This window comes from Dendrobates tinctorius, unplaced genomic scaffold (assembly GCF_039654945.1).
Source record: "Dendrobates tinctorius isolate UK_male_01 unplaced genomic scaffold, ASM3965494v1 ptg000022l, whole genome shotgun sequence".
Classification (NCBI taxonomy): Eukaryota; Metazoa; Chordata; class Amphibia; order Anura; family Dendrobatidae; genus Dendrobates; species Dendrobates tinctorius.
This window is the reverse complement of record NW_027361690.1, coordinates 20421030-20565208: the sequence shown is the minus strand read 5'-3', so window position 1 is coordinate 20565208 and position 144179 is coordinate 20421030. Positions and strand designations below refer to the sequence as shown.

Genomic DNA, 144179 nt, shown 5'->3' with positions numbered 1-144179 from the left:
AGCCCCAGAGCTCTCCGTCCCCCTACCCAGAGGGTGGATCGATTGAGCAATACCCCCCTGTAAAACCTCCTCCAGCTCTGCTACATCGCCTGGAGGATGAGACTGAAAGACCCTGGACAGCGACGACCTGACTGAGCACAGGAGTGGAGGTATGGGGTCGGGTCCTTGTCCCCGGGAGAAGCGCTGACTTAGCGTCAGTGGCAGTACACTGGCACCCGGTCGCGGCCCCCCCTGCCCGGCGCATACCACGGGGAGGACAGAAATTTAGCCCCCGGCTTTTTCGGCCTGCTAGGCCGCAATTTAAATAGCGCCGCCCCCCTCCCCGGCGCCTACCGCGGGTAGGCCAAAAATTTAGTCCCTGGCTTTTCCGGCCTACTTGGCCGCAATTTGAATAGCGCCGCCCGCGCTATCGTCACCGTCCCCTCCTCTTGGTGCCTCTCATTCCAAACGAGACGCACAATTCTAATCTCGGGGGCCATGTCTGTTAGGCTAGTTTCACACTTGCTTTTTTTTCCAGCGCGTTTTTCCCGCAAAAAAACGCATTGAAAAAACGCATACATAAGCATACAACTGCTGCGTTTTTTTCAAGCATTTTTATGAGCATGCATGAAAAAAACGCAGCGTTTGTATGCGTTTTTAGCGCGTTTTTACCGCGTTTGCGTTTTTTTCCAACATTTTTAGGTGGCCCCTCACACTACCCAAACCATGACTTTACTAACCCTGACCCTAACCCTAACCCTGACCCTAACCCTTAACCAAATCATACTTAACCCTAACCCAAACCCTAAACCCTAACTAACCCTAACCCTAACCCTGACCCTAACCCTGACCCTAACCCTAACCCTGACCCTAACCCTTAACAAAACCATACTTAACCCTAACCCTGACCCTAACCCTAATCCTGACCCTAACCCTGACCCTAACCCTGACCCTAACCCTTAACCAAACCATACTTAACCCTAATCCTGACCCTAACCCTGACCCTAATCCTTAACAAAACCATACTTAACCCTAACCCTGACCCTAACCCTGACCCTAACCCTTAACCAAACCATACTTAACCCTAATCCTGACCCTAATCCTTAACAAAACCATACTTAACCCTAACCCTGACCCTAACCCTAACCCTGACCCTAACCCTTAACAAAACCATACTTAACCCTAATCCTGACCCTAACCCTGACCCTAACCCTTAACCAAACCATACTAAACCCTAACCCTGACCCAAAACCCAACCCTAACCCTGACCCTAACCCTAAACCCCTTAACTAACCCTAACTCTAACTCAAACCCCTAAATTCCATGGTTAAAAAAAAAAAACGCATATGCAAAAAAACGCTTACATGAGCATGCCAGTGCGCACATATGCGCATCCATAGGCTATAATGGCCATTTTTAGCGCAAAACGTGCGCATATGTGCGCATGCGCTTTTTTGCAGGGCCAAAAAATGCAACATGATGCGTCTGGAAAATCCAATCGCACACCCCAAAAAAACGCAGCGCATGAAAATCGCATACATGCGCTTACAAGCGCGCAGGTATGCGCACCCATGTTAAATATAGGGGAAAAAACGCATGCGCAGGTTAGCGTTTTTTTCCAGCGCTAAAAAACGCAAATGTGAAACCAGCCTTACCTCTGCTGCAGTTAACCCTTTCAGGAGCAGCCGAATTCCGGGTGACTCCACAGGGCCACCGTTTTCCTCCCGGGGGACATAACACAGGACCGTGGGTAAGCTGCATCTGCCCTCAGATTAAAGCTTAACCCCTTCCCGGCACATTCCCTGCAACTGCAGTCAGACTTTGACGTTAACCCTTTCTGGAGCGCTATGCCTCACAGGAGGCTAAACGGGCCGCTAAGAAGCACACTGCGCTTTTCTACCGTGTGTACTACCTGCAAGTCGGCCTTACCACAGCAAGCATCACTCTCCAGTGCTCAAGCTAATCCGTTATGCACGGACCGCGACCCGGCCTGCGCCTGAACTGCGCTCCAACGCCCCTCGCAGCCGCTGCTGACGGGCCTCCTGCGTCTGGTACCCCCGAGTGGGCTGCGCCCCTGTCACGGTCGGTGGAGCCTCTGACCAAGGCTATGTTCACCCTCTGGGAGGACTGTCTCTGCTAAAGCGGGCTCATGGCGCATCCCCTAGTCACGTTCGCGCCTCAGCATCAGTGACTCCTGTCTCTCGCTCGCCCTCTCCTGAGGTTCACAGCGAGCATAACTCTGATTTTGTATCTGTCACGTCAGCCCCTCAGAATCCCCCAACTGATCAGGAGTCGCTTGATTCTCTTATAGAATCAGTCAACCAGATTCTGAGGTTGAATGAGGAAAATATTCCCGCTCCAGCACTCCTCAATTAAGGAATAAGCGTGTGCGCTGGTTATTTACCAGCCATCCAGTATCCTAGGTATCAGCCATAAGTGGTTCACTGGGCAAAAGTTTACTCTGGCTAAATACCCTTTTGATCCAGACCTAATGAAGGATAGATTACAGATCCCTCCGGTGGACCCTCCTGTACCGCGTCTTGCTTCCACAACGCTCCTATCTGTTTCTGAGGGTTCCTCGGTCAGAAACCCCTCCGATCATCAAATTGACTACCTTGCCCGTTCAATTTTTTTTGAAGCTTCAGGAGCGGCGTTTGTTCCATCCTTCGCCGCAGTTTAGGTCACTAAGGCATGGTCGCTTGGGCAGAAGTCCTGATTACTGCCTTCCAGGGCACCAGTCTTCCTCCGGAGACAACCTCTGTTGCCAGCCAGAATATTCACGCAGCGAACTTTGTAGTAGACGCTTCTTTTCAGGCCGCCAATTGCGCGGCTCATACTGCCGCTAATGTGATCTCCATTAGAAGAGCCCCAGGGCTCCGCGGCTGGTGGGTGGATGCCACATCTAAAAGTTTGTTGACTTCTCCCCCCTATTCAAGCGGGTCATCTTTTTGGAGAGACAAAAATAAGGAATCCGGCACTCCCAAATGCAGACAAAAGAAACTTCGTTTTATTCACAGCTTATAATTCTACACGGTATATAATCTTTTTGTAACGTTTCGGTCCTTACAATGGACCTTCTTCAGACTAAATGCTATGTAACAGAAATAGAAAAACAAAACAACATTAACATACATGGAAAAGACTAACACATGTCATAAAAAACAGCTGGTTTCCATAGTACATCATAGACCAATTTAGTCACACCTGGACTAGAGCTGCACAGAATGACAAGCTACTCTTGAATGAACTTTATACACAATTGTTTATAGTATAAAGGAATTATCATCATAATCCTAGAGGGAAATGAATGCGTGGATACCCTTTCAGTATGTACAAGACGAGATCTTTTTGGAGAGAGACTGGACCAGCTCATTTCTGATACTACCGGGGGAGAAGACAAGTAAATTCCTTCCTCAACAAAGAGCTGTTCGGCCGTTTTCGCTCCAACAGCCGACATGTTTCAATTTTCTCGCAACAATTCCAGTTGGTCCTCCTCTACCTTCTCTTTCGGATCAGGTCTGTCCCCGCGTGGAGACAGAGGCTCCCAGATCTCATACAGATCTAACTGTTCTTGGAAACCCAGGCCTAGAGCTTCTGGATCTAGGGGAGCCAGATCTCAAAGATCTACTTAATGACGACAAATGGGTCAGGAAGCTGGTATTCTTCGGATATAATATGCAGTTTCTTCCCCCCTCCAACTTGAGTTTTCCTTTCCTCTTCCTCCAAGAGAAAGACAAGAGCCTTCCTTCGGGCTGTTCAGGCTCTTCTAAGGGACAGAGTCATCATTCCGGTCCCCCTTCACGAAGGGTTCAGGAGATTTTATTCAGTCCTTCTTTTGTGGTTCTAAAAGAGGACGGGTCCATGCAACCCATCTCTGGATCTCAATTGTTAATCACCTTGTCACGGTACGGCGATTCCAAATGGAAACTCTCCGATCAGTTGTCGCTTCCATGGAAAAGGGACAGTTCCTAGCATCCATCGATGTCAAGAACGCTTGCCTTCACATTCCGATCTGCCCGTCCCTCCAGTAGTTCCTGCGTTTTGCAACTCACGAGGAACACTTCCAGTTCGTGGCCTTGCCCTTCAGACTCGCCACCGCTCCCAGGGTCTTTACCAAGGTCATAGTGGCTTTGATGCCCATTCTTCACCCTCGGGGAGTGGTACTGTTACCGTATCTGGACGACCTGCTCATCAAGGGTCCGTCCCTTCCAGTCTGCAAGGAATCTGTGGATAACAGTAAATACTCTTTCCCGCCTAGGGCGGAAGATAGACTGCGCAAAGTCTCTCTCTCCAGGAGGAGAGACTCAAGCCTTACAACAAGCAGAGCGGCCTCTTTCTCGACCAGTTTCTCTCTCCATTCGTTTCAGCATGAGAGTTCTCAGAAGGATGGTGGCAGCGATGGAAGCAGTTCCATTTGCACAGTTCCACCTCCATCCCTTACAACATGCATTGCTGTTAGCTTGGGACGAGAACCCGTTCTCCCTGGACCGTCAGATTCCTCCGTCCCTGCGGGACAGGCAAGCCCTCAGGGAGTAGACACCGAGGTCCTCCCTGAATCAAGGGAGGTCTTACCCACAGTAAGATGTTTGGTAGTAACCTCCGACGCAAGTCTCCTCAGTTGGGGTGCTGTCCCTCGTCACCTCACGACACAAGATCATTGGTCAACCCGAGAGTCCCGTCTCCTCATTAACTTTGGGAGATAAGAACAAACAGATTAGCTCTAAGGAGTTTCCACCATCTCTTCGCAGGTCTCCCCATCAGGTCTCAATCCGACAACGCCATGGCTGTAGCGTATATCAACCGTCAGGGAGGTTTTCGGGGCAGGATGGCCATGCACGAAGTGAGTTTCATCTTCCATGGGGCCGAGACCAACCATTCGCCCATCTCAGCAAGCCACATCCCGGGCTTGGAAAATTAGAAGATAGATTTTCTCGATCATCAAGGTATTGCCTCGGGGAGGTGGTCTCTTCATCCGAAACTCTTTCAGCAGATTTGGCATCGTTGGAGGACTCCGGATGTGGATCTCAAGGCCTCAAGACTAAACAACAAGGTTCCACGGTTCATTTTCCGATCGCGCGATCCTTGCGCAATCGGAGCGGACGCTTTAGTTCTGCCATAGTTCTGGTTCCGGCTCCTGTACATCTTCTCCCTCTCTTCCCTAGTTTCCGAGGGTCATCAAGAGGATCAGAGCGGAGGTAGTGCCAGTGATTCTAGTCACGCCAGACTGGCCGCACCGAGCATGGTTTGCAGAACTAATACAACTAGTCGCCAATGTCTCCTGGAGACTTTCATATCATATGGATCTACTCTCGCAGGGCCCGATTTACCACCAGAACTCTTTGGTCCTGTCTTTGACGGCGTGTCCATTGAATCCAGGTTTTTAGCTCAGGCTGGTTTCCCTCACGATGTGATTTCCACCATGATTAGTACCAGGAAGCCTGTGTCCCTGCGCATCTATCACCGCACCTAGACAACCTTCCTTTTTTTGTGGTGCAAGATTCATGGTCGATCACCTCTGGTATTTTCCATTCTGGCCATATTGGAATTCCTTCAATCCGGATTATTATTAGGCCTTGCGCTTAGCTCGCTCAACGGCAAAATTTCGGCCTTGCCAGTGCTTTTCCAACACAAATTGCCACCAAGCTTCAGCTCAAGACGTTCATTCAGGGAGTTTCCCATGTGGCGTCTCCTTATTTAAGACCATTTGACTCATAGGGCCTTTCAGGAGGTTCCTTTTCGAACTGCTGCAGGACATGTCACTGACCGTCCTCTCTTGGAAGGTGGTCTCTCTAGTGGCAACTACGTCAATCAGACGCGTTTTGGAATTGGCAGCCCTTTCCTGCCGTTCTCCGTTTCTGAATTTTCATCAGGAAAAGGTAGTTCTCAGGATGTTCCCGTCCTTCCTGGACAAGGTCCTCTCCTCTTGCCATCTCAACGGGGAAATTGTTTTGCCTTCCCTTTGTTCTGGCGCCAGTCCATCGCAGATGGCTCCTTTCCACAAGTCAGATGCCTTGTTCATACTTCCAGACGGGCATAGGAAGGGTCTAGCCAGGTTGATTCGCTTGGCGATTCAGGTATCCTACCGTGTCAGGAACGCGCCTATCCCAACGGGGATTAAGGCGCGCTCTACCCGGTTAGTGAGCGCCTCTTCGATCTTTCGGCACCAGGCCTCGGCAGAACAGGTCTGCAAGGCTGCGACTTCGTCCAATCTGCATACTTTTACAAAAAGTTACCAAATTCATTCTCAGGCCTCTCTGCAAGGCTGCGACTTGGTCCAGCTTGCGTACTTTTACAAACATTGCCTAATTCATTCTCAGGCTTCTGCGGTTGCAGCTCTCGGCAGACGCTGCCTGCAATCGGCAGTACCACGGTGTTCACTCAGTGGTGCATGGGGTATTAGCATATGTATGCTCCCCACCCAGGGACTGCTTTAGGACGTCCCATGGTCTCTGTGTCCCCCAATGAGGCGTAGGAGAAATAGGGATTTTGTGTACTCACCGTAAAATCCTTTTCTCCGAGCCAATCATTGGGGGACACAGCACCCACCCTTTTTAGCCTATTGGCTCACTGTAGCATTCTTAGGCGTTGATATTGTTATGGTTGTTATTAACTGTTTATGCTCCTGCTTTTTTCACCGAACTGGAGAATCTCAGCCAGCGAGAGGGTGTATACTGCAGGGGAGGAGCTAACTTTTTTTCTGGTTTACTTAGTGTCCTCCTAGTGGCCAGCAGCATAACACCCCATGGTCTCTGTGTCCCCCAATGATTGGCTCGGAGAAAAGGATTTTACGGTGTGTACACAAAATTCCCTTTTTTCTCTTGACTGGCGTGTTTAGGCCATTCACATTCCAAGAGCACCAATATAATGAATGCATTGTGGACAGAGAAGTACTACCATTATCTATCATTTAACCTATACCAGAACGTGGTGTAACCTTCCTGAATAATATCAGATTCATATGAACCCCACACCCATCCCAGCGAGTGGGTGTAGAGGCCACATTGACATACAGCCTTTCTTAAAGGGATTTTCAATGTCTAAGATAATGTATGTATGGAGATTCTATCTTGAAATTTGGTGAGAGATCCACTTTAACGTCTTTTACTCACTCCTTTTCCAAATAAATTTATGTAAAATCTTATGCCTACCTTCTAAAAACAAGTTGTGGATGCTCAAACAGGAGAACCAGGAAAGCTTTACTATGCGGACCATTATGTATCCTGCCCCCTGGATAATATCCCACCTACAGTGAGATGGAGAAATAAGACCAGGATGTACCTTACTATGGTTGCTATGGACAAGTTCCTGACATTTGTAGCTGCATATATAATTTATTCTGGTGGTCAGTGGTATCTGGAGGTTATGTCCATGGTGGGTGGTAGATGTATGATGGGAATATAGAAGAAATGTTAGAAATGTCTTATATAAATATGCACAGATCATTTGTAAAATAAAAAATAGAACAAAATTACATTCCTCAACACTGAAATTGCTGCACCAAAAAGGAAAAGTCGTGGAATTCTGGAAATCACAGGATGGATGGAAGCAAAATTTCAAAACATCTTGATTTATTCAGTATCAAGTATGAGCGCCATGCGCAGAAATCCCTGCTGCTATTTTTCACGAAAATTTTATTTTAGACCCAATTTTTTTCATTTTTGCCTGGGTAACAGGAAAAAATGAACACCAAAATTTGATGTGTCAAACCAATATGATAACCAATATGTGCAGGAAAACTACTGTTTGGCCACACAGCAGGGCTCCGAAGCGAAGGAGCGCCATTTGACTTTTTGAAAGTAAAATTTGCTGGAGAGCCCATCATGTGTCTAAACAGTGGAAATCGCTCACAAGTGACACCATTTTGTAAACTAGACCCCTCGGGGAACTTATCTAGATGTGTGGTGAGCACCTTGAACCCACAGGTGCTTCACAGAAGTTTGTAACATTGAGCCGTGAAAATAAAAAAATCACATCATTCACAAAAAAATGTTTTTCAGCCCTAAATTTTGCATTTTCACAAGGGGAAATTGTACCATATAATTTGTTGTTCAATTTCTCCTTAGTAAGCTGATACCAATACAGTTGTGTGAAAAAGTGTTTGCCCCTTCCGGATTTCCTATTCTTTTGCATGTTTGTCACACATAAATGTTTCAGATCAGCAAACAAAGTTAAATATTAGAGACAAATAGGACAATTAAACACAACATGCAGTTTTAAATGAAGGTATTTATTATTATGGAAAAAAGAAATCCAAACCTTCAGGGCACTGTGTGAAAAATTGATTCCCCCCCCACCCTTTACAACATAAATTAACTGTGGTTTATCACATCTTTGGGAATCTTATTTCAAATTTCCGAACCAAATCAAGACCTGATTACTGCCAAACCTGTTCTCAATCAAGAAACCACTTGAGTCCTTCCTGACAAAGTGAAGTAGACCAAAAGATCCTCCAAAGAGAGACATCTTGTCGCAATCCAAAAAAATTCTGGAAAAAATGAGAAACAAAGTAATTTAGATCTATCAGTCTGGAAATGGTTAAAATGCCATTTCTTATGTTTTGGGACTCCAGCGAACCACCTCAGTGAGAGCTATTATCCATAAATGGCTAAAACATAGAACAGGGGTGAACCTTCATAGGAGTGTCCAACTGCCCAAAATTACCCCAAGAGAGCAGCAACAACTCATCCAAGAGGTCACAAAAGACCCCACAGCATTGAAAGAACTGCAGGCCTCAGTTAAGGTCAGTGTTCACTGAAGGGGTTAACTAGTGTGACAGTTAGATGGTTCGATGCCACACATGTACTTTTTTTGTTTCTTTTTTGCATAAAAATAGAAATTTATTGTGCAATAAATATAGTGTGTGTGTGTATATATATATATATATATATATATATATATATATATATATATACTGTATGTTTGTGTATGTATGTGTATATATATCTATATAATTTTTATTTATTTTTTATAAAAATATTTTTTATATTTTGTTTTTTTTTGTCCCACTATGGGACTTTAACTTTCAGCAGCCTGATCGCTGTTATAATCCATTGCAATGAACTAAATGTGTCATGCCCTCAGCTGCGGACCCAGTCTCTCATGGACAGAGAGACCGGTGCTCCTCATGCGGCGCTATGTACCTCACCCTGTCCGTGGCTTCCTTTTTGCTGCGTTCCATGCTAGAAACCTGCATCCCCTTGGCAGGTCTCCTGGAAATGCTATTAGGAGGCGTGCCCTGCTTCCGGTACATACTTAATGCAGCAGGGCACCTGTATTCTATTAGGGCTGTCTGTGCTGTGATGGTCTGTGCATACTTAAGGTCTTACTTCCTTTGGGAGGTGCCTGGGCAACTTTGTGGTTTTTTTATCAGTTGCTATTCTCAGGTCCCAGATCAGCGCTTGCTTATTCTGTCTTGCCTGAATTAATATATATTCAGTGTTCTTCCTAGTGTTGTTGTCTCAAATACCTACCATCTACCTTCGGACACTATCCTTGGGTCCTGCTGGTCCTCATTCTCCAATTCCCTGGACCTCTCACTCCCCCTCTCCCAGTACCACTGTCCTGTTTGGGTCTGACCCTCTGGTCTCTGGAGCTTCCTTGGCTGCGCCGGGTGAATCCCTGTATATGGGTTAGCTCGTCGGTAGCTCCTTTGGGGGTATTCTGTGTTTCAGCCCAGGGGTTCTCCCTTGTGGGTTCACCTGCTTTATAACCTGAATCAAGCTTTGCTGATTCATCTGACATCCTTGTGTGGCTGGTTCCTAGGGTTCAGCTTCCACAGATTCCTCTGAGGTCTAGTGGGTTCACTAACCTTGCTCCACCTGCCTTGGCGTGAAAGATTTTGCCCAGGCCATGGACCCTGCTGATACCCGATTATCTGCCTAAAGGAAACTAGTGGTCCTTCGACAAAGTCAGGATCAACTGGTGACTTTCATGCAGACCTTGGATGCCCGTCTCAGTTCTTCAGGCTGTTGAACCCACGAATGCTACACAACTTGAAGATTTAAATCAGTAACTTGACCGGCAACGTGAGATGCAAACCCGGATGTTGAATTATATGATCTCCGTGGATGAACACCTAACCAACATGCAAATGACGGCAGCTTCTCCTCCGGTACTGGTACCAGTGCTCGATCCGGTGATTGTCGGTGCATCTGGCCCTTCTCCTCATCTCGGTAAGCCCACTCGGTACTCTGGTGATCCCAAGTTGTGCAGGGGGTTTCTGAACCAGTGTCAGCTGCATTTCCGGTTGTTGACCCATCAGTATCCGATGGACGTAGCCAAGGTGTCGTTCCTCCTTGCCTTGGCATGGTTCAATCCCTTACTGGAGCGGATCGATCCCATGGTGTCCTATCCAAAATTTCCTGGACACCTTCTGCAAGATCTTTGACGAGCCAGGTTGAGTGGCATCACCGATGGAAGCTCTCGTCAACCGACAACAAGGTTCTCTCTCGGTCAGACAGTAAGCCATCCAGTGCCGTACTCTGGCTTCTGAGTTACAGTGGTCCGACAAACCCTTAATTGCAGTCTTCCGATGTGGGTTATTCAGGAGACTTAAGGATAAACTGGCGGCTCGGGATCTGCCCGATACTTTAGTTGACTTCATCTCTCTTGCCATCCGAATCGACCTCCACCTTCAGGAACGGACCAAGGAGAGAGCCCAGGAGAGGCGATTTCCCCGTTTAGCTCCATCTTTCCAAAGACCTCTCATCCCATCAGTTCCCAGCTCCAACTCCGGTTCCCGAACCTATGGAGTCGACCGCATGAAGTTGAGTGTACGAGAACGGGAGAAGAGGTTTGCCAAGAAGCTGTGCCTATACTGTGAGAGTCCTACCCATTTTCGACGCCGATGTCCCAAGAGGCCAGAAACTCCTCTGCCTAGGTCTGGAAAGAGGCCTTCCTAGGTGAGAGTGAATCCTTTCTACCCCTTACTGTGTCTATACAGTTATCGGCTGATGGCAGGTGCTTTTCTGAGACAGCATACTTGGATTCCGGTTCAGCAGGTCACTTTGTGCAGCAAGCTGTGGTTCACTAGTTTGGGATTCCTGTTGTTCCGTTGCAGCATCCTCGTCTCATCACCTCCGTGGATGGAAGACCCTTGCAAGATTCCACCCTAGGCATCACAGAAGAGACGGAACTTCAGATCGGGGCTCTTCATAAAGAGAAGATTGCCTTCTATGTGCTACCCAACCCTTTCCCCTCCGTTTCTGCTTGGTCTTCCTTGGCTTTGTACACACGAACCAGTCCTGGATTGGCGGACAGGAGACGTCCTTCGTTGGGGGTCTGTCATGTCATCATCACTGTCTCACACCTGTGCAACCAGGTCACTCTCCGTGATCTCCTTCAGCCCTACCCGGGTTACCATCGGCCTACTGATCCTTTGCGGATGTGTTCGATAAACGCGAAGCAGAGACTGTGCCACCTCACAGGTTGTATGACTGTCCCATTGATCTCATTCCAGGTCCTACTCCTCCCAGAGGCTAAATTTACCCTCTGTCGCCTGTAGAGACCCAAGCAATGTCTGACTATATTAAAGAGAACCTGGCTCGGGGGTTCATCTAGAAATCTTCCTCCCCAGCTGGTGCGGGATTTTTCTTTGTGAAAAGAAGGGGTGGGGATTTAACATCCATGCATCGACTATCGAGGTCTCAATGCTATCACAGTGAAGAATAAATTTCCTCTGTCTCTTATTCCAGAGCTCTTCGATCGCCTATGTGGGGCCAGGATCTTCACCAAACTGGACCTTTGAGGAGCCTACAATCTCGTTAAGATTAATTCTGGGGATGAGTGGAAGACCCCCTTCAACACTCGTGACGGTCACTATGAATACCGGGCAATGATTTTTGGGCTAAGTAATGCGCCAGCTGTATTTCTGGAATTCGTAAATGACCTCTTCCTTGACCTTCTGTACATCTGTGTGGTCGTATATCTGGATGATATCTTGGTGTTTTCTCCGGATCTCCCTACTCATAGGACAAATTTCAGTCAGGTCCTCCTACGGTTAAGAGAGAATCGTCTGTATGCCAAGTTTGAGAATTGCCTCTTTGAGCGGTGCTCTCTGCCCTTCCAGGGTTACATCATCTCTGACACGGGTCTCGAAATAGATCCTGAGAAGGTGTCTGCTGTTCGCAAGTGGCCGCGTCACGTTGGAGTAAAGGCTATTTGGCGATTCCTAGGGTTCTCCAATTATTACCGGCAGTTTATCCCGCACTTCTCGGAGCTGACCAAACCTCTCACCACCCTGACTCGAAAGGGATCCGATCCTAAGGAGTGGCCTCCAGAGGCAGAGTCTTCCTTTTTGGCTCTCAAACAAGCTTTCTCTACTCCCGCTATCCATAGGCCAATGGTCAATAAGCAGTTCTTTGTGGAGGTGAACGCTTCCTCTTCTGGAGCCGTACTCACGCAGAAGCTTCCCTACGGGAGGATGGTGACCTGTGGGATCTTTTCCAAGGCATTCTCGCCCTGCGAACACAACTACTCCATTGGTGACAGGAACCTGATGGCTATCAAATTGGCCTTGGAGGAATGGCGTTACCTTCTGAAGGGTGCAGTGCATTCGGCTATTATCTACACCGACCATAAGAACTTCTCCTACCTTCAGTCGGCTCAGAAGCTAAATCCTCGTCAAGCTCGATGATTGTTATTCTCCGCCCGGTTCGACTTCCATCTCCACTTCCGTCCAGCTGAAAAGAACATCAAGGCTGACGTTTTATCCAGGTCTTTTATCTCCGGCGACCTAGATAAGGAACCCCGCCACATCATTGATCTGTCTAAAACAATCACCATAGCACCTGTCTGACTGTTGCAACAGCCTCCGGGTAAGACATTTGTCCCTGTCTCAGACATGAGACGTGCAATTCTACGGGGACATTTGTATAAGGTTGCTGGTCATGTGGGGCTTAAGAAGACCTTGCAGCTGATTTCATGGCACTACTGGTGGCCCAAGATGCGTCCAGATGTCAACGATTTTGTCTCCACTTGTCTCTCGTGTGCCCGCAATAAGACTCCCAAAAAGCTTCCTATTGGTTGTCGTCTGCCTCTCCCCATGCCTCTGCTCCCTGGAGGCACATTGCGATGGATTTCATCACCAACTTGCTGGTGCCTTCCAGTTGTACTGTGATATGGGTCATCGTGCATCAATTTTCCAAGATGGGTCACTTCGTCCCTTTATCCTGTCTTCCCTCTGCACCCAAGCTGACGGAGTTGTTTGTTCAACATGTTCTCCGTCTTCATGGCTTACCACTTCATATTGTGTCCGACATGGGAGTGCAGTTCGTGTCTTGATTCTGGTGATCCCTCTGCAAGCACCAGGAGGTCTCTCTGGATTTCTCTTTGGCATATCATCTGCAGTCTAATGACCAGGTGGAATGGGTAAACCAGGTAATCACTAACTACCTGTGTCACTTTATCAACACTCACCACAGTGACTGGATTGCCTGCTGCCATGAGCGGAGTTCTCTTACAACAACCATGTCGGTGAGTCTTCTTCTAATTCTCCGTTCTTTACTGTTTATGGGTGCCACCATAGGATTTCTATCCCCTTGAACACCACTTCCAGTAATCCAGCAGCCGAGGATCTGACTAGATACTTCTCCAAGATCTGGTCTGAGACCAAGGCTTCTTTGGAATGGGCATCCATGCGGATGAAAGATCACGCAGACAAGAGACATCTGGATTCCCCTCCATTCCAACCTGGGGATAAGGTATGGCTCTCTTCTAGGCACATTCGCCTAAAGGTTCCCTCCTACAAGTTTGCTCCTCGGTTCATTGGTCCATTTGAGGTGCTTTGTAGAAACAATGAGGTATGCTACCAGCTTAAGTTGCCTTCCTCTTTGCAGATCCACAATTCTTTTCATGTCTCCCTCCTTAAGCCTGTCGTCCTCGGATGCTACTTCCGGGATCCTGGAGATTTTTGCTCCCCTGTCTGCTGGTGATGTCTTTGAGGTCAACGCCATACTTGATGTAAAACGGAGAGGGAACAAAATGCTCTTTCTGGTTGACTGGATGGGATTTGGTACTTAGTAGAGATCCTGGGAGCCTGAGGAGAACATTAATGCTCCAGTCCTCCTTAGAAAGTTCCTGGCAGGAGTGAAGAAGGGGGGCGTAAGGGAGAGGGTACTGTGATGCCCTCAGCCGTGGGCCCGGTCTCTCATGGACAGAGAGACTGGCTCTCCTCACGGGGAGCTATGTACCTCACTCACCCTGTCCGTGGCTCCAGACTATTGGCAGCTCCATTCTCTGCTAGGAACCTGCATCCCCTTGGCAGGTCTCTTGGAAATGCTCTTGTCGTGCAGCTGCAATGCAGGTTTGTATGTGCTCCACCTGTTGGCAACAGAGGGGAGGAGGGATTGCACACTCCCAGGGCAAGCCTGCACTTTTGCAGCCAAGGCTACCACCAGGTGTCAGCAAAAACTTCAAAAGCGGGGTCAGCAACAAGCAGTCTTACGTAGTACCAGAGGTCTCAGCAAACACGTGGTCAGAAACAAGCCAATAAGTCAAAACCAGACAGGAGCACAGTACTGAGGGGAAAAATGGAAGAGTAATCAGAGACAAGCCAGGGGATCAGAAATCAGAGCAAGCTAAACAGTACCAAAATGGAGGACAGAAACTCAGGTCATGGAATAAGCCGGGTCATACACACAACAGTGGGCATGCATACCGAGAAACACGATTACCAACAGAGTAACCTAGGTCAGCAGCTCTAGCCAAGGGACCGGAACTATCACCGACACTGGACCTAGGACATATGGCAACTAAATAGCCGCCCTCACACCAGAGATACAATTATCCCATCTCACCAGGATAGAATAAAGACCTGGATCATGACAGTTGTTAGGAGTTGCGCCCTGCTTCCTGCACATACTTAAAGGAGCAAGGCACCTGTTCTCTATTAGGGCTGTCTGTGCTGTGATGGTCTGTGCATACTTAAGGTCCTCACTTCCTTTGGGTGGTGCCTGGGCAACTTAGTGTTTTGTTCTTAGTTGCTGTTCTCAGGTTCCAGATCAGTGCTTGCTTATTCTGTCTTGCCTTGTTTTACCTGAACTAATATTCATTTTTTTCCCTAGTGCCGTTGTCCTGAATACCTACCATCTACCTTCGGACACTGACGGTATTTTTGGGTCCTGCTGGTTCTCATTCTCCGGTTCCTGGACCTCTCGCTCCCCCTTTCCCCAGTACTACTGTCCCGTTTGGGTCTGACCCTCTGGTCTCTGGAGCTGTTGCACATGAGCTTCCTTGTCTGCCCCTGGGTGTATCCTTGTATAGGGGTTAGCTCGCCGGTAGCTCCCTCAGAGGTATTCTGTGTTTCAGCCCAGGGGGTTCTCCTGCTTTATAATCTGAATAAAGCTTTGCTAATTCATCTGACATCCTTGTCCGGCTGGTTCCTATGGTTCAGCTTCCACAGAGTCCTCTGCGGTCTAGTTGGTTCACTATCCATGCTCCGCCTGCGTTGGCGTGACAAAATGTCAGTGATGCACTGACACAAGCCCCTGAGACCGTGCTCTATGCACGGTCTGATGGGCTTGCCGTAGCCTGGATGTCGTCATAATGTCACCATGGCAATGATCGGGCCCCCACGATGATGACACGGGGGCACTGATTGGAGTGCAGAGGGAGCTCTGATCACAGCATTAAGAGAGTTAAAGTGCCGGGAGCGATGTGGGCACCGCTCCTGCACTGAGTGATGGATGTCAGAATCAGTTGACACCCAGTGGCAATCGCGTGTGCACAGCTCCTGTGTGTGCAAAGTCGCCTGCACGTAGTCAGTACGAACCATCAAAGACTGAGTACGTCCAAGATCGTGAAGGGGTTAATGATGTCACCACTGGTCAAAGGCAGCCGCGTTCTCACATCAGCTCAGTGTTCCGGCTGGCATAGTTAAAGGTCGCATCAATCACCAAGCCATCCAGATCGTCATGGGACATGGGCATGAATGGATTATCGGTGGTAAGGTGAGGATTCCTTTGATATTTTATTTTTTGGTTATTAAATGGGTAAACAAGGGTCTGGGAGTGTTTATCTCAATTAAAGGACTTTACTCTGTGTACATTAGATTTGACTATGGGGTGTAGTGCAGCGCTATCCACACTGTGAAATGATGAGGCAGTGAACCAGCAAAGTTCAAAGCAAAGTCTCTTTAATGTTCAGTGTACTCACAGAAAGTAAGTATGATCCTCCGGATCGCAGCCGGAAAACAAGACAGTCCACTTCCGGATCGCAGCTGGGAACAAGACAGTCCACCTCCAGATCGCAGCCAGGAAAGACAGTCCACCTCCGGATTGCAGCCGGGAACAAAACAGTCCACCTCCAGATCGCAGCCTGGAAAAAAGACAGTCCACCTACAGATTGCAGCCGGGAAACAAGACAGTCCCCCTCCGGATCGCAGCCATGGGCGACTACACCGCCGTGTACGCTGAGGGATGCCAGTCCTTTTGGCTCCGCTTGACCCTATGTTGCCTCATACAGGTGGAGCTCTGCAGAGCCTTCTGCTATGCATGCTTGCTAGACCAAACTGATACACCCAACCATCTGCTGCAGGGGCTTTTGCAAGCAACCTGTGGCCGTAAACCACATTGAAAACCTGGCCAAGAAGGAAACGGACTGCCTCTCTACCATCCTGCAGTCTCTTTTAAAAATAAAAGCCCAGAGCAGGTTTTCTTATATCTGCTTTGGACAAATAGCTTTCCCAAGACCAACACTTACTTTTATTTTGCTTTGCAATCACAGCTATTCCTGTGACTGCAATGCACTCCCATTGCCTTGAGACACCTCTGTGTGCATCCTGGGGGACACATAGCGACCCTCACATATGATATCCGTCACTGCCTCACATACTCCCCGTTCAAACTTATGGGGTTGAACACTTGCCACCATACAGGGGACCATGACAGGGCATCCGCATGTCCCTGTGACTTCTTCGCCCAATGCTCCGCTGAGAAACCAAAGTTTTGTTGGGACTGGAACCATCGGGTGACTCGCGCATTTCTCTCTTTTGCATTTCTCCTCCACACTTTGTTACGTGACCAACCACCTCCTCGTTCTCCATTGCAGAACACACACCCACTTTCCTGACTGACAATAGAATTAAGCCAGTTTTGGCTGGCCTTGACCTTGTTTATTTGGGGTTTGACAACCCCACAGCCTATTTCGTAACCTAAGTACTGAGCTTCTGACCCTCAGTACGGCTTCCTCCATACCCTTACCTGGGGCTCGGTGACTGTCTCGCTGGCTCACCGATGTCCACCTAGGCAGCTCCGAGAACACATCCATACTCCGTTGCACCAGAACTCAAGCCTCCCATTGCTGCTGATTAGCAAGAGCTTTATTTTAACTTGACCCCCGGATCTGTCCTTGGCCGGTGCCAGAGGGTTCCCCATGGGTACGACCAGAGTTGCCTCCGTGACCACACATTCCCGGTTCCGCCAGGCTTTTTTTAATACGTGCGTCTCTGCGTGGGACCCTGGAGCTGAGCTCTCCTCGACCTCTCCTGCCAATACCTCTAGTGGAAACCTATCAGGGTTACACTCTGTCCCTAGGTTGGCGACCCCTACGGCAGGTATCCCTGACTCAGGATCTTCAGGTTCTGCGCCCGGAACATTTACCTTGGGAGGGTTAACCCTGGTCTCCCACAGGGACCAGCATAGTGGCAAGCCTCTTTCCAACACAGTCCCATATGGAAGGGTCATCACCACTCCCAACACATGTTGTCTCCACATGGTGTGAAAAAAAATAACCTCATCGGTCGGGTACTCCTGGAATTCCCCATGTATACCCATCACCTCCACTTTCCGTCCTTTAGGGTTATCCCTGGCAACAAGGGAAGTATGGACCAGAGTCGCTAAGCTCCCCGAGTCCGAGACCCTCCGTTTGGTACCCATTGACGAGTACATGGCACAGCTGGGGTTTGCTGTCGGCAGTGCCTGTAAATGCGGTACAGCTGGTGAACAAGACAGTCCACCTCCGGATCATAGCCGGGAAACAAGACAGTCCACCTGCGGATCGCAGCTGTGGACGACTACACCGCCGTGTACACTGAGGGGTGCCAGGCCTTTTGGCTTCGCTTGGCCCTGTGTTGCCTCAGACACAGGTGGAGCTCTGCAGAGCCTTCTGCTCTGCACGCTTGCAAGACCAAACTGACACACCCAACCATCTGCTGCAGGGACTCTTACAGGCAACCTGTGGCCGTAGGCCACATGGAAAACCTGGCCGGGAAGGAAAAGGACTGCCCCACAACCATACTGTAGTCCATTTTAAAAATAAAAGCCCAGAGCAGGTTTTCTTAAATCTGTCTTGGACAAATAGTTTGCCCAAGACCAACACTTACTTTTATTTTGTATTGCAATCACAGTCATACCTGTGACTGCAATGCACTCCCATGGCCTCAATATACATCTGTGCGCATCCTGGGGGACACATAGCGACCCTCACATAGGACACCAGTCACTGCCTCCACAGGAGTTAGTAATGGGTGTGTCTGATAGACACCTCTCCATTATTAACCCATAGGCTTGATGTCAGCTGACATTCCAAAGCTGGCATCAAACCCACAACTATTACCCCACTAGCCCTGCACCAGAGAAAGTGGGTAGAGTAGAGGCTAAGCTCCAGAATTGGCACATCTAATGGATGCACTATTTCTGGGGTAGCTGAAAGCTAATGTTCTTAGTCTAGGAGGGGACCAATACCCATGGCCCCCTCCCAGCCTATTAATATCAGACCGCAGCTGTCTATTTAGCCATTGCTGGTTAGTAATTATAGGGGGGACCAACATCATTTTTTTGGGGGGTCCCCCTAGTAACCAGTAAAGGCTAAGCAAACAGCTGTGAACTGTTATTAATACGCTGGGAACCTTTATGGCTATTAGCCCCTTCCCAAAATAGTAACATCTGCCCTAGCAGTCAGCTTTCTCTCAGCTGGTTAGGAAAATGAAGGGGGAGCCCACTTTTTTCTATTATTTATTTGTTTAATACACAATATACACATGCAGTGGGTGCTGACTCCAAATCCCATCAGCGTTGCCTGGACGTACTAATCGCATGGAGACCAGGCGACAATGATGAGAGCTGCATTCAGCACTTGGCACGTAGGAACAGCGTTAACTGCACTGTTTTTCCCAGACACTGGTATGAGTCACACTGATGTGGCGCAAGAATGGAACACGAATGCCACACGTATGTTACACACGGGCACCGATAGCACCAGTACTGGTTTTTCTAGTACCAGAAATATCAGAATGTGTGAAGGTGGCCTAAAACTGACTCAGACTCCCAGAAGAAAATCTGCAGGAGAAATTCAAAGATCAGTGTCATGCCAGTAACTCACACACTTTCACAGCGTCGTTCTACTCACTGCACTCACTGCTCTGCTCCTCTGAGTCTCAGGCCTTCAAGCTCTAGCAGCAATTCTGCATCTTCCTCTTTCTGAGAATCCCAACCTGACTACAGGGAGGCGAGGCCAGTCTCTTCAGGAATTTAACTCATGTGTCATTCACAGTTTAACTTCCCTGGCCTATCCGCTGCCAGCAGGGGTTATTTTAGGCAGCTGCGCCCTCCACAAGTGCCTGAACTTAGGTTCCTAGTGTAGTTTTCCTCCTAGTATCCTGTCTAGCACATATTTAAATTAATCCTCCTGTTACCAACATGGTTTCTACATATGTTCTGTCTGACCTCTTCACTCCTGACCTCGACTTTGTATTCTGAACCTGAGCTGCCTTCCCCGACCTCGAACTGTCTGAGTACACCTCTGCTTGTGCCCTCTGTACCACATATCCCTGCCTTGACTCATTGGTCAGCTGATGCAGGTACAAGTATGAGCGCCCTCACACGCCAGGGCAGTGGGGTACTCGGTACCGGGCCGGTTGATCTTCTCAATGGAAGTTGTCACGGCAGCAGTGACCCGGTCCGTGGCCCTGGGGCTCCATTGCAAAAGGGGTTGTTTCAGTGTGCTTATGGTGGTGAAAGTTTATAAGTAATTCGTGTCGCCACCTGTGGTGTTCGGCAATGAAGATGTTAAACCGACGCTGCAAACAGCTCCTCTGGGACAGATGGTGTGGTGCAGCAATGATGTTATAGCCCTCCACAGGCAGGGCTGTAGTCCCAGGGCAGAGTAGGTGAAGTGACACTTAGATGGTGTAGTGTCGGGCGCAGGAGGGATGTAGCAGTGCCGGGCAGGTTGACGCAGGATTAAGTGGAGGACACCAGGGCATGTAGTTCCAAAGCTTTACTCACAGTCTGTTGAGGTACAGGTGCCCACATCCGTTCCGTGTCCCCCGGGGCAGGAGCTCAGCCAACTTCCAGGCAAGATGAAGTACTCCTTTCCAACACTCCGCCAACATATGTGCCTTTTCTGAACGTCTCCCTCTTAGCGCCTTTTAGTGAAGTACTCCCAGTACTGAGTTACACTGGAGTTCCTCCTGTCAGATGTTCCTAAGAATTCTACTTGTACGGCAGACAGCTGTAGCCTGCTTCGGGGACTCCTTCTACCTAGTCCCGGCTCACACACATTCCTCTCTTGCCCCCAAGTCTGGTGTGGGAATAAAGTTGTCACTACTTCTATTCCTCCGGTGTCTGCTGCAGGACCATTAGTATCCATACAACCTTGGGGACTGGACCCCGGCCTTGCGTTTAGAACTTGGAAAGGGTTCTCCTCTAACCCTGATCCTTGGTTCTCTTCTTCTCACTTTCCGTACTAATTCTTCCCTTCTTATGGAGAGTCAGGCTTTCTATTAACGTTCCTTTCTTGTGCCAGCGGACCCGGATCACTGAGGTCGGCTGCAGCACTTCCTTCATCCATCCCACTCAGGGGATATCCTTTCACAGACTGACCTCGTCAGACTCCTGTGACTCACTGTCTAAATCCTATCCTTTTCCCGCTCTTTTAGTGCAAACTAAACTCCACCCGCCTCCCAGCACGCTTCGTGTTCCAAGCAGGGAGCCACCAAAGGGTGCTTTGCTACATTACTATGTTGTGTGGGATGCAGGTGTTGGAGTGGGGTCAGGTGTCTCCACCTTACCTGGATAGTGGGGCACCACACCTCAGGAGGAGGTGCAGTACCTCTGTGGCGACTGAACCCTCAGGGGCGCCACACAAGCACTGCCTTGAAGTGGCACCTGGTGGCTACTCTACTATCCTCACCCTCATAGGAGCTAGTGAAGACCAGATAGTCAATTAATCAAGCCCCTCCAGGATAAGGCCGCCCTGAGGGTCCACACCCACAACCATCTGTCAGCCTTAGATTACTGACACAAAATCCTGTTTAAATACATGCTGGACTTTTCCAGTGGAAAAATCCACCATATGAGTGTAACCTAAAGGTAAATGTATACATACCAGAAGTTGTGCAGTATGGAGCTTTTCCATTGGAAGATGGGTGAGTCAAGTATGTGGACTTTTACCAGGAAGGCTAATACACAGGACAAGAAAACAACTAGTGGTTCAGCACTGTTTTGTCTCATGACCTGCCACATTTCAGAAGCACTGTTTTTACTATCATTGTGTATCATCTGGAAATTAAATGGGTATTCCAATGATATGTTATGACTAACAATTAGCGAACCCACTTTTCTAGGAGAGATCCCTATTTATCTGACTTCTCTGGCATAGCTTTGAGATGTGCAAGTTATTGCTGGAAATACCTTTTTTTTATTTTTGTGCTGCAACCCATAGTCTTATTAAAAGGATGTTCCTATTTTTAGAAAAGTGGACCGCAAATAATTCCTGTAATGTAAAAAAAATAGAGCCAGACAGTACTCACTTTCCCACCATCCAGGGCTGATTGCTGCCACTGTTCTTGTCTTTATGTTTTGGCTGCAGAAATGATATCACGTCATTGTTGTATCTATCAATCATCGTCTTTATATTTTGTTAGAATGTTAGAAGGGTTAAAATGCAGCAGTCAATTTTCATTTTGTTTTCAAGGAAATTTACAAATCCTATCTTTTACAGATCTATTAATTCGATAGCTAAAGTGCCTTTGAGGGGCCTATTTATTGGAAAATCCAGAGAAGTGGTACCATTTTAAAAAATTTGCACACCTCAAATTATTAAAAATTGCTGTCAGAAAATTTGGTAACACTTTAGGTGCTACACAGGAATTAAGGCAAAGTGGAATGAAAAATTACTTTTTTCTACCCTAAAATATTTATTTATTCCAAAGTTTTCATTTTCACAAGAGGTCATAAAAGAAAATGGACCTCATAATTTAGGACACAATTTCTCCTAAATGTGCCAGTATCTCATATGTGATCATAAAAACCTGTTTAGTCACATGGCAGGGCTCAGAAGGGAAGAACTGCTATTTAATATCAGGAGTGCAAATTTGGCTGGAACAGATTTGCAAGTGAAATGCCAAAACAGCAGAAAACCCACAAGTGATGCCATTTTGGAAATTACTGTATTTTGCGGACTATAAGAAGCACCAGACCGTAAGACGCACACCAAGTTTTGAGGAGCAAAATGGGAAAAAATATTTGGGGTCAAGTGGGGGTCCATCTTATAGTACAAATTTAGCTTTCCGGAGCGGTGGCAGTGGAGTCACAATGTAATATTAGGTGCCGCAGCACAGTATCGTGCAAACTTCACCAGGGAGTGCTGGTGAGGGAAAAAGGTTGCACTCACAGAGTAGCGCCACAGGGCAGCAGCACAGGCGCCACTAGGTGGAGAAAGAGGGGTCAGACAAGCTGGGTCAGTAACGGTCAGGAAAGGCGGTGTCAAAGGAAACAACAATACACGTGGTCAGATACAAGCCAAAGAAGTCGGAGCCAAACGGGAGCAGAGATACCAGAGACCAAGGTCACAGCATGGGGAGCAACACTGAGGCAAGCGGGGTAGCAGAAATGGGAAGGCACGGGAACTGAGTACACGGGCAAAGAACAAATCAGGGTGTGACGGGGTCAGCTGCTTGCCTGGTTGCAGAAACTATAACTGACGCCACGTGCTGGCAGCAGCGGACTGAAATAGCCAAACAGATACCAAAACAAGGCAGAGAAAGTTAACCCCCGTATGACCAGACCAGGGAGAAGATAAGAAACAAACTCCGGCCTGGATCAGGACCGTACCCCTTCCAATGGACCAAATACTAAAATAAACGGCGGAGCATACTGTGCTGTTCTGTCTAAGTTATGCTTATATGGTTTGTATAATTGTCTTGCATTTGCTCTGCTGCCACCTGTTGGTCTCTTTTCTGTACGGCAGCCTGCAGCTAATTCTTGTACATGCCTTTCACTTCCGGGTCAAGGTTCAGGGCTTCTCTTCCTCTTTTCAGCCATTGTTAGTTTCACTTTCACCTGGGAGAGACATGCTTCTACCGAGCTGTGAAAGGCAACCGTTTTTCGACCATCTTGCTTTATCACTTTGCTGTACTACTTCATTAACCACTTTGCTGTATCACTTTGATAACACTCTGAATTTCTGGAGAACTTATTGTATTACCAATCATATGCTGTATGTCCAGATTTCCAATTAAACAAGTCTGGACTTCACAATCCCTGGTGTGCATTATCTCTCCGGACGCTGAGCAACATGGTCCTGTCTGCCTTGCATTGAGGAAACGGAAGGTAGGAATCTCTCCCAGCCCCAATCAACTATACCTCTCTTCGCCTCATGAGGGGACAGAACAGTCGAAAAACTGCCTTGAAGCCTGGCAAAAATATCACCCTTATATCCCAACCCATCTGCCTGCTCACATACTGCAGCCCTGTTCTGCTAAGAAACTGTCTGCATCGTCACCCCAGACCGCATTGTGCATAGAGACTCTCTGTATATTATACCACATTGCTGCAGATTGTCGGACTGCAAAACCCCACAATTCTCCAAAAACAGCTTGGGAATCTCGTCAGGACGTCTTAACTAAGCTGCACTGCGATTTCCAGCCCCCCCAATTCAAAAGTTCAGTTTCTTAAAGAGACAGCACACCTTAAATCAAAATGGCCGAAAAAGACTGCATTGTTCCAAGGGGCATATCTAGGGGGGCAGCCGGGGCAGTTGTCCCGGGTGCAGCTGGCAGGGGGCGCAGTCAGACCACCTGATGCGGCGGTCCGCAGTGTCCTCCCTGGCGGTTGCGTTCTGCCGCCCCCCCGGCCTGAGATTCGGCGGTTCTCTGTGTCAGCTGTTAAGCTGACAGCTTGCGCAGAGAAGGTGCGCGTGCCGGCTCCCAGGGAACAATTGTACTGGCGTCTATACAGATGCCAGTACAACTGAAGCTCTGACCGCCGGGCCAGAGCGACATCAGCAGCGTGATCAGGTCATGTGATCACGCTGCTGACGTCACTCCCCGGCGCCCAGAGCAAACGCTGGTGGTAAGTGCTCCACTGTGGAGCTGAAGACACTGAAGATGGGGGGTGTTAATGTTGGGAAGGGGGTTAATGAGTGGGGATGGGGGTTAATGTGGGGAAGGGGGTTAATGAGTGGAGGGGGTTAATGTGTGGGGGGGTTAATGGGTGGGGATGGGGGTTAATGAGTGGGGGGTTAATGAGTGGGGATGGGGTTAATTTGCGGGGGGTTAATGTGTGTGAGGGGGTTAATGTGTGTGGGGAGTTAGAGTGGGGATGGGGGTTAATGTGTGTGGGGGGGTTAATGAGTGGGGATGGGGGTTAATGAGTGGGGATGGGGGTTAATGTGTGGGGGGTTAATGTGTGGGGGGTTAATGAGTGGGGATGGGGGTTAATGTATGGGGGGTTAATGTGTGTGGGGGGATAATGAGTGGGGATGGGGGTTAATGTGGGGGGTTAATGAGTGGGGATGGGGGTTACTTAATGTGTGGGGGGATTTGGAGTGGGGATGGGGTTAATGTGTGGGGGGATTTGGAGTGGGGGTACATAATGTGTGGGGGATTTGGGAGTAGGGTGGGGGTTATTTAATGTGGAGGGATTTGGAGTGGGGTTGGGGGGTTATTTAATGTGTGGGGGGATTTGGAGTGGGGATGGGGGGTTATTTTATGGGTGGGGGGATTTGGAGTGGGGTTGGGGGTTATTTTATGTGTGTGGGGAGATTTGGAGTGGGGTTGGGGGGTTATTTAATGTGTGGGGGATTAGGAGTGGGGATGGGGGGTTATTTAATGTGTGTGAGGGATTTGGAGTGGGGATGGGGGGTTATTTAATGTGTGGGGGGATTTGGAGTGGGGTTGGGGGTTATTTAAAGTGTGGAGGGATTTGGAGTGGGGATGGGGGGATATTTAATGTGTGGGGGGTGTGGGGGGATTTGGAGTGGGGATGGGGGGTTATTTAATGTGTATGAGGGATTTGGAGTGGGGATGGGGGGTTATTTAATGTGTGGGGGGATTTGGAGTGGGGATGGGGGATATTTAATGTGTGGGGGGATTTGGAGTGAGGATGGGGGTTATTTTATGTGTGTGGGGATTTGGAGTGGGGTTGGGGGTTATTTTATGTGTGTGGGGGGATTTGGAGTGGGGTTGGGGGGTTATTTAATGTGTGGGGGGATTTGGAGTGGCGATGGGGGGTTATTTAATGTGTGTGAGGGATTTGGAGTGGGGATGGGGGTTATTTAATGTGTGGGGGGATTTGGAGTGAGGTTGGGGGGTTATTTAAAGTGTGGAGGGATTTGGAGTGGGGATGGGGGGATATTTAATGTGTGGGGGGATTTGGAGTGGGGATGGGGGGTTATTTAATGTGTGTGAGGGATTTGGAGTGGGGATGGGGGTTATTTAATGTGTGGGGGGATTTGGAGTGGGGATGGGGGGATATTTAATGTGTGGGGGGATTTGGAGTGGGGATGGGTAGTTATTTAATGTGTGGGGGGATTTGGAGTGGGAATGGGGGGTTATTTAATGTGTGTGAGGGATTTGGAGTGGGGATGGGGGGTTATTTAATGTGTGGGGGGATTTGGAGTGGGGATGGGGGGATATTTAATGTGTGGGGGTATTTGGAGTGGGGATGGGGGTTATTTAATGTGTGGGGGTATTTGGAGTGGGGATGGGGGTTATTTAATGTGTGTGAGGGATTTGGAGTGGGGATGGGGGTTATTTAATGTGTGGGGGGATTTGGAGTGGGGGTGGGGGGTTATTTAATGTGTGTGAGGGATTTGGAGTGGGGATGGGGGATTTAATGTGTGGGGAGATTTGAGGACACAAAATGAAGAGTATGTATGAGGAAACAGTATGGGGGATGGGTGCAGACAGTATGGGGAGTCGGGGGTATGTGTGAGCATACAGTATAGAGTGAGTGGGTAAATATATGAGACAGTATGGTGAACAGGTGGGATGTTAGAGGAGACAGTATCAAGAGGGAGGGGAATAGTGTGAGGCGACAGTATATTGCAGACCTTTTTATTTAGGAGCATTATAATGACACTTCTATCTTTAAGGGGATCGTGTGGAGATTTGCGGCAGAAGACCAGAGAAGATGGACGTCTACAGAGACAGCTGTGGATGAGAAAACTCATCATGGGGTCTGAACAAGAAGAAAAGAAGACCGACTGCAGAGACGACGTCATCTATAAGGTACCTGGATGTAAATATTATTTGTAATACTGATTAATTCTCATATTTTTATTTGTTAGGAACATTAAAGGGGTTGTCCAGGCTTGTGTTGAGTCTGCAGTCATTCTATGTGACTGCAGACTTCTGAATTCTCACATTGCTCACAGAACGCTGTCAGGATTCTCTTGTGCCGGTAATTTACATACATGCGGTCACATGCTGACTAGACGTGTGGCCTCACTCAATGAAAATGAACAGAGCGAGGCCGGGCACGTCTAGTTGGAATGTGGCCAGAAGTATAACAAATCACATACTTGTGCTGACATGACTGTATATCGGCAAGGGAGAATCCTAAAAGTGTGCAGTGCATTAGTTGTGAGAATTCAGAAGCCTGCAATGTCAGGATTCAGCTCTGCAGGTTCCAGTAGTCATCACATAGACACTTCACTCAAATGCGATTTTCATAGTTATGGTCCTGTGACGAGCTTCTCTTCCTGCTTTCAGTTTTTTACTGAACATTGAGAGGATTAGGGAGAGCAGCTCGTGGGTACATGACTAACTGTGCAAGTCGCATATGTACTTGGGGGGGGGGGGCGCCGAACCAAGTTCTTGCCCCGGGTGCCAGAAAGCCTAGATACGCCTTTGATTGTTCCCCAGAGTCCAAACAGAGCAAATACAACCCTGATACTGCCCACTATGAGGAGCGGGAAACAGAGCCAACTTCACAAACAGACCAAGACTCACTGTTATGAATGAGTCACCGAAGGAGGAAAAAACAAAAATACAAGCTAAGTCCAGATAACCGGAGAGGTTGGCAGCTATCGGATTGCAGACCCCTGATCCTATCCACAACAACTAACAGTAGCCGTGGGGGGTTCCTACGATGCCCTAGACCCCTCGATCACAGCCGGAGAACTAAATAGGCCTAAAGAAAGAAAGGGGAAATCTAAACTGCCCCAGAGCAGACCCCAATGCAATAGGCAGCCCCAACATATTATGACGGTGAAGCAAGATGAAAACACTAACACAGATAGAAAGATAGGTTGAGCAAACGATGGGGCCCAAGCTAACTAAAAAGGACAGGATAGAAAAGCTGCTGTCTGCAAGCCGTAAAAAACCCTACCAAAAAATGTCCCAACCGTCTGATAGGAAAAACAGGCCCTGAAGTCGCTAGGACTTCAAAAAGACTATATCATCACTCAGGTAAATTCTGAAGACAGAGCAAAGAGACAAACTGATCAGAGACAAAAATGGAACTCAGCACACCCCAGACCGGGGATGGCTGAACTCCAAAAAACAAGGTAAACAAAACAAAACTAATAAGTTCAATAGCAGAGCAAAAACTTATCTTTGGGAAGCAGGAATCAGACTGGTCTCCAAGAATCCAGCAGAGAAATCACCAGCGATTCAGAAGGGTGTCGACTGCCTTATATCCAGTCAGAATTTCCTGTTACCCAGTCATCATCTACCAGATCAGGTGTTTGGTAATCAGCCTCACTACCTTCCTTCACCAGAAGAGGGAGTTCATCAGACATCGACGGTGAAGGGGAAAATGAACTCACAACACTCATGACCAGTATACTCCCTTAAGCCAACGTTAAAGGTCCTCGAGAACTACCGTTCCACGAAGGATGAGTTCAATGACAACCTGGACGACCTATGGGAACGAGTCACCTCCCTCATGTCAAGCATCCAAAGCCACAAAAATGATGCAGCGAGTCTACAGGACACTATATAACGGCTAGACACAGCCCAAGGAAGATACAAGAGACTGTCCGTAAGGTATGTTGCCTTCCTAAAAGACTCTAATATTGGCGAAGCCTCATCAGAGTTGAGGAAAGCAGATTCCACAAACAGAGAAAGGGACGTCGCTGTGCAAGACACCATAAAGCGAGGCTCCGTATCGCTTATCTGCAAGAAGCTAGATCTCACAGGTCAGGTTCATCCAAGCACACTACTCGGTGTAGGGATTCAACTCGCTCAGGAGCCACGGGAATCAATCAGGAGGCAGGTTCCTTTTAAAAGTTCTCAGGGTTTATTGCTCCATAACCCATAAACCAGCACATAAGGAATAGCCTTTAGATCAGGCAAAAGAAAGCATAAGTGTCCATGATTTCAGGCTCAGTCCTGGAGCCTCAGCAAAACACAGGCTTATCCCTCCTCGCATACAGCCAATATACACAGGCCTCACGGAGACAGCAGCCTCAGCACGTGGTCTTCAGGAAGGTAGCACACCTTCCTCCACATAGGCCTGCCGGGACCTTCCACATAGCTCAATCAGATCCATGTGCTCTCTCTTGTGACCAGACCTCAGGTACCTTATATGGTCCATAACCACACCCACAGGTGATCACAGGGCTATGACCTCACTAAAGGTCCTATTACACACACAGGCACACACAGGCTTCCCTGACACATTGCAACGGAAATGTCAGCAGTACCTCTGTTGATCAATACACATATTCAAGCTTCCATCACAAGGCCACCTATGGTCTTGGGATACATAACGGTCATTCAGCATCCTATACCCATTACCACAATGGATATGAATGTAGGCCCGTCCTGGGACACCCACAAAGGGCCCCCTAGCGGACATAGTGGTCACTACACCACATACCTCCCCCCTTTGTTCAAACTTGTGGGGTTGAACACATGACATCACCCAGGGATCTCGAGACCAGGCACCCATGTCACCTTGCCCTACAAGTCGAGAGAACCATCTCCATCTGTTTCGGTAGTCATACTGCATCATATTTACGTTAGGTCTCCCCCGCCCCCAGCAGCCAGTATCTCGGCCTTGGGCTTTGGCCTTCCCGTCAACGTCCGTCAGCGTGACCAGACACTCTTTAGTCTCCACCTGTCTGCAGTGCGCTCCGTCACCCGACCTTTCTCTCACTGGCCGGCTCTCCCGGTTCGTACGGTCATGAGTCCCACGTCCAGTTGGGCTAACTGGCTGGTCTGAGTCTGACCCTCTGTCGCTACGTCCACCACCGGGTCTCATGCCTATGCTACTAAGATTAGAACTGCCACTTGCGGACTCTCGACGTTCTTGCCTTCGACTACCTGTCCTTTCATTTTTTGGAGGATCCCTTCGGGTCCTTACACCTTGGGTTGGAGGTGGATGCCACCTGACGTTCTGTATCTGCTTATTCAACTGCAGTCGGTCCTGTCTTAGCTGCTCTATCTCCTTCAGGTACGCTACCCGATATTCCAGGAGCATGCGAAGCTTCCCAATGCTTTCCATCGAGCCAACCACAATGACTGGAACCATGTCATCTTCAACAGCAACTTGGATTTCCCCAGCAGGTGGGATCCTCACTCTCTTCACACTGGATCGATTTACCATCTCCTGCATTACCTTTCCAAGTGTGCCAATGACTTTCCCCACCAGATTTCTGGGTACCGGAATTATGTCTTCCACAAAGCCCAGCCGACTTTGAGCCTCCCTTGCAAGCTCCAGACGTCGAGCGTCTTTCCTATTACGCAACACGAGCATCTGTTTCGTGCAGAGACATTGTAGGTGCATCTCCTTCATGACAGCCACCCTTCTGTGTCTTCCGTTTCTGCCAGTATCACCAACTGGTCTGTCTCTGGTCCCCAGCTCACACTAAAGGCCTTTACTGCCTTTTTAAAGGTCTCATGCACACTCTCGCTGGCACATGCTTCTCGCACGTCTTCGGGTACCTCCATCACGCACTTGAAGGTCGTGAACTTGCTCTCATCCTGGACAGATGACTCTGGGTTCCCTACGGACACTTCCCTTAATACAGTTGTCCCGACTGGGGGAATATCTTGTTCAGCTTTCCGCTCCAAATCTTCAGGACACTTTACTTCTTTGAGACCCCTTGCCAAGATGGGCTTTGGCAGTTCTGCCTTGCTATCAGTTGGGCACGGCTGCTGTAAGTCTTTGCCCAACAACTTCTCCCGCAGAAGACCTCCTACCGTTTCTTTGAGCACTCTCACATCTTCTCTGAGTGTCTCATTCCCACCTTGCCACGTTGTCAGGTGACCTCTGAGCTCCAAGACCTCTCTCTCCAGCTCATCCACTCTGCGCTCGGCCGTTTGTCTCAGGGCCTTGACTGCCGAGAGCTCGGACTCTAGGTGGCGCAGCCGCTCCACCTGTGCGAAGTTGGCGACTTCCACACTCGCCACCTTCAGACACTCCCTCGCCAGCTGTTCACACATCTCTTCGCGCCCTTGCTCCAAGTCTCGTAGGTGCGCTTCTACCTGGTGACAACTTGCTCTTTCCACATGTATACTTCCTTAGTCAGGTTGTCAACTTGACCCTCTAGCTGTCGGGTGATAGCGGTCAAATTAGAGTCACTACTCCTCCTGTCATCCAAGAACAGCAAGCCCCCATTCACACAGGTGTCGGACCCTTTTTCTGGAGGTCCCCCATCTCCAACGGTCACTTCTACCTCTGACCTGTCCACTTTAGGAGGCGTCACCGTCCCAACGTCTCCTAGCCCACCAGTAGAAAGTTCTCTATCCCCCTGCTGTAGAGGAACTCCCCTCTCCCTCAAACCAGAGAACAGTCTAGAGTCCTGGCCTATAACCACTGCACACGACAGATTCGGGACTATCGCGACATCCTGTCCCGCAATGTCCCAGCCTGTCTCGCAATGTTCCAGCCTGTCTCAAAGACTACCCTGGCCACTGGACAATCCATAGTGCCCCCGTGGTTGCGTGATCCCAACCTTTCTGCCGGGTATCTCAGAAGCAAGCCTCAGTAGAGTCACCGGGCTCTCAGGGTCGACCAGACCAACCACGTCTTTGTTATATACCTGGAGGCCACACCCCCCTAGCATTGTGCAGGCTGGGTAGTTCACCAGGCAGATTGGACAGACATAGGACATTTGCCCCCGGCAACATTTCGTCTGTACCACCCCTTTCACGCCGGGATGTTCCTCCCCTTTTGGGCCACTATCCCCTTTTTGGACGCCACCTCCCACTGGGACTCCACCCCTTTTTGGGTTACCACCCCAATTTGGGTCACCGCCCCCTTTTGGGACTCCATCCCCTTTTGGGCTACTACCCCGATTTGGGTCACCGCCCCCTTTTGGGACTCCACCCCCTTTTGGGCTACCACTCCGATTTGGGCCACCGCCCCCTTTCGGGATTTCCCCATGTCTGTTCTGCAGAACTTCTTATGCCACAGTTCACACAGTACAGTTTGTCTTTTTGGGCTGGTACTGGCCCTTTAAGCACGACACCACACCGGTTCCTCCTGGTGCTGCCACAGCTCCTGCTGTCACAAATCACTGGCACCACTGGCTGTCGCGAACAAGCAGCTGCTGGTGTCACTGCAGCTCCTGCTGCGCCGTCTTCGTGGACCCGCCGATCCACCAGAAGCTGCTTGTCCCCTTCGTAACCCCGCCGAGTTACAGGAAGCCGCTTGTCACCTTCTTGCCTCCCACTGAGCCACCGCAGGCTGAGTTGAGAAAAGCAGAAAAAAAAAACCACTATATAAAAAAACTCACGTGTCCTGTCTGTGTGCTATTCAGGACGTTCCGTCTCCGCCTGAGACCATCCAACACACAGGGCGCACCGGGTGCTATTCAGTGAGTGGCCCTCCTCCCAGGGTTTTCCAACACACCGGCCTCACAAGGTCCACGGGCTCCGTCTCCGCCTGAGCCTGCCCAACATTCACGCCTCACCAGGTCCAAGGTCATACCACGTGCTCCAGGGAGACGATTCTCCTAGAACCTCCCAACACTGACCCTCCAGGACCTTGCTCACTGAACCCTCCAGGTACACCGTCTTACTCACTGACCCAGGTCAGTACCACACGAACACCAGTCCGTTGCCTGTGTCGGCCACACAGGTCCTCGGGTACCTCTTATCCGCAGAGGCACCCTAGCACAATTCACAGTCTCTTTCTCACTGACCCCGGTCAGTATTACTCACGATTTTCCACGGCCGTCTGCTCTCCTGGCTCAGAGCCGCCAGTACGGCAACATGTGCTTCTTGGAACCTCTGCCCGCAGTCTGTCACCAATTGTAGGGATTCAACTCGCTCAGGAGCCACGGGAATCAATCAGGAAGCACGTTCCTTTTAAAAGTTCTCAGGGTTTATTGCTCCATAAACCAGCACATAACATAAGGAATAGCCTTTAAATCAGGCGAAAGAAAGCATAAGTGTCCATGATTTCAGGCTCAGTCCTGGAGCCTCAGCAAAACACAGGAGGCTTATCCCTCTTCGCATACAGCCAATATACACAGGCCTCACGGGGACAGCAGCCTCAGCACGTGGTCTTCAGGAAGGTATCACACCTTCCTCCACATAGGCCTGCCGGGACCTTCCACATAGCTCAATCAGATTCATGCGCTCTCTCTTGTGACCAGACCTCAGGTACCTTATATGGTCCATAACCACACCCACGGGTGATCACATGGCTATGACCTCACTAAAGGTCCTATTACACACACAGCCACACACAGGCTTCCCTGACACATTGTAACGGAAACGTCAGCAGTACCTCTGCTGATCAATACACATATTCAAGCTTCCATCACAAGGCCACCTATGGTCTTGGGATACATAACGGTCATTCAGCATCCTATACCCATTACCACAATGGATATGCCTGTAGGCCCGTCCTGGGACACCCACACAGCACCCCCTAGCGGACATAGTGGTCACTACACCACATCAGTTATACAAATCATCCTGCTCAAGAACTTCAACCCTCAGCGACAGAACCCTAGAGGCCCGTTTAAACGCAGAGCGATCCAAACTATGATTCTATGATTCTAAACTAAGACACTCCTACACAGAAAAGAAAGCAGAAGCAGAGGCAAAAGCCAAGAAAGCGGAAGCAGAGGCAGAGGCCAAAAAAGTGAAAGCAGAGGCAGAAACCAAGAAAGCAGAGGTAGAAACCAATAAAGCAGAAGCAGAGGCAGAAACCAGGAAAGCAGAGGCAGAAGCCAAGAAAGCAGAAGCAGAGGCCCAAGCAAAGCTCCTGCAAACAGAAGCAGAGGCTCGGGCAAAGATTCTTCAAACAGAAATGGAGGAAAAAAAATCGCATTAGCTGAAGTAAAAATACTTGAGCAAGCAATGAAGCAAAACCTCGACCCGATTTACCTACCACTGGAAGAAGAGGACCCAGCTATCCGTACCAGTGATTACATGCAGAAACATATCTGCAGCACACACCTTCTCCAGCAACGTTCAACCCAACAATGTAGAAACGTCCAAGTCAGCCCAACTTACGGTGCCAGTGTTACCCACAGCATCTACTGAGACGCAAGACCAAAGCCATAATGTGTCCCCTCAGGAGCAGCAATCATCACAAGACGACCACAAGACGCATTCCAGTCCATCTCCACAGTTCAAGCCGCAGTCATCGAAATCTCCAGAGGTTAAACCACAGCTCAACCCTGCAGCAATATCATTCTACCCGGGAACAATTCACCCTTCCATGTCACACAGCTTATACGCCTGAGGGGCACCACAAGCTAACACGGTAACAAGGAGTGAAGGATCAGACATGTCCGAGTTTGCCAGGTTTATGGTGAGCAAAGAGCTAATCAGCACCAGACGCCATTGCTGAACTCAACCTATCCGCGGAACAGGAGCTCAACCTCATGGTTAAATGATTGGGTCCTGACTCCACAACCCGTATCAAGAGTTTTCGGACCGTCTACCTGGGGCAAGCTGAAGCAGGTCTCGCAGCTGCCTGGCTGAGACTCGAAAGAACCTATGGCAGCGCTGAAGCCATAGAAAAGTCCCTATTCAAGAGACTGCAGAACATTCCAAGGATCAACCTTAAGGAAGCCCACAAGCTTATGGACTTAAGCGATTTGCTTATGGAGCTGGAACTTGCAAAAAGAGACCCTCGTCTGTCTGGATTATGCTACCTGGACACTGCCCATGGGGTGAACCAAATCATCTCAAAGCTGCCACATAGTCTGCAAGAGAAGTGGGCAGTGTGCGTCACCAGGTACAAGAGGTCACATGATGCCACCTTTCCTCCGTTCACTCAGTTCTGCAAGTTCATTGACGAACAGGCCCAAATGAGGAACGACCCTAGCCTAGACTTCCTGGAGTATAACAATACAGCCCCAGCAACACCATCATCAAGGTATGAAAGCGTCACACATAGACGCAAGGACTTGAGAAATAGTGTAAGCGTCAGAAAGACTAACCTGCCACCACCTGCGGTACCCGCTGATAAACAGTACACTGTTACGTAGAGAGATAAGTCTTTCAATCGTGAGTGTCCCATTCACAAAAACCACACTCATTGAACAAATGTAGAGGCTTCAGGTCCAAAACCATACAGGAGCGCAAGAAAGTCCTCCGTGAACTTGGGGTGTGTTTCAAGTGCTGCGTCTCATTAGAACACATGGCCAAGGACTGCAAATCTGCCATTAAAAGTGAAGAGTGTCATAGTGACAAACACCCATCAGCTTTGCATCCAACCTCAGCCACCAGCGATCCATCAGTCGCAGTTACTTCTAGTCCGGCTACAAGCCATGGCGGGGAGCCACAGAATAACCCAAGTCTACCACGGCTGTCTCCTGCTCATGTTCAGGGGTATGGCATGTTTGATTTTTTATTAATTTCCATTTTTTTAATGTTTATTGGTGTCATTAGATTTTCACGTGTTCTATGGTGCTCTATATTGCGTGCTCTTTTTAGCATACAATCAGGATACCTACTATTACTTAATTTTTTGGTTACTCTTTCAAATTTAACTTCCATATTTACCATGTTGCTACAATTCCTTTTGTGCCTAATATATTCTAAGTGGTGGCAGAATTGCTTTCCTGTTACTGATAGATTTCAGCTGGTGTCATGACTTTCCATAGCTTTTTGCACCTCTTCATGCGTTTAATACTTTTTACTTGTGTCATTTCTTATTATTACACTTAACTGAATTTATGGACATCTATGATTGGATTTCTCTGCTTGTGTGGCTTGGATGGGTTGTTGCAGACATCTGGAGAGAATTTAATTTCAATAGCACCATTAGAAATATATTGACTTATAAAACTGGTGACGTGTTCAATACCTATTTCTACCACTGTATACAGAGTGGTGCATGAAGCTGCGCCGGCACTACCCCTATGACTGAACGCCGCCAGGGGGAATGAAGTTAATTTCCTTCCAGCATCAAGGTACTAAGTGTAGGTGCAGAATGATATTAATTTGCAGATTAACCCCATATCTGCTGGTTAATAACTTTTTTCATGTGATAGATTCCTTTTAATTCTGTGGGTGCAATGCGAAAAAATGTGGAAAATTTCACGGGGTATGAATACTTTATCTTGGCACTGTACTTTAAGAATATCCCCACTGTGTCCTAATTACTGTTGAGCATTCCGATACCGCAAGTATCGGGTATCGGCCGATACTTGCTGTATCGGAATTCCGATACCGACTTCCGATATTTTTTCAATATCGGAAGTCGGCATCGGAATCGGAAGTTCAAAGTTGATTGACAGCCTGACGTCATCATGATGCGCGGTGTGTGCGCATCATGATGCGCCGTCATTTCGGGCCTTCCGGGGGTCTCTGCCGGCCTGCCGGGGGGCTGTGCCGGCCTGCCGGGGGGCTGTGTGGACTGCCCGGGGTCTGTACCGGCCTGCCGGGGGGCTGTGCCGGCCTGCCGGTGGTCTGTGCACCCTGTGGGGGTCTGTACCGGCCTGCCGGGGGGCTGTGCTGGCCTGCCGGTGGTCTGTGCACCCTGTGGGGGTCTGTGCCGGCCTGCCGGGGGGCTGTGCCGGCCTGCCGGGGGGCTGTGCTGATGTCCGGGGGTCTGTGCAAGCATCGTCCGATGGGACTACAAGTCCCATCTGGCGATGCCTGCTACCATGACAGTGATTGACACATTAGCCAATGATGGGACAGTAGTAGTCCCATCATCCGGCTAATGTGTTAAATGTTAAAAAAAAAAAAAAAAAATACTACATGCATGCTACATACATACTACATGCTACATACATACTACATACATACTACATACATTCTACATACATACCACATACTGTATATACTACATACATACTACATACATAACACATACTGTATATACTACATACATACTACATACATACTACATGCATGCTACATACATACTACATGCTACATACATACTACATATATACTACATACATACTACATACATACTACATGCATGCTACATACATACTACATGCTACATACATACTACATATATACTACATGCATGCTACATACATACTACATGCTACATACATACTACATATATACTACATACATACTACATACATACTACATGCATGCTACATACATACTACATGCTACATACATACTACATATATACTACATGCATGCTACATACATACTACATGCTACATACATACTACATATATACTACATACATACTACATATATGCTACATACATACTACATATATACTACATGCATGCTACATACATACTGCATGCTACATACATACTACATGCTACATACATACCACATATATACTACATACATACTACATGCATGCTACATGCTACATACATACCACATACATACTACATACATACTACATACATACTACATGCTACATACATACTACATATATACTACATGCATGCTACATACATACTGCATGCTACATGCATGCTACATACATACTACATACATACTACATGCTACATACATACCACATATATACTACATACATACTACATACAATACATTCATACAATACATACATAGACATACAGTACATATAACATAGAGTAACATACTTACCAATACTTGTCACATTGTTCCCCGAAGCCATTGTCTTTTACGGAATAAATATTAACATAACAAACCACAAAAATACTCACCCACGATCCGAAGCAGTCCACGAGTGTGTCCCACGACGATCTTGGGTAGAGAACTGCAGCATCAGCTGTTGCTGCCGTTCTCTACGGGCTGCAGGAATCCAATGACGGAAGGTAGGTATCCTTCCGCACTGTATTCCTCCGCCACTTAAAAAAAAAAAAAGTCCCTAGTCTCACTTTATGCCATTGCTGCGTGGGAATTTCCCACACAGCAATGGCATAAAGTGAGACTAGGGACTTTTTTTTTTTTTAAGTGGCGGAGGAATACAGTGCGGAAGGATACCTACCTTCCGTCATTGGATTCCTGCAGCCCGTAGAGAACGGCAGCAACAGCTGATGCTGCAGTTCTCTACCCAAGATCGTCGTGGGACACACTCGTGGACTGCTTCGGATCGTGGGTGAGTATTTTTGTGGTTTGTTATGTTAATATTTATTCCGTAAAAGACAATGGCTTCGGGGAACAATGTGACAAGTATTGGTAAGTATGTTACTCTATGTTATATGTACTGTATGTCTATGTATGTATTGTATGAATGTATTGTATGTAGTATGTATGTAGTATGTATGTAGCATGCATGTAGCATGCAGTATGTATGTAGCATGCAAGTAGTATATATGTAGTATGTATGTAGCATGTAGTATGTATGTAGTATGTATGTGGTATGTATGTAGCATGTAGCATGCATGTAGTATGTATGTAGTATATATGTGGTATGTATGTAGCATGTAGTATGTATGTAGCATGTAGTATGTATGTAGCATGTAGTATATATGTAGTATGTATGTAGCATATATGTAGTATGTATGTAGCATATATGTAGTATGTATGTAGCATGTAGTATATATGTAGTATGCATGTTGCATGCATGTAGTATATATGTAGTATGCATGTTGCATGCATGTAGTATATATGTAGTATGTATGTTGCATGTAGTATATATGTAGTATGTATGTTGCATGTAGTATATATGTAGTATGCATGTTGCATGCATGTAGTATATATGTAGTATGTATGTTGCATGTAGTATATATGTAGTATGTATGTTGCATGTAGTATATATGTAGTATGAATGTAGCATGTATGTAGTATGTAGTATGAATGTAGCATGTATGTAGTATGCATGTTGTATGTATGTAGCATGTAATTTTTTTTTTTTTTTTTTAACATTTAACACATTAGCCGGATGATGGGACTACTACTGTCCCATCATTGGCTAATGTGTCAATCACTGTCATGGTAGCAGGCATCGCCCGATGGGACTTGTAGTCCCATCGGACGATGCCTGCACAGACCCCCGAAGCCTGCACAGCCCCCCCGGCAGGCCGGCACAGCCCCCCGGAGCCTGCACAGCCCCCCGGCAGGCCGGCACAGCCCCCTGGCAGGCCGGCACAGCCCCCCGGAGCCTGCACAGCCCCCCTGGCAGGTCGGCACAGCCCCCCGAAAGGCCCGTACAGACCCCAGAGAGGCTGTACAAGGGAAAAACAGGATTTTTCTTATTCCGATACCGGAAGTCCCATAGACTTGAATGGGACTTCCGGTATCGGAATCGGCTTTACCGATACTTTTTTTTAAGATCGGCCGATCCATTCCGATCGGATACTTTGAAGTATCGGACGGTATCGCTCAACTCTAGTCCTAATACATAAATAATATCCCCCAATGTGGGCCAATATATTAGTGGCCCCCATAAGGTTAATAGCGCACCCACAATGGTCTTCACATAACAATTAAATAAACAATCATGCCACTAATATGTGCCCACTACCACAACGAGCTGCTCTGTCTTCTGATTCTCCTCCTGGCACAGGTGGTGAAATGCTGTGATGTCATTGCACTGCATGTGACGAGACACCAATGTCCTCTTTAGCTGCGGTGGTTTGATAGTCCGGTGGCTTGCAGTGTCCAGTGCAGTGATCAGGCAGCTCTCTGAAATAGCTTACACTGGATATGCATCTGTCTGCTGAAAATAGTGCTGGCCCTCCTCCTCTATGGTGGTGGTTGCATCCTGTGCAATCGCGATCAAGGGCAGCGCAGCTTCCGAGCAACTGAATTAGCATCTCTCATTCCTGATTGCTACATTGCAGACTTTCATATCCACTGTGTCCCATGAGCCAACCCCTGCAGGCATCAGGAGAAGTTTATACACCCACCCCTACCAAATACACATTATTATTATAAGCAGATTTTAAAGTGAGAGCCAGACTAGTCTTAGTTTACCTTGTTTTCCTGTTGGCTGGTAGCTCCCACACCCCTGCTACACAGAGAAACATGCCAAGGCTGTATTGGTACTATTGGCTTTCTGGGTTGGACATGGTGTCAACCATTGGTTTTCTCTGCTAGTGCTGCAGAGTAGAGGAAGGAACATTGCATGGTTATTTCGATGGTGCAGTGAGCAGCGTTTTGGGTTTCTTGATCATGGGGTGAATTACCTGTATGATAGACTACTTGCCAGAGATGGGCTGCATCTTACAAAAGCAGGAAACTGGAGCAAATTCAGAGAAGAGCTACCAGGATGGTGAGTGGACTGCAAAGTACAGTTGTGGCCAAAAGTATTGACACCCCTGCAATTCTGTCCGATAATACTCAGTTTCTTCCTGAAAATGATTGCAAACACAAATTCTTTGGTATTATTATCTTCATTTAATTTGTCTTAAATGAAAAAACACAAAAAGAATTGTCCTAAAGCCAAATTGGATATAATTCCACACCAAACATAAAAAAGAGGGTGGACAAAAGTACTGGCACTGTTCAAAAAATCATGTGATGCTTCTCTAATTTGTGTAATTAACAGCACCTGTAACTTACCTGTAGCACCTAACAGGTGTTGGCAATAACTAAATCACACTTGCAGCCAGTTGACATGGATTAAAGTTGACTCAACCTCTGTCCTGTGTCCTTGTGTGTACCACATTGAGCATGGAGAAAAGAAAGAAGTCCAAAGAACTGTCTGAGGACTTGAGAAACCAAATTGTGAGGAAGCATGAGCAATCTCAAGGCTACAAGTCCATCTCCAAAGACCAGAAAGTTCCTGTGTCTACCGTGCGCAGTGTCATCAAGAAGTTTAAAGCCCATGGCACTGTGGCTAACCTCCCTAGATGTGGACGGAAAAGAAAAACTGACAAGAGATTTCAACACAAGATTGTGCGGATGTTGGATAAAGAACCTCAACTAACCCCTGCTCTTCTCCATTTACACCTTTGGCCTTGGACAGCTCATAGAATCTCATGGCTTTCAGTATCATCTCTATGCTGATGACACACAGATCTACATCTCTGGACCAGATATCACCTCCCTACTAACCAGAATCCCTCAATGTCTGTCCACTATTTCAACCTTCTTCTCCGCTAGATTTCTGAAACTTAACATGGACAAAACAGAATTCATCATCTTTCCCCCATCTCACGTGACCCCCCCCAACGAACCTATCCATTATAGTAAATGGCTGCCCACTCTCCCCAGTCCCACAAGCTCGCTGCCTCGGGGTAATCCTTGACGCTGATCTCTCCTTCAAACCACATATCCAAGCCCTTTCCACTTCCTGCCGACTTCAACTCAAAAATATTTCACGAATCCGTTCATTCCTCAACCAAAAATCTGCAAAAACCCTAGTCCATGCCCTCATCATCTCTCGCCTTGACTACTGCAACCTCCTGCTCTGTGGCCTCCCCTCGAACACTATCGCACCCCTCCAATCTATTCTAAACTCTGCTGCCCGACTAATCCACCTGTCCCCCCGCTATTCCCCAGCTTCTCCCCACTGTCAATCCCTTCACTGGCTCCCCATTGCCCAGAGACTCCAGTACAAAACCCTAACCATGACATACAAAGCCATCCACAACCCGTCTCCTCCACACATCTGTGACCTCGTCTCCCGATACTTTCCTGCACGCAACCTCCGATCCTCACAAGATCTCCTTCTCTACTCCCCTCTTAACTCCTCTTCCCAGAATCGCAAACAAGATTTATCTCGCGCATCACCCCTACTCTGGAACTCTCTACCACAACATATCAGACTCTCACCTACCATCGAAACCTTCAAAAAGAGCCTGAAGACCCACCTCTTCCGACAAGCCTATAACCTGCAGTAACCACCAATCGACCAAACCGCTGCATGACCAGCTCTACCCTCACCTACTGTATTCTCACCCATCCCTTGTAGATTGTGAGCCTTCGCGGGCAGGGTCCTCTCTCCTCCTGTACCAGTTATGACTTGTATTGTTTAACATTATTGTACTTGTTTTTATTATGTATACCCCTCCTTACATGTAAAGCGCCATGGAATAAATGGCGCTATAACAATAAATAATATAATTCAAACAAGTTCAAGCTGCCCTGCAGTCCGAGGGTACAACAGTGTCAACCCGTACTATCCGTCAGCGTCTGAATGAAAAGGGACTATATGGTAGGAGACCCAGGAAAACCCCACTTCTTACCCCGAGACATAAAAAAGCCAGGCTGGAGTTTGCCAAAACTTACCTGAAAAAGCCTAAAACGTTTTGGAAGAATGTTCTCTGGTCAGATGAGACAAAAGTAGAGCTTTTTGGGCAAAGGCATTAACACAGAGTTTACAGGAGAAAAAAAGAGGCATTCAAAGAAAAGAACAGTCCCTACAGTCAAACATGGTGGAGGTTCCCTGATGTTTTGGGGTTGCTTTGCTGCCTCTGGCACTGGACTGCTTGACCGTGTGCATGGCATTATGAAGTCAGAAGACTACCAACAAATTTTGCAGAGTAATGTAGGGACCAGTGTGAGAAAGCTGTGTCTCCCTCAGAGGTCATGGGTCTTCCAGCAGGACAATGACCCAAAACACACTTCAAAAAGCACTAGAAAATGGTTTGAGAGAAAGCACTGGAGACTTCTAAGGTGGCCAGCAATGAGTCCAGACCTGAATCCCATAGAACACCTGTGGAGAGATCTAAAAATGGCAGTTTAGAGAAGGCACCCTTCTATTATCAGGGACCTGGAGCAGTTTGCCAAATAAGATTGGTCTAAAATTTCAGCAGAGCATTGTAAGAAGCTCATTGATGGTTACCGGAAGCGGTTGGTCGCAGTTATTTTGGCTAAAGGTTGTGCAACCAAGGATTAGGCTGAGGGTGCCAATACTTTTGTCTGGCCCATTTTTGGAGTTTTGTGTGAAATGATCAATGTTTTGCTTTTTGCTTTATTCTCTTTTGTGTTTTTTCATTTAAGACAAATTAAATGAAGATAATAATACCAAAGAATTTGTGTTTGCAATCATTTTCAGGAAGAAACTGAGTATTATCTGACAGAATTGCAGGGGTGTCAATACTTTTGGCCACAACTGTATTACCTTTTACCGTTGGGAACGGCGGAACGCACTAAATAAATAATAAAGTGCGTTCGCTGCTCGGGGTCCACCGTGCAGAAGGAGTTAACACTGCTGCTAATTAATGGCAGACGCGTTATATGGCGGTATAATATGCACGGGTTCAACGTGACCCAATGTGCGCAGAGCGGACTCTGTTAACTCACAGAGGCGCTGTAACATAAACACCGAGCCTCTTAGACTCACAGGTCTCAGCGAAATTGCACGCTACTGTGGACGCCGGTAAGTGCTGCTGAATGCAGCGCGACGGCAGGCACAGCCGCTATGTGATATTGCCGTGAGAGTCGAGACACCACCGGACGCTAGTGTAGAGGTGCGGTGTGCACAGTGGCCTATGGCTTGCCACTGACTGGCGCTGACTCTTTCTATAGTTCCCTATCCACATGCGTAATATCAGAGGGAGGGGAATCTTATTAAGTCAGTCACCAGAATCATACATCCATCACCATTCACACATCTAGCAAGAAGAGTCTATACTAGCGCATGGCCGAGCAGCCATGCGGGCCTTTTATAGCCGTGCGCTGCCGGGACCTTCCAGAATTCTGAGATGGACCAATCAGATCTGGAGAAGGACCTGAGCACGTGACTCCCGACATCCAATGGGAGATCATCTCGTGAGCATGCTCAGTGGGGCGGCAGAGGAACTTAGCCTCAGGAATGACTTGCTGCAGAGCAGCATGTGAGGCTCTGGATTCCTGTTGTGTAGCTGCAGGAATCCGGCGCCTAGCATTTTACTTCATGCTTAAAATCCACAAGACCCCACTGGAGGGACAATGGTGCAGGCAATGGAAGACTGTGTGAAGTAGATTCTTAATTAATTAATTTTTATTTAAAGAAGCACAATTCAAAGTTTTTGTTCTCTTAATATATTGCAGTCATCATATTATATGGGCCTGTACACTTACAATTGCTCATTTTGTCTTTCTATTCATATAATTCTTCTTTTTTCTCTATGTAGAAACAGTAAGTATCTTGTCCCTGCATTTATCATTTCCCTCTTCAACTCCTGACCCAACTGCTCCATCTGCCAGGGACTTCAGCAGTGACACGAGTCATGCTGTCACGGAGTGACTGACCCAGTGTGACACGACCCAACGGTTGGTCGGTCACCAAACGGCATAACACAACGCCAATGGAATAGAGGAGAGGAAGGCCCTGACAATAGGGAAACAGGGACAGTCACCTCCTGAGCTCCAACCTGAGCCTGTTCCTGTTCTAACTTAACATCTTATGCAGGTCCTTCCCCCTGCCGACGTCAGGATACCTCGTCCCTATTTGTCTCCTAGATCTGCCCTGGCTAGTGCACTGGCTGGCAAGGAGCACTAGCCTCACCACTGCAGATACACACACAGGGGGAAGTGACAGACACCTAAAGGGACAAGGCAAAAAAAAACAAAACTGCTTTCTGCTGCTAAGCACGGCACAGCAGGATAAAGACACTAGATACGTTTAAAGCTGAAGCACCACTGCACCCAGGAAGCTCCTCAGTCAGCTGATGCATCAGGTGACTTCTTCAAGGATGGTGGGAGTGGTCCCCACCCACATCAGCTGACCCAGCAGTAATGCAATTACGGGGGGGGGGGGAGGAAATGACATTAACACCCGATGACCTGAAAGGAAAAAGTTTTAATATGAGAAGCCAGATCTGCCACAGATACAAAAATGGATCGTGACACATGCATGGAAAATTGACCTCCTGTTACTACATAGAGCTTAGAAGGGTTCAGCTAGTCAGTTTTTAATCACGTGATGGACCTAATGGAAAACAGAATAATTAGTTGGGTAGAAAGGAAAAATGAGCAATTTTAAGTACACAGCACTATATAATATGCACTCCTCCCATAATTTTTTGAATCTTAATATATTGCTAACCACTGAGCCACCGTGCTGCCCTATATATAGTACAGTGCTAACCACTGATCCACCATGCTGTCCTATATATAGTACAGTGCTAACCACTGAGATACCAAGCTGTCTTATCTATAGTACAGTGCTAACCACTGATCCACCATGCTGTCCTATATATAGTACAGTGCCAACCACTGATCCATGTTGTCCTATACATAGTACAGTGCTAACCACTGATCCACCATGCTGTCCTATCTATAGTCCAGGGCTAACCACTGATCCACCATGCTGTCCTATATATAGTACAGTGCCAACCACTGATCCATGTTGTCCTATACATAGTACAGTGCTAACCACTGATCCACCATGCTGTCCTATCTATAGTCCAGGGCTAACCACTGATCCACCATGCTGTCCTATATATAGTACAGTTCTAACCACTGAGATTCCATGCTGTCTTATCTATAGCACAGTGCTAACCACTGATCCACCATGCTGTCCTATATAGTACAGTGCTAACCACTGATCCACCATGCTGTCCTATATATAGTACAGTGCTAACCACTGAGCCACCATGCTGTCCTATATATAGTACAGTGCTAACCACTGATCCACCATGCTGTCCTATATATAGTACAGTGCTAACCACTGAGCCACCATGCTGTCCTATATATAGTACAGTGCTAACCACTGATCCACCATGCTGTCCTATATATAGTACAGTGCTAACCACTGATCCATGTTGTCCTATACATAGCACAGTGCTAACCACTGATCCACCATGCTGTCCTATATATAGTACAGTGCTAACCACTGATCCATGTTGTCCTATACATAGCACAGTGCTAACCACTGAGCCACCATGCCGTCCTATATATAGTACGGTGCTAACCACTGATCCACCATGCGGTCCTATACATAGTACAGTGCTAACCACTGAGCCACCGCGCAGCCCACGCTGAGACAGCACACGGATGTCAGCCACGGTCTGTCCGGTCACATTATGTAACATGCGCGGCCTTTGTCCACAGCAGCTTGCCTGTGGACGTTAGACTGACGTGTGAATAAGCCTTAATGCTCCCTACAACGTCCTATATAATATCACTCTAGTTTTACATGTGAGATAAACATGGGCACAAGCACTGCTACGACAGCGCCATTTTACACCATTATCAGTGTCCCTTTCTTTGTGAGTACTACAAGCACCAGCAAACGTAAAGCCATGCTCCTTCTTCACCTTGCGAGCGCTCGCCACGCCGTTGCTATGCTGGTTGCTAAGCTTGCCTCCCCTTCCCTCTGAACTTCCTTTTTACGTGTAACAGCCTTCATCTTCCCTTGTGAACAACGAGTAGAAAACAATTCGTTCCGGGTAAGGAAATAATTCCGGCAAGCGCAAAGAATCCTGGGAGGCCGTTGGCTCCAGTTCCCCGGCCAAGATGTCTGACATGGAGGATGACTTCATGTGCGATGATGAGGAAGATTACGACCTGGTAAGTTTTCAGCAGCGGGGCCGTGATGAGCTCGCCGAGTGCGGCCCGGACGGCGGCTGCCTCCGCTCATTGCGCAGCTATTGGCCTGAGAGGGAACTCTGTTGGCGGGACAGTGAGCAGGGACGTCCCCCTCCCCAGGCTGGCGCTCCCGGATGGCACTGCCGGTGTAGTGGGCACCGGGCGGCCCTGGCTGCTGCTGACCCGTCACCTGGACGCCCGGCTGCCCACAGATGGCGCCAGGCTGATCCGCAGGCTGCACTGAGGCCTTGGTGGCAGCCAGTCATAGGCCGATTCCCCACCGAGCAGAGCCTCAGTCCTGACATGTACATGACGTGCAGGCTGCTGCTCTCTGTTACCAGCCATTCTAGGCAGTATGGACCGACTGTAATGTGCTAATATAGGACCCGTATACTGGGAGGGGGTGTGATGGCTGCAGGCGTTAGTCCTCGCTACCCTGTACCCAGCAGCTGCCGTGGCAGCGTGGGCACAGGGGAGGCCTGCCGGTGGCAGCGTGGGCACGGGGGAGGCCTGCCGGTGGCAGCGTGGGCACGGGGGAGGCCTGCCGGTGGCAGCGTGGGCACGGGGGAGGCCTGCCGGTGGCAGCGTGGGCACGGGGGAGGCCTGCCGGTGGCAGCGTGGGCACGGGGGAGGCCTGCCGGTGGCAGCGTGGGCACGGGGGAGGCCTGCCGGTGGCAGCGTGGGCACGGGGGAGGCCTGCCGCGGCAGAGGGGGCACGGGGGAGGCCTGCCGCGGCAGAGGGGGCACGGGGGAGGCCTGCCGCGGCAGAGGGGGCACGGGGGTGGTCTTGTTGCACTATTTCCTCTCTATTAACAACAAGGCTGCTTTTTCTGTTTCCCTGAGGACTTGGATAACCAATCGCTAATATCTGATCTAAGGATTAGACAGGTTTATTTACTTAAGAGCGTTACTAAAAATGACACCTGAATTCTGATTGTTATGGGCGACGAGTTTGGTTTTTCTTTTATAGGTTGAAACCTTACATCAAAGACTATGGTGGTGAGACTGCCGTGTTCACATCACGTGCCAAGTGTTACCCAGGGCTGTGGAGTCTGAGTCAGAGCTCGTTTTGGTGGAGTCGGTATAAAATGGACCGACTCTTAAAATATATAATAAATTGGGTACAGTAGTTCAATGCAGAATATGCTAAATATTTTTTCATAGGAATTTGGGAAAGTTATGAAATGTCCTATAAATGGCTGTTCTATTCCTGATCTAAGGCTACATTCACACACAACGTTTTTGCTGCGTTTTTTGAGGATACGTTTTTCAGCTGCAAAAGCAGATCAGCTTTTTAAAAAACCGCATCACCTGAAAGGTTTTTGAGCTCATAGATACCGTTTTCAATTCCAAAAGCAGATTAGAAATCTGCTCTATCTATATATCCATATCTTATCTGTACCAAAAAGAATGAAAGCCGGGTAGCACACAGACTAACACTCCTTTTTTTTTTAGCACCAGTCAGATACACCTCATAGGTGCCCAAAAGGACGCCCAGGACAGGCATTGCTCGTGATCAGTAACATCAATTGATAGTTGGAATAAATAGAATGCATTCACCACATATTGAGGTGCAGGCTTTATTTTCAAGCGTAGGGGTGTGCAGTATAAGGTTCTGCAGCAGCTGAGGTGTGCAGTATGAGATTCTGAGGAACAGTATGAGGTTCTGCCCCCCCCCCCCCCTCAGTTTTGATCCTGGCTAAAACCGTTTCTTATAGATATGGCGAACCCTCAGGTAACCCTAAATTAAGGTCAATGGACACAGATGGCTGAATTGAAGGAATTGCTTAATCACCTATTTACCGTGACTAAAAAATTACAAGCTGAGGATTTAACTCCTGGCATTTTCATAAGGGAGTGGAAGAACTTGCTATTTTGCCTGTCCCAAAGAGGAGGTTTAATCGCAGATGGCATTTCTGCTTCAATGAAACAGAGAGAGACACAGCTATTGGAAAATATAATTTTTCTGGCAGCTGTTTATGTGGACCCAAGTCATCATATATTGCTTGATGATCAACAGCTTACTAAAGGAAAAGAAGCTCTGACTGAGGTAGCAGTTAGGATGAGTGGCCTACAGGAGGACTGCCAGGCGCAAGAGGACTTGGGTCCTGACAGTGCTACTGCTGCCATATCTTCATCCTCATCAGATGAGGCGTTTGACTTTGACAAGTATTTGGATGACATGGAGCAGGCAAAGCGTTGCTGCAAGGAAAAAGATTTCACTCCGTCTCCTATAGCAAGCAGATTGACCATATTTCAGCAAAATGTTTCACTTGCTCTCAAAGAAAAAGAAAAATTCAACCGTTCATCAAAACTGACTGTGCATGAGGCAATTCCTTTATACCCGGAAATTGTTAGAGATGTTGCCCATGTGGTTACGGCTTTGCCTCCAACCCAAGTTAGTGTAGAGAGGTTGTTCTCTGGCCTTAAAATTATTAGGTCAGATTTGAGGTCATCTATGAAGGAGGATCTGATGGAGGCAATTCTATTTCTTAGAACAAATTCATAGACTGCACAAATGTTATTTAGTATGTTTTTGTTGAAAACTGTTTTTGCCACTTACATAGTTTATTACATAGAGATAGATATATATATATATATATATATATATATCGATATTACATGGTGTGTTACATATTTACAATTTATTACCGTTTTTTGTGTTCTACCTAAATATCTTGATTATTGTATCATAAAAATGATTAAATGTCTGATGTTCACATTGTACTACAATAAATTTTTCACTTACCGTAAATGTAAGCAATATATGTCGGAGTCGGTGGAAGGGAAGTTGAGGAGTCGGAGTCGCAGGTTTGGCTTACCGACTCCACAGCCCTGGTGTTACCGTCAGGTCTGTGAAGTCGGTAAGCCAAACCTGCGACTCCAACTCCTCAATATCCATGACTCCGACTCCACAGCCCTGGTTACCGTATAGCCCTAACGGGATTACAGGGCTACTGTGTGATTATCTGTAGTGCTGCTCATTGATATTTAATTATTGAGTAGTCCAAAGATATAAGTTCTTCTGTATGCACTGTTGTGGACGGCAGCTGACACGCGGTAGTTAAAATCTACATGGCAACTTTACGTGCACAACAAGTCTTTAAGGGACCCCTGTTAGCCCTTCTGTCCACCAAAGAATACAGGGGAATGGAGATGTTGGGAAAGTGTATATAAATGATTGACTCTGCGATGATGCTCCGAGCGCCTGTGTCTTTTTTTACCAGTTATTCTGTGCTTATAAAGTCCCTTCAAACAGGTTGCTTGACCAGAAAAAATATGTGCAATGTGCCCACGGCTTTCTATCTGACTGCTGTAGGGTTTTGATTTTGTTGTTTAGAAAGCTCCCAAATCGCAGAAGGAATGCAAGCGAGTAGAACATAACATAAATGGAGACATGTGCCATTTGGACAGTGTTTCGTTTGCTTTCTTTACTTTCCTCCTACCCTTACCTCTTTTATATTCCTGAATCTCTTTTAATCTCTTCTCAATCTGGCAGAGCCGCTCAGCGGTCACATACACTGTGGTTACATTGTCACCACTGCAGCCTGTCAGTAAAAAAGGGGGAGTATTGTTGTGATATATTTTCTATGTATGCAACCCAATAATAAAAATTCCTGGACCGAAATATTTGCTGTTCAGGTCGGCAGTCATATCTATTTCTTTATTACATCGTTCAGAGTATGAACTGTTAACATAGAATCATAGAATGTTATCGTTAGAAGGGACCTCCAGGGTCGTTGTGTCCAACCCCCTGCTCAATGCAGGATTCACTAAACCAGGGTTCCCCAACTCCAGTCCTCAAGGCCCACCAACAGGTCATGTTTTCAGGATTTCCCTTGTATTGTACAGGTGAAGCAATTATCACCTGGACAATACTAAGGAAATCCTGAAAACATGACCTGTTGGTGGGCCTTGAGGACCGGAGTTGGGGAACCCTGCACTAAACCATCTCAGACAGATGTCTGTCCAGCCTCTGTTTGAAGACTTCCATTGAAAGAGAACTTGCCACCTCTCGTGAAAGCTTGTTCCACTCATTGATTACTCAAGAGATTTTTCCTATATTTAATCTGTATCCTCTCATTCAGACACATGCACAATTTACCATCAGTGTTGCGCCCTGAAGTTCAAGTCCAGCTGCAGGTTTTGTGAGCCCAACTTTTTAGTATCATGGGGACCTGTAATGATATTGGTTCACGTCAGTAGATCCGTGATTAGGCCAGGACTTCAGGGCGTAATACGGATGCTAAAATATGTCTGCAAGAGATCTACATCTGAATGCGGTGTAAGACTAGGAATGTACTATGTGAAAATTGCCGGGCTCATACTCTCCGGAGGTATGCATCTGACAGTGGCCACAGTTTGGATGGATGTCTAGGCATCCATCCACCCTAAGGACCAATTGTAATTAATTAAAAAAAAAATCTATACCACATGATGTACAGTTTTAGTTTTTTGGGGTTTTTTTTTTTTTGCATTAGCCTTCTGCATAGAAGCACAGTTTGCTGCTATGCAGGAAAAGAAATGACATGCAACCAGACGGGAGCTGAAAGAACACACTTTTGGCTGTCTTGTGAGTGTTGGCTTATAGGACATTTACAGTATATACTTTTGTCCTGTTCTGTAGGCTAGGTGCACTGACTGTGTGCACTAATCCTTGCTTAAGCTTACCCAATTGTATTCTAATAGAATGCTAAATTACTCTAAAAATTCAGCAGGCCTTATCCTAATAAAATGACTCCAATGCGCGTTCTTGAAAAAAATAACTTCTATGGAACTGACGGTAGCACTGGACTATCTCTGCTCCATAGACAATGGTGAATAGAGCAATAGTCACTGATGCTTACTGGCACTTCCATTAAAGGGGTTGTCCGGGCTTTTCACATAATCTCAGTGCATATCTGGGCTGCAGAATGCTGACAATAAGTAATTTACCTTCTGTGGCCAGTTTGCAGCAGTTACTAGATATCATTTCTTGCTTGTAAGAAAAACGTCCGGTGGGGTGTGTGTTCTGGCATTGAAATGAGAACTGGCGTTTCCTCCTCACTAGTTTCACTTTCCATAGATCACTGTTCAGTGTGTGTCTGGGGGAGGAGCAGCTGGGTGGTTCTGCTCTCTGCACTGAGGCTGCTAGAGGGGAAGGATTTGTTACTGTGTGAGGAGGGATAGGCTTGTTCATGTGGACGGGGAGGGCCTGTTGCTATGGAGGGTGGGGTTGTTGCTATAGAGGGCATGTTTTTAGTAGACTAAAAAACGAATCTGAACTGAAAAAGTAAGTTAATGTGTATGCACAATGTAAGTGCATATTAACACATAACCATTAACTAGATAATGCAAAATAGAAGAATCACGGCACTCAGTGTGGAGAGAGGTGCCCAAGTCGGGTATCCAGCCAACTAACAATGTAGTACAAAAACTTGGCACTCAAAAGAAAAATTGATTTGACCGTTCCTTTATTGTAAAAGGCATCCAGTTAAATATACTTCTTTTACTTCTTTAAACGTTTTCAGTCATACAATTGACCTTCATCAGAAACAGAATTTTTTCACAGTTGGTTTTAACTGAGAGGAACTGTAATGGAAAATTCCATATATTATTATTAAAGAACCGCTGTCATAAGTAGGCACTATTCAGTACTGGGTATATTCATTAATAATGTAGAGAAACAGACGTCTGGGAAGCAGCAGCTACTGAGGATGAAAGGGCACCATTCATGTAGGAAATCACCAGACCCACGGGTTTGACACCTTGGGTTATACAGGGACCGGTAGATCCAATAATTGGTGTGGGTGTCCAGAAATTTGTACTGTAATATATTCAGGAAACTATCCTGTATTGTTTGTGACAGGCATGAATGTCCACAACTGGGTGCAGTGATCCTCCAAATGGTCTGTCCTGCCCAGGGAGGCAAGTGTGTCACAGGGAGAGTGAACGCGCTGTTCTGGAGAAGCACTGAGGGTGCAGAGGGATAGCGCTTAGTCTGTGGCTGGACGCATGTGCTGCTGGTATGAGAGACGAATCTGAACTGAAAAAGTAAGTTAATTTGTATGCACAATGTAAGTGCATATTAACACATAACCATTAACTAGATAAAACAAAAAGCAAAAAACACAAATATCCTGAACTAAAAAGTAAAAAATAAACTGCAAATAATGCATGAAGGTAATAATAATAAGGGTATTTAGTAAACATTATTTTGATCAAAATAATGTTTACTAAATACCCTTATTACCTTTATGCATTATTTGCAGTTTATTTTTTACTTTTTAGTTCAGGATATTTGTGTTTTTTGCTTTATGTTTTTAGTAGAGTAGGAGGAAACGACCAGTTCTCATTTCAGTGCCAGAACACCCCCCCTGGACGTTTTTCTTACAAGCAAGAGCTGATATCTAGCAAACGCTGCAAACTGGCCACAGAAGGTAAATTACTTATTGTCAGCATTCTGCAGCCCAGATATGCTCTGAGATAATGTGAAAAGCCCAGACAACCCCCTTAACCTACGGTGCACAAGTAAGCCCCATTCTTGTAATAACTGGGTGTCTCGGCCTTTAGATCACGGTAATCATACATTTATCATCTGTCCTGTAAATGGTTAAGAGAGATGACCACTAGTGATGAGCGAACGTGCTCGGATAACATGTTATCGGAGTATCTTGGGCGTGCTCAGATATGTTCGGGTCCCTGCAGCTGCATGTGCTACGGTGGTAGACATCCGCAACACATGCAGGGATTGCCTGTTTGGTAATCCCTGCGTGTGTTGAGACTGTCTACCACTGCAAAACATGCATCCGCAGGTACTCGAATATATCTGAGCACGCCCAAGATACTCCGATAACATGTTATCCGAGCACGTTCGCTCATCACTAGTGATGAGTGAGTAAATTCGTTGCTCGGGTGATCTCCGAGTATTTTGGCGTGCTCGGAGATTTAGTTTTCCTCCTCCGACTCCTCAATTTCCCTTACACCGACTCCAACTCCGACTCCAACTCCGACTCCACAACTCCGACTCCCACATATATTGCTTATATTTAAGTGAAAAATTTATTGTAGTACAATGTGAACATCAGACATTAAATCATTTCTATGATCCAATAATCAAGATATTTAGATAGAACATAATATCTATTTATCGGAATACAACTTTAGAACACAAAAACTGTAATAAATTGTAAATATGTAATACACTGTATACATGTACATGTATACGGTACAGACCAAAGTTTGGACACACCTTCTCATTCAAAGAGTTTTCTTTATTTTCATGACTATGAAAATTGTAGATTCATTCTGAAGGCATCAAAACAATGAATTAACAAATGTGGAATTATATAATTAAAGTGTGAAACAACTGAAAATATGTCTAGATTCTTGAAAGTAGCCACCTTTTGCTTTGATTACTGCTTTGCACACTCTTGGCATTCTCTTCATGAGCTTCAAGTGGTAGTCACCAGAAATGGTCTTCCAACAGTCTTGAAGGAGTTCCCAGAGATGCTTAGCACTTGTTGGCCCTTTTGCCTTCACTCTGCGATCTAGCTCACCCCAAACCTTCTCGATTGGGTTCAGGTCTGGTGACTGTGGAGGCCAGGTCATCTGGAGTAGCACCCCATCACTCTCCTTCTTGGTCAAATAGCCCTTACACAGCCTGGAGTTGTGTTTGAGGCCATTGTCCTGTTGAAAAATAAATGATGGTCCAACTAAACACAAACCGGATGGAATAGCATGCCGCTGCAAGATGCTGGGGTAGCCATGCTGGTTCAGTATGCCTTCAATTTTGAATAAATCCCCAACAGTGTCACCAGCAAAGCACCCCCACACCATCACACCTCCTCCTCCATGCTTCACGGTGGGAACCAGGCATGTCTTAAGGCCCTTTTACATTTAGCGATGCACCAGCGATCCAACCAGCGATCTGACCCGGTCAGGATCGCTGGTGCATCGCTAAATGATCGCTAGTGAGCTTTCATACAGAAAGATCTCACAGCGATGCAGCAGCGACGCAGCGCACGATACTTACCATTCACACACAGCGATGAAGACGTCCTCCCGCCCGCGTCCACGCGTCGCTGGACGTCACAGCAGGAAGCCCAGCAGGAAGCGCCCGACGAGAAATGGAGCCGGACATTCTCGTGCGATCAGCGATGGACAGCGGGGGAGCCGGTCGGAGGTAAGTATCACACATAGCGATATCGCTAGCAATATCGCTATAACGTCACAAAACCAGTGACGTTATAGTGATATTGCTAGCGATATCGCTTAGTGTAAAACCCCCTTTAGAGTCCATCCGTTCACCTTTTCTGCGTCGCACAAAGACATGGTGGTTGGAACCAAAGATCTCAAATTTGGACTCATCAGACCAAAGCACAGATTTCCACTGGTCTAATGTCCATTCCTTGTGTTCTCTAGCCCAAACAAGTCTCTTCTGCTTGTGGCCTGTCTTTAGCAGTGGTTTCCTAGCAGCTATTTTACCATGAAGGCCTGCTGCACAAAGTCTCCTCTTAACAGTTGTTGTAGAGATGTGTCTGCTGCTAGAACTCTGTGTGGCATTGACCTGGTCTCTAATCTGAGCTGCTGTTAACCTGCGATTTCTGAGGCTGGTGACTAGGATGAACTTATACTCCGCAGCAGAGGTGACTCTTGGTCTTCCTTTCCTGGGGCGGTCCTCATGTGAGCCAGTTTCTTTGTAGCGCTTGATGGTTTTTGCCAATGCACTTGGGGACACTTTCTTAGTTTTCCCAATTTTTCGGACTGACTAACCTTCATTTCTTAAAGTAATGATGGCCACTCGTTTTTCTTTACTTTTTTCTTGCCATAGTGCAAATTCTAACAGTCTATTCAGTAGGACTATCAGCTGTGTATCCACCAGACTTCTGCACAACACAACTGATGGTCCCAACCTCATTTATAAGGCAAGAAATCCCACTTCTTAATCCTGACAGGGCACACCTGTGAAGTGAAAACCATTTCCGGTGACTACCTCTTGAAGCTCATCAAGAGAATGCCAAGAGTGTGCAAAGCAGAAATCAAAGCAAAAGGTGGCTACTTTGAAGAACCTAGAATATAAGACATATTTTCAGTTGTTTCACACTTTTTTGTTAATTATATAATTCCACATGTGTTAATTCATAGTTTTGATGCCTTCAGTGTGAATCTACAATTTTCATAGTCATGAAAATAAAGAAAACGCTTAGATTGAGACGGTGTGTCCAAACTTTTGGTCTGTACTGTGTGTGTGCGCATATATATATATATATACACACACACACACACACACACACACACACACACACACTATGACTTATCTCAGCTAAGGTAAAGCCTAGATCCTCAAGCTACATTCACACTATGGGCGTAGCCAGGATCAAACCTGGGGGGGGGGGGGGCAGAATCTCATACTGTTCCGCAGAATTTCATACTGCACACCTCAGCTCCTGCAGAACCTCATACTTCACACCCCTACACTTGAAAATAAAGCCTGCACCTTAAGAAGATGTGGTGATGAATGCAGTCTATTTATTCCAACTATCAGTTGATGTTGTTGTTACTGAAGACGAGCAATGCCTGTCCTGGGCGTCCTTTTGGGCAGCTATGAGGTGTACCTGACTGGTACTGAAAAAAAAGTGTTAGTCTGCATGCTATCCGGCTTTCATTCTTTTTGGTACAGATATGATATGGATAAATGGATATATAGATAGAGCAGATTTCTAATCTGCTTTTTCTATTGAAAACATTATCTATGAGCTCAAAAACCTTTCAGGTGATGCGGTTTTTTAAAAAGCTGATCTGCTTTTGCAACTGAAAAACGTATCCTCAAAAAAGCAGGAAAAACGCTGTGTGTGAATGTAGCCTTAGATCAGGAATAGAACAGTCATTTATAGGACATTTCATAACTTTCCCAAATTCCTATGAAAAAATATTCAGCATATTCTGCATTGAACTACTGTACCCAATTTATTATATATTTTAGGAGTCGGAGTCGGTCCATTTTATACCGACCCCAACTCCGACTCCACCAAAATGAGCACCGACTCCGACTCCACAGCCCTGGCGTTTACACCGTTCCGCGTGCAGTAAAATTGATAAAGCGGTTTTATTCTTCGGGTCAGTACGGTTACAGCGATACCTCATTTATGTAACTTTTTTGTTGTGGCGGTTTTATGCAATGAAAACAATTTCTATATAAAAAATAATTATTTTTGCATCGCTTTATTCTGCGAGCTATAACTTTTATTTTTTTGCTGATGACGCTGTGTTGTGGCTCTTTTTTTGCGGGACAAGGTGACGTTTTCAGCGGTACCATGGATAGTTATATACGTCTTTTTGATCTTGCATTATTGCACTTTTTGTTCGGCGGTATGATAATAAATCATTATTTTTTGCTTCGTTTTTTTATTTTTTAAGGGGTTTCACTAAAGGGGTTAACTAATGGGACAGTTGTTTTTTTTATTTTCAAAAAATGAATTAGGGAATTTTTTTTTTTTTTAATTTTTACACTTTTTTTTAACTTTATTATAATGTCCCATGGGGGACATCACTGTCCTGTGACAGATCGCTGATCTGTCACATCACAGATCGCTATAAAATGCACTATAGGAAACAGAAGCGCAATAGGGTCTTATCTGATGACAATGTTATAAGGATATATAAATCCACTCACCCACTGAAGGAAAGAACAAGCATATGGAGATCATCAGCTGCTGCACGTCCAAATGGTCAGACAAGTGACCGCCAGTATAATACTTCTAATGGAACTTAGTTTTTTGGACTTTCATGCGCTGCTAGACATATTAAACAATTCGGTTATATTGAAAGATCAATCTTTTATTCCCTTTGATTCCCATTTATTCTCAACACGTTTCGAAGTGGAAAACACTTCTCCAGGGGCCCCTGAAGAAGTGTTTTCCACTTCGAAACGCGTTGGGAAAGATTGATCTTTCAATATAACCGGATTGTTTAATATGTCTAGCAGCGCATGAAAGTCCAAAAAACGAAGTTCCATTAGAAGTGTAAAACATCACAGATCGCTGTGACAGATCAGCGATCTGTCACAGGCACTGCTGCAGGCTTCCTCATGCCTGCACTCTGCGGGCAGTGAGGAAGCCAGCTCCCTGCGGTGCTGCACATCGCGCTGCTGTGGGGGTCGCAGGGAAGCACGGAGGGAGACCCCTCCCTGCCGATGCTTCCTTTAATCCCCGGTACACCGCGATCAAACGTGTCTGGGGCGGTCCGTGACCGCCCCTGACACATTGTGCCGGGTGTCAGCTGTGATAATCAGCTGACACCCGGCCGCGATCAGCTGCGCTTCCCCCGTGAGCGCCGCTGATCGCATTGGACATACTATTCCATCCTTGGGACTTAGGTCCCAGGTCACATGGACGGAATAGTACGTCCAATGTAGGAAAGGGGTTAATGAAAATTCTCCACTGTACATGCAACATGTGAAGCTTCACGAAGGCCCCTTTTTGGCTGGTGTCTTTGCTTGTACTGTGGGGTTTTCATTGTGGGGGCTCTAATAATTTGGAAGTCGTAATGGGCCAAGAATGTTGAACCCTGGACACCCAGTTACCGTTTTTTCTACTATGAAGTTGTGGTGTTGAATCTCCTTCTTTCTTGTAAATAGGTAATAGTAATTTAATAAGGAAACTCTTTCTGGGCTCCCCATGTACGGTATTTCTTCAGACACCCCTGTATGTCTGCAGAATCCTATATGATTGCTGAATCCTGATAGTGAGCCTGTCTTATAGAGGAGTAAATGTTAACATTCTGATGCTCTGTGGTAGGATATGAATCCCTTGTACATAGAATGCCGGTAGTTACCCACTGCACTTACTGTAATATGCGATTAAGGAAAGAAATTTTAGAAGATTGGCTTTTAATAGCCAAATGAGCAGAGGAGGCCGACGTTTGGGTCCATTCCGAACCTAGGTCACCACCTGTGTCTCTATAGAAAAATGTGTTGACACTACCCCTATTGAGATAAACGTTCACACCTATCTGCTCCAAATACACGCTTTTATAAGGAGTCAGGGACATCTCTTGGCAGGTAGTTATTGAATGTGCTCCTCCAGTTTAAGACTGTATCACATTAAGTTGGCATACAGTGCTCAAGTATTTAATGTCATCAGGGTTCTGCAATCGTAGTAAATTTTTAGCTATAAATAAGACATAGAAATGTAGGCTTATTTTTATCACTGTATAGCTGAGATCTGTGGTTTATTTAAACTAGCAATAAGTTTTGTTCTGTACTTAGTGTGAGAATACAAACTCGTTTCTCCACAACTTAAGGAAAAGTTGGATTGTCCATCGGTTCTTCCGACCTGGTGGTGGCTGTATAGAAATACTTGACATACTCTGGTTGGGAGAGCTGACAGCCTAGCCTCATCATTGCGTTGTGATTCTCCTCAAAGTTATACAGCCGTCTAACGCTTCCCTCAACCTCTTCACGACCTTTGATGTGTAGGTATGTCATAGATCGTGTCCCTGTATTTGAAGCAGGCTCCGACGCTGAGCCTGGATCTTTCCTGACATATGACAGTTGATCAGACCAGCTGTAATGTTCAACAGCCACGGGTGGAACACCGGCGCCTGTCGGAATCGTGTCACAAAACATGCCCATCGGCGTCCTGTCACATGATCGCGGGGTGCCGATGGTTTGTAATGATGGCCGGGGATCTGCAGAGCACCCTGCCATGGTCGTCATTGCAGAACCAGTGGCTGAAGCCTTGCTATATGTAGCACAAGCGATCGGATGATTTTAGCTTTAAGTCTCCAAAGGGGACTATTGAAGCAAGTGAAAAGTGGAAACAAATGATCCCCCTTTTTGCCCCATTCAAAATAAAACAATAAAATAATACACATTGGGTGTTTTTCAATGCAGCAAAACCGAATCTATCAAAATATAAACTAAATTAAATCTGATCGGTAAATGGCATAACAAGAAAAAGAACAGAAACTCCAGAAATACATTTTTTTGGTCGCCACGACATTCTAATAAGATGCAGTAACAGGCGATCAAAACATTGCATCTACCCCAAAATGGTATCAATAAAAACATCAGCTCAGCATGCAAAAAATAAGGCCTCACCCAGCCCCAGGTCCCGGAAAGTGGCACCATATTTTTTTTCTTACAAGCGTATTTTTTTTTCTTCACTAAAATAACCTATACATGTTTGCTATCTGTAATGACCTGGAGAATCATAATGGCCAGTCAGTTTAACCCTGCTATTCTGTTCGTTACCACTATACACTTGTTATGTTCCGGTCATTTTTGTCTTGATTTTTAGCTAATTTAAGTGTTTTAATTGAATAATTTTTGCAGTATTATATTATATGTGAACCTGGTTGTTTATAAAGAAATGAAAAATGGAAAGAAAAACTTTTGATTTTTTTTGTGTCAAAACATTTAACATGGCTTTATTGGAATATTTATGCATATTGCATATTTAACTATGATCCCTCAGAACTCTGTATATGTTCTCTCTGCTCTCTCCAGCTGGACTGAAAATGAAACTGGATAGACTACTATGGCAATTGTCTACTGATAAGATAAAATAAAACACCCCCCACCCTTTAGGATAAGAGCTCAGAGTAAAGCAAACACACTTTTCAGACAGAATTTATTAGTACTCTTTCAGGTCAACATTTCACAGAAATTAGATCAGGGAACACAAGTAAAAAAAAGAGAATATGTTCATTTACAATATGAAATGTTGAGAACTGAATTGAACTATTTTACATGAACAGCAGGGTAAAAATATTTGGCACATAACTATACTGGAAGGTAAACCATCAGCAGTATTGTAATGAGAAAATGTAAGTATGTGTAAATCTGCATGGACCAAAAGGACCTAAATAAATTGATAAATAGTAGTAGATGTAATATATAGTCCAAAATGAGATTATAGCTCCTTTATTTTACTCATAAAATGGCTGGAGATCACTATAAAAGGCTATCGGTCATTTTTGACCGTACAGTACAAGTGTATAAAAAATTGTGGAGTAAAAAAAAAAGTACCCATAGTAAGAACCCCTCAATTGAGGAAAAGTCAATCAACCACAATTTTCAGAACCGCATCTTGAATATTTTAAAAAATATTAAAGTTCAAAATCGGTAGTTTTTGACCGAACATAACAGCAGAGTTAAGCATTTAGTGAACATGGTACATCAAAAACCCAAAACACAATTGTAGAATTGCACTTTTTTTTCAATTTCTCCTGCAGGGCATGCATGGTCCACCTGCTGATGCCAGCACATGTCCAGGCCCATTTTATGTTTGCCAGTGACCATCTGGATAATCTAGAGGAGGCATGGGAGAAGATCAAGTGGTCAGACAAGCTTTTATTGGCAAAATTTTACAACATTTTGAACCTCATTTATCCTACGTTTTACGCTCAGCGCTTATACCATGTTTTCATGTAAATCTCTGAAATACATGATTCAGATGGATTGCCCAACAGGGAGCATTCCCTAAAACGAGGCAGATGGAGGCCTATGATCCAGTGTCTTTTTAAACATGCATAAAAGCATGGTCCGCCACAGATTTGTGCACTTCTAAAAAGACACTGCTGACCAGAGGCCAGACAGAGTCAAGAGTATCTCTGCTGCCTTATTACAGTGAAGGGATCCCTCGGAGGGGTTCATCTGAATCGCATTCTGAGGTTTAGATGGAAACCCCAAAGGTAAGTGCTCAGTGTAGGGCGAAGGATAAATGTGATCCAAAATTATTCCCAATAAAAGCTTCAAATCATTCCCAAGAAAAGCAAGTCCCCACTCGGGTCCGTCATCTGCTAACTGAAATATAGGGGGTTTCCACATTACTAGTAGTGCAAAGGCTCTGGAAAACACTATGGATCCTCACTCCCTCAAAAGAAATTTAGCAAATTTTGCACTCCTACAATGTTCCTAAACCACATTTAAAAACATGTTTGGCATTTCTGTAGCAATGAGAGCCCACCTAATTTATGGGTGCCGTGTCTCCAGAAGCACATGCTTGGCACTAGAGCGTACTGAGCACTACAATAGCAGATTTGCAATTTTCTCTCGGCAACATCCACTGCTGCTTCTTTCTGGAAAACACTCATGTAGTTAATCACCACACCTGTAGATAAATTCCAAAAGGGGTATAATTTCCAAAATGGGGTCACTTGAGGAGGGATTCTACTCTTCTAACATTTAGGGACTCTGTATATGGAGTCCGCAAACTATTGTAGAAAAATTTGTGCTTTGTCCTTTCCGAGTCCCATCGTATGGCTAAGCAGTTCTGTACCGCCACATATGGAGTATTTCAACGTTCAGCAGAAATTGTGGGACAAATTTTGGTGCTATTTTTATCCTTTTTTCCCGTATGAAAATGTAAAATCTGGGGCTAAGACATTTTTTGCTAAATTGTGATTATTTTTTCTTCACTGCCCAATGGTATAAAATTCGGTGACACACCCGTGGCGTCAGTATGATCACTGCACCCCTTGATTAATTTGTTGAGAGGTGTAGTTTGTAAAATGGGGTCACTTATGGGGGCTTCTGCTGTCCTGGCACCTCAGGGGCCCTTCCAGTACGTCATGTCAACCGCAAACCATAACAGAAAAATCTGCACTACATTATGGTGCTCTTTCCCTTCTGCGTTTTGCACTGCGCCTCAAAAGTAGCTCCCGATTACATGTAGGATATTGGACCACTCAGGAGAAATTGCACAACAAAGATCAATTTTTTTTTCATTAGCCCTTAGAAAAGCTTAAAACTTGGGCTAAAATAACATTTTAGTTTTGAAAATGTAACTTATTTTTTCTTATTTATTTATTTTACTCATTTATATAGCGCCATTAATTCCACAGCGCTTTACAGACATTATCATCGCTGTCCCCGATGGGGCTCACAATCTAAATTCTCTATCGGTATGTCTTTTGGAGTGTGAGAGGAAACCGGAGAACCCGGAGGAAACACGGGGAGAACATAAAACTCCTTCCAAATTCATCACCCAATGGTATAAAATTCTGTGAGGCACATATCGATCCACTCAGGAGAAATTTCATAACACATTTTGAGGTCCATTTTGTCCTTTTATCCATGTGGTAATGAAAAAATTTGGGGCTAAAGCATTTTTGTGGGAAAAATATATATATTTGTTTTCCATCTTCATAGTTCAATGTTGTAAAATTCTTTGAAGCACCTGTGGGTCCAAGGTTCTCACCACACAACTAAATAAATTCCTTGAGGGGTCTGGTTTCTAAAATGGGGTCACTTGGGGGATTTATACTGTGTAGGCACATCAGGGGCTCATCAAACGCGACATGACATCATCCACAGACCATTCCATCAAAGTCTGCCTTCCAAAGCTTCCCTTCGGAGCAGTGCCATGCATCTAAACATTAGGTTTCATGTACTCAAGAGAAATTGCATGGCACATTTTGGGGTCCATTTTTCTCCTGTTATCCTTGTGAAAATAAAAAAAAAATAGGGCTAAAAGAACATTTTTGTGAGGAATTTGTTTTTTGTTTTTTTTCACTGCTCTACTTTCCAAACTTCTGTGAAGCACCTGAGGGTTCAAATTCCTCACCACACAAGTAGATGCTTTCCTTTAGAGCAGTGGTTCCCAAACTCCAGTCCTCGCGGACCCCAACAGGTCATGTTTTCAGGATTTCCATAGTGTTACACATGTGAGAGAATTCCTAATGCCTTGATGATACTTGCATCACCTGTGAAATACTAAGGAAATCCTGAAAACATGACCTGTTGGGGTCCGCGAGGACTGGAGTTTGGGAACCACTGCTTTAGACGTCCAGTTTCCAAAATAGGGTCACTTGTGGGGGGGGGTGGTTCCACTGTTTAGTCACATCATGGGCTCTCCAAACGCAACATGGCGTCCGCTCTTGATTCCAGCCATTTTTGCTTTCCTTCCCTTCTGAGCCCTGCCATGTGCCCAAACAATAGTTTCCCTCCACAAATGGTTTATCAGCGTACTCAGGAGAAATTACAGAACAAATTTTTGTGTCTATTTTCTCCTGTTACACTTGTGAAAATACAAAATTTAAGGCTAAAAGATAATTTTTGTGGGAAAAGGAAAATGTAAATTTTTTCTTTTCACATTGCATTATTTCCTGTGACGCACATGAAGGGTTAATAAAACTTCTTGAATGAGTTTTTCAGTAGCTGGAGGGGTGCAGTTTTTTATAATGGTGTCACTTTTGGGTATTTCTGGCTTAAAGGCCCCCCCAAAATCACTTCAAATGTTGTTGTAAAAATGAGAAATTTCTGATCTTGATACCATGTTTGCCAGTAGATAGAAAAATATGAGGACTCTCAAATCTTAATATCTTTTTGCCAAATTTCCTTTATTTTCAAAAACGCAAGTCATATCGAACAAATTTTACCACTATCATGAAGTACAGTGTGTCATGAAAAATAATCTCTGGATCAGTGGAATGCGTTGAAGCGTTACACAAAGTGGCACTGGTCAGAATTGTAAACTTTGGCCAGGCCATGAAGATGACAACAGGCTTGGGGGTGAAGGGGTTAAAAGGGTGGATCAGACAGCATGTCATGTTCCCGTTAAGGGGATCCTTTAACCTCTATTTTGGCACATGGCACAAATAACTTGTTTCCTAAACAGTATACGTTATTTTTGTACGTTACGTTACTACTGTTTCCACGTTGTATTTAGCGGCGTGGTCTGCGTTGTTGGGGCATGTTCGGCATCTCTCATGCCTGCAGTCTTTTGGCTGGCATCTTTGTTCTTTCCAACTCCTCTCCTATTATTTTGGAAATCGTGAAAGACTGCACAGGAGAATTCTTGGTATATGTGTGAAGTCCAGGCTTGTGGATAGGGTAGTTGCATGGATGTTGGAAACCGGTGATCACTGCTCTGAGAACTGATCCAAGCTGGCTGTCGAATAGCTACCGGCATGGCTGTTGCCCTAACTCATGGATATGCTGGACTCTTTTATGGAGGTTCAAATTTCCAGTGAGCAAACGATAAAGGTATTGCAATGTGCTTTTGCAGTGATTTTGGGAAACCACATGAAATAAAGGTACAACCACAATGTGTCAACCTGCACCTAAAGTTAAAACCTAACAGAAACCTAATCATCAAATACCCTGCAGTAAATATATAGTATAGTGCATGAAAATAATATAGGGTACTTAGTTATCATGATTTTTTTTTTTATCACAAAAATGTGAAAGCCATCCCACCACTCCACAGTGACTATTACTGGGACAGTCCTAACTCTAATATTAAAAAACATACCGTTTGTCAAGTGACATGCATGTGGATAAGGACTGAGCCCAACTAGTGGACACGCAGCCATGGATAACGCATCAATATAATGCCCAGCCCAAGGAAATGCAGGTCACATTTTTATATGCACTTTGTGCAAACAGACTGAAAAAACCCAAAGGTATGACCCTGATTCCAGCAATGTGTCACTTACATTTTCATAATCTCAGGCTGATAAAGGGATTTTATCACTACAAGGACTAGTGTTCTGTCTAATCCTGTCCCCTACTACTGGTTTGCACTGCAGTTTTTTGCCTATGCACAGTGTATACAACTGTCAAACAGTGGCGTGAGTGGAATTATACAGTGCTCAGCATTCAGAGAACTGATAGAGCGGCACTAGCGAAAACAGATTTGATAAAAACTGCAGCAATCAGCACAGTAAAAGCCCCGTTACACATAACAATGTCCCAGCGATCCCACCAACGATCCGACATGGATGGGATCTCTGGGACATCGTTAGGCTGATCGCTGGTGAGCTGTCACATAGACAGCCCCTCCAGCGATCAGGACCAGCGAGCAAGCTGGTATCTAAGGTAAACAGCGGGTTTCTAAGAACCGCGCGACTCTTGGATACCCGCTGTTTACCCTGGAAACCAGCGTGCACGCTGGTATCTAAGGTAAACGGCGGGTTTATTATAATCCACCTGTGTGTAATCAAGTCTCCGTATAAATGCACCTGCTCTGTGATAGTCTCAGGGTTCTGTTTGATGCACAGAGAGCATCATGAAGACCAAGGAACACAACAGGCAGGTCCGTGATACTGTTGTGGAGAAGATTAAAGCCGGATTTGGATACAAAATGATTTCCAAAACTTTAAACATCCCAAGGAGCACTGTGCAAGCGACCATATTGAAATGGAGTATCATACCACTGCAAATCTACCAAGACCCGGCCATCCCTCTAAACTTTCATCTCAAACAAGGAGAAGACTGATCAGAGATGCAGCCAAGAGGCCCTTGATCACTCTGGATAAACTGCAGAGATCTACAGCTGAGGTGGGACAGTCTGTCCATAGGACAACAATCAGTCGTACACTGCACAAATCTGGCCTTTATGGAAGAGTGGCAAGAAGAAAGCCATTTCTCAAAGATATCCACAAAAAGTGGTGTTTAAAGTTTGCAACAAGCCACATGGGAGACACACCAATCATGTGGAAGAAGGTGCTCTGGTCAGATGAAACCAAAATCGAACTTTTTGGCAACAATGCCAAACGATATGTTTGGCGTAAAGGCAACACAGCTCATCACCCTGAACACACCATTCCCACTGTCAAACATGGTGGTGGCAGCATCATGGTTTGGGCCTGCTTTTCTTCAGCAGGGACAGGGAAGATGGTTAAAATTGATGGGAAGATGGATGGAGCCAAATACAGGACCATTCTTGAAGAAAACCTGTTGGAGTCTGCAAAAAACCTGAGACTGGGACAGAAATTTGTCTTCCAGCAAGATAATGATCCCAAACTTAAAGCAAAATCTACAGTTGTGGCCAAAAGTATTGACACCCCTGCAATTCTGTCAGATAATACTCAGTTTCTTCCTGAAAATGATTGCAAACACAAATTCTTTGGTATTATTATCTTCATTTAATTTGTCTTAAATGAAAAAACACAAAAAGAATTGTCCTAAAGCCAAATTGGATATAATTCTACACCAAACATAAAAAAGAGGGTGGACAAAAGTATTGGCACTGTTCGAAAAATCATGTGATGCTTCTCTAATTTGTGTAATTAACAGCACCTGTAACTTACCTGTGGCACCTAACAGGTGTTGGCAATAACTAAATCACACTTGTAGCCAGTTGACATGGATTAAAGTTGACTCAACCTCTGTCCTGTGTCCTTGTGTGTACCACATTGAGCATGGAGAAAAGAAAGAAGACCAAAGAACTGTCTGAAGACTTGAGAAACCAAATTGTGAGGAAGCATGAGCAATCTCAAGGCTACAAGTCCATCGCCAAAGACCTGAATGTTCCTGTGTCTACCGTGCGCAGTGTCATCAAGAAGTTTAAAGCCCACGGCACTGTGGCTAACCTCCCTAGATGTGGACGGAAAAGAAAAATTGACGAGATTTCAACGCAAGATTGTGCGGATGTTGGATAAAGAACCTCGACTAAAATCCAAACAAGTTCAAGCTGCCCTGGAGTCCGAGGGTACAACAGTGTCAACCCGTACTATCCGTCGGCGTCTGAATGAAAAGGGACTGTATGGTAGGAGACCCAGGAAGACCCCACTTCTTACCCCGAGACATAAAAAAGCCAGGCTGGAGTTTGCCAAAACATACCTGAAAAAGCCTAAAACGTTTTGGAAGAATGTTCTCTGGTCAGATGAGACAAAAGTAGAGCTTTTTGGGCAAAGGCATCAACATAGAGTTTACAGGAGAAAAAAAGAGGCATTCAAAGAAAAGAATACGGTCCCTACAGTCAAACATGGCGGAGGTTCCATGATGTTTTGGGGTTGCTTTGCTGCCTCTGGCACTGGACTGCTTGACCGTGTGCATGGTATTATGAAGTTTGAAGACTACCAACAAATTTTGCAGTGTAATGTAGGGCCCAGAGTGAGAAAGCTGGGTCTCCCTCAGAGGTCATGGGTCTTCCAGCAGGACAATGACCCAAAACACACTTCAAAAAGCACTAGAAAATGGTTTGAGAGAAAGCACTGGAGACTTCTAAGGTGGCCAGCAATGAGTCCAGACCTGATTCCCATAGAACACCTGTGGAGAGATCTAAAAATGGCAGTTTGGAGAAGGCACCCTTCTAATATCAGGGACCTGGAGCAGTTTGCCAAAGAAGAATGGTCTAAAATTCCAGCAGAGCATGTAAGAAACTCACTGATGGTTACCAGAAGCGGTTGGTCGCAGTTATTTTGGCTAAAGGTTGTGCAACCAAGGATTAGGCTGAGGGTTCCAATACTTTTGTCTGGCCAATTTTTGGAGTTTTGTGTGAAATGATCAATGTTTTGCTTTTTGCTTCATTCTCTCTTGTTTTTTTCATTTAAGATAAATTAAATGAAGATAATAATACCAAAGAATTTGTTTTGCAATCATTTTCATGAAGAAATTATTATCTGTCAGAATTGCAGGGGTGTCAATACTTTTGGCCACAACTGTACAATGGAATGGTTCACAAATAAACATATCCAGGCGTTGGAATGGCCAAGTCAAAGTCCAGACCTTAATCCAGTCGAGAATTTGTGGAAAGAGCTGAAAACTGCTCTTCACAAATGATCTCCATTAAACCTCACTGAGCTCGAGTTGTTTTCCAAGGAAGAATGGACAAGAATTTCAGTCTCTCGATGTACAAAATTGATAGAGACATACCCCAAGCAACTTGCAGCTGTAATCGCAGCAAAAGGTGGCGCAACAAAGTATTAAATTAAAGGGGCCAAATAATATTGCACGCCCCACTTTTCAGTGTTTGAATTTCCAGAAAAATTTAAAATAACCAATAAATTTCGTTCAACTTCACAATTGTGTCCCACTTGTTGATTCTTCACCAAAAATTTACATTTGGTATCTTTATGTTTTGAAGCATGATATGTGGGAAAAGGTTGAAAAGTTCCAGGGGGCTGAATACTTTTATACGTTCACAAGGCACTGTATCTTTGAGGGTGTAGCATGCAATGATACATTCTTCTTTCTTATGCCCTAATAGGTTGTACCAAATGAAAGCTTCCCTAATATCCTATCTTTTTATCTCCCATTTTTTTCTATCAGCCCCATAGAAACATGTGTGCTCCAGTCACATTTGGAACTCTGAGCCCCCCATTTCCATGATTGAAACAATAGAACCCCACAACCAGTAAGTTATCACCGATTGTGAAGTTAGATGGCAATCTTGGACTTTGAGACAACCCATTTAACTACACGGCCTGTGATCCTGCTGCAGAGGATGCACAATTGATGTTATATGAACGTACTCGACACCCCAAGTGATGAAGAGATCATAAATGCTTTATTGTGAGCGCTGGCGTCCTGGGTTCAAATCCCACCAAGGACAACATCTGCGAGGAGTTTGTTCTCCAGGTGTTTGTGTGGGTTTCCTCTGGGTTTTCCGGTCTCCTCCCACATTCCAAAGACATACTGATAGAGAGTTTAGATTGTGAGCCCCATCGGGGACAGTGATGATAATGTCTGTAAAGCGCTGTGGAATTAATGGCGCTATGTAAATGAGTAAAATAAATCCCATGGGTACTGTATGTTCAGTGATGTTTCGGTCCGAGAACATGGAGCTTCATCAGACAGTGATGGCAGAAGAGGGTGGCAGGGAACGCAGGTATCTCTGAAGAACAGCAACATCTGTCGCTATGTGTAAAGCCGCTATTCAGCGATGTCCTACATTCTCTACAGTGTTCTGCAATCCATCTCTGATGAAGGTCCATGTTCTCCGACCAAAACATCACAGTACATTCTGTACCTATGGAATTGCCTCACAATAAATCATTTATGAATTATTCATCATTTGGAGTGCCGAGTACCTTCATACATTTGCATTAATGGAGTGAAACCCTTTTTCGTCATTAACATATTTTCACCATTGATATTGTCATGTGTGAACACAGTCTAGTGTGCATTTCTGTTATAAAATGGACCAGTTGTTCACTCAGCACTGTTACACATATGGTTGAGGTTCAAGTGTATTTCTTCATTCTGTTCATATGGCAGAATGCTGTGCAGTGTCCGCACTGACAGGTGAAGTGTGATGTGACCCCGCAATAGGGAACTGCTGGAGCTCTGTGTAACTGATGGGGTATGTTGGAGAAGCCCTAGAACATTACAATTCAGTGACTTGTAGCCCAGTGATTGTCTGCATTGGTCACATGCACTGTAATCCCGCAGCATCTAACAACGTGAGCGTCAGCGGAGAGCTGGGGCAAGAGTTGCTGATTTTTTTTATTTTTATCTACAGCGAGCCCATGTACTGAAATCCATAGTTGTAAAATCCATTTAAATTGGTTTGTCTAATGCACCCTGCAAGTTTTTCCAAAAATTAATATACCACATGCACCAAAGGTAAATGTTGCATTATTGCTGCAGCATACGCTGATACATCCCACGAAAATAAATCTGCCCCAGAATATCAATTGTTTACTTGTTTGGTTTTTTTTTGCTTTTGTTCACACAGGAATACTCAGAAGACAGCAACTCTGAACCCAATGTCGATTTGGAAAATCAGTACTATAACTCCAAAGCTTTGAAGGAAGATGATCCAAAGGCAGCGCTCAGCAGCTTCCAGAAGGTGAGTGGAAAATGGACTTTCACTCTGTACAGTGTTTCTACATCATTCCATAAAACTATCCAAAGTGTTTGTGGTGTGATCATAGTTTTATTAAAATGAGTTTTCCTTTTTTATTGTCTTTGCTACTACTGTGATTTTTTTTTTTTTTTTTTTTTGCCCATTGAGCACCTAGGAAGAACAAGGGACATAATTCCCTGTTCAACCAATCGATTATAGTCTGATAATAGCTGGATGAAACCTATCCAGCTAATGCCTATTTATTTCAAAAGAAAAACAAAGCACCAATAAATATATATAGCCTAATTAAGAGTTCCCCCACAGGTAAGTTATAGTAGAGAGGTGAGGTACTCCTGATTGACATAACAGAAAGAGAAAGTGGAGTAAATCTATTCGAGAAAATAAAAATGTGTTATTAATACAAAGGATAAAAACATGATAATACACAGGTGCGTCTCACAAAACTAAATTGACTTTTTGATGATATTCTATTTCACTTCTTCAATACAAAAAGTGAAGCTCCTATATTCTATAGAGTTATTACACACAGAGTGATCTATTTCAAGTGTTTCTGTTAGTGTTGATGATTATGGCTTACAGCCAATGAAAACCCAAAAGCCATTATCTCAGTAAATTACAATACTTTATAACACCAGCTTGAACATTGATTTTAAAATCCGAAATGTTAACTTGCTGAAATGTATGTTCAGTAAATTCACACAATACTTGGTCGGGGCTACATTTGCATTAATAACTTCATCAATGCGGCGTGGCATGGAGGCGATCAGCCTGTGGCACTGCTGAGGTGTTATGGAAGCCCAGGTTGCTGTGATAGCAGCCTTCAGCTCGTCTGTATTTTTGGGTCTGGTGTCTCTCGTCTTCCTCTTGACAATACCTCATAGATTCTCTATGGGTTTAAGGTCAGGCAAGTTTGCTGGCCAATCAAACACAGTGATACTGTTGTTTTTCAACCAGTTATTGGTACTTTTGGCAGTGTGGACAGGTGCCAAGTCCTGCTGGAGAATGGAATTTCCATCTCCAAAAAGCTTGTTGGCAGAGGGAAGCATGAAGTGCTCTAAAATGTCCTGGTAGACGCCTGCACTGACTTTGGTCTTGATAAAACACAGTGGACCTACTGTGTTTGATTTTGTAAACTTCACACTAGACCTCAAGCAGCTTGGACTGTGAGCCTCTCCACTCTTCCTCCAGACTCTGGGACCTTGATTTCCAAATGAAATGCAAAATTTACTTTCCACTGAAAACAACACCTTGGACCACTGAGCCACAGTCCAGTTCTTTTTCTCCATGGCCCAGGTAAGACACTTCTGGTGTTGTCTATTGGTCATGAGAGGCTTGACACAAGGAATGTGACACTTGTAGCCCACGTCCTGGACACATCTATGTGTGGTGGCACTTGAAGCAATGACTCCAGCAGCAGTCCACTCCTTGTGAATCCCCCCCAAAATTTTTGATTGACGTTTTCTTAACAATCCTTTCAAGGCTGCGGTTATGCCAGTTGCTTGTGCACCTTTTTCTACCACACTCTTTCATTCCACTCAACTTTTCATTAATATGCTTGGATACAGCACTCTGTGAACACACAGCTTCTTTAGCAATGACCTTTTGTGGCTTACCCTCCTTGTGCAATATGTCAATGATTGCGTTATGAACATCTGTCAAGTCAGCAGTCTTCCCCATGATTGTGGAGCCTACTTAAACAAACTAATGGACCTTTCTAAACGCATAGGAAGCCTTTACAGGTGTTTTTTGTTAATCTAATTTACTGAGATAATGACTTTTGGGTTTTCAATGGCTGTAAGCCATAATCATTAACATTAACAGAAATAAACACTTGAAATAGAACGCTCTCTATATCAGGGTTCCCCAACTCCAGTCCTCAAGGCCCACCAACAGATCATGTTTTCAGAATTTCCTTAGTATTGCTGAGGTGATTATTGCTTCACCTGTGCAATACAAAGGAAATCCTGAAAACATGATCTGTTGGTGGGCCTTGAGGACTGGAGTTGGGGAACCCTGCTCTATATAATGAGTTTCACTTTTTGTATTGAAGTACTGAAATTTAACTTTTTTCAAAATTCAGTTTTTATTGAAAGGTTAATTAATTTTCAGTCACAATAATACAACAAAAACAGAAGAATAACTTTTTGATATTCTAATTTTGTGAGAAGCGCGTGTGTGTATATGTGGGTGTATTGTAAGGTAGTGCCTATTGTTCATGTAGGGAGACACTCACTCGGCAGCGGATTAGTCACGTCAGGCACGGTTGTTCACATAAATCAGCCCATCTGGTTTATTGTGCAGCATAAACCATATAGCAGCATCAGTCTACAACAGACCAAATGAAGATTCATAGTGGAGCACCGCTCCCTTATCCCTGTGGTCACACAGGCTGTGCTTTGTCCGGCAACCAGGCTTTACGGTCTCAGTTAATTCCCCCTGTCCGGTTTACCTCGTAGCTGCTTCTCACTACTGACGTCCCTTCCCTCCTGGGGACTGTCCAGTACTCACAGGTTATTACACACAGGCCACACACCGTCAGCGGTGTCCACATCGAGACGTAGTCCCTCTCTGCGAGCGATACATTATCGGACCTAGTCTTTTCCTGTTTCAGGGTTAAACTAGTAGGCCTCCTCCGCCCCCAGCAGTTCTTATGTCGGCGTTGAGCTTTGGGCCTTAAGTCACCGTCCAACTGTGTCAGTAGACCCGGCTTTGTCTCCACATTTCTGCAGTGCTCTCCGTCACCCGACCTTTCACTGGCCGGCTCTCCCGGTGGATACAGTCAGAAGTCTCACTTCCAGTCGCGTCAGTTGTCTGGCCTGAGTCTGACCCATTTAGAATGTCACAGGAGCTAAGGTGTCTCAGTTTCGTACTGCCAGTTGAACGGCCACTTGCAGATTTTTGACGTTCTTGCCTTGCTGACAGTCTTCGGCTACCTACTATTTCACTATTCGGAGGAACCCTTCGGGTCTTTATATCTTGGGTTGAAGGTAGCCGCCACGTGATGTTCCGCACCTATTTATTAATCCGCAGTCGGTCCAGTCTCAACTGCTCCATCAACTGCAGGTATGTCACTCGATACTCCAGGAGCATCCGAAAGTTCCTAATGCTTTCCATGGAGCCAACTCATCCTATCTTCATTACCACAATGGATATGCGTGTGTGCATGACCCATACAGCGCCCCCTAGCTGTCACAGTGGTCACTGCACCACAGTGTATATATAATAAATATATATAATCTCATTATGTACAAAAGAGAAAAAAAAGTGATGGCACTCACCGTTCTGTCGTGAAAAATTCTTTATTGATTAAAAGGCATTGGCACGGGAGGAACGTGCAGAGAGTGGACGACGGCCGTTTCACGCACTTGCGCTTCAACGGGTCCTTGAAGCACAAGTGCGTGAAACGGCCGTCGTGCACTCTCTGTACGTTCCTCCCGTGCCAATGCCTTTTAATCATTAATAAATTTTCACGACAGAACTGTGAGTGCCATCACTTTTTTTCTTTTTCTCTTTTGTACATCATCAGATTACTTGTTTGCTTCTCTGGATTGAGCACCCGTTGGGACTGTAGTTTGGCGGTCGGTCCAGGTGTGTGATTTTGGACTTGAATGGCAGTCATGGAACTGCTTAGGGGTTAAGGAGCAGTGCCGAATCTTCTGTCATATATATATATATATATATATATAATATTTTTTTTTTTTTTTTTATGTGTGTGTGTGTATATATATATATATATATATATATATATATATATATATATATATATATATACACAAAAAAAAATAAAATATATATATAACAGAAGATTCGGCACTGCTCCTTATATATATAATACAGTTCAGGCCAAAAGGTTGGACACACCTTCTTATTCAAAGAGTTTTCCTTATTTTCATGACTATGAAAATTGTAGATTCACTCTGAAGGCATCAAAACTATGAACTAATACATGTGGCTCATCAAGAGAATGCCAGAGTGTGTAAAGCAGTAATCAAAGCAAAAGGTGGCTACTTTGAAGAACCTAGAATATAAGACATATTTTCAGTTGTTTCACACTTTTTTGTTAATTATATAATTCCACATGTGTAAATTCATAGTTTTGATACCTTCAGAGTGAATCTACAATTTTCAAAGTCATGAAAATAAAGAAAACTCTTTTGAGAAGGTGTGTCCAAACTTTTGATCTGTACTGTGTGCATATACTTACATACATACATACATACATATTCTCCTGTTTATATCCTTTGTAATCCTACAAATGGCTGCAACCCATAGTGGCAGGATGCAAAATGCAAGCAGGAACTGCGTATACCGAACGCCACAACCAAGTAGCCGGAATTGTATGCAGGAACATCTGCACAGCATATGGGCTAAGTTCAGGTTGGAGACCCCAGAGAAAGTGGTGGTGAATGAAAGGGCTAAAATCTTGTGGGACTTCAAGATCCAGACAGATAAGCAGGTGTTGGCTAACCAACCAGACGTTGTGATAGTAGACAAGGATCAGAAGACAGCAATGTAATAGATGTGGCAGTGCCAAGTGACAGCAACATCAGAAAGAAGGAATATGAGAAGCTGGAGAAATACCAGGGCCTCAAAGGAGAACTGGAGAAGATGTGGAAGGTGAAGGCAACAGTGATTTCAGTGGTGATAGGGGTCATTGCTCCAAGTGCTCCTAAGTTGGAAAAATGGCTACAACAGATCCAAAGAGTAACATCTGAGCTCTCTGTCCAGAAAAGCACAATGCTGGGAACAACTAAGATCCTGCACAAAACCCTCAAACTCCCAGGCCTCTGGTAGAGGACCCAAGAATGACAGAGGACAACAAACACCACCCCCATTAGGGAGGGAGAATGAAGTTTTTTTTCATATACATACAAAGGAAAAAAAACAAGAGAATATGTATGTATCAATAAAGCATTTTTGTTTTATAGAATCCCTTTGGTAATGCCTATTTTCTGTAGAATTCTGTTAAACTGGTGACTTTACCCTTTTCATGCATTTTAATTATCTATTTCTTGGTAGAGATTGATCTAGGTGATTTTTCAGAAATATAGGCATAGTGTACCCATCATGAGTACACAGAAGTAGCTTGGTCCTCTGATTGAGAGATGCCCAAAAAACAATTGGAGGATTTCCATCTGTACAAACGCAGTTTTTGTTTCTAATATTTCAATGTCTTTTACATTTTATATAAATATAAATGATTTGGGTAATGTGTTATCCTATAAAAATACCCTCGTAACCAGGGCTGTGGAGTTGGAGTCGGTGTAAAATGGACCGACTCCTAAAATATATAATAAATTGGGTACAGTAGTTCAATGCAGAATGTGCTGAATATTTTTTCATAGAAATTTGGGAAAGTTATCAAATGTCCTTTAAATGGCTGTTCTATTCCTGATCTAAGGCTACATTCACGCACAGCGTTTTTCCTGCATTTTTTGAGGATACGTTTTTCAGCTGCAAAAGCAGATCAGCTTTTTAAAAAACCGCATCACCTGAAAGGTTTTTGAGCTCATAGATAATGTTTTCAATAGCAAAAGCAGATTAGCAATCTGCTCTATCTATCCATCCAATTATCCATATCTGTCTATCCATATCTTATCTGTACCAAAAAGAATGAAAGCCGGGTAGCACACAGACTAACACTCCTTTTTTTTTTTTTTTAGCACCAGTCAGGTACACCTCATAGCTGCCCAAAAGAACGTCCAGGACAGGGATTGCTCGTCTTCAGTAACACATCAACATCAATTGATAGTGTCGGGGTTGGAATAAATAGACTGCATTCACCACATCTTAAGGTGCAGGCTTTATTTTCAAGTGTAGGGGAGTGCAGTATAAGGTTCTGCAGCAGCTGAGGTGTGCAGTATGAGATTCTGAGGAACAGTATGAGGTTCTGCCCCCCTCCCCCCCCCTAGTTTTGATCCTGGCTAAAACCATTTCTTGTAGATATGATGAACCCTCAGGTAACCCTAAATGAAGGTCAATGGACACAGGTGGCTGAATTGAAGGAATTGCTCAAATCACCTATTTACCGTGACTAAAAAATTACAAGCTGAGGATTAAACTCCTGGCATTTTCATAAGGGAGTGGAAGAACTTGCTATTTTGCCTGTTCCAAAGAGATTTAATTGCAGATGGCATTTCTGCTTCAATGAAACGGAGAGAGACACCGCTATTGGAAAATAAAATTTTTCTGGCAGTTGTTTATGTGGACCCAAGTCATCGCATATTGCTTGATGATCAACAACTTACTAAAGGAAAAGGTTGCTCTCCAGATCTGAAGTACCTTGCACTCAATTGTAGACCATTTTACTCTCCAAGAGAGTTTTCATATATGGTTCTGGTTGCAGTATATATTCCCCCTCAAGCATCTGTTAAAGCTGCTATTGGTGAATTAGCTTGCAAAATATCAGAATGGGAGAAAGGATCTCCAGAAGCATTTGTGATCGTAATGGGGGACTTTAACAAAGGAAAACTCAACCTGGATCTCCCCAAATTTACTCAACATAAAAACTGCTTCACGAGAGAGAACAATACGCTTGATCACTGCTATACAGTCATAAAAGGGGCCTACAGGGCAGTGAGGAGAGCAGCAGTGGGCTTTTCAGATCATTGTCTAATTCATTTAATTCCAGCCTACAGGCAAAGGTTGAAAACATCCAAACCTACAGTTTATACAAAGAAGACATGGTCTGAGGAGGCAAAATTGCAACTACAAGCATGCTTTGAATGCACGAACTGGGAGGTATTCCAGGAAACATGCTCGGTTCTGGATGAATGGGTTGATGCAGTGTCCTCATATATCCGTTTTTGTGAAGACACGTTTGTTCCATCCAAATCTGTCCACTTTCGGGGAAACAACAAGCCATGGTTTACAAATAAAGTCAGGTTGATCCATAAGAGAAAAGAGGAGGCTTATAAAGCAGGCAATATTACTGAATTCAAGAAACTTAGGAACTCGCTATCTAAAGAGATCAAGTTAGCCAAACACGAGTATGCAAAGATTCTGGAGGAAAGGTTCTCATCAAAAGATACTAGATCTGCATGGAGAGGATTAAGAGAGGTCACCAATTATAAAAGCCACCCCACTATAGTGAACCCCAGCAGAAGTCTGGCAGCAGAGTTAAATGAATTCTACTGCAGATTTGAGGCAAGCTCTACACACAGTGGCTATTCATCTCTAAGCTCCTCAGTCTGTTCATATAAAGAACATTCATTGTGCAACACCCAAATAGTGATCTCCAATGCAGAGGTGATACGCATCCTGAAGGGACTTGAGGTCAAAAAGGCACCTGGCCCTGATGGTGTATCGCCAATGTGTCTGAAAGTATGTGCTACCCAGCTTGCCCCTATACTGACAAATATATACAATGTGTCACTGAAAGAATGCGTTGTACCTCAGTGTTGGAAAATTCCACAATTATCCCTGTCCCCAAGAAAGTGGGATCCTCTGAGTTGAACGACTATAGACCAGTAGCACTCACATCTGTAGCTATGAAAGTCTTCGAAAGAATTATGATGTCCCACCTGATAAAATTCACGCAGAAGCTATGGGACCCGCTTCAGTTTGCCTATAAGGAGAATCGTTCGGCAAATGACACTGTCAGTCTGGCACTGAAGTACATTTTGGATCATACAGATGAACTGCACTCATGTGTCCAGATTCTTTTCATGGACTTTAGCTCAGTGTTCAATACCATTGATCCGAATTTACTTCATAAGAAAATGGTAGCTCTTGGAGTCCCTCTCAACTTATGCTTGTGGATTTATAACTTCCTGACAGCCAGGATACAGAGTGTAAAAGTTGGACCATTCACTTCGGACACCTTGGTCACAAACATCGGGGCACCTCAGGGGTGTGTTTTGTCCCAGTTACTGTTTTCTCTCTATACGAATGATTGCAACTCTTCAGCAGACTCAGTAAAAATCTTGAAATTTGCCGATGATATGACACTGATTGGTCTCATCAGGGGAAATGCTGAAGACTTGTATCGGAGTGAGGTGGAAAGAATATGTGACTGGTGTAAAGCCAATAATCTTGTACTCAACACTAAAAAAACTGCTGAGATGGTTGTGGATTTTAGGAAAGATCAACATGAGATACTTCCAATCTACATCCATGACGAAGTGGTTCTTAGGGTCACAGAGACCAAATTCCTTGGTGTTATCTCTCATGATCTTAAATGGGGGAAAAACGTGGATGCTGTTATAAGAAAAGCACAACAGAGGATGTTCTTCCTGCGTCAGCTGAAAAGATATGGTTTATCTAAGAATCTGCTGATCTTATTCTTTAATGCTGTCATCAGATCTGTGATTTGTTCCTCTCTGATAGTCTGGTATGGGGGAGCCACTGCTCATGACAAACTCCGCTTACAAAGGACTTTCAGAACAGCAGAGAGAATTATAGGTTCCCGTCTGCCTAAAATCCAGGATCTTTATGATAAGAGTATTTGATCCCACGCATTGAAAATTTCATCCGATCCCTCTCACCCGGGACACTCCTCATTCCAACTACTCCTTTCAGGACGTCGCTTCAGAGTCCCCAAATGCAGCACCAACCGCCATATGAACAGCTTCTATCCACTCTCTGTTCAACAATTAAATCGTCATGTGTAGACTATATACTGTATCTGTCTTGTTAGCTGTTACTTGTTGTATCTGTTGTTATATATTATGTTGTCTCTTTGCCACAAAGAATTCCTTGTATATATGTAATATGTACTTGGCGATAATAAATTTGATTGATTGAAAAGAAGTTCTGACTGAGGTAGCAGTTAGGATGAGTGGCCTACGGGAGGACTGCCAGGCGCAAGAGGACTTGGGTCCTGACAGTGCTACTGCTGCCATATCTTAATACTCATCAGATGAGGAGTTTGACTTTGACAAGTATTTGGATGACATGGAGCAGGCAAAGTGTTGCTGCAAGGAAAAAGATTTCACTCCGTCTCCTATAGCAAGCAGATTGACCATATTTCAGCAAAATGTTTCACTTGCTCTCAAAGAAAAAGAAAAATTCAACCGTTCATCAAAACTGACTGTGCATGAGGCAATTCCTTTATTCCCGGAAATTGTTAGAGATGTTGCCCATGTGGTTACGGCTTTGCCTCCAACCCAAGTTACTGTGGAGAGGTTGTTCTCTGGCCTTAAAATTATTAGGTCAGATTTTAGGTCTTCTATGAAGGAGGATCTGATGGAGGCAGTTCTATTTCTTAGAACAAATTCATAGACTGCACAAATGTTATTTAGTATGTTTTTGTTGAAAACTGTGTTTTGCCACTTACATAGTTTATTACATAGTGAGATATATATATATATATATATATATATATATATATGTATGTGTGTATGTATATATATATATATATATATATATATATATATGTAATCGATATTACATAGTGTATTTACAATTTATTACAGTTTTTTGTGTTCTAAAGTTGTATTCCAATAAATATATTATGTTCTATCTAAATGTCTTGATTATTGTATCATAAAAATGATTAAATGTCTGATGTTCACATTGTACTACAATAAATTTTTCACTTAAATATAAGCAATATATGTTGGAGTCGTGGAGTCGGTGGAAGGTTAATTGAGGAGTCGGAGTCGCAGGTTTGGTTACCGACTCCACAGCCCTGCTCGTAACACTATAGCAGGAGTCTAGTGCACCTTCATTAAAAGTTATTTGGTTATAATCGGAAGTGTATTCACTGGTTATTTAGGTTAAAAGTTTATTCTAAGTTTATTTATCACGCTCAGAGGTCGGTGGTTTGTTCTGGAGTGTACACTGTCATCACTGTATTTGCACTTAAAGATAACAGGGCATTTGAACAAGCACATAGCTGGGACAGTACAAGCCATGATGAGGACAACTGCTGTTGTAGAAGTCCATGATATGGGCTGGTGAGTTTGCCAGATTTATAACTGCAGCTCAGGAGTTAGGCTTCTTTTACTCTTCCCGTGTTTTTTTGCGGGCCGTATTGCTGTGCAAAAAACCTTGTTGGATCACCGTTTTTCCCTGTTTTAACAAATTGGTGGGAAAAAATACGGTGTACCGCAAAAACATGCTACCGTTGTTTTTGCGGCACCATTGAAATCTATTGCGGCTGTGTCCGTAAGCCGTGAAAAATATTGCGCAAGCTCGATAATTTTTCACGCCCTCACAGCCATACGGCGATCCAACAAATTTTTGCGGCCCCATAGAAATCTATTGGGGCCGCAAAAATGGCCCGCAAAAATACGGCAAGTGTAAAAGACCCGAAAGAGAGGTGAGCAGATAACTGCTATATAGCAAACAGTGGGCTGGAGAGAGGTGAAAATGGGGGTCTTCCTTAGGGTATGTGCACACGTAGTTTTTAGTCTCTGCGGATTTTGTAGAGAAAACCGCAGGAAATCCGCAGGACAAAGTGCTGCGGTTTATCTGCGGATTATCTGCGTTTTTTCTGCGGTTTTGCCCTGCGGTTTTACACCTCATAATGGATGAGGTGTAAAACCGCAGCGTTTCTGCACCAAACAATTGACATGCTGCGGATTGTAAACCGCAGCAAAACTGCGCGGAAAAAAACGCAGCATGTGCACAGCTTTTTTTTATTTCCATAGGAAATAAAGGTACTGTACAACGCAGCAAAATCTGCTGCGTTTCTGCAGAGCCAAAAATGCTGCGGAAACGCAGCAGAATCCGCAGCGTGTGCACATACCCTTATAGTCCTAATTTAGCTTACGGGGGGAAAGCACTTTCGGTGTTGCGGGGTCACGGGCAGGGCTGTGGAGTCGGTGTCCATTTTAGTTGAGTCTGACTCCTAAGATTATAGATATACCGTATAATAAATTGGGTCCAGTGGTTCAGTGCTGTAAATATTTTCATAATATTTTAGGAAAGGTATGAAATGTCTTATAAATAAATGTCTGTTCTGTTCATGATTTAGGCTTTTAGTTGAGATGAATCTGTGCTGCACTTTATGTACAGACCTGGTCACAGGAGGCAGGAGCAGGGTTGCCACTGCAGGAAGCCAGCGGCGGCAGGATTGGGTCGATGCTGCGGGCCCTGTACTAGAAGGAGGGGGTGGTCCCAGCAGTGTGAGGCAGGAGCCATTGATCTACTGGCAGTGGGCTTCGAGAAATTGGCGCCAGAGGCTTCGCATGTGCAGATTGAGATCTTGACACCAGCGCCATTTTCCTGAAGCTGACCACTGGGAGATCAATGAGACTCCTACCTCGCGCCGCCGAGACACCCCTTCCTCCCCAGGCCAGGGCTCGCAGCAATCTCCACTCTTGCCGCCGCTGGCTTTCCCCGCCTTCCAAGGCAAGCTACATTTGGACAGGCTTTTAGGGATAGAGGTGCACCTTATAACATTAAAATAGTCTAAAAAATACGATAACTACTGTGCCAGGGTCTGGGCCGTCTCTAATGGCCAATCTCCGGGGCAACCAGCTGTATACTATAAAAGATAAAAGCTGTTAAAAGAAGCAAGTCAATTGCAAACTTGAATATCTTCATGCTTTCTTATTAAAGCAATTTAATAACTTGAGGATACCCCTTTATGTTTAGGTCTGTTTTACCTAGTTGATCTAATGTGTGGTTAAAAAATATTTCATTGACTAGAGTTTTGGATCCTGGACAGCCAAACTAAATTGCCTTTGTAAAATTCAGCTGAATCAGTGTTTGTAAACTATATATTCTCTCTTGTATATTTTAGGTTTTGGAACTGGAAGGTGAAAAGGGAGAATGGGGATTTAAAGCATTGAAACAGATGATCAAAATAAACTTCAAACTGGTAAAGATTTCTCCATACCACTGCATCCCTTGTCTTGTGTTGTTGTTCGTTTTTTTTTGTTTGTTTTTTTAAGAACCGACACAGCGTTGAAAAAAGAAAAATGTATTTCCTTGTTTTATTGATTTGAATAGTAATTTTGTCTATTTTATGAAATGGCGTTCTTTAGAGTAAAAGATGCTAATTATGAGTGTTGGGCCAGAACAGCAGTTGATGTGTGCGTGGTGTGCGGCTGATGTGTTGCCACTTCCTGACAGTCACTTGCAGGGAATGGCAGTAAATTGATTATTATTGATAACCATGTCTTTTAATGCACCTTTAATAAGAAGTAATCTGCTTCCTTGTGTCTCCCTGTAATCTGCTAATCCCCGCCATCCAGGAAGCTCCCACATTCTAGCCATGTGCTAACCACTTCATCTCAGGCTACCCTAAAAGGGGTTTCTCGCAAGGACGTTCCCTCTTGTAGAGATTAGCTGTAATCATTTGGGGTATAATCACCTGGAAATATAACATGCAGTACAGGCCATTCAAATGGATGTATGCGCTGGGCCTTACAAAGTCACTCTTCTTTGTCCAAGATAAGTGTAGGACTTTTCATTGCTCATATCTTACAAATTATCTAGTAATCAATTCTGGAACCTCATGATCTGCCTTGCAATGCAGCTGGAAGGTAATGCATATCCTGACAGATATGTCGCTTTATGTAGCTAACTTATAGTGCGGCCATATTGAAGGGGTTTTTGCCAGCGCATATTAATGGCAGGCAGCTGAGAAATAATGACCTTCTCAATAAACCTACTGTTATGAACAGATGCTTGCCTTCTTCTGTGCGCTGTTTGTACAGTGGTGTAATGATGTCACTTGGCCATGGTGGTCAATCACATGCTGCAGCGCTATGCATTATGTTGGCTTGTGATTGGTGATGTGGTAAGTATACTGAGAAGTTAATTAGGCTACTTTCACACTTGTGTTTTTTTGCGCTGCGTGCGGAGTGCAAACGCAAATGCGTTTTGTTGTTTTTTTTGCGCATGGTTTTTGAAAAAAAAAAAGCATGCGTTTTTTTGCGCTGACATGCGCATGACCAAAAAGCACTCTCATACACTTTAATGGGTTTTGGGTGAATTTCGTGCGCATTGCATGGCGTTTTTTTTTTTTTTTTTAGACCGGTCGGACGCACTAAAAATGCAATAGGATGCATTTTGTGTGCCCGGGCGCACACTACAAAAAAACGCATGTGCATACAAACGCATGACAATGCACACCCATGTTAAATATAGGGAAAAAACTCATGCGCATTTATGCGCAAAAACGCAGCACAAAAAAACGCAAGTGTGAAAGTAGCCTTATTCTGACTACCAGATGAGTTGTCTCCATCCAGAATACTCCTATATGTCATGATGTTCAGGCTATAACTTGCCTGCCATCCCTGGCACAAGAACGAGAAGGCGCCTCCTGAACATTAGAAGGCAAGGGTGAAGTATGTCAGGCAAAATACTTCATGTAGTCACATCAGAAGCAGTTAACTTAGGCTACTGCTGATCTACTTGGAATCCCTGAAATCCTTATTTACATGATTCACTTGCTTTGTCCTTAAACCCAATGCAGCCATGAACGTCTATGTGCCAGTGCACACCAGCAATCTTCCCCATGAACTCCTAGATCCCAGCGTGCACTGGTCTCACCCATTTTGCAGATGACAGTGCTCGATGAGTGCGCAGAGCTGCCCGTGGCCTGCAGTGAGCAGCTGAAAGATTGCGGACTAGTCCCGTATATTCTGACAACTGTGAACTGAATCAGGTATCAATTCCAAAGCCTAGGAGGCTATTCATGTACATAATCTACATATATCAGCACATGAGGATGTTTGGACAACGTAATCATCTACTCGTCAATTGAAATAGTCTTTTTTTTTTTTTTTTTATATAGTTTATATATACTTATATAGCCATCTGTGTGTTGTGCCACATTCTTGTATTGTGAACTGAAACCAAGAAAAAAAGAATGCAAATGCACACACCGCATATACCAAAAATAAAAAGGCTTTATTAGACAGAAATGCCAAACCGACAAAGATCACAATTAAAAACAATTAAAACCATGTATGGAGCGACATGCAAGAAAAATGGTGAGCAGGCTCCTCTTATTAGTAGATACTTGGACAATATATATATTTTAAAGAATAAAACACCCTAAAGTGTAGAGATTGTGAGTTAAACAATGAGTGGACTCACAGGAGGAATGGTATGTGTAATTGTGTAATGCCTAGTAGTAATAGTAGTCCTTCCCCTGACGAAGCTGCTTTGGGCAGCGATGCGTTGGGCAGAGCGGGCTGTGTGAATCTCCACTGTATTATCTACTAATGATAGGACCTTCATGAGGAATGGGACTGCTTTAGGGAATTTTTTCCTTTTTTTTTTTTGCCATTTAGTGATTTATTACTTACCGTATATACTCGTCTATAATCCGACCCCCCCCTAATTTTGCCACAAAAACTGGGAAAACTTATTGACTTGCGTATAAGCCTAGGGTTAATGGTGGTCCAAGAAGATGCGCCATAGATAAAACCCCCCCCTATGCTGCTGCACAAGGGTTAATGCTGCCCCATAAGATGCTCCATAAATACCCCACATAATATGCTGCTGCACAAGGGTTAATGCTGCCCCGTAAGATGCTCCATAAATAACCCCCATAATATGCTGTTGCACAAAGGTTAATGCTGCCCCATAAGATGCTCCATAAATACCCCCATAATGCTGCTGCACAAGGGTTAATGCTGCCCCATAAGATGCTCCATAAATACCCCCATAATGCTGCCCCATAAGATGCTCCATAAATACCCCCATAATATGCTGTTGTACAAGGGTTAATGATGCTCCATAAATACCCCCTATATGCTGCTGCACAAGGGTTAATGCTGCCCAGTAAGATGCTCCATAAATACCCCCATATGCTGCTGCACAAGGGTTAATGCTGCCCCATAAGATGCTCCATAAATACCCTCCATATGCTGCTGCACAAGGGTTAATGCTGCCCAGTAAGATGCTCCATAAATACCCCCCATATGCTGCTGCACAAGGGTTAATGCTGCCCCGTAAGATGCTCCATAAATACCCTCCCATAATATGGCTGCTGCACAAGGGTTAATGCTGCCCCATAAGATGCTCCATAAATATATGCTGCTGCACAAGGGTTAATGCTGCCCTGTAAGATGCTCCATAAATTCCTCCCATATGCTGCTGCACAAGGGTTAATGCTGCCCCATAAGATGCTCCATAAATACCCCCATATCCTGCTGCAATAAAAAAGACATACTCACCTCTCTGTCGCTGGGGGGCCAGGTGCCTGTGTCCTGAGCCCCCGGCACCGGCGATATTTACCGGTCCCTGTTCCATCGCCGTCCACCGCTGTCTCTCGGATCTCTGCAGTCAGTGACAGCAGAGAGCGCACACTGACTACACCATCGCGCCCTCTGCCGTCACAGCAGGAGGACCCGGAGACTCAGCAGTGCACGGCTTGGAACCGGGACAGGTGAATATTACTCTGCCCACTCATACTCGCCTCTCCTGATGCAAGGTCTTCTCTGCAGCGGCAGCCCCTGCTTCTCCCTCTGTCGTCTGCTTCCTGCATTCAACTGGTCACGTGGTACCGCTCATTAAAGTCATAAATATGCGCATATTCATGAGTTTAAGGAGCGGTATCACGTGACCGCTGAACGCAGGAAGCAGACGACAGAGGGAGAAGCAGGGGCTGCAGAGATCTGCCAGGAGTTGAGTACGGTCTCTGACCCCCCGGTATATGACTCGAGTATAAGCTGAGAGGGGGACTTTCAGCCAAATAAATTGGGCTGAAAATCTCGGCTTATACACGAGTATATATGGTGTATGAATATTGATGTATTTTTCATTTTGTGTATTATATTACTGCTAGGCATTACACATACCATTCCTCCTGTGAGTCCACTCATTGTTTAACTTACAATCTCTACTCTTTGGGGTGTTTTATTCTTTAAAATATATGTTGTCCAAGTATCTACTAATAAGAGGAGCCTGCTCCCCATTTTTCTTGCATGTCGCTCCATACATGGTTTTAATTGTTTTTAATTGTGATCTTTGTCTGTTTGGCATTTTTGTCTAATAAAGCCATTTTATTCTTGGTATATGTTGTGTGTGCACTATCATTTGCGCTCTTCTTGGTTTCAGTTCACATTCTTGTTAGCGCATCAAGATGCACCCGGCTATGCGATTATCTCTAATATTATGTGGTGCTCACCCTGCCATATACAGTGCATTCTTGTATTGGACATTTTAAAAGGAAACGTGTCATGAATATAATATTACTTCCATTAGTTAGGTGTAAGTAAGCAGCCAATAAATGAAATGTGTGTTTTTCTGTGATGTAGCCATATTTGAGCATAGACTGCCTTTTTGCGTTACCGATCTAGCTAGTACAGTGGAGTGTGTGCTTTATAGCATCAGAAATAAACAGCAGTCCATGTGCAGTGCCCATATAGTGTAATACCATCCCGGACACTAGGGGGCGGGCATCATGCACACAAAGCCTCTTCTGTGTTTAGCGTATGGCATTGCTATCCTACTTTATCTGAATCTTCACCAGCAAAAATCGCGCTGTCATTGGCTCGCCCACCCTCTAGCATAAAGATACTTCTCAGTGACCTTTGTAAAAACTGCAGCATTTTAAAAATGTTTATGTGGGGGAAAAACCCCTTTTAAAATGTGTATAATGAAACCCTGCCTTAGGTATAATGTCATTTCCTGACTATATACTTTTTGCATTAATTAAAATAAAGCACAATTTTACACAGCTGAGCAAGGATCCACTCGTGATGGGAAAAAGAACCGATTCCACCGTGTACGCAGCAAAGTGTAGAATGTTGTGCAAATCTGCATAAAGGATTAGCATATTGCAGATGTGAAATGGTCGCTGATGCGAGGCCAGAACATCCGGGGGCCTAATGGGGGCCTCCTTGTCTGCCTTATGTGTGCTGCTATCAAGTTCATACTAGTAAAAAAAAAAAAAAATCCTCTTTGGTGTCACCGCATCTGTAAAACGCAGCAAGCTTGAAATATCACAATAATTGTCTTATCAAATAAAGGCTGGTAAAAAGGAAATTTAAAAAAACCACATGAGAATTACCATTTTTGGTCGCCCAGCTTAAAGGGGTTGTCCACATTTGGAAATGTTTTTGCTTCTTAAGATAAATATATGTATTTGGGGCTGCAAATTATTTTTGCAGTTGGGTTTCAAATTTCGCACTCATTTGCCCTCCATAGCCTCTGTTTTGTACTGTTTATTGGTGGTTGCAGAATGAATAAACCGTGATTCCGTCAGCGAGCTCGCATGACAGTGTAAAGGTACTGTCACACTTAGCGATGCACCAGCGATCTCGACCAGCGATATGACGCGGTCAGGATCGCTGGTACATCGCTAAGTGGTCGCTAGTGAGCTGCCACATAGGCAGATCTCACTAGCGACATCACAGGGGTCGGGGGTCGCTACTTACCTGTCACACTAGGCGATCCTGCGTCCTCCCGCCCGCGTCCACGCGTCGCTCGTCTTTCCGCAGGAAGCTGACGACGAGAATCAGTCCTGGACGTTCTCGCGCGATCAGCGGGGGAGCGGGTCGTAGGTAAGTATCAGACACAGCGATATCGCTAGCAATATCGCTATAACGTCACAAGTAATAGCGATATTGCTAGCGATATCGCTTAGTGTGACAGTACCATAACAGGAAATTTGTAACTCTCTTATCTGCCTCTTTCTGAGCTCCTCTCCGCTGATTTATGGCCGAAGAGCTTGTAAAAGCCAAGTGCTTCCAAATTTGGAATGAAGCCCAGTTGTACATATGATTTTTAGCTGCAAATGCATGCATTTACGTAAAAATAAATTGTCCCCAAAGGTGGACAACCCCTTTAATAATGAAACTCAAGCTTGGAAAAAAAAATTTTCTCAAAATGTTTTCCTTTTTTTTTTTTTTAAAATGTTTTTATTTTTTTTTATACCTGTATGAGCTAAATGAAATAAAAAGAAAAATACAGTTTTGCCTCCTTTTAAGACTCGGATGGCATAAAGGGCTGACAAGAAAAGGGTTAATAATAATATATTTTTTTTGCTATTTCTGCTAAAAACAATAAATCCATTAAATAATAGAAACCATTCTCTGATGATCATAACACTGATGTATGTACAGAGCTTTCATGTAACTGACTCTTGTGTGTCCACAGGGTAACTATCCAGAAATGATGAATAGATACAAGCAACTTTTAACCTACATCCGCAGCGCCGTCACCAGAAACTACTCTGAGAAATCGATCAACTCCATCCTTGATTACATCTCCACTTCAAAACAGGTCTGACTTGTTTAAATGGTTTCAGCGGTCATCAGAGAACAAGAAATCTGAAAAAGCAGCTCAATACCAATGGGTTCCCCGCCTCAGGAGCTCTTGATTTGCCCCATAGATGTATTCTGTACCTCACCATGTCAGTATTCATGTAGCCATAGTAAATGTAGTATAGTTATCGTAAATGTCTGACCTTCATATCTCATATGCATCATGCAAAAATTCACTCTTATGAATAAAAACAAATCATCGCTACGTTTTCCATCTTTATATATGCAAGCTACATTAAAGGTTACCAGGAGTGTCCCTTAAGAAGTATGCAGCTAATAACACATTATCATCTCCCCATTACATAGACCATAACTGCTTCCCAAGACCACCACTGGTCCGCAGTACAGGGTCCCGCATCCATTTGACTGGAGCTGCAGTTGCTTTTGCATGCTGCTGCTCCTTTTAAAGGGAAGGTGTCATGAAATTATTTTTTTTTTAACAATTAAAAGAATGTAAAGTATTAGTGTTTTAATTTTTTTTTTTTACAAAATATTGTTTATTTTTTAATAAAGTAAAATCTGAAAAATAATATACTAGGGGGAGCAGCTCCTGAAATTTGCCATGAAAACCTAGTGTACAACTAGCTCACGTTACGACTGCAGTAAATGTGGGCGGCGTCTACTTACTTGTGTGATGTCACTCCTCTTCTCCCCCTCTGGGTGTTTGTAAAAGGATAAAAGAGGATGAAGTTTAGGATCACAGTGAGGAGCCATGTTGTTGGTGACTGCAAAGTGGTACTGACAAGTAGACGGCGTCACCGAGGACAGACGGCAGCACTGATTCTGTTAGTGCTGCCCACTGTTTCATAAGCTGGAGTTAGATACGTGGAGTGTATCACGTGCTCGATTTAGATACTTAGAGTAACATGCTGGGATTAGATACAGGGGCTAAGTGTAGTTTATCACATGATTGGATCAGATATTAAGCTCAGCGGAGTGTATCACACAGTATGGCATTAGATGCGCAGTATCTAATATACGGTATATACTCATGTATAAGCTGAGATTTTCAGCTTATACTCGAGTCATATGGCGGGGGAGGGGGAGCGGGGCTGTCAGAGATCATACTCACCTCTCCTGTCACTTCTCTGCAGCCTCTGCGTCTCCCTCTGCCATCTGCTTCCTGCATTCAGCGGTCATGTGGTACCGCTCATTAAACTCATGAATATGCGCACATTTAATGAGCGGTACCACGTGACCAGCTGAATGCAGGAAGCAGACGGCAGAGGGAGAAGCAGGGGCTGCAGAGAAGAGCTTTCGCTAGGAGGGTTGAGTATGATGGGGGCAGAGTGATATTCACCTGTCCCCGTTCCAAGCCATGCACCGCTGTGTCTCTGGGTCCTCCTGCTGTGACGGCAGAGGGCGCGATGACGTAGTAAGTGCGCGCCCTCTGCTGTCAATGCAGAGATCCGGGAGACAGCGGTGCATGGCTTGGAACGGGGACAGGTGAATATCGCCACTGCCAGGGGCTCAGGACACCGGCACCTGGCCCCCAGCGACAGAGAGGTGAGTATGTCATTTTATTTTTATTGCAGCAGCAAATAAGGGGTATATATGGAGTATCTTATGGGGCAGCATTAACCCTTGTGGAGCAGCATATGGGGGGTATTTATGGCGCAGCATTAACCCTTGTGGAGCAGCATATGGGGGGTATTTATGGAGCATCTTCTTGTGCCAGCATTAACCCTTGTGGAGTAGCATATGGGGGGTATTTATGGGGCAGCATTAACCCTTGTGCAGCAGCATATGGAGGGTACTTATGGAGCATCTTCTTGGGCCTGCATTAACCCTTGTTCAGCAGCATATGAGGGTATTTATGGAGCATCTTACGGGGCAGCATTAACCCTTGTGCAGCAGCATATGGGGAGTATTTATGGAGTATCTTCTTGGGCCAGCATTAACCCTTGTGCAGCAGCATATTATGGAGGGTATTTATGGAGCATCTTATGGGGCAGCATATGGGGGGTATTTATGGAGCATCATTAACCCTTGTGCAGCAGCATATGGGGGTATTTATGGAGCATCTTATGGGGCAGCATTAACCTTTGTGCAACAGCATATTATGGGGGGTATTTATGGAGCATCTTACGAGGAAGCATTAACCCTTGTGCAGCAGCATATTATGTGGGGTATTTATGGAGCATCTTATGGGGCAGCATTAGCCCTTGTGCAGCAGCATATGAGGGGTATTTATGGAGCATCTTCTTGGGCCAGCATTAAACCTTGTGCAACAGTATATGGGGGTTTTTATCTATGGCGCATCTTCTTGGACCACCATTAACCCTAGGCTTATACGCAAGTCAATACGTTTTCCCAGTTTTTGTGGCAAAATTTGGGGGGGGGGGGCTTATACACGAGTGTATACAGTAAGTAATAAATCACTAAATGGCAAAAAAAAAGGAAAAAATTCCCTAAAGCAGTCCCATTCCTCATGAAGGTCCTATCATTAGTACATGATACAGTGGAGATTCACACAGCCTGCTCTGCCCAAAGCAGCTTTGTCAGGGGAAGGACTACTATTACTACTAGGCATTACACAATTACACATACCATTCCTCCTGTGAGGCCACTCATTGTTTAACTCAGAATCTCTACACTTTGGGGTGTTTTATTCTTTAAAATATATATATTGTCCAAGTATCTACTAGTAAGAGGAGCCTGCTCATCATTTTTCTTGCAAGGAGCATGGAGCATCTTCTTGGACCACCATTTAACCCTAGACTTATACGCGAGTCAATAAGTTTTCCCAGTTTTTTGTGGCAAAATTAGGGGGGTTGGCTTATGTACGGATCGGCTTATACACAAGTATGTACGGTATGTAAGATGTGACCCTGCGCCGTCCACATCTCCGTCCACTACATTACTAATCTCATAGAAGTAGACAGAGTGGGTTACACATTTCACCACTGCTCCCATAGAAGTGGACGGAGCAGGGTCATGCATTACACCACTGCTCCCTTAAAAATGTGTAACCCTGCTCTGTAAACTCTTACGGGAGCAGTGGCGTAATAGAATAGATAAATAGAATAAATATCCTGTAGTTAAATTCACATGCCCCCTACAAATAAACTTGCAACCTTTAGTGACTTTCATGTGGCACTAAAGGGTGTTTTGGCTAATAAATGAAAAAAATGACGTGGGGTGCCCCCTATTTTTGGCAACCAGGCAAGGTAAAGCAGACAGCTGTGGGCTTATATTATCAAGCTGGAAAGGTCTCTAGCTCACATCTGCCCCATTCTGGGGCAATCTGGGTAATGGTAGTAGGGGTTCGTTACAGCTGTGATTTGTCAATCACGTCTGGCCTGTGGTTAGTAATGAAGTGGCGTCTGACACCCCCATTACTAACCCACTAATGAAAAAAAGAGAGAGATGTAATTCTAATAAAGACTCCCCGAGACTTTCACTTGTTCACTAATTTATTTAAAAAAAAAAAAAACTCATGCAGGTCCAACGTAGTCCAAAGCGTTCCCACGACAATCCCAGAATCCGATGTCCAAAGGCTATGGAGCCTCGTTCAGAGAACGACACTCCATGGGCTGTATCAGCAGCCACTCTGGGTCCCTCTGCGCTCCACGGGATCTGGCAGCTGTGATGAGCATTGACATCAGTAACTACATCGGTTATCATAGTCACTGAGCCTTCTGTACAATGGCCCTTTATAGCGCTCCACAGTATAAGGCCTCTTTCACACTTCAGTTTTTTGCATCAGTTCAAATCCGCCAAAAAGTCAGACAAGCAGATCCGTTGTCAACTGATGTGAACGGATGGCACAGGATCCGTTTTCAGACGGATCCTGAAAATGAGGAAATTTAAAGGAATCGCTGGCTGGCTGGCTGAGAGAGAGAGAGAATTTCGGGTTAAATGAGTGTTTGGAGGATCCGCCAGAGAAGAAAACGTTGCAAGCTCCGTTTTGAAATCTTTGAGGATGGAGACGGACAGCAACTTTTGGCGGATCCTCAAAAAAAAACGGATGCAACGGACTGCAATCCGTCACAATCCGCCATTAATGGAAGTCAATGGGGGAAAAAAACGGATCCTCAAAAAAAAATTGAGGATCCGTTTTTTTCAAAACCTGGCGGATTGTGACTGATTGTAAAAAACTGAAGTGTGAAAGAGGCCTAACGGACCCATGTGGCGCTCCGCAGTATAACGGACCCATGTGGCGCTCCGCAGTATAACGGACCCATGTGGCGCTCCGCAGTATAACGGACCCATGTGGCGCTCCGCAGTATAACGGACCCATGTGGCGCTCCGCAGTATAACGGACCCATGTGGCGCTCCGCAGTATAACGGACCCATGTGGCGCCCCGCAGTATAATGGACCTTATGTATGGGCCCCACAGCCTGGTGTATGGCCACCGCACCCCGGTGTATGACTCCTATGTATTAAGTGCAAAGAAAAAAAAAAAACTACTACTTACCTTCCCACGCAGCGCTGTGTCTTCTGTGTGCTTTGAATAGGTTGGCGGTGAGCAGTTATCACAGCTGGCAGGCTGAGATCACCGCACGTTGCAGCCGCAGATACTCACCCCCCCCGCTTCCTGGCACCTGATTGAGCAGTGCGTGGAATGACGGAAAGTGGAGCTAACAGCATACAATGCGGGTTCCACAAAGATGGCTGCGATCCCCTCCCACAGCTATGACCTGGACAGCCCAGGTGGCGTGCCCAGGTCACAGCTAAGAGACAGGTGGAGCGGCCTCAATACATGACATGCTATCACCGTCTGATCGCAGTCTCTTATACCCAGGGTCTGCCGTAAGTGAGGTGTGTAAGAGTCCTGCTCAGACTCTTACACCTTCTCAACTAAAAATGGTAGCCCACAGTGGTTACAGTAAAAATGTAATAAATAGAAAAAGAAATAAAGCAGTGTATTTAATTTTGTATTAAAAATAATTGATTATACACTGCTTAAAAAAAAATAAAGGGAACGCTAAGATACCACATTGTAGATATCACTGAATGAAATATCGCAGCTGCAAATCTTTATTCATTACATAGTGGCATGCGTTGAGAACAAGAAAACATAAAAATGATCAATGCAAATAAAAATTAATATCCCATGGAGGTCTGGATTTGGAAGGATACTCAATATCAAAGTGGAAAATCAAATTACAGGCTGATCCAACTTCAGTGGAAATGCCTCAAGACAAGAAAATGATGCTCAGTAGTGTGTGTGGCCTCCATGTGCCTGTATGACCTCCCTATTGTACAACGCCTCAGCATGCTCCTGATGAGGTGGCGGATGGTCTCCTGAGGGATCTCCTCCCAGACCTGGACTAAAGCATCCGCCAACTCCTGGACAGTCTGTGGTGCAACGTGGTGTTGGTGGATGGAGCGAGACATGATGTCCCAGATGTGCTCAATTGGATTCAGGTCTGGGGAACGGACGGGCCAGTCCATATCTTCAATACCTTCATCTTGCAGGAACTGTTGACACACTCCAGCCAAATGAGGTCTGGCATTGTCCTGCATTAGGAGGAACCCAGGGCCAACCGCACCAACATATGGTCTGAGGATCTCATCTCAGTACCTAATGGCAGTCAGGCTACCTCTGGCGAGCACATGGAGGACTGTGGGGCCCTCCAAAGAAATGCCACCCCACACCATTACTGACCCACTGCCAAATCGGTCATGCTGAAGGATGTTGCAGGCAGCAGATCGTTCTCCATGGCGTCTCCAGACTGTCACGTGCTCAGTGTGAACCTGCTTTCATCTGTGAAGAGCACGGGGCGCCAGTTGCGAATTTGCCAATCCTGGTGTTCTGTGGCAAATGCCAAGCGTCCTGCACGGTGTTGGGCTGTGAGCACAACCCCCATCTGTGGACGTCAGGCACTCAGACCATCCTCATGGAGTCGGTTTCTAACTGTTTGTGCAGACACATGCACATTTGTGGCCTGCTGGTCATTTTGCAGGGCTCTGGCAGTGCTCCTCCTGTTCCTCCTTGCACAAAGGCTAAGGTAGCGGTCCTGCTGCTTGGTTTTTGGCCTCCTACGGCCCACTCCACGTCTTCTGGTGTACTGGCCTGTCTCCTGGTAGCGCCTCTGGACACTACACTGACAGACACAGCAAACCTTCTTGCTACAGCTCGCATTGATGTGCCATCCTGAATGAGCTGCACTATCTGAGCCACTTATGTGGGTTGTAGAGTCCGTCTCATGCTACCACGAGTGTGAAAGCACAACCAGCATTCAGAAGTGACCAAAACATCAGCCAGAAAGCATTGGTACTGAGATGTGGTCTGTGGTCCCCACCTGCAGAACCACTCCTTTATTGAGGGTGTCTTGATAATTGCCAATAATTTCCATCTGTTGTCTATTCCATTTGCACAACAGCAGGTGAAATTAATTGTCAATCAGTGTTGCTTTCTAAGTTGACAGTATGATTTCACAGAAGTTTCATTTACTTGGAGTTATATTCTGTTGTTTAAGTGTTCCCTTTATTTTTTTGAGCAGTGTATAATCAACAATTAATACAAAATTAAAAATTGCGACGCCTTCTCTTTAAGTCTATGGGGCAGCCTGAGATAAGCAAGTGCCATGCAATCTCCATGTGAGTAATGCATGCTAGTGTGACTGCTGCTTCATTCTAAAGTGACACCTTCATTCTGGCATTTAGTTTGAGTCTCCACTGTGAAGTCTACCAATCTAGTAGTTATCACTTCTTTAAAGGGAATCTGTCGCCTCATTTTTGGACTATGAGGTGCGGCCACCTCCATCAGGGGCTTATCTACAGCATTCTGTAATGCTGTAGATAAGCCCCAGATGTAACCTGAAAGATAAGAAAAAAGAGTTAGATTATACTCACCCCGGGGTCCGGTCCGATGGGTGTCGTGATCCGATCCGGCGCCTCCCATCTTCTAGTATGACGTTTTCCTCCTTACTTCTTCCGCCGCTCCTGCGCTGGCGTACTTTGTCCTGTTGAGGGCAGAGTAAAGCACTGCAGTGCGCAGGCGACGGACATCTCTGACCTTTCCCTGCGCACTGCAGTACTTTACTCTGCTCTCAACAGGGCAGAGTAAGTACGCCTGCGCAGGAGCCGCAACAAAAGTAAGGAGGAGGACATCATCGCTAGAAGATGGGAGGCGCCAGACCGGACCGCCCAACCCCCCGGGTGAGTATAATCTAACTCGTTTTTCTTATCTTTCAGGTTACATCGGGGGCTTATCTACAGCATTGCAGAATGCTGTAGATAAGCCCCTGATGGCGGTGGCCGCACCTCATAGGCCAAAAATGAGACAGATTTCCTTTAATTACCGTGGTTGATGGTTATTAATTACTGGAATACCCCTTTTATTTTATGCTTACTGCAAATGTTTATTCTAGTAAAGCCGTCATTAGTCTGACTTCAGACAAATGCTAAAAAAGAGAAACAACAAAGTTGTTGGAGTCAATGCCCACTCAGCCCTCTGTTATTGACACATGGCACCACCACTAAATCACCAGCTGCGATGCTTCCTTTCAAGTTCTCATGCTATATGGACCAAATGTTCTGCACAAATAATGGCTCCATGTTTTTGACCATGTGATTCCAGTGTCATATAAAAATTGTCATGTCATAGATGAGTGTCTGGTGGAGTTTGTGACTGGCAGCGGGGCTCTCAGTGCAGCGGTCAGACGGCTTAACACCGCTATTGGCTTGCAGATTAACCTCATATCTGCTGGTTAATAGCTTTTTATTTTTATTTTTTTTTTACATGACCGGTTTTCCTTTATAAAGAGCCCTGGGCAACAGTAACAAGTTGCATTTCCTAGGCTCACTTTTGGGTGGATTTTCCATTAACGATCGGTGGTGAATCTAAAGCTAGTGGCAGCGTTGCATTGACATTTTGTGGGTTTTTTTCTTTTTTCTGTGCTCTTTCCCAAGATGGACCTTTTGCAGGAGTTTTATGAAACCACACTTGAAGCTCTGAAGGATGCGAAGAATGATCGGTTATGGTTTAAGACAAACACAAAGGTAATCTACTAGAGTGCGTTAGTTACCTGCCAGGTAAAAGACCTGGGTCGTGTTTCACACTCGGCTTTATGAGTGTTTCTGGGCAGCATATTGTGTTTCCCTGAGATCTAAACTCACCTGGAGCTTTTCTGTTTGCAGCTTGGTAAGCTGTACTTGGAACGTGAAGAGTTTGGAAAATTACAGAAAATTTTACGTCAGCTACACCAATCGTGTCAGGTAATTATTTTCTATTAAACGGTCATTCTCAAGTTTGAAAGTTTTCCCCTCTCCTTATGATAGGGAGTGTTTTACCGACTGCGCTGGCACTCCCACTAATCTCAATCATATGCACAATTTCTCCACTCATCTCATGGGATTGCAGCGTTCCTCTATCTGTCAGTCCAGTTAAGAATGAATGGAGCAGCAGTGCTCATGATCGACCACTGCTCCACTCACATGGGGCTCATCAGAACCTTGGTTCGGTGGTGTGCCTGCAGGCAAACCTCACCCCCAGTGACCGTAAAGTTATCCCCTATCCTTTCTTATAGGTGATAACTTCTATACTTCAGAATACCCTTTTTTTTAGTTTAATCAAAATAAAATTACTCTTCCACTGAAATCACTTTCGAAGAATGCTCTATTATCTAGATATTGCTGGTGCATAGTTGTTGTGGCGCCCACTGGCATTCTTTTGATTCCATATCAGGATGTCTATTCAATGAGTCCAGCCCTGCTGGATGGAAGCCACAACTATTGTGCTGATTCTTATTGTTAGGGCTCCACAACAACAGGAATCACTGCCCAGATCATGTACAGGGTTCAGATTGCAGGGCTGAGCCACTGGGCATGTGTGACACCTCGGATTCACATTCCGTATGAAATGAACACCAGGGGGCGCTCTAATAAGTTCGGAACTTCAGTATCTGTAGAGCATTTTTTTTTTTAATAAAGATGCCAATTGATACATTTGTTTTGTTTAGCATGGCATTTTTTTCTAAGTGGTGGTTTTATTTTTTTATTTCTTTTTGGGGGATTAAAATGGGGAAAGTGAAAACCCTATTGCTGCGGAGAAGTTATGCAACCGCATGAAAAATGTATGTCTACGCTCTGTTGTAGACTGATGATGGCGAGGACGATCTGAAGAAGGGAACGCAGCTACTGGAGATCTACGCTTTGGAAATTCAAATGTACACAGCACAGAAAAACAACAAGAAACTTAAGGCACTATATGAACAGTCGTTGCACATCAAATCCGCCATCCCGCACCCTCTTATTATGGGAGTGATCAGAGGTGAGCTGAAGACCAGGGTTCTTTGAAAATTTCGACTCAATTCTCTTTAATAATGGTTCAGGGCTGCATGGACTATTATATCAACTGGCAGAAAATGTGTTGTGCCACTTGTATAATGGTTCCCGACGAAGATTGAAACAAATGTACAGTTATAGAGATCAGTTCACTCTGGTCATAAGTCTGACACTGCCCACCCATGCAGCAATGATAGATCCAGCTGATAGTACAGGCAGACACATAATGGGTGTCCATCATCGAAGGATGCTCTCAAATCTAATACTCGGGACTATGTTTTAAGCTAGGGCTACACAGCGACCTACTGTTGGCGTCCTAAATGTTTCCGAATGTCTGGGATTTTCTTTTGCAAGTCGCATTCGATTTACTTGCCATAGACTTTAAAGCACGTTACATGCAACTTATCTGCGATCTCTTTTTTTTTTTTTTTTCTTTTTGTAACCGCAAAATCACAGCTGTAGTATAGTAACGTGCATTAATAGAGAAAAACCACATAGGAGTATAAAGTCCATAGTTTTTAATAAAAAGTATAAATTTATTGAACATATATTAAATATTACATAAATGAAGATACACAAATGTAAACAAAGGATCAAGCAATGAAGGCCAGGGTCAAGAATCAGAAATAAGTAAAATGCTGAAGTGCCGGCCACGTATGCATATTTAAATGGGTACTAATATAAACTCTAAACCAGCAGAATCATTTGCAAGTGCATAAAAATAAGCTGGAATATTTTTAGAACATACAAGCAAAGCGCTTACCCATAATATGCCCCAACTGGACTCGAGCCCTTAAGAGGTTTATTTTTTTGTTTTGTTTTAAAGCTTTGTTTTTGCAACAATTGTTTTGGGGTTTTTTTCCATTATGCTTACCATCAAATTGAATATTTGAGTCCAGCTCCCCTACTGCCAACAGTGGATGCATAACGCATGAATTTTGTGCCCTTATTGTGTTGGCTGGTTAACTGATCCTGCCTTGACAAAGATGTATTAAAGGGTATTCTGGTAAGGAGAAATATCTATCCACAATGAATGACAACTTCTAAATTGGAAGGGGGCTAGCTGTTGAGACCACCACTGACCAAGAGCAGGGAACTTCTGCTCCCTGTAGAAATGGAGAGGCCGTGCTCTAGTCATTCTGTAAGGGATTGACGGAGATAGGTGAGCAGTGTACTCTGCGGTCAGACCCCCATCGATCCAGAAGGTATCACCTATCACAAGGGTCTGAACAATCGCCTTACTGCTCTCCCACATCAGTGGATTTAGAGGGTGAACTTTAGGTTGTGTACATTTCAGGGAAAAGCTTATAAGTGCACTTCCTCATGACCTACTCATAACACATTGTACAGTCTTATCTGTGTGGTAGAAGAAGGTGACGGAGATAAAATTGTAATCTGGGAATTTGTGACTTTCGCTGCCTATTTGTTCTATTGCCCAACAGTGCAATGTATGTAATCCTGATTGCTTGTGTGAGCACGTGAACGTCGCGCTAAAGAAAAGATCAATTCTATCTTCAAAGGCATACTGGGAATGTGGCAAAAAGAGGCTTCTGCCTAAAGGCGGCATTGTATGGCAGTCAAACGCAGATTTTTCAGAACTATGTGTTCTTGTTCTTCCCCCAGCAGCAGATATTGGGGGGGAAGCAAGGAAGGTTGGGCATGACAGATAATTGCAGTCTCATGCTAAGGGATTTACCTGAGACACAACAAGAAAACAGATTTGCAAAAATACTCTGCAGTAAAATATATGACAGTAATCAGCAAGTGCTGGGTAACAAATACAGGGTATTTAGTCGATACGTTTTTTTGCAAAAAAATGTATGCGAAGCTGCTTCACCGCGTCAAGGTAACCCGTATCGAAGCAGTCCCTATCTAATGTATTTAAAACCTGAACATCTGAACAGTGTCTAAAATGAACAGGATTTGGGCAGGCGCTTCTTAGTATGGGCTTGTGGTGCAAGACAGCTCTTTTGTGCATGCCACACAAGAGAGGGGTGGGGTCTCTCAAACCATGCTAGGCAAGGAAAAATCGGATTAAAAACACATGTGACATGCCTAGCATGGTTTGAGAGACCCCACCCCTCTCCTGTGTGGCATGCACAAAAGAGCTGTCTTGCACCACAAGCCCATACTGAGAAGCGCCTGCCCAAATCCTGTCTTACCGACTTGTTCACACTTGTGCATGTCACATGTGTTTTTAAGGGATTTACCTGTCTGCTGTCTTATTACAAATACTCCAAGTAGTCTATCTTTTCTCCTAAAAAAATCTCTTATTTACAAGAGGTTGTCAGGGATATTGTTTTTTTCTTTAACCAAAGGGCTGCAGCTGTAGAATATAGACTCTGCTGCACTCGCCCTCCTGGTGCCAGCGCTGCCTCTTATGTGCACATATCTTCTCTAGACGGCCTGAGCTCAGTGATTGGCTGCCGTGGTCACATGTGATGTTGGAGCGTGTAAACAAAGATTGGGGCAACAGCAAAGTGGCAGCACTGGACCCGGGAGAGGGCGACTATAGCCAAGTTTGTTTTCTGCATTTAGGGGATCGTGCTGCGCCTCCCCCAGGCACACAGGAAAGCTGCAATTCACAGCCATTGTGAGGACCGCAAAGGACTCATATCGGGTCTCCTTTAGTTTTGATGCTTTCATCACTTGACTAATTAGCATTTTAGTGTGTTTTGTTTTTTTTTTTTTGTTTTTTTTTTATTATACTAAAGTGCTGTTGACATAGCTTGGAAATGACACCCAAGAGAGATGAAACTGAGGGAAACCAATAGGGCAAAGCTCATGAAAAGCAACTGATTCCATAGTGTGTTGGGGTTTTTTTGCGTATTGTTCCTTATTTATATAGGTGTTGACATGAATGAATGAGGTTTTTATGTTCTGTTTCAGAATGTGGAGGGAAGATGCACCTTAGAGAAGGAGAGTTTGAGAAGGCCCACACAGATTTCTTTGAAGCATTTAAAAATTATGATGAATCTGGAAGCCCAAGAAGAACAACGTGCTTGAAATACCTAGTCCTGGCAAATATGCTCATGAAGTCCGGTATAAACCCATTCGACTCTCAGGAGGTAGAACTCTTTCTATATGCTAGATGAACTTTTTATATGATGTTGATGTTACTTGATTATCATTTTTCTTCTTCCCCTTAGGCTAAACCTTACAAAAATGACCCTGAAATTTTAGCAATGACAAATTTAGTAAGGTAAGCTATTGTTTGTGTGTGGCTCCCCATAATAATGGTAATGTGCATCAGTCTTCTGGGCCAGCCCTTTGCAAGAACTGCTAATTATCAGCCATAGGTAACGGCTACCTTACCCCTTGTAAAAACATAAAAAGTTAAGGGCCAGTCACACTAATAGATATCGCTAGCAATATCGCTATAACTAGTGACGTTATAGCGATATTGCTAGCGATATCGCTGTGTCTGATACTTACCTACGACCCGCTCCCCCGCTGGTTATCGCTGATCGCGCGAGAACGTTCAGGACTGTGTCTCGTCGTCAGCTTCCTGTGGCGCTTCCTGCTGTGAGGACGAGCGACGCGTGGAGCCGGGCGGGAGGACGCAGGATCGCCTGGTGTGACAGGTAAGTAGCGATCCCCGTCCCCAGCGATGTCGCTAGTGAGATCTGCCTATGTGGCAGCTCACTAGCGACCACTTAGCGATGTACCAGCGATCCTGACCGCGTCATATCGCTGGTCGAGATCGCTGGTACATCGCTAAGTGTGACAGTACCTTTAGAACCAAATGAAGGCCCTTATCTCTGGGACCGTATGACGGATTTTTAGGAAGACTTCTGGTGGTCCCAAACTTCTTCCATTTAAGGATTATGGAGGCCACTGTGCTCTTAGGAACCTTGAGTACTGCAGAAATTCTTTTGTAACCTTGGCCAGATCTGTGCCTTGCCACAATTCTGTCTCTGAGCTCATTGTCCAGTTCCTTTGACCTCGTGATTCTCATGTGGTCTGACATGCACTGTGAGCTGTGAGGTCTTATATAGACAGGTATGTGCCTACAAATCAAGTCCTATCAGTTTAATTAAACACAGCTGGACTCCAATGAAGGAGTAGAACCATCTCAAGGAGGATCGCAAGGAAATGGAAAGCATGTGACTTAAATATGAGTGTCTGAGCAAAGGGTCTGAATACTTATGACCATGTGATACTTCAGTTTTTCTTTAGTAAATTAGCAAAAATTTCTACTTTTCTGTTTTTTTCGGTCAAGATGAGGTCAAGTGTAGATTAATGAGAAAAAAATTGAACTTTTTTGAATTTACCAATTCAATGAAACAGAGTGAAAAATTTAAAGGGGTCTGAATACTTTCCGAACCCACTGTACAAAGGAATATTCTAACCAGTGCTGCGAAGTCGGTAAGCCAAACCTCCAACTCAGACACCTCAATTTCTCTGACTCCACAGCACTGCCTCACCGCTGATCATGTACGTAAGGTGTAGCACAGATTCATCTCAACTAGTGATGAGCGAATGTCCTCGGATAAGGTGTTATCTGAGCATGCTCAGGTGTTATCCGAGTATTTTGGGAGTGCTCGAATAATATCTTCGAGTCCCTGCGGCTGCATACTTTGTGGCTGTTAGACAGCTTCAACACATGCGGGGATTCCCTAACAGACAGGCAATCCTCGTGTGTTGCTGCTGTCTTAGAGCCGTGAATCATGCAGCTTTGGGACTCAAACATATTAATCAAGTACGCCCAAGATACTCGGATAACACCTGAGCATGTTCAAATAACACGTTGTCCGAGGACATTCGCTCATCATTTATCTCCACTAAAAGCCGAGAGCCTAAGGCTAGTTTCACATTTGCGCTTTTGAGCGCAGCGACGGCCTGCGTACGGCCGCTGCTAAGCCCCGCCTCTTGCCGTGCCTCCGCCGGTAGCTCCACCTACCGGCTCATGATGCTGCATGCGTCCCCTAGCTTTATCACTGGGGGCGCAGGCCGTGCACAGTATGCGTTTGGCGGCGCATGCGTCCTTTTCACAGTGCGCCGACCAGCGCCAAACGCAACCTGCTGCAGTTTGGTTGCGCTCGGCGCACCGTGAAAAGGACGCATGCGCCGCCAAACGCATACTGCGCACGGCCTGCGCCCCCCAGTGATAAAGATAGGGGACGCATGCAGCGTCATGCGCCGGTAGGCGGAGCTACCGGCGGCAGGGGGCGGGGCTTAGCGGCGGCCGTCACTGCGCTCAAAAGCGCAAATGTGAAACTAGCCTTAGATCAGTAATAGAACAGACATTTATAGGACATTTCATAACTTTCCCAGCATATAATGCGCTGAACTACTGTACACAATTTATTATATATTTTACTCCACAGCCCTGATTCTAACTGTTCTTTTTATCCAGTGCCTATCAAAATAACGACATCACCGAGTTTGAGAAAATTCTGAAAACAAATCACAGCAACATCATGGATGACCCCTTTATAAGGGAGCACATTGAAGGTGAAAGTCGCGCCGTATTTTGTATAAATAAAGTGCTCTACACAGGCTATTCCTATGTGCAGGCTTTATTTTGAGGAAAAACACAAGTACGAGATTTTACCTGGACACATTAATAGCAAGAAATGAGAGCTTTGCCCTACTAATGTTTATCAGTACAGATAGGACTGAACTCATCAACCAGCTGTAGTGTTTAGTATTCAATTGATTTTTCTGTGGGGCAAAGATAAAGCTTTGTATCAAACATTACATGTTAATAGGTTCTTTTTATTGCTGATTTCTGGGGATAATATATTAGCCCCTAATTACAGTGGAAATTCAGCCTCCTGCTTGCATAGCCAATATGACTTGGTCTCATAAGACTCCAGAAGGGAATCATATGACCACTGAGTATGGAGGAAGCGTTCTTAGCACTTCCTATTCTGTATACATCGATCACGAAGATAGGGTAACGATTGAAAAAAGACAAATGTCCATCAAGGTCAACCAAGTGATCATAGTGGATAAAAGCATTGACATTACATGCTGTTATTTAGTCTGTCAACAACACATGCAACTAGATCCTTATCTACAATTGACTCTCCTAATTTTACTCCCTGTAGAGCAGTGTTTCCCAGCCAAGTTTTCAAACCAATTACAAACCTTGCTATCTAATTCTACAGACATTAATGTACCATTATGTGTCAAGTGGTAATAAACCGTCACTGTGGGGTGTCCGGCTGCATGCAAGCAATGTACTCTGCATTGACGTTTTAGAACATCATTGCAGAATAAAGTGCGAGCTGCCTGGACATTTAAAGTCTGTGGGTGATCTGGAACTGATTGGTTATGAGCAGCCACCAATTGTATTTGTAATTCATTTTGTCATCGACAGCCAAATGTGCTATTCTCTTGACAGAATGTTAATGTCACCAGAAGTTTTCTACCAGAGTGTAGAGATCTAATGTGTCAGAGGTGTGCCAGATGTTCCTAAGCTGCAGAACATATTGGGCATAGCCTGGCTAACAATGTGACTATTATTATGTCTGAAGGTTTCCAGGGGCACACTCTCTTCCCCTGAGCACTGTGGTGTGCTACTATGTCCATTGACAATATGTATACTCCCCTTCCGCAACAATGCATGTAAGGTACCACTATAAGAATCACAAGAAACTGTGTGGGAAGATGAGCTCAGGTGGAGGACCTATCTAGTGTAAACTCTGAAATAGAATTAAGATGGGGGAATCTCAGTGGGCTTTTATTTTAGACAGTACTAATTTGGCTAACTATTTATATGGCTTACATGCAAAAGTGCTTTTAAAATAAATAGTATTTTTATGATGGGAAAATCCTTATAAGGCTATGTGCCCACGTAGCGTTTTAAACCGGACACTCAAAACCGGACTCCTTCCCAGAAAACGCCCGTTTTTTTCAGCGCGATTTTACCGAGATTTTGTTCGCGTTTTTGCCGCAATTTTCAAGTGCGAAATTCAAGCACTTTCCAAGCGATTTGAAGCATCGCTTGGAAAGTGATTGACAGGTTGGTCACACTCATCAAACATAGTGTTTGACAAGTGTGACCAGCTTTTTACTATTGAGGCTGCCTATGCGGCATCAGTAGTAAAAGTTAGAATGTTAAAAATGATAAAAAAATAAAAAATCGGGGTATATTTACCTTCCGACGTCCCGCACAGCCTCAGCGACGCCTTGCGAGACCTATGATGACGTTGGTCTCGCGTTTCTATAGTGATCTCACGAGACCACTAGAGTAACGCGAGACTACGTCATCACAGGTCCTTGCCGCAAGGCATTACTGGGAATGCTGAGCCCCAGGAAGGCTGCGCGTGACGCCGGAAGGTAAATATACCCCGATTTTTTTTTTTATTTTTTTTTTATTTTTTATTCTTTTTTTTTCACAGGGGTATGGTGCCCAGGGCCTGGAGGACAGTCTCCTCTCCTCCACACCGTGGGTACCATCCGCACATGAGACGCTTAACTTTGCGCATGGTGGGCATAGCCACATGCGGGAAGTAAGCGGTTCTCATGCATTCCTAAGGGGGCAGAATCACGGCAATTTTTTTGCGATTCCGCAAAAAGAATGAGCATGCTGCGTTTTTTTCCGCGATGCGATTCCGCCGCGGAAAAAAGCACAGCATGTGCGGAATGCCATAGGAATGCATGGGGTGTGTTCTGTACGAGTTTTTTAAACGTTTTCGCACCGGAAATCGCGGCAAAAATGCTTAAAAATCGCATCGTGGGCACACAGCCTAAGAATGCTTTCTCTAAAAAGAGTTTGTCACCCTGAAATGCCCTTTAGACTATAGGCTGTGGAGTCAGTAAGCCAATCTCCCACTCCTCAATTTCCCTGACTCCGACTCCCCAGCACTGCCTCACTACTGAGCATGTGCATAAAGTGCAGCATAGATTCATTTGACCCCACAGCACTGCCTCACTACTGTGCATATGCATAAAGTACAGCACAGATTCATCCGACCCCACAGCCCTGGTCACTAATGATCATGTGCATGAAGTGCAGCACAGATTCATCTCAACTAAAAGCCAAGATCCTTAGATCAGGAACAAAACAGATATTTATAGGACCTTTCATAACTTTCCCAAATTATGAAAACATTTACAGCACATCCTGCACTGAACTACTGTACCCAATTTATTATATAGTGTCGGAGTTGGTCCACTTTATACCGACTCCAACTTCATGACTCTCGGCTTCACAGCCCTGATATAGCGGGACTTCTCCCCTATACAAATCGTACTAGCACTGTCCTTTTTTCTGGTACAGTGCTTGTGAAAAGAACTTTTAATTCATTTGCAAATGAGGGGACTTTGAAGCTCCTATGGCGTGGTCATTAGCTAGGTGCTTAATTTGCTTCTTGGTGGCTGTACTAGCTTGTAATGGCCAGCGCTCCTAGAGCGAATGTTGCCCATAAGTGTACACATGCACATTGGTACTGAATGAGCCAGCTGTGCTCTCCTTCCTGGTTCCTCTCTGCTGATACTGCCTGTACACCGGAAGCGTAGCCAGCAGTGTCTGCAGGAAGCCCGGTAGGAAAATGCCCGCCGTGTGCACGGCTGGCACAGAGCGTATCGGTTCACATGCACACATGTGGGACAGCGTTCCCTCTAGTCCCATGCATCACAAACTAGGCTGTCTTCAAAGCGCAGATTGAGGTGACGTAACGGTGTTCACAATTCATGGTCACACCAAGGGTGCACTAATCGATTTTCAGATGGATTGAGTCATTTTCTCCTTTGCCTCATTGGGGGGACACAGAACTGTGGGTGTATGCTACTGCCGCCAGGAGGCTGACACGAAGTAAAAAAAGAGGTTAGCTCCTCCTCCGCCGTATACACCCTCACCCCGGTTTCAGACAGAAACCAGTTCATGCTTGGTGTCCGTTGGAGGAACACGTCTTGTTTTTTTCCAGACTTTCTTTTTTTTTTTTCTCTTTTTTTCTATGAAGATGAGACAGGGGCCACGGACCCTATTGAAAGGATCCGATCTCCCCAAACCATCAACGGGCGAGCACGTGCGAGTGTCGTCTCCATGTATCCTCTCCCGCAACGTGGGACATGATGCCGGACTTAGCCCTGACCACCCTAAGGTATTGAAACCCTAGGCTGTACAGAGACACAAGCGCAGTCCGTGCGGCCCCCACTGCACCATCAATGCTAGACTGCGGTGATGCAAGGCGGCGGACGGTCCCTCTCCTCATACCTTGGAGGGAAAGCTGGAACTAGGGTGCCTGCACCATCCTTTATGCGCCCTCCCCTCTAACCTGAGCTGGAGCTGTAGCGTCATGAGGATCACGGAGGAGGGTGGCCTGGGAAGGGCTCCTGCAGCAGTGTTCCCCAGGGCTGGCGGTCCTCAGCCTCTCTTCCTGGGTGCCAGAGAGGTGCAGCTTCTGCTGCAGGATAGCGCCATCGCGCGTTTCCGGGGTGTCCAGCAGCGCCGGACTCTTGTTCCCGGCCTAGGCCTCCGTGGCCGGCAGGTCCGCCCCCCTCCCTGTCGCTGGCGGACACTAAAAATCCAGCCTCCGGCTTCGGCCGTCGCTAGGCCATAGGCGGAAGTTCCGCCCTCCTTCGTCGTGTCACTCCCGGAGGGGCCTGGGCGGGCGCCGAAGAAATTTAGCCCCCCGGCTTCGGACCGACGCTAGGCCACAGGCGGTAGTACCGCCCCCAGAACGCCTTCTTCCGGCGGACCGCCCACTGCTGAGGCGCGCACTTTTTGAATTGAGCGACGCTCTGCACTTCCAGGACTTTAGGGGGCACAGGACTGGGGTAAGTGCTACCCCCCCAACACCCCGAGAGGCCACTCTAGGTGAAAACGAAGAGTGCACACTCCCCCAGCGATCTGCAGCGCTGACGCCTGGCAGATACAGCATGTCCGGAAAAGCTAAGACGCACACATTTCTATACGCTGCATGCATCTCCTGTCGGTCCGCTTTTCCGCAGGTGCTGAGCAGGCGATTATGCGAAGCCTACAATTCCGAACGCACCTAGGAGCCCTCCCCTGCGACCGAGCCCAGTGTACCAAATCCCCCGGAATGGGCTCTCTCTGTCGCAGTCTATGGCGTCACTTACAAGAGCAATCGAGTCCCTTCGCGCCCCAGATAGGGGTCCTCCACCTCGCAGGGGCCGCTCTCACTCCAGGGAGACGCGGGGGGAAACGAACCCAAACGGCGTCTCCACGGTCATCGAGGCCGTCAACCAGACTCTGGGGCTTGAGGATGATTCCACCTTGCTTAGTGCAACGACACAGGGAACGGCCAGACATGCGCTTCTCGGGCCAGAAGGCGCTCAAGGCAAGGTATCCGTTTGCCCCGGATCTACGTAAAAAATGGGCGGAATCCCCAACAGTAGATCCACCCGTGTCACGCATGGCCTCTAAAACCCTGTTATCTGTACCTAGTGGTTCTTCTATTAAGGATCCCACTGATCGTCTGATAGAGAGCTTGGCTCGCTCAGTGTTTGAGGCATCAGGGTCAGCACTCTCCTTCGTTCGTGGCAACGTTGGTAGCCAGGGCCATGATTTCTTGGCCAGAATCATTTAACAGAGCCTTACAGGATATGGACCTACCAGCAGAGGTATCAGAGATCGCAAAGCAGATCACTAAGGCCGGTGACTACTTAATCAATACATCTTTGGATGCGGCCAACTGCACGGCACTTGCTGCCGCAAATGCAGTTTCCATTAGGAGAGCTCTATGGTTAAGGACATGGCGGGACGATTCAACTTCCAAGAAATCCTTGACTTCTCTGCCTTATCAGAGTGGCCGCCTATTCAGAGAGAAGTTAGATCAGCTCATCTCTGACTCCACAGCGGGGAAAAGCGGTTTTCTCCCTCAACAAAGGGCCAAACAGCCATTTCAGGCACGTTTCTGGGCCTTTCGCAACCCTGGGTGGAGTACAGCGGCCAATTCCGCTGCTTCAGGTCGCCCCAACCAGGTCAGGGATCGTCAAGTCTCATATAGAGCCAACCCGTTGGGGAGGATGCGTACTCACCAGCCCAGGTCAGGGGGACCCAGGTCCCAGAGAGCCTCAGCCAAATGACTCGAGGCATTTTCCAGGCGACGCCAGCAAGGTAGGCGGTCGCCTACTTTGGTTTCGCCACGTCTGGCTCACCGACGCACACGACACAGGGGTAGGAGAGCTGGTGTCCTCGGGGTACAAGATAAAATTTGTAAAGTACCCACCAAGACCGTTTTTTCTTTCCCGTCTTCCCAGGGTGGATACCCGGGCAAGGTCTTCACTCAAGGCCATCGAATTGCTCCAGCACAACGGAGTCATTGTTCCCGTACCAGAAAACGATAAATCTCAGGGCTTCTATTCCAACCTGTTCACGGTCCCCAAAAAGGACGGGACAGTCAGACCCATTCTAGACCTGAAGCTCCTGAACATATTGATCAGGATCAGACATTTCTGGATGGAGTCTCTCCGTTCAGTCATATCTGCCATGGGGCAGGGAGAATATTTGGCCTCTATCAGTATCCAGGACGCCTACCTACATATCCCCATTTTCCCTCCGCATCAAAGATTTCTATGCTTCGCCATCAACGGCCTACATTTCCAGTTCGCAGCACTGCCCTTCGGGCTAGCCACCGCCCCCAGAGTGTTCACAAAGATCATGGCAGTCGTCATGGCCATCCTGCACTCCCGGGGCATAGTCGTCTTACCTTACCTAGATGACCTCTTGGTCAAGGGCCCTTCATTTCGGGCGTGCGAGGAGAATGTCAACATCACGCTAGATACTCTTTCTCGCTTAGGGTGGTTGGTCAACCTGAAGAAATCATCCCCTGTTCCAGCTCACAGGATTTCCTTCTTAGGAATGATCTTCTACACTTGCCGAGGGTTGGTATTTTTCCCTCAGGACAAGGCCCTAGCTCTCTGGCAGGGAAGTCCGGACACTTCACCAACCAGTCCCTCATACCATCCGTTTCTGCATGAGGATCCTAGGGAGAATGGTGGCAGCAATGGAAGCGATTCCGTTCGCCCCCTGTAGCACGCCCTCTTGTCATCCTAGGACAAGAACCCATTCACGCTCGATCACCGGTGCCAGTTGTCCACGCATGTCAGACAGGCACTCGGGTGGTGGACAATCAGTTCCTCACTTTTCCCCCAGACCATTGGCTGGTGGTCACAACCGACGCCAGCCTCCTCGGCTGGGGAGCGTTTTTTTGCCATCACACGACCCAGGGACTCCACTTGTTAGAGATACGAGCGATCCGGCTGGCTGTGCAACATTTTCATCATCTTCTCGCAAGCTGCCCCGTCCGGATTCAATCGGACAATGCCACGGTGGTGGCTTACATAAATTATCAGGGGGGCACCCGCAGCAGAGCAACCATGCACGAGGTGGGGCACTTTCTTCAATGGGCCGAGAGAAACCACTAGGTGATATCGGCAATTCACATCCCGGGCATAGAGAACTGGGGCGGCAGACTTCCTCAGCCGGCAGGTTCTTGCGTTCGGGGAATGGTCATTACACCCCGAGGTCTTCCAGCAAATTTGCTAACGGTGGGGAACACCGGATGTGGACCTGATGGCCTTGGTGAACAAGGTGCCCACATTTGTCGCTCGGTCCCGGGACCCGCAGGCAATTGCCGTGGATGCGTTGGTTCTGTCATGGAACCAGTTTCGCCTCCCATACCTATTTCCCCCGCTGCCACTACTTCCGAGAGTCATCAAGAAGATCAAGGCAAAAGGGGTTCCAGTGATTCTGCTGGCCCCAGACTGGCCTCATCGGACGTGGTACGCAGACCTAGTGCAGCTACTCGCCGACGTTCCCTGGCGGCTGCCAGAGTGCCCAGATCTTTCCCAGGGCCCGATCTCCCACGCGAACTCAGGGGCCCTGTGTTTGACAGCTTGGCCGTTGAATCTTGGATTCTTACCCAGGCTGGGTTTGGACGCGAGGTGGTTGCTACAATGGTTAGCGCTCAGAAGCCCACCTCGGCAGGTATTTACCATCACACCTGGAAGGTTTTCTTCTCATGGTGTCGGGATCATGGTTGTTCTCCACTGAGATTCTCTATTCCCAATATCTTGGCCTTTCTCCAGTCTGGCCTAAACTCAGGTTTGGCCTTCAGGAGACAGATATCTGCTTTATCCGTCCTGTTCCAGCGCAGGATTGCTACCAATCTGCAGGTAAAGACTTTCATCCAGGGAGTCTCCCACTTGGTACCTCCCTATAGGGCGCCCCTGGATGCCTGGGACCTTAACCTGGTCCTAAGCGTTCTGCAGGAAGCTCCATTTGAACCACTACAGGATGTCTCCTTGTCATATCTTTCCTGGAAGGTAGTGTGTCTTGTGGCTATAACCTCAATCAGGCGGAACTTCTTTAGGACGTCCCACAGTCCTATGTCCCCCCAATGAGGTGAAGGAGAAACATGGATTTTTGTGATAACTCACCGTAAAATCCTTTTCTCCGACACGCTCATTGGGGGACACAACACCCACCCTGTTAGCCAGTTGGCTCTTGTTTGTTTAACTAATATGTATTTTTTTTATATTAGGTGGGTTTTCTAGATATGTTGTTACCTGCATTTAGGTTGATTTTGTCTTATTTTTGATCTCCTACTGCTTTTTCACCAAACTGGTTTCCGTCCGTAATCGGGGCGAGGGTGTATACGGCGGAGGAGGAGCTAACCTCTTTTTTTCACTTAGTGTCAGCCTCCTGGCGGCAGTAGCATACACCCACAGTCCTGTGTCCCCCAATGAGCGTCTCGGAGAAAAGGATTTTACGGCGAGTTATCACAAAAATCCATGTTTCCCAAGCACTGTAACTGGTACTGGCTGGGTTAGTCCCATATATTACTCTGCAGTTAGTCTAAAAGGCATTTTGGGGGTGACATGCTCCCTTTAAGGTTCATACTTCAAATCTTGTCTCTTCTTTCTTACAGAGCTTTTAAGAAACATCAGAACACAAGTGCTTATAAAGTTAATTAAGCCTTATACAAGAATACATATTCCTTTTATTTCCAAGGTAAGAATCCTTACTTACTAGTTTTCTGTCTCAAGAAAAAATGTTTTTCTGCAGACATGACAGGCAAGGCAACATACTTGCGTAAACCAGCATGAGTTTACTCCGGTATCAAAATGCAGAAATATAATAAGAAGCCCACGAGACTGGAGAATATCTGATATTTTAGTGTTTGTCCACGCAGAGGTTTTGCGGAAGATTTTTCTACTAGAAATATCTGCTGTGTAAGCCTCAAGTATTTCTGGGAACTTTTTCCTTATTACTCTCTTTTGGTGCATGTATCTTAATTTGAGTGGCTTTATTTCTGGCATAAATTCCTCAGTAATTAAAATGTGGCAATAAATAGCACCATATGTATCATACCAGTGTTTTTTATTTAAACTAATAGGAATTTCAAGAGATTTATGCAACTTTTGAAGCAGAATCTGATATACAATCCTCCTGAAAAAACTGTGACCCTTCCCTTGCATATTGTAGCCATCATGTACAATGGCGTCTTTGTGTGTTCCCTAATTGAATTGCTGACACAAGCTGTAGCTCATCATGATAAGAACAGGTCACCAACAAAATGAAGGCATTATATGCAAATAAAATGGTTGTATTCTGCTACTGATATTGGATTTACTGACTTTGCTGGGAAATATATAAATCCTTGCACCCTTTTACAGTAATCCTATAATTGCATTTTGTATATGTTCATGCTTTGTTGGTTATAAAGTGCCATTCATGATGTATTATGACATTCATTATTCCTGCTCTTTTCAGTACTTCAGTTAATTTGGTCACAATCTTCAACTGAATATACTTAGTGTAAATTCAGACAATAATCTTATTTTTTAAGCAATTAGAGTTCACTGTCTGAGCATTAATTTGTGTTAGGGTACCGTTACACCTAGCGACTCACCAGCGATCCCGACCAGCGATATGACGCTGTCAGGATCGCTGGTGAATCGCTGGGTGGTCGCTAGTGAGCTGCCACTCAGGCAGATCTCACCAGCGACATCGCTGGGGACGGGGATCGCTACTTACCTGTCAGACGCGGCGATCCTGCGTCCTCCCGCCCGGTTCCACGCGTCGCTCGTCGTCACAGCAGGAAGCACCGCAGGAAGCTGACGACGAGAAATGGTCCAGCAGTTTCTCGCGCGATCAGCGATAATCAGCGGGGGAGCCGGTCGGAGGTAAGTATCACACATAGCGATATCGCTAGTAATATCGCTGCAACGTCACAAAATCGGTGACTTTACAGCGATATTGCTAGCGATATCGCAGTGTGTAACGGGGGCTTAACACAAATAATAATCTCCAGCTCAGCGTCAAATGATTTATTTTACTCCATATTAAAGTGAACCTAGCTCTAGGTCAAAAGTGGGCAGTTTTTGCTCCCCCTGCTTCCCTGAGTATTCTATTTTTTTGCCTATTTTAAATCTGTCGTACGGCTCCAGATATATGGACCTTTTTATTTAGTACTCATTTTTCTGTTCTTTAATAAGGAGACGTGGCTCATTCTCGTGGTAGTGTCTTTATGCTTCTCATTATTATTTTAATTAATATTTTATGTCATGAGCGCTGACATCTCGATAAATGCAAGTAAAGTTGTCACTAAATAAAAAGGCCCATATTTCTGGAGCCGTAGGACAGATTTAAAAAGAACCCCCTGAATATTCAGGGAGCAGTGAGAATGATAAAAAAGCAAAAACTTGTCTCACTTTTGACCTGGTGACAGGTCCTCTTTAAATTTCCTGTTAAGCACTTGTGTAATTACCGGTATTTACTGTATCGATCGCCTCGGCTATTAAAATGGGATGAGGTTCGTGAGAATCTTTTTTTTTTTTTTTTTTTTTCACGATGTAGTGAGTCAAGTTTGGGGAAGTACTGCTTTGTGCACAAATTATCTTCCAATGATAACTCAGACATATTTTAGTCTGAGAACAGTTTTTGGGCCAAGATTGTAGCAAGAACACCTAAATTGCAGACTTTATACACCTCAAAAAAAAATAAAGGGAACACTCAAATAACACATCCTAGATCTGAATGAATGAAATATTCTCATTGAATACTTTATTCTGTACAAAGTTGAATGTGCTGATAACAAAATCACACAAATCACACAATGGAAATCAAATTTATTAACCAATGGAGGCCTTAATTTGGAGTCACACACAAAATTAAAGTGGAATGTAATGTCCTTAAAACAAGTCAAAATGATGCTCAGTATTGTGTGTGTGGCCTCCACTTGCCTGTATGACCTCCCTACAATTCCTGGGCATGCTCCTGATGAGGCGGCGGATGGTCTCCTGAGGGATCTCCTCCCAGACCTGGACTAAAGCATCCGCCAACTCCTGGACAGTCTGTGGTGCAACGTGACGTTGGTGGATGGTGAGAGACATGATGTCCCAGATGTGTTCAATTGGATTCAGGTCTGGGGAACGGGCGGGCCAGTCCATAGCTTCAATGCCTTCATCTTGCAGGAACTGCTGGCACACTCCAGCCACATGAGGTCTGGCATTTTCCTGCATTAGAAGCAACCCAGGGCCAACCGCACCAGCATATGGTCTCACAAGGGGTCTGAGGATCTCATCTCTGTACCTAATGGCAGTCAGGCTACCTCTGGCGAGCACATGGAGGGCTGTGCGGCCCTCCAAAGAAATGCCACCCCACACCATTACTGACCCACTGCCAAATCGGTTATGCTGAAGGATGTTGCAGGCAGCAGATCACTCTCCGCGGCGTCTCCAGACTCTGTAACATGTGCTCAGTGTGAACCTGCTTTTATCTGTAAAGAGCACGGGGTGCCAGTGGCAAATTGCCAATCCTCGTGTTCTGTGGCAAATGCCAAGCATCCTGCACGGTGTTGGGCTGTGAGCCAACCCCCATCTGTGGATGTCGGGCTCTCCGACCATCCTCATGGAGTCGGTTTCTAACCATTTGTGCAGACACATGCACATTTTTGGCATGCTGGAGGTCATTTTGCAGAGCTCTGGCAGTGCTCCTCCTGTTCCTCCTTGCAGAAAGGCAGAGGTAGCGGTCCTGCTGCTGGGTTGTTGCCCTCCTACGGCCCCCTCCACTTCTCCTGGTGTACTGGCCTGTCTCCTGGTAGCGCCTCCAGCCTCTGGACACTATGCTGACAGACACAGCAAACTTTCTTGCCACAGCTCGCATTGATGTGCCATCCTGGATGAGCTGCACTACCTGAACCACTTGTGTGGGTTGTAGAGTCCGTCTTATGCTACTACGAGTGTGAAAGCACAACCAACATTCAAAAGTGACCAAAACATCAGCCAGAAAGCGTTGGTACTGAGATGTGGTCTGTGGTCCCCACCTGCAGAACCACTCCTCCAATGGTGAGCAAAAAGCAAATTGATACAGTAGATAAACCTAACTACCGTATGAAATTAGTATCAAGCCACTTTATGTAGTATATTAAAAAGCTCCCCTGCCTCCAGCTCTTTGCTTGTTGGGGAAAAGGTAGGCTGCTAAAGATTGACAGTTCAGACTGGCGGCAAGGCTGAGCTGCTTGTACTAACTGTGTGCCTTGCCATGTAGCTTTGCCTTCTAAGCATTGGTGGGACACAGGGGCACTGGTGGTGGCCGGATCCAATAATCTATCCAGTTATTGCATGGCACTTGGTAGCAGTATAGCAAACAGCTTGCACGTGTGTGCTCTTTGCCTAGTAAACCAGCCATCTCTGAAGTGGCCATTAGCCTTGGCAAGGAGCAGTACAATATAGAATTAAAAATCCATCCATTCAAGAGAATGGAGAGGATTTTTAAGAAATTTGTAAATTGCTTACTTTTACAGCCACTTTGCAATTTTATCTATTTAATAAGATTAGTCAACCTCTTAAAGAGACTGCATTGCAAGCAATTTGCCTATATTTTGCCACTGTTGTCAGGATAATAGTCATATATTAGCAAACCGTAAAAGTGTTAAAGGACTTTGTCACAGCTATTGTCTATTCCCATAATATAGGATGTCATTAAATATATATTCAGTAGCTGACAGCTGTTTGCCCCATGATCAGTCCTATCTGTAGTCTATGACTAGTTTTACATTCATAGAGAATTGACAACCTAGACTGATAAAATGCTGAACATAAGGAGTTGTTCCTTATGGGACATTTATTACCTATATGTAGGATAAACCATAAATGTCCCATACCCGCATCTATTTACAGAACTGGGCCTCAGTGCAGATAGGAAAGGAAAGGTCATTCACGTGTTCAGAAATTTACAGCACTTCCTATTGATATGATAAGTTTCCCAGATGACGGCGTTACCCAAATGACAGAGGTGCAGGAAAACCATGACTGTATTTCAGCTGCATTTTCACAAAACTCTAAAAGAATTACATTTTCTTATTCAATAAAACTTCATTGCAGCGCGTACAGATAGATATGGTTTATATAGTGCTGTGTTTGAACAGTCATCTATTGCTGTTACTTTCACCCTTGCGTTCACGCTGTCATGTGCTTGACATTTTATATCTTATCTGGAGTTTTGTGGTGGTAGGTGTGACCAAGGATCATGTGCGCAATTGTGTTGTAATCCACATAAGATAGAATTACATCCTAAGATGCCACTCAGCCAGCCGTGTCATACAGTAATCCACTTTTATCATTTTACAATGGTATTGTACTGTTTGGATGTGTGTATGTATTGTAGACGTCCCAGTCCTTGTGCTGTATTTTATTTCTAAGGGTCCAATATGAAGAGCAGGGGTTGCCTTGTTCCCATCCAGCTCCACGCACTATGTCAGAGCTGGGTGAAAATGTCGTGTGAACGCCAAAAATTGCAAAATTTTAGCGCAAACTTGTGTTGCGCCAAAATTTTGTCTCTCGTCAAAGGTTTTTACACCAGAATATTGTCTTAAAAGCCCTGCGGAATTAGGCCCTAAGTCTCCATATAAATGAATCTATGAATTGATATTGCCATCTCCATTAGAGACCATTTGCTTTTTTTAAATTTATAATTTTTCTTTTCTAGGAACTTAACATAGATGTAGCGGATGTTGAGAGTTTGCTGGTGCAGTGCATACTGGATAAGTACGTAATGGTTAACACAATATTTTTTTTTATTTTTTTTTTAAATAAACTCACATTTTATAACTTAGAAATTGCTGTTTGTCACTGTTATTGATAACTAAACAGTACCTGGAAGAATGTCATATTTTGTTATCGGAAGGACCATGTTGATGGATTACCTTTGCCTTAAAAGTGTATCTGCATTTTCAGGTGACTTTTCAAAAGATGCCATCGTGTGTGCGTGGCCATCTTTGACTTGTATTCTACATTTCTCGTTCGCCTTATTGGGGGACACAGAGACCTTGGGTGTATGCTGCTGCCACTAGGAGGCTGACACTATGCACAAAAAAAGGTTAGCTCCTCCACCGCAGTGTACACCCCACCGACCGGCAGAGAATTCCTCAGTTTAGCTTAGTGTCAGTAGGAGGTGGACACGGGTCTTTTATTAGACCCATATCTACCTCGTCGTGCGTCGTTCCTTTTCAGGTTCTACGGAGGGATACAGAGTGAAAAGTCACATCTGTACTCCCACATGGAGTCTGCAAGTACGGCGTGTACTGCCACCCCGTATCCTTGCAGTTCTCCGCGGCAGGACCAGCCAGACGGACGCCGACACCAAGACGTGCCAGCGACTCCAGGGGTCCTTGTCGCCAGTCTCCCTCCCACTCGCCTACCAGAGCCTGTCGGTTGGATGAGACGCAAGACTTCTTCAGACAGGTAATGGATCGTGGATGGGTGAGTATTATTATTATTTATTTATTTACCTGGCTGCCCATTCCCGACGGTCGCCTCTTCAATGGTCACAGGGGAACCCCGGTTGTAGGCACTGCGGTCGCTCGCAGTCGCCACAAGGCTATAGGCAGCTCAATGTTGCTGGGCATCCCCCCCCTTCCCTCCCCCCTTTCTGGGGACAGGGAGCACAGGGTTTTTTCCCATTGGGAGCGGCTTGCGACTGCGGCGTCCCACTTTTTCGGACCTCCGCGCCGACCCCCTGCTGACAGGCGGCCGCCGCAACTAATTTAGGCCCCGGCTTCAGTTCGGGCCTACCGCTGCGTCGCGGCCACGCCCCCCCGCCCCTTTCTTCTAAGCGGGCTTCGCTCCCGCTCTTCCCAGGCCCTCCCACCGCCTGTCCTTCACCTGCCCAGCCTGTTATTGGCTAGAGGGCGGTGAATTGTTAACCCTGCGTGGTGCTCTGCCCTCCCTCCTCTCCTGAACGCGCGCTTTTTCTCAGGAAGGCGCCATTTTCCCAGCCTGTTAGCCGGGCACCAGCTCCTCACTGGATAGCATCTTCTCCAGCTGGTTTTTTTCAGGAGGTCTGTCGGCCGGATTTCGCTCTGACCTGCATCCACTGACAGGTCGCAGAGCATCGCTTCTGGGGACACCGGTCCGTGAGTAGCTCTGCACTGCAGACTGACCCTTCTCCGCCCTCTGTCCCCCAACCTTCCGGCATTACCTCAGCTTTTCACTATGTCTAACTCTAAGTCTGATCGTACCCGCTCTACCGCCCCCCCCCTGCACTTTAGTCAAGTACTTTGCATGTTCTTCGTGCAATCGCAAACTTCCCTCAGGCCAGTCCACTCCCCTCTGCCTGGATTGTAGCAATCCAATTCAGCCTGACGCCGTCCAGGAGCCATCTGCGGCCCCAGGTGAGAGTGAGCCCCCCATGCCTGGCTGGGCCTCCTCGCTATCTCAATCAGTGGCAGACCTCACCAGGGTGTCTCAGTCCCTGGTGGCCGTTCTTGATAAGTTGCCCCTGGACTCTTCAGCAGGGCCAAGCAGGTCCCAAATTGTTCCATCTGAATCAGCCAGCGGTAGTCACAAAAGACCCAGGCAAGATTCCCAGCCGGAATCCTCTCCTAGTCCCATCTCACCGCATAGCCCTTCTCACCAGCCTCCCTCTCGGGCCTCCTCTCCCGAGTCAGGGGAAGCGCTTTCGGACAGGTCATCTGAGGGGATTTTAGAGCTGGATTCAGACCAGGATGCAAGCATGAAGGTCACAGTGCAGGACCTCATTGCTGCGATCCATCATACCTTCGATATTGCTGACTCCCCTGCGAAATCCTCAGATCAGGAGGTTTCGTTCAGACGGGCAGAAACTCCCTCCAGGGTTTTTCCTTTCCATTCCGAGTTTGGGAAAATTTTTACCAAGGAAAGAGAGGATCCGACCAGACGCTTTCAAAGAGGAAAACGTCTCGGCATACTCTACCCATTTGCTAAGGAGCTCACGGACAACTGGTCGGCCTCTCCCTCGGTCGATCCGCCCGTGTCCAGGCTACCAATAACACGGTTCTCCCGCTTTCAGGCGTGGCGTCCCTAAAGGATTCTAATGACAGGATTATAGAATCCCTGGCGAAGTCTGCGTTTGAAGCGGCTTCAGCGGCGGTGTGTCCAATCTTTGCTTCATCCTGGGCAGCAAAGGCCATAGCCACGTGGACAGACGACCTTCGGCAGGGCATCTTAGATAAGGCGCAACCGGAGCATTTGGCCGATCTCGCCAATCAGATCTCCCATGCTGGGGACTATGTTCTCTCCGCTTCCTTGGATGCTGCATCCTGTGCAGTTCAGGCGTCAAGCAACGTTGTTGCAATTCGACGTACAATTTGGCTAAAGGCATGGCAAGCGGACTTGTCTCCTAAAAAGTCCCTCACTAACCTGCCTTTTCAGGGGGTGCGCCTCTTTGGGTCCCAATTGGACCAGATTATTAAGGACGCCACCGGAGGCACGAGTTCACTCCTCCCTCAGTCCAAGCCTCGCAGACCCCCAGTAAGGCGTCAGGTTCGACCCTTTCGGACTTTCCGCCGTTTCAATACGGCGGACAACTCCTCCAGCCAACAGAGACCGCAGGCCCGCCAGGAGAGAAAGAAAGTTTCCTTCAGACCCACTCCTTCCTGGCGACCCCACTCCTCCCAGGGCAGACCGTCCAGATCTAGATCTGGACGGTCTACTTCAGCATGACTATCATCGGGCACGCGAGGGGCCTTTCCAATTGGGAGGTCGACTTCTTTCCTTCAGGGACGTTTGGCTGGCCGCCGTGGAGGACGCCTGGGTCAGGGAGGTCGTATCCTCAGGATACAAGATAGAGTTCGTCTCTCTCCCACGGGATCGTTTCTTCGAATCCCGGCCTCCAAAGGATCCAGCCTTGATCCCGGGGTTCTCTACGGCTATCGCCGCTCTCCTCAGTTCCGGGGTGATTGTGCCCGTTCCCAAATCGGAGCGCTTCACGGGGTTCTACTCGAACCTGTTTGTAGTGCCGAAAAAAGACGGCGCAGTTCGACCCATCTTGGATCTCAAGCTGCTCAACAAGAGGGTCCGCCTTCGCCACTTCCGCATGGAGTCGCTTCGCTCGGTCATCGCCTCCATGGAGGAGCAGGAATTCATGTGCTCAATAGACATCCAAGATGCCTATTTACATGTTCCAATTTTCTCTGGACATCAGAAGTTCCTGCGCTTTGCGATTCGACAGCACCACTACCAGTTTGTCGCACTGCCCTTCGGTCTTGCCACCGCTCCCAGAGTCTTCACGAAGATCATGGCTGCGTTGACGGCTTTGTTGAGAGTCAGAGGCCTCGTTCTTTTCCTGTACCTAGACGATATTCTGATCAAGGCTCCCTCATTCCATCAGGCTCACCAAAGTTTGTCAATCGTCCTGGACACTCTTTCCAATTTCGGGTGGATCGTCAACAGGAAAAAGTCCTGTCTGGTTCCTACCCAACGCCTGGTCTTTCTAGGTCTTCTGTTCGACACTCGTCGGTCAAGGGTCTTTCTCCCACAAGAAAAGATTCTCTCTCTGCAGCAGGAAGTACGATCGCTGCAGACCTCGCGATTCCCATCCCTCCGTACAGCCATGAGGGTCCTGGGAAAGATGGTGGCGGCGATAGAGGCAGTTCCCTTTGCCCAATTTCACGCCAGGCCTCTCCAGCAGGCCATTCTGTCGAAGTGGAACAGGTCGCCTCGGTCCCTGGATCGCCCTGTCCATCTTTCTTACCGGATCAAGCGGTCTCTCAACTGGTGGTTGTCGTCACCTCTCATTCTATCGGGTCGATCCTTCCTTCCCATTCACTGGCAGATAGTAACCACAGATGCCAGTCTCCTCGGTTGGGGTGCTGTGTTCCGCAACCACACTTTTCAGGGTCGATGGTCGGATCGGGAATCAGCGCTGCCGATCAACGTTCTGGAGATTCGAGCGATCCATCTTGCTCTGGTCCACTGGGAAAGGCTCCTCAAGGGACTGCCGGTACGGATTCAGACAGACAATGCCACAGCGGTGGCATATGTCAACCGCCAAGGGGGAACACGGAGTGTCTCAGCCCTGGCGGAGGTGTCCAAGATTCTTCGTTGGGCGGAGATTTCCGTTCCGACAATTTCCGCGGTTCACATTCCCGGCGTAGACAACAGGGCCGCCGATTTTCTCAGCCGCGAGGGTCTCGCGGCGGGAGAATGGTCCCTACATCCGGAAGTGTTTCATCTGCTCTGCCTTCGGTGGGGAACCCCGGATGTAGACCTCATGGCGTCTCGCCTCAACAGAAAAGTCCCACAATTCGTGTCCAGGTCTCGGGACCCTCTGGCAGTGGGCGCCGACGCCCTGGCCGTTCCTTGGTCCCAGTTCGAACTTCCCTACCTGTTCCCTCCTCTGCCTCTTCCCAAGCTGTTGAAGAAGATCAAGGCAGAAGGACTTCCGGTCATTCTCATCGCCCCGAATTGGCCCAGAAGGTCTTGGTTCGCGGACATTGTCAACCTTCTCGCGGACGCCCCCTGGAAGCTTCCAGACAGAACAGATCTGCTGTCTCAGGGTCCGATTTGCCACCCCAATTCTCGGCCGCTCAATTTAACGGCGTGGCTGTTGAGACCGAGGTTCTGAAACGAGCAGGATTTTCCGACCACGTAATTCAGACCATGATCCGAGCCAGAAAACCATCATCTTCCAAGATTTACTACCCTACTTGGAAGGCCTATTTCACTTGGTGTGAGACCAATGACGTCGCGCCCATGTCCTTTTCGCTCCCTTCAGTCCTAGCGTTTCTTCAGGCAGGATTGGATGCGGGGCTTGCCCTCAGTTCCCTGAAGGGTCAAGTTTCGGCGCTGTCCATTCTGTTTCAGAAAACGTTGGCTTCCCGTCCTCAGGTTAAGACCTTTCTTCAGGGCGTGGCTCACACGGTCCCGCCGTACCGGGCGCCCGTGGATCCATGGGATCTTAATCTGGTTCTTGAGGTTCTGCAAGGTCCGCCCTTTGAACCCCTCAGGGATATTTCCCTTTCTCTCCTTTCTTGGAAGGTAGCCTTTCTGGTGGCCATCACCTCCGTCCGGCGCGTGTCGGAATTGGCAGCTCTTTCGTGCCGCTCTCCCTTTCTGGTTCTCCACCAGGATAAGGTAGTTCTGCGGCCTCCGCCCTCGTTCCTTCCGAAGGTGGTGTCCTCGTTTCACCTCAACGAGGATATCGTGCTACCGTCCTTTTGTCCGAATCCAACTCATCCCCGAGAGCGGTCCTTGAACAAGCTGGACCTGGTTAGGGCGGTAAGAGTCTATCTGTCTAGGACGACTTCCTTGCGAAAGACAGAGTCTCTTTTCATTATCCCTGATGGAGCGCGGAAAGGTCACCCGGCGTCAAAGGCCACCATTGCTCGCTGGATCAGATCGGCTATCCTGGAAGCCTACCGTGTTAAGCGTCGCGGAGCCCCTCCGGGTATCAGGGCCCACTCTACTCGGGCAGTGGGTGCCTCCTGGGCGGTGCGCCACAGAGCTTCCGCACTGCAGCTTTGCAAAGCTGCAACATGGTCATCGGTTCACACGTTTGTGAAATTCTACAGAGTCCACACCTACGCTTCGGCGGACGCCAGCCTAGGTAGACGGATTCTGCAGGCCACGGTGGTGAGTCCGCTGGCCTGATGGAAGTTTGTTTCCCACCCCAGGGACTGCTTTGGGACGTCCCAAGGTCTCTGTGTCCCCCAATAAGGCGAACGAGAAAACAGGATTTTTGGGTTGCTTACCGTAAAATCTGTTTCTCGGAGCCTTCATTGGGGGACACAGCACCCTCCCATGTTTTACAGCTCCTGTTCTTACTTTGGTTGAATGGTTACAGTTGAGTTGTTTATGTTGTCAACCTATTCTGTTACTTCTCCTACTGCTTTCTCACTAACTGAGGAATTCTCTGCCGGTCGGTGGGGTGTACACTGCGGAGGAGGAGCTAACCTTTTTTTGTGCATAGTGTCAGCCTCCTAGTGGCAGCAGCATACACCCAAGGTCTCTGTGTCCCCCAATGAAGGCTCCGAGAAACAGATTTTACGGTAAGCAACCCCAAAATCCTGTTTTTTAGCCATTTCCCTCCCTGCACTAGAAACTCCAGCTATTTCTGTGCCTTTCTACTTCTTTCTCCCTCGATCTCCTTCACCCTCTCCATAGACTTTTATAGGCAGCAGGTGTAATATAATCTTCACTGAAGGCAAACACGTGCAGTGTGTGAGAGCAAATGATTGTAGAGAAGGAGAAAGTAAGCAATAAGGGGAAAGAGGCCTTTTCTCCAATAAACTATACTGCAAATGTTATGTTCACGTGTACTGTTGATAGTAAGTCTATCTTTTACTCAGTGTTCTGAAAATCTAGATACATTTTTATTCTCTTATTCTTTTCTCAGTGGGCTATAAAACTAATATTTTTAGTTGTTTGGCTGAAAAGTTGTATGACTGTGACCTTGATGTGCAAAATATCTGTGTTTGTATATTGCTTGTACTGATTTATGTATATTAAATATATATTAAACATTTTTTTTATGGAACCTGTTCTTTTAACAAGATCTACAGTTGTTTGTAAAAGTTTTAGGCAGGTGTGGGAAAAATGCTGCCATTAAGTGCTTTAACAAATAGAAATGTTAACAGTTTATTTTTATTAACAAAATGTAAAGTAAACAAAAGTGAAATCTAAATCCAAGCATTATTTGGTGTGACCACCCTTTGCATTCAAATCAACAGCATAGACCTGCACACAGTTGTTCCAAACATCTGGAAAAACTAACCACAGATCTGTGGATGTTGACTTGCTCAATTCCTTCTGTCTCTTTGTGTAATCATAGGCAGACTTGCTTTTGAAATCCGAACTCTGTGGGATTTGTCTCATCACTTCCAGGACTCCTTGTTGTTCTTTACACTGCTGTTAGTTTTGAGGACACTTTTAATCTTGACCAGATTTCTAACTCCCGGTTGCTCAAATTCAGCCCCAAATTTGCAAAACCATTTACACCATGGTCCACTGTTGCATGCAGACACTTATTATTCTACCGTTCTCCAGCCAGCCAAATATTCCAAATTTTGACTCATCTGTCATGGGCAACTGCTTCCATGTTTGTGTACCACAGATCCTATGGTTTTATGCATAGTTAATTTGCGTGGTCTTGTTTCTATATCAAAGGCATGGATTTTTGGCCACAATTCTTCTGTCAAGGTCACTTCTGGCCAGATATTTCCAAGCAGTAAGTGTGGCTGGGTCCAACTGTTGCTGCCAGTTCAAAGCTGATGGCGGTAATGCACATTTTCCTTTTTCATGGCAAGTAAGCATTAGTTGTTTGCTGCACTGCATTAACGGGAACCTGTCGCCAGGTTTTCCCAATATAAAGTACGGCAACCACTTTTAAGGCCACTTTTACAGCATTTTAGTATGTTGTATGCGTGTCCTCATACTACGAAGAGAAGAGGTCCGGATCCAGAATATAGACGACCATTGGCCCGGACCGCACAGTTTCTGGGTATAGTAAAAGGTCTTTTCTGTGCTATGCATACAAGAACGCTGTGAAAGAGGCCTTACAGGGGTTGTCTGGTCCAAATTGATAAGTCTGTAGTCACTCTGTGTGACTGCAGACTTATGAATCTCCCCAGAGCACACACTATGCGCTACTGGGATTTGCCGGTTTCAGACCCGGGACCGGCGGGTATGTCTGAAATATACATACTTCCGGCCAATGGATGCAGCCTCACTCTAAACACTTGTATGAAGCGAGGCCGCGCCCTCTAGTCGGCGACATCACTAGATGAAAGGCGACCTCGCTCCATACAAGTGTATGGAGCGAGGCCATGACCACTGACCAGGAATATGTATGACTCGTACTTGCCTTCCGGTCCCCACTCAGAAACCGGCAACAGCACTTAGTGCGTACGCTGGGTGGATTCATAAGTCTGCAGTCTCACAGACTGGAATCGGACAACCCCTTTAATGATGGTGGCTGTACATTTTACTGGGAAAACGTTGTGGCAAATTCCTTCTCTGACCTATGCATCTATTATGCTCAATGTTGATTGTTTCTTGGTGCTACAAAAGAGCTTGAGCAACACATCCTGGAACCCCAGTCTACTTTGAAATCTTTGCTTGAGTGAGACCTTGCTGATGCAGTATAATTACCTTGTGTCTCAGCCCTACTATAACGTGTTACACGAAACGGTCCTTTCCAACCTCACCTTTTGAAGCAGCACCTTTCTGTTCCTAACCTAGTTTTACGCCCTCTTCAGAGCTGTTTCTGTTTACGTTGATGATTGTGTTTCAACCTACTTATGAAAATGATGATCATTATGACCTGTTTGATAATGGGTTACTCATATACCTGATTATAATACTACAAAATGCCTGTCTTTGTACAAGTGTACCTAGAAGAATTGATTCTGTTTTGAAGGCAGAGTGGTGACACCAAATATTGATTTGATTTAGATTTCTCTTTTGTTCATTCACTTTGCTTTGTTTTAATTGATAAAAATCATACTAGCACTTATATTCTTGAAGTCATTCTTACATTGCACTTGTATATGCATATATTATACACACAAATATATATATATACATTTTTCTCCCTTATATTATACACATGATTTAAAGTCAGATTAAGGCCAATAAGTATTAATACTAAGTGTTTTTTTTTTTCTGTTTTTTGATTGTAAAGCACTATTCATGGACGGATTGATCAAGTAAACCAACTCCTGGAACTGGACCATCAAAAGCGAGGTGGCGCACGATACACGGCTCTAGATAAATGGACCAATCAGTTGAATTCTCTCAACCAGGCTGTAGTCAGCAAGCTTGCTTAACAGAGAACAAGCTTTTACATAGCAAAACAAGTACTTAAAGGCAACAGTGCAGTTATATAACCCTTAAAAAGGACTTTGGATTGGTAAAGACGAACTACTGTGGGTTGGTGTTGCACCCTGAAAAAAATCACAACAAAAGGAAGTGCTTTTCAGTCAGCTGGTATGTGTTTCGCTGCTGCATTTTTCCCAAGAGAATAAACGTAAACAGCTTTAACCTCCAGAAGATAACCAAAATATCACAGGATCTATGCTGTATTGTCATCCTGCCCTGTAAAATGTAACATTCTAGTAAAGTTTGCCACAGGCAAATCATGTCCGGAGCGAAGGTTTTGTCACCATTTTAAATCTACACATTACAGTTGGTTTGGTATAAACGTATTTTACCTTAAAGAAAAAGAAAATATGTAAAATAACCTGCAATAACTTGAATGCGTATCCTTTCAAAACTTCCTTGTATAAACTGATCTGCTGGCTGCATTTAGCAAGAATGAAATGAACATATCTGTTCCCGAATAGATATATTCATTTGTAGATGGCACATAGAAGGTGGCACACAGTCACTTAGGTTTGAAGCAGCAAAATAAACACCTCGGAAAAGAATCTGTGTATTTCTTGCTTAGAAACAAGACATTAACATCCATTTGGCAGGATAGAATTGTTTGCAGTGTTTTTTTTTTTTTTAAGGTAGTGTTGATGGCGCTTTCCATTTAACACAAAACACAGCTTCATTTCTCTTAAATATACTTGACAACATAAACTATAGAAAAGTTGAAGCTGAATAAATGAGAAATATTTATTTCTTACCTGTGTCGAATGTGTATTGTCATCCTAGCTACAGATAACGGTCAGCTTGTTTTCTCTCCAAAAGTTTTTTTTTATTTTTTAAAGAATTTCAGCCTTTCTTGCATAGCATACATCTTTGTCTTACGTAAAGCTTGGTGGAATGAAATTTGTGCTGAATATTAGTCCTGTTCTCACGAAAGAAATCAAAGTTCTTAGAGGTACGGCTTATCTCCAGTGTAAAATGAAAATCACAATGTTCGCTCACTTTGATCCTCATGCTCACTATATTTGTGAAGCTTTTCGCTTTAAAGTTCAGTTTGTGCACCGTACTATTTTCTTCTTTTCGCACAACGAGTTATTGTCTGCCATGCTACAGATAGTGAAGCTGCAGTCCATTTGTTCTGTCTTTAAGCCTACTAGGTCACATTCTACCTCCTGTCTTCACACACTGCAGAATGAGAAACTGAATGGCTAATTCATTGCCTATGCTGCTGTGATCACAGGACTTTATTATTTAGAAACTTCAGCAAGGAAATTCAGCTTGTTGTCCCCGATATCATAGAATATTAGAGATGGAAGGGACTTCCAGGGTCATCGTATCCAACCCCCTGCTCAATTCAGGATTCACTAAACCATCTGAGACAGATGTCTGTTCAGCCTCTGTTTGAAGACTTCCATTGAAGGAGAACTCGCCACCTCTCATGGCAACCTGTTCCACTCACTGATAACCCTCACTGTCAAAAAGTTTTCTTTAATATCTAATCTGTATGTTCATGTTTATTAGTACCTAACAAATGTTTATTTAGGCATTTATCTTTTCAGCAAGGACAGAGCGCAGTACTGAGGTGGTTTTAGTCTCTTCCTACTTAGCCCCATGCTGGAATTTAAGTTCCACCTGAAACTGATAAATATTATAGAACATTTATTAATTGTAGATTTGAAACCGGAGGAGCTCTAACACTAGATATGTTAATTCTCAAAACGTTCTATATTGTGCATGTAAATTATATTCATCTTTCTAGACAGATCAATTGACCTTTTCTCCTAACTGTATTTGTTTTAAGCGCCCATGAGTCTCATCGAAGATGAAATAAACAGCACCACCTCTCTCCTGCTGGTGACCTTCACCTCTAACTCTCCATCAGGTCACTCATTGAATTTGCACCAGTGCTTGGGACCGGTTGCCATCTTCCTTTCTGGGCTGCAGGGGTCCATGACTTTTGGTATTGATATTGACATCAAGCTGGAGTCAGGGGTTTGCCTGTTTGAGCCCACCTATTTTAGCATTTGTTCCTAAACAAATTATAGAGGTCGCTGCTTGGCAAATATCTGTAAATATAACTTATGAATAAATGTAAGTATTTTCTAATTACCGTATTAATAATTGCTAAAGTTTTTAGTTCTATTTATTTTTTTTCCAGTTTTTCATTTCACAAAAAACTGAAGCATTCAACTTTTATTATTTTTTTTTTTTGTGTATAGGTATGGTAGAAAGCTACCTGGTTACTATAAATGGCTGTTAAAATTTCTTAAAAGGAACCTATCACATGAAAAAAAGCTGTTACTCTGCAGGTTAATAGGGTTCTAATCCTGCCTGCCACTTTGAGTCCTGCTAACGGGGGAAAATCAACTTTATTCCCCCCGGTAGCATTCACATTTCAGTGACGGGGGTTGCACCAGCACGGGTTCAGTCACCGTATACAGAGCAGCGACTATAAACCCGCCCCAGGTACTGACTGACATCTGGTCCTAATGCTGATCCTGCTGTCAGTCAGTGCTGGGGGCATTGTTACAGCCGCCACTCTCTATACACATAGAGATGACTGAATGCCGCCAGAAAGAATAAAGTTCATTTTCCCTTGGCAGTGGGGCTCAAAGTGTAGGCACCAAGCAGGTTCATAACAATATTAACATGCAGATTAACCCCATATCTGCATTTTTTTCCCTTCACCCATGACAGCACATCTGAGAGAGGGATCTGCCCAGCCAGGACAGGAACCTACTAAAATATAAGGGCAGTACCTCTCCCGCGCTTCAGTTGGGTTCCTGTCCTTGATGGGATTCCTGTGCTGAAAGACGGACGGTACCTGTAATGGATGAAAGGAAAAGTCCCAGGGCTGTCCCTACGTCGAAAGAGTAGGTCTCGTACCTGCGGCTCCGGCCTTCGTGTGCTGGAAGCGCCGTCCGTGGGTCCCCCGGGGGCTTGGTGTACAAGTGGGCCACACAGTCGGCTCTGTCCTGGCTTGATCCACCGCACCACCCTACCCTTGCACTCCCCGCGCCGGCTCCCAGCTGAGCTTGGCGTGGGTGAGCGGCTGGGGTGGCTTCCGGGTGCCACTGACGTCACGGGCAAGATTGCAGGCCGCAAGGCATGCCAGTAGGCGCGCCCGGGTGACATCAGGAAAGCGCCGGAGGCAAGATCGCGGCGCCCTGCGCGACGCCGGCCGGTATTGGAATGGAGCGTGTCCGGCCGACGTTTGCGGGGGAAGGGGGGGCAGGAACCGGAAGGAAGGCAAGATGGCCTTTAAGGGCAAGCAGCGGAGCAGGTGGCTGCTGAGGTTAGACGAAGGTGGACCTAAGCGATTAGCAGCAGCCGTAGTCACTGCCACCAGTGCAGCCCACTGCTCACCATCAGCATGGACACAAGGGATTCAGTCGTCCAAGTGCCTGGAGCAGCAGCCGTCCCAGCCAGAGGTCCCAGGACTCCTCTGTGTCCAGAGAGGATATGTTATGTGTACCACCACAGCCTCCAAGTCCGATACCCTTGACTGACAAGTGGTGAGTGATCTCCGTGAATGTCAATCATGTTATTGATAGACCCCTATTGTTTGTTTAAATCTTTAGGAGTAGCCTAGGAAGGCTTTGGGGAAGAAGAACAGGGACTGCGCTCTGTTCAAAATCCCCCTAGCAATGGATTGGCAGAAGGACCTCTGCTCCAACTGCATCCAAAGAACCACTGGTGAGGAGACCCCCAATTTTGCAGCATGCCTTCGGTCTGTTATTAGGTCTGAAGTGGAGGGCTCCCTTAAAACACTGCTGAGGAACGGGAAGAAAAAGAGTGAAGAGCTTCCCTCTAACTCCTCTTCATAGTCATCAAAGGGCCTAATTTATGTTGAATCCTCGTCCTCCTTGGATAATGATACAGAAGGTAGACCGTGTTTTCCCGTAGAGGACACGGATAGTCTACTTAAGGCCATTAGAAGAACTATGGGCCTGAAAGGAGAAAACAACCAAGTCTTCTGAAGATGTCATGTTTGGGGGATTAGAGAAAAAGAAAAAATGAACCTTCGCGGTCAACGCTAATGTTCATGCCCTCATTAATAGGGAATGGAGGAGGCCAGAGAAATCGGGGGCCCCTGCCCTCATGTGCTAAAAGGTGTTCTTTTGAAGAGAAGGATGTAGAATAGGTTCCTAGAATTGATGCAGTGGTGTCCAGGTCATCTAAAAGACCAGCGCTCCCCTTAGAATACTCAGGGGTAGATAAGACAGCGGATACTTATCTGAGACACACATGGGAGGCGGCAGCAGGAGGACTGAAGCCAGCAATTGCTGGAACTCGTGCCGCACGTTCCCGAATTGTTTGGCTACAGCAGCTAGAGGAGCAACTTAAGTCCAAGGTGGTGAGAGAATCCTGTCAGATATGTATCTGTTACACAGAGCCGCAGCATTTTTGGCAGATACATCTGCCGACTTTGAGACTGGAGGCCAGGTCGGCTTGGTTATCAAATGCAGCAAGGTGTGCCTTATGGCTCAAAGGCTATCCAGGGGATTTGCAGTCAAAGAGCAAGCTATGTTCCCTACCGTGTGATGGCCAATTTTTATTTTGGAAAGAAACGGATGACATTCTGGAGCAAGTGAGTGAGAGGAAAAAGGGCTTTCCCAGGTTCTCAGGGGAACAAAGAAGGTCGTCTTTTCAGAGGAGAAAATTCAGTAGAGGACGTCCCCCAGGAGAGAGAAGTAAATGGAAGGACAGGGGAAAAAGGGAGTCCGGATTGTCCTGAAAACCAGAGATCCTGGGCCTGGAGGATAAGCCAGTCTTGCGCGAGGTTCTGGGCGAACAGAAGGAAAGGGGATTTTTTCCCCCATTCCCCCCCTCTTTTTGATAAAAAAAGCCGGATAGCTCAATCGGGACTAGTATAAATCTCAAAGGTCTCAATCGCTGGGTGAAAAATCATACCTTTTAAGATGGAGTCAGTGAATACAGCCTTAAAACTTCTTCATCACAATTGTTTTATGGTGGTAGTCAACTTAAAGGATGCATACTACCACATCCCGATCCATCCGGATTATCAGAAATACTTGAGGGTAGCACTATACATTCATGGCGAACTCAGACATTTTCATTTCCAAGCTCTTCCATTTGGCATGGCAATAGCCCCGAGAGTATTCACCAATGTGATAGCGGAGATGACGGCCTTCTTCTGTATCCAGAACACGGTTATTATTCCTTATCTATAGGAGGAGGATCAGAGGAACACTGTGCTGCGCAGTTGAAAGAGGTGTCTGTGACCCTACAAGAACCTGGCTGGATGATGAATACTCAAAAATCAAGGCTACAACCCCTAAAGGGTACAGGCCTTCTTGGGCCTTGTTCTGGACTCCGAGCTGCAGGCTTGCCCAAAGACAAGGTAGAGAAGGTGGTAAACCTAACCTCTACAGCCATAGAGCGGCCACAAATGACCCTGAGAAATGCAATGTCCCTGTTGGGAACCCTAACGTCCTGAATGGCAGCAGTCAAATGGGCCCAATTCCATACCAGACAGCTGTAGTGGGAGATACTGTCAGTGCAAAGATCGTTAAAAGGGCGTTTAGAAGGGAAGGTAAATCTTTCCTCAGAAGTCAGAGACTCCTTCAGATGGTGGACAGACAGGGTAAATTTGACATCAGGGGTTCCATGGGAAAGACGATTAAGCAACGTGAACTTAAAAGACGCGAGTATCTCAGGGTGAGGGGCACACCTAAGAAGTCAGGCGATTCAGGGGTCTTGGGCGCTTCAGGAGCTGGAGTCGCCATCGAATCTAAAAGAACTATGGGCGGTAGAGAGGGCTCTAGAAAACTTTCTCCCTCTCCTCCTGGGTCGCGATATCCACGTTATGTCAGACAACCGGGCTATGGTAGCGTACATTAATCACCAGGGGGGAACAAGGTCCTTCTCGATAATGGTAGCAGCCAACAACATTTTCCTGATGGCAAAACAACATCTCGTCCCTTACGGCACTACACATAAGGGGGGCAGGGAACATCGAGGCAGACTTCCTAAGTCGCAAAAGACTAAAGCAGGGGGAATGGGCCTTGAACCCCAGAGTTTTCCAGCAGATAGGCCAGCTATGGGGAGTGCCGGAAATAGATCTGTTTGTCAACAAAAACAACAGGTAAAGAAGCTCTGTTCTCTAAACCCAAGGGAAAACACGTTCTCGGTAGACTCCCTTCAGATTCCCTGGAACTTCAAGATTGATTACGCATTTCCTCCAGTAGCCTTGATTCCAGCACTTGTGAGGAAAATCAGAAAGGATCAAACAAGATGGATTGATTGCCCCCCTTCTGGCCAAAAAGACTTAGACATTATCCGTATTAGGAAAAAACAATCAGATCCTTGGATCCTGACGGAGATTCCAGACCTTCTCAGTCAGGGGCCAGTATTCTACGCCCAGGTAAAGGGGTTCCATCTAGCTGCTTGGAATTTGAAAGGGCACTACTGAGTAGCAGGGGGTTTTCACCAGGGCTAGTTTCCACCTTGCTGAAGAGTAAGAAACCCATAACTACAAGGATCTATGGCAGAACATGGAGTAAATTCCTAGAATTTTTAGGAAGGCAATTAGGCCAAAAACCTCCGATCAGTCCCATCTTAGTGGTTTTGAACTGGGGTTAGCTACTAGTACCCTTAAGGTCCAGGTGTCTGCCTTGGGTGCATTGTACAGCTGTAACCTTGCGGATAATACATGAGTGGCAAGATTTATAAAATCCTGTGATAGATCCAGACCAGTCCCAATCCTGAAGGTTTCTCCATAGGATCTGAACTTGGTGTTAGAGGCTCTGAAAAAAGGAGCCGTTTGAACCCATACATGAGTTGTCAGTGAAATATCTTGCCCTAAAAGCGATCATTGGTGGCTCTGTCATCAGCCTGTAGAGTGATTGACTTGCAGGCCCTTTCTATAAATCCTCCTTATACGCAAATATATGAGGATTGGCTTGTGTTGAAACCAGATCCAGCTTATCTTCCCAAGGTTGCATCAAAGTTTCATCGAAGTCAGGAGAGTATCCTACCCTCCTGTGATAACCCTAAGAATTCAGGGGAGAGGAAGTTTCATAGCCTGGATGTTAGAAGGGCACTGTTAGAATATATGACTAGCCAGTGGAGGATGTCCCAGCCCCTATTAATAGCCTTCCAAGGTAGTAGGAAGGGTTATGGGGTGTCGAAGGGTACCATTGCCTGGTGGATTAGGGAGGCCATTAGTGTAGCTTACTCTGCTAGTGGTGCTCTGCTTCCTGATGGCATCAAGGCTCACTCCACCAGAGCCGTGGCGACCTCTTGGGCAGAGAAAGCAGAGATATCAATTGACCAAATCTGTAAGGCCGCTACCTGGGCCTCACCATCCACCTTCTTTAGGCACTATAGATTGGATCTATCCTCCTCTGCTGACTTGACCTTTGGTAGAAGGGTGCTGTAAGTGGTGGGCCCTCCCTAAGGCAAGGTTCACATTACGTTAAGCAGCCTGTTCAACACATAATGCAGCCCGTCAATGCTAACTGTATGCTATACCCGCACAGATGATTCATCTGTGCTAGCGGTGACGGAGCCTCAGACGCTGCAGACCGCGTCCGAGGTTCCATCAGTGAATGACGGCACATCGCAAACGCGTGCCGCTTTACGGCATGCATTGCGATGCGCTCGACAATGGGGCGTTACACCGCGGTGTAACGCAGTCCATCTAACGGACTGCCTAACGTAATGTGAACTCAGCCTAAGGTGTTTCAAATTCTCCAAAAGTCTTGTGTGTGCTGTCATGGGTGAAAGGAAAACACAAGGTTATTTTCCAGAGCCCATAACAGCACCCATATATACCCCCTTTTTCACCTTATGGGTGTGCACTATAGTTGGGTGTATTTATAATGTGGTGTTGGTTATATGTAACCAACTGAAGCGGGGGAGAGGTACCGCCCTTATTTTTCAGTAGGTTCCTGTCCTGGCTGGGCGGATCCCTCTCAGGTGTGCTGTGATGGGCTCTGGAAGAACTAGCTACCGGTAAGTAACCTTGGTGTTTCATGTGACAGGTTCCCATTAAACATTTATCATATAGGGACTACAATCCTTTTCTACTTATAAGGGTGTATGGACCCATTCAGAGTTGTAAGTCCTCCATTTTGTATCTCCCTGTGTTAGCAAAGAGAATAATAAAAAGAGTAATAATTGTCACACAAGTAAAACAAAATTTTCTATATAAGCGGCCAGCGTGCCTCTTCCTTGATGATCACCGGGGATAGAGATGCCAGGCTTCCGAAAACATGTTACAAATTGGTTCTGTCAGCTATTTCACGTTGGTTAGAACATATCATTCATTTTTAAAAGTATATGAGGGGCTGCTGATAAGTTTTTGGCTTTACCCAGAAAGAAAGGAGATAGGAAAATGAAACTTTACAGAAAAATATTCAGAATTGAGAGTCCTTAGTGGTTGATACCTTTTAATGGCTAACTGAAAAGATGGTAACACATTTACATTACATTTACATTAACTTTACATTTATTCCACATACTCTCCACCGATGTCAACACACTTCTTACATCAGTATTCCAAGTTCTGTAAGTCTTGCAAAAAGGATTTCGGTTGTGCCTCAAACCAGGCATCCATAACAGCCATGGCCTCAGAAATAGTGTGAAATTTGGTACCCTTGAGGTGTTTCTTCAGGTTTGGAAACCTGATAGGCGGAGGGAGCAAGATCTGGAGAATAAGGTGGGTGGTCAACCAGCTGGCAGCCCAGATCTGCCAGTTTTGCCTTGGTCGCTTGTGCAGTGTGAGTGGAGGCGTTGTCTTGCAGGAACAAGATTCCTTTGGACAGCTTGCTGCATCTTTTGGCCTTCAGAGCTGCCTTCAATTGGTCCGAAAGTTAAATGTAATACCTTGCATTGATGATGGAACCCTTTTGAAGGTGGTCCACTAGCAGCACACCCTCCTTGTCCCAGAACACATATGCCATCACCTTAGTGGCTGATTTTTGCATCCTGAACTTCTTTGGCCGAGGAGAACCACTGTGCCTCCATTCTCGTGACTGCTCCTTGGTTTTAGGGTCATACAAATTCATGTCTCATCCATAGTGACTAGTCGATCCAGGAAGTTCTTATCAGTTTGGAAATACTGACAAATGGACTGGGAAGTTTTCACTCACATGCTTTTCTGATCATTTGGGGACCCACTTTGCAGATAGCTTCTTCATGTGCAAATGTTCATGGATAATTACACAAACCTGTTCACGGGAAATCCCCATGATGTCTTGCCTGCTATTGCTATAGCTGAAATTCGCTGATTCTCCAGTATGAAGTTGTGCACAGCATCGATGATCTCTGGAACAACAACCACTCGGTTGTCTAGGGCGTTCATCGTCGTTGGTGCTGAAGTGGCCAGTTTTAAATTTGGCAACCCAGTTCTTAACTGTAGAATATGTAGGGCATTGATCCCCCAATGTCTGTAACATATCACCATGAATATACTTCATGGATTTTCCTTGCAGAAACAAGAATTTTATTTCTCCTCTGCTCTCATTTGCTGTGAATATCGCATTAAACTCCGCTCTTTTGTTTTCTGGCGTGTGTAGAACACGGTTGCCATAAGCTAAAAACACAAAATTTTGAAAACATACACTGCTCAAAAAATAAAGGGAACACTAAAATACCACATCCTAGAAATCACTGAATGAAATATTCCAGTTGAAAATCTTAATTCATTACATAGAGGAATGTGTTGAGAACAATAAAACATAAAAATGATCAATGTAAATCAAAATATCCCGTGTAGGTCTGGATTTGGAATGATACTCAAAATCAAAGTGGAAAATCAAATTACAGGCTGATCCAACGTCAGTGGAAATGCCTCAAGACAAGGAAATGATGCTCAGTATTGTGTGTGTGGCCTCCACATGCCTGTATGACCTCCCTAAAACACCTGGGCATGCTCCTGATGAGGCAGCAGATGGTCTTCTGAGGGATCTCCCAGACCTGGGCTAAAGCATCCGCCAACTTCTGGGCAGTCTGTGGTGTAACGTGACTTTGGTGGATGGAGCGAGACATGATGTCCCAGATGGGCCCAATCGGATTCAGGTCTGGGGAACGTGCGGGCCAGTCCATAGCTTCCATGCCTTCATCTTGCAGGAACTGCTGACACACTCCAGCCACATGCGGTCTGGCATTGTCCTGCATTAGGAGGAACCAAGGGCCAACCGCACCAGCATATGGTCTCACAAGGGGTCTGAGGATCTCATCTTGGTACAGTCACTCTCACTCTCATATCTGTCACATGTGGTCAGTGTGAACCTGCTTTCATCTGTGAAGAGCACAGGGCTCCAGTGGCGAATTTGCCAATCCTGATCTTCTGTGGCAAATGCCAAGCGTTCTGCACAGTGTTGGGCTGTGAGCACAACCCCCATCTGTGGATGTCGGGCACTCAGACCATCCTCATGGAGTCAGTTTCTAACCGTTTGTATAGACACTTGCACATTTGTGGCCTGCTGGAGGTCATTTTGCAGGGCTCTGGCAGTGTTCCTCCTTGCACAAAGGCTGAGGTAGCGGTCCTGCTGCTGGGTTGCTGCCCTCCTATGGCCCCCTCCACGTCTCCTGGTGTACTGGCCTGTCTCCTGGTAGGACCTCCAGCCTCTGGAAACTACGCTGACAGACACAGCAAACCTTGCCACAGCTCGCATTGATGTGCCATCCTGGATGAGTTGCACTACCTGAGCCACTTGTGTGGGTTGTAGAGTCTGTCTCATGCTACCACGAGTGTGAAAGCACAACCAACATTCAAAAGTGACCAAAACATCAGCCATAAAGCATTGGTACTAAGATTTTGTTTGTGGTCCCCACCTGCAGAACCACTCCTTTATTGAGTGTGTCTTGATAATTGCCAATAATTTCCATCTGTTTTCTATTCCATTTGCACAACAGCATGTGAAATTGATTGTCAGTCAGTGTTGCTTCCTAAGTGGACAGTTTGATTTCACAGAAGTTTGATTTACTTGGAGTCATATTCTGCTGTTTTAGTGTTCCCTTTATTTTTTTGAGCAGTGTATATTAGACACACAAGGCTTTCATGTGATGTAACATTGGTTACCATAGAAACAAAAAAATCATAAAGCCAAAGACTTTGCAGCCCCTCGTAGATTATAAGCACAATACAGTACAAAATTTACATTATGTTCATAGCCAAAAACCTTTCAACATTCAATGCGGGGTAAGACTTGTACCCCCATGTTTTACACACCTTTATATAACCTTTACTGCTTGCCACTCAGTTTGGTAGAATTAGTTTTGACTTTATCGATGAGCATCCTCCCCCCCTCTGTCCTCCTATCGGCACCCCCGCAACGTCATAGCAAGGGGGCGATCATTGCCATGGTTACCCAATGTCATGACATCTGGGTCGCCAGGCACTAACAAGCTTGTTTGACCATGCACAGTGCATGGTGGACAAGCTTGTGTCTGCATCACTGATGTGTTACAAAGCATAGCAATGCCTGTGCATTGCTATGCTTTATAACTGGTGAAATAGTGGGACTAAGTAAAAAAAAAAAAAATTTGCAAAAATATTTATTAAAAAAATCACAAAATAAAAATACATCGTACCTATAACTAAATATTTTTATGAAAAAATAAAATAAACTACACTTTTGGTATTGGTGCCTCATTAACGACCCACCCTATAAAACTGTCCCACTACTTTAACCCCTCCAGTGAACACAGTAAAAAACCATAAAAATGGTTCCTTTTCATCATACTGCCGAATAAAATGTGATCAAAAAGATGAATGTAAATAAAAATGGTATAGCTGAAAATGTCATCATGTCCTGCAAAAATCAAGCCGCCATACAGCTCCATCAGCGGAAAAGTTAAAAAGTTATAGCTCTCAGAATAAAGCGATGCAAAAATAATTATTCTAAAACATTACTTTTAGTGTAAAAGTGACAAAATATAAAAAAATAAATGTGATATCACTGTAATACTTACTGACCCGAAAAATAAAGCTACCTTATGAATTTTACCACATGCAAAACTGCATTAATAAAACAATTCCTGAATTGCTGCTTTTTGTTCATTCTGACTCCCAAAAATCAGAATAGAAAGCGATCAAAAAATGTTATGTGACCGAAAATGGTACCAATAGATACATCAACTCGTTCTGCAAAAAACAAGCCCTCACATGACTCTGTGGGCTGAAATATGGAAAAATTATAGGTCTCAAAATATGGCGATGCAATAAAAAGCATCTTTTAGTGTGTGACAGCAGCCAAACATAAAACAATATAAATCTGGTATCGCTGTAATTTCCCCTACCATGAAGAATAAAATTGTCTAAACAATTATAATCCGCGAGGAACGGCGTAAAAAAATAAAACCAATTCTTGACCTGCTACTGATTATTTTTTCATTCTGTCTCCCAAAGATCGCAGTAAGGCTCTGCTCATATTTATCCTGTGCTCTGTGCTGAGTGCTAACACCGGGGTTTCCATGTAAATCCCTGAAGCACGTTATTCAGACGGAACCCCCGGCGGAAGATTCCCTATAAAGAGTCAGATGGAGGCACTGTGGATGCTGTCTAGCTCTTGTTCCGGCGGTGTCAGTCTTTGTAGAAGTGCATAGAAGCGCGGTCAACCACAGTTTTGTAGCTCTGCTGCCTTATTAGGGCTTCATTTGAATCACGTCACTTGGAGATTTAGATGGAAACCCCAAGCAAGTGCTCAGCGTAGAGCACAGGATAAATGTGTTCCTAAATGTTATGTAAAATGTTTACAACAAAAGCTTCAACTCAATCCATAAAAAAGCAAGTCCCCACTCAGGTCTGTTATCTGTTAATGGAAATGTAGGTGCTTCCATATTACTGGTAGTACAAAGGCTCTGGAAAAGCGCTATGGCTCCTCACCCGCCCCCCAAAGAAATCCTGCAAATTCTGTGCTCAAATCCCTCCCACCCTTCTAAGCCCCTGTGTGCCTAAACCACATTTAGGGTCCACATGTTTGGCATTTCTGTAGTGATGAGAGCCCGCCTTTTTCACGGGTGTGTGTCTTCAGCAGCATGAGCTGGGCATTACAACGTACTGGACGCTAGAATGGCAGTTTGCAATATTGATTCAGCAACATCCACTGCTTGTGTCGATTTTGGCTCCATGGGTGGTTTTCAGAAACTACACCTGTAGATAAATTCCCGAAGGGTGTCACTTGAATGGGGATTCTGCTCTTCTAGCATGGGCTGAGTATGTGGAGTATGCAAACTATTCTGGGAAAATCTGCGCTCCAGGAGTCAAAGAGCACTCTGTCCCTAACGAGTCTGGCCGTATGACTAAGTGGTATTGTACAGCCACATATGGGATATTTCTACATTCAGCAGAAATTGTGGGACAAATTTTGGTGCCATTTTTGCCCATTTTCCACTGTGAAAATATAAAACCTGGGGCTAAAACTACATTTTGGTGATATAAATGTAATTATTTTTTCTTCACTGCCCAATGGTATAAAATTCTGTGACATACTTGTGTCAGTATGATGACTACACACAGGTGCGTAACTACCGCAGTCGTAGCTGCGACAGGGTCCAGAGTGCTTAGGGGCCCGCTCGCGAGTTTGTACTTTGAAGGTGAGCTGTGTAGTGGGCGTGTCAGGTGAGTAGCAGCCTCTGGGAGCTGCAGCCGATCATTGGCTGTGCAACTCTGTGCTTTGATTGGCTGCCAGGCTGCAATTGGCCTGACGCAATGGCTGTTCTGTGCGCACAGGACCTGTGATGAGGTCACAGGAGGGAAGGAGTCAGGGGTCACATGATCAGGGGCCTCAGTGTATACAGGACTCTGCTGTGCTGGTTTTCATGGTGCTGGATGAGGGTAAGTTTATGTGTGGGGTCAGGAGGGGTTTACAGGGTGGATGTAGCAGAGCCGTGTGTGTACAAGGTGTACGGAGCAGAGCCGTGTGTGTACGAAGTGTATGGAGCACAGCTGCGCATGTACAAGGTGTACGGAGCGGAGATGGGCATGTATTTTGGCATGGGGGGCCCATTTGGAAATTTGCATCGGGGCCCATAACTTTTTAGTTATGCCACTGCCTGTAAGCTGCCTCTGTCAAACTGCAGATATGCCCACATTGAACTCTGTCTGCAGAAGAGATGTCACAACACAGCGCCAGCATCTTCCAGCAAGAGAGGAGCAGGACAGATGACAGGGTGGTGCTGTGAGTAGGAGCTCAGGCTGCTTCCTGCACCTGGGGCCGGAGGTGTCTGTGCAGTGAGGACAGTCAGGGAAGCTGCAGCGGGGGCCATTATACAGCGTGAGAGCTAATGCGGGGGTCATTATACAGTATGGGAGATAATGCGGGAGCCAGTATACAGCATGTTAGCTATTGCGGGGGCCATTAAATAGTGTTAGAGCTAATTTGGGGGTCATTATACAGCAGATGAGCTAATGCGAGGGCCATTATACAGCATGAGAGCAAATGTGGGAGTCATTATACAGTATGGGAGCTAATGCAGGGAGTCATTATATAGTATGGAAGCTAATGCTGGTGCCAGTATGCAGCGTGTTACCTATTGTGGGGGCCATTATGTAGTGTTAGAGCTAATTTGGGGGTCATTATACAGTAGAGTTTAACCCTTTTACCCAGTGGCATAACTACAAAGTTATGGGCCCCGGTGCGAAGTTTCAAATGGGGCCCCCCATGCCAAAATACACGCGTGACTCCGCACACCTTGTACACGCATGGCTCCGCACTCCTTGTACACGCGTATCTCCGCTCCGCACACATCGTACATTCGTGTCTCCGCTCCGTACACCTCGTACACGCGCGGCTCCGCTCCGTACACTCGTGGCTCCGCTCTGTACACAAACGGCTCCTCTCCATCCACCTCATACACATGCGGCTCTGCTCCTTCCACTCCTACATACGCGGTTCCGCTCTGTCCACCTCATACACATGCAGCTCCGCTCCATACACTTCATACACACACGGCTCCGCTCCGTCCACCTCATACACACGCGGCTCCGCTCTTTACACTTCGTACACACCTGGCTTCTCTCCATACACCTCATACACACGCGGCTCCGCTTCGTACACAAACGGCTCCACTCCATACACTTCGTACACACATCTCCGCTCCAAAAACAAAACACAAAACAAATATCCTGGAAAAAAAAAGTAAAAAAATATATTGCAAAAATTGCATTAAGGTAGTAATAATAGTAATAATAAGGGTATTTAGTTAACATAATTTTGATCAAAATAATGTAGAAGCCATCCCGCCACGTCAAGGCAACCCCCGTGGGACTGTCCTAACTCTTGTATTTAAAACCTTTCCATTTGTCAAGTGATGTAAATGTGAACAAGGACAGAGGGACTGAACCACCAGTAATAGTATAGGCCAGACAGGATGGATTTTCTAACTCAGAAACAGGGCGGTCACACCCTTATATGCACAGAATGCACAATGAAACAAATGAGAAACTGGGTCTGAGCAGAAAAAATAAATTAATGTGCATGCAAAATGTAATTGCATATGAACACATGACCTTTACACAGAGAAAACCAAAAACACAAAACAAATATCCTGGAATAAAAAAGTAAAAAATATATTGCAAAAATTGCATGAAGGTAGTAATAATAGTAATAATAAGGGTATTTAGTTAACATAATTTTGATCAAAAAGTTTAACACATCTCCGCTCCGTACACCTTGTACACACACGGGTCTGCTACATCCATCCTGTAAAACTCTCCTGACCCCACACATAAACTTACCCTCATCCAGCACCATGACAGCCAGCACAGCAGAGTCCTGCATACACCGAGGCCCCTGATCATGTGACCCCTGACTCCTCCCCTCCTGTGACATCACAGGTCCTGTGCGCACCGAGCAGCCATTGCATCAGGCCAGTTGCAGCCTGGCAGCAAATGAAAGCACGGAGCTGCACAGCGATCGGGCTCGTAAGCAGTCAGGGCCCTGTCGCAGCTGCGACCTCGATAGTTATGCCCCCGCTTACAGGTACAGTGTCGGCATTCAGCGTCGGGGACATATGCTCTTATGCCACCAGTCTATAGGACAGACAGCGGTAGTTACGGGAGATTATGTTTCCCTGCAATACAGTGGACCTTAACTACATTGGCATGCTGCGCACGCCGACTTAGTTAACAGGCAGTAACTCTGGGTGGGACACTCAGAACAAGGGGCCCAGGGTGAACGCACCATTTGCCCTCCCGTAGCTACGCTACTGTATAACACACAAAATAGTTAATAAATAAAATTTACTACATGTCTATTTCCCATCAGCATCATTTTTGAAACACTTTTTTTTGTTAGGAAGTTAGAAGGTTTAAAAGTTTTCAAGCAAAATTTGAAGTTTGATTCATTTGATGTTACTTTTAGGGGCCTATGTGACAGAAAATACCCAAAATTGACACCATTTTAAAAACTGAAACCCTCAAAGTGCTCAATCCACATACAATATTTTACTTAATCCTTCAGGTACTTCACAGGAATGAAAGCAATGTGGAAGGAAAAAATTAAAATGTTACTCTTTCCCATAAAAATGTTGATTTAGACCCAAATTTTCACCAGGGTAATAGGAAAAAATGGACCATACAATTTGTTGTGCAATTTCTGGTGAGTACACTGATACCCCATATGTGGTGGGAAAACTACTGTTTATTCACACAGCAGGGCTCAGAATGGAAGGCGCATCATTTGACTTTTGGAATTCAAAATTGTCTGGAATCGATAGTTGATGCCATGCTGTGTTTTCAGAGCCCCTGTTGTGCCTAAACAGTGGACACCCCATGCAAATGACCACATTTTTTAAGCTACACCCCTCAAAAAACCTATCTAGAGGTGTGGTGAGCACCTTGATCGCAGTTGCGTTACAGAATTTTACAACGTTGAGCCGTGAAAATGAAAACAAAAATCCATTTTTCCTGCAAAGAAGTTGGTTTTCCCCAAAATTTTTCATTTTCACAAAGGTAACAGAAAAAAATGGACCTTAAAGTTTTCTTGTTCAGTTTCTCTTTAGCACACTTATACCCCATATATGGTGGAAATATATGTTTGGGCATACAGCAAAGCTCAGATGGGAAAGAGCGCCAACTGAACTTTGGAGCTTAATTTTGGCTGGAATAGATTGCAGATGCGATGTCACATTAGAAGAGTCCTTGATGTGCCAAAACAGCAGAAATCCCCCTCAAATGACCCCATTTTGAAAGCTACACCTCTCAAGGAATTAATCTAGTAGTGAGTATTTTTACCCTTCAGGCGATTCACAGAATTGTATAACATTATGCTGAGTAAATTACCACTTTTTTCACTAAAATGTTGTTTTGGCACCAAGTTTTTAATTTTTTAAAAGGATAATAGGAGAAAATGAATGGTACAATTTGTTATGCAATTTCTCCTGAGTAAGCCAATACCTCATATGCAGTCAAAAACTACTTTTGAAGCACAGTGCAAAGCCAAGAAGGGAAGAAGAACCATATTGTAGTTCATATTTTGCTGGAATGGTTTGAGGGTGCATGTGACATTGGTAAAACCCCCTGAGGTGCCAGAACAGCAGAAACCCTCATTATACAAACTACACCACAATCCAAATCATCTAGGGGCTAATTACATTTTTATAGCACAAATTATGTTTTAATTTTTATAAGGGCCAATAGGAAAAATGGTCCTCACAGTTTGTTGTGCAACTTCTTTTGAGTGCACCAATACCCTACATGTTATCTGGAAATACTTTTGAGGCACAGTGGAAAGCTCAGAAGGGAAGGAGCGACATATTATAGTGCAGATTTTGTTGTTATGGTTTGCGGATACCATGACCAACTGGAAGAGCCCATAAGGTGACAGAAAAGGTGAATCTCCGCATGTGACCCCATTTTACAAACTACACCTCTCAATTAATTCATCTTTCGGTGCATTGATCATATTGGCACCACAGGTGTGTCACAGAATTTTATACCATTGGACAGTGAAGAAAAAAATAATTACCGGATTTTGACCATTATAAGACTCACCCCAAATTTTGGGGTGCAAAATAGGATATTTTTTTTAAATAAAATGGTGTGTCTTATATTCCCTTTTAACGGTAGCTTACCTGAAGGGCGGCTGTGGTGATGTGTAGTCACATGGGCAGGGTGGCAGTAGGGGGGTGATGCAGCAGTAACTTGGATCTCAGAAGGTGTCGTCAACGGTGAGCGGAGTCTGTTTTCCCCAATGATAACCTTGCAGTGGGGTGGCCATTTTCCCAAAACCCACCACAGGGATATCATAGGGAACTCTGCTGACCAGCGCCAACACCCTCTGAAATCCCAGGCACCGCATCATTACCCTGCTCCTGCCGTCACCAGCCTCCTTAAGCAGCGACCTTGCCTACTGTGACCCTGGCATGCTCACTTCAGATAAGACGCACCCCCATTTTCCTCCCAAATTTGGAGAAAAAAGGTCTGTCTTATAATCTGAAAAATAAGGTACATTTTTACTACAAAAAAAATATTTTGAGCCCCAAATTTTACATTTTCACATGGGAAAATGGGTAAAAATGGACCCAAAATTTGTCAGTTTCTGCTAAATGTAGAAATACCCCACATACTGTACAGTACTGCTTAGCCACACGGTAAGACTCATGAGAGAAGGAGTGTTATTTAACTCATGGAGAACAAATTATGGTAGAATAGTTTGCGGTCTCCATATACAGAGCTCCTAAGTGCTAGAAGAGTAGAATCCCCTCTCTAGTGACCCCATTTTGGAGATTGCACCCCACTAGAAATGTATCTACAGCAGTGGATGTTGCTGAGTGAAAATTGCCAATCTGACAATGTAATAACCAGTATGTTGTAGTGCCCATCTCGTCCTTCTGGAGACTTGCACCATTAAATTAAATGGGCTCTCATCGCTATAGAAATTCCAAATATGTGGACGCTAAATGTCGTTTAGGTACACTGTGGGGCTCGGAAGGGAAGGGGGCTTTTGATTTTGGAGTGCAGTATTCACTGGATTTCTTTTGAGGGGGTGATGAGCCAGAGCACTTTTCCAGAGCCTTTGTGCTACCAGTAATGTGGAAGCCCCCTTTATTTCCAATGACAGATGACAGTCAGTGTTATCCTTCTTTTCAGAGGTGCACAAACCTGTGGCTGACTGCACTTTTACACACAGTTAAAAAAAAAGGATACCGCCGGATCATAAGCCAGACAGAGTCCTCAGTGTCTCCATCTGCCTCATTCTAGGGAATATTCCACCTGGGGTTCCATCTGAATCATGTATTTCACAGATTTACATGGAAACCTCAGTGCAAGCCCTCAG

General features: G+C 45.5%; 1 protein-coding gene across 2 annotated transcripts; it reads left to right on the top strand.

Moving 5' to 3' along the window:
• Positions 1-45759: 45759 nt before the first annotated feature.
• Positions 45760-125480, top strand: COPS2 (COP9 signalosome subunit 2). Of its 2 annotated transcripts, none has more exons than XM_073568462.1 (13): positions 45760-45916; positions 69325-69438; positions 81149-81226; positions 87466-87591; positions 95512-95586; positions 95725-95802; positions 96682-96856; positions 99760-99938; positions 100020-100072; positions 102230-102327; positions 110721-110803; positions 115784-115842; positions 124736-125480. In XM_073568462.1, the coding sequence occupies exons 1-13, from the start codon at positions 45863-45865 to the stop codon at positions 124878-124880; spliced, it is 1317 nt and encodes a 438-aa protein (XP_073424563.1). In that variant the 5' UTR covers positions 45760-45862; the 3' UTR covers positions 124881-125480. The 2 variants fall into 2 exon arrangements, with proteins under 2 accessions (XP_073424563.1, XP_073424562.1); XM_073568461.1 differs by having other exon boundaries at positions 95497-95586.
• The last annotated feature ends 18699 nt before the right edge of the window (positions 125481-144179 follow it).

What these genes read in the sequence shown, in the direction of transcription:
- COPS2 (XM_073568461.1), top strand. Translation starts at nt 45,863, where the DNA reads ATGTCTGACATGGAGGATGACTTCATGTGCGATGATGAGGAAGATTAC. An exon ending in TATTATGGGAGTGATCAGAG is followed by an intron (nt 96,857 to 99,759) that starts GTGAGCTGAAGA and finishes GTTCTGTTTCAG; the next exon opens with AATGTGGAGGGAAGATGCAC. An exon ending in GTGCAGTGCATACTGGATAA is followed by an intron (nt 115,843 to 124,735) that starts GTACGTAATGGT and finishes TTGATTGTAAAG; the next exon opens with CACTATTCATGGACGGATTG.